This window comes from Heloderma suspectum, chromosome 4 (assembly GCF_057233095.1).
Source record: "Heloderma suspectum isolate Gila_16-S chromosome 4, 16-S_ref, whole genome shotgun sequence".
Taxonomy (NCBI): Eukaryota; Metazoa; Chordata; class Lepidosauria; order Squamata; family Helodermatidae; genus Heloderma; species Heloderma suspectum.
This window is the reverse complement of record NC_139461.1, coordinates 204,567,690-204,710,159: the sequence shown is the minus strand read 5'-3', so window position 1 is coordinate 204,710,159 and position 142,470 is coordinate 204,567,690. Positions and strand designations below refer to the sequence as shown.

Genomic DNA, 142,470 nt, shown 5'->3' with positions numbered 1-142,470 from the left:
CATCTTAGGTGCTACTTTTGTTGAGGAAGACTTTGCCCTGGTTATCCTGACCTAAGAGATGATGCAAACGTTTACCTAACAGAGAAGTTATGTTGGTACCTGACCCAGCAAAGGCAACATCTGTCGTCGTATGTCTTTCTTTGTTCTTGTGCAATGCGATCTTATGTATGTTTATGCAGAAGAACATAAGTCCTATCATGTTCAATGGGGTTTAGTGTCAGATATGTGAGAATATGGGGGATCTTCACGACAACGGTATGAGAAGCACTTTGGAGAATTATCTGGATCTTCATGGAATCAGCTTTGGTCTGTCAGGGACACACAAAACAAGAAAAGCCGAGTGTACTGTACCTTTAAAATCCGGCTTTCACTGGTCACACAGCACTTGAAAAAAACATACTTTGGGGTTTGGTGGGGGGAGTAGAACTGAATGGTATCAACCTGGCAAGCACTGCTCAACCAATGAGAGAGGCTTGTTTCCTGCCCTTGTCCAGGCTCCCCCCTGCTACTACATTGTTATGAATGGAGAGTAACTAATTCACAATTCCATTCCAGCAAACTGTCACGGAGTTATTCCTCTCCTTCCCTTTTCCCCAGTGTGCACACTTTTGCATGAAGATTTGTCAAAAACAAGTCCTGCCAGACGAATCTGATCTCAGTTTTTGATCAAGTAACCTCCCTTGTGGACCATGGGAATGCTGTAGACATCATATACCTTGACTTCAACAAAGCTTTCGACAAAGTGCCCCATGATATCCTGATGAGCAAACTAGCTCAAAGTGGGCTAGATGAAACAACGATCCGGTGGATCCACAGTTGTCTACAGAATCGGACTCAAAGAGTGCTTATCAATGGGATCTTCTCAAACTGGGGAGAGGTAACGAGTGGGGTACCGCAGGGCTCAGTCCTGGGCCCAGTGCTCTTCAACATTTTTATTAATGACTTGGAGGAGGACGTGCAGGGAATGCTGATCAGATTTGCAGATGACACAAAATTGGGCGGGTTAGCTAATACTTTGGAGGACAGAAACAAAATTCAAAGTGATCTGGATAGACTGGAGCGCTGGGCAGAAAACAACAGAATGACATTTAATAGGGATAAATGCCAAGTTCTGCAACTAGGAAAAAGAAACCAAATGTACAGTTACAAGATGGGGGACACGTGGCTCAACAACACTACGAGCGAGAAGGATCTTGGAATTGTTGTCAATCACAAGCTGAATATGAGCCAACAATGTGATGTGGCTGCAAAAAAGGCAAATGCTATTTTGGGCTGCATTAATAGAGGCATAGCTTCCAAATCCCGGGAAGTACTAGTTCCCATCTACTCAGCACTGGTTAGGCCTCATCTGGAGTACTGTGTCTAGTTCTGGGCACCACACTTTAAGAAGGATGCATTGCAGACAAACTAGAGAGGGTTCAGAGGAGGGCAACAAAGATGATCAGGGGACTGGAAACAAAGCCCTATGAAGAGAGACTGTAAGAACTGGGCATGTTTAGCCCTGAGAAGAGAAGACTGAGGGGAGATATGATAGCGCTCTTCAAGTACTTGAAAGGTTGTCACAGAGAGGAAGGCCAGGATCTCTTTTTGATCATCCCAGAGTGCAGGACACAGAATAATGGGCTCAAGTTACAGGAAGCCAGATTCCGGCTGAACATCAGGAAAAACGTCCTGACTGTTAGAGCAATACGACAATGGAACCAATTTCACTCCATTCCAACAAACTCTCATGGAGTTATAGCTTACATGCACACGCGCTTTCTCCTTCTCTAGGCATGTTCTCCCTGCTCACAATGACAGGTTTCTCTGCTCCCATGATCCCAAGACCTCACCAGCTCACTACTGCTATAAAGCTCTTATAAGCATCAGATAAGCAACTTTACATAACATCAGAGAAGCGATTTAACACAACAACAGAGAAGCGAAATAACACAAACATCAGAGAAGTGCATAATCACAGAGGCTAATTACTCCTACTGGTGAAAAGAAAGTGCAGCATGATTCTGAAGGCTCAAAAGAGTGCTCTAGGGCTTTGATGTTTTGGAAAGGCAGGCAAATTACTCTAGTTACCTAGGTTACTGAGGGCATGGCCAGGTGAAAGACATACCCCTAGGAACACCCTGATCATACTGAATTTAAAATGGAGAGATAGACACACAGCAGCTGAACTGCAAGGGAGCTGAATTAAAGAAAAACAACATACTCCACAAAAATGTGGCTTCCCCCAGGTAAACTCTGGGGTGGCTGTGGACTGACCACGACATCATCTGCCACAAAGGACCTCCAAAAGGACCCAATATACAGCAAATCATCTGTGAAGACAGACCCTAGGATTGCAACGTGACAGAAGAATCCTAAATGTAGTTGGGGCGGGCAGGGTGGGGGAGTCTAGTAGCAGGTCCTCCGATGCTTCCAAAGCACTGTTGGCACACGCTGGCAAAGGTGGGAGGAGTGGGGGACAGTTTTGCTGGGCTTTTCAGCCAAGTGGATCCGGGGGAGGGGGTGGTGGATTTTGTTATGCCAGCTCCAGGGGACTTCGGGGAATCAGAGAGACTTTGGGTTCAGCAGATCCAGAGCTGCCTGGGCACTGCCTATGCCTTCTCCCCCCCTCCCCCAAACTCCACTTTGGGGCCTTACTCTGGGTATCACTGGTGGGAATACTGCGGCAGGGGCTTTCTAACTGCAGAGCTCTCTGCAGGCAGAACTAGGCTACTGGCAAGGCTGTAGGCCCCCTACCAGTGGAGCTCTTCTCTGGTGGCAGGAGGACAGGTCTTCCCCATCCTAACTCTCTCTAGCTGAGCTCTGTTAATCTGTTTAGTGTGCACGGTCAATTTGTCATTAAAAAACAACAGCAACATGGCCCCTTTGTTACTATTAATTATAGGCCTAGTTTATATGCCTAATTTTAAAAATAAATAAATCTATGATGCACATACAAAATTGGCCTGGGTGCCCTTGGCCCTCTATGTGGCCCTCAAATCCTCTCCAAGACAACAATGCCTTCTTGCTTGCTTTGGGCCCAATCCAGACCACCACTCAGAGGGAGAGTGCAAAGCAGCTGGAGGGTGCTGCTGTATCTCCTTTTACGGGGGGGGGGGGGAGGCAACGCTATCGTCTATTGTTTACCCTCTTATGTTTCCTCATCTCTTCTGCCATTTTTTATTACCATAGAAAATCCATTAACGAGGGCAAGACAGAACAGCTGCACAATGTCTTTTGGTAGCACAGTGGCTGAATCTACACACAGCAGTTATACTGTTATCATACCGTTATCATACTTATTGGTGCCCATTGGTGTCATGTGCACCAATAATTATGATAACGGTATGATAACGGTATAACTGCTATGTGTAGATTCAGCCGAAGAGCTATCCGTCTTGAAGCACCTCACTTCAGTTTTTATACCTTTCCAGCAAAATTGAGCCACATTCTAACAAACAGGTTAAATCAGGGTGGACAACTTTGGACTGCCTGGTGGCCAATTTCCAGCCCTTGCTCCTGCCCAGGGGTCACACTGCTTCTGCCCCTGCTACACTGCTGAAAATTCAGTGATTCAGTGGTGTGTTCCCCCCCCCCCAGCAGTTTGATTCTGAAATTCAGTGGCAAACTGCTACAGAGACTTAAAAATACTATATTTCACTTGAAAACAAGCTAAATTGGGCACTTTCGAGTCCCCATGTTTGCTGCTGAATTTCATCAGCAAACTGACTTCTTTTTTGGTGCTGCCATGTGGTATCAAGCACTTGAGGCTATGGGGGGCTGCATGTTGCCCACCCCTGAATTCAATTCTTAATGGACATTTTTAAAACATCAAAATGTTGAATTTAAGTCTTTAGATCTCCTGCTACCGGACCAAAAGGGTTATCAGTAGCACTGTCAAGAACTGTGAAGGTGCAGATAGAAGAATGGACAGATAGGTATTTACAAACTAAAAAACGTAATGTATAAATTCGCAATCTATTTCTTGGAGTTATTTTCCATTTCAGCAACACTGCTGTATGCGTAATACATCTGTAGGTATAACACAGGTCACAATGACCAAGGGGTTTCTTTTCACTGTACTAAAATATCAACAGCAATCAGCAAATATTGTAGCTTCCAAAGTAAATCCCAGGTTAAAATGTGAATAACTACATTACCGAGAATTCCAGTAGTAGGGGGTTCAGGGGTGTTTGCAGGTCAGTGAGAACCTTCCAGTTTTCCTAAAGATGGGTTATCTTTGGAAAGCAAAGACGTGAGTGAAGCAAGCATTGTCATAAAACCACTTTAAAAAAAAAATATTCAGCTTTGTACTATGGCTGAACTAAATACGATCCAAAGACCAAGTGCTCCAATTATAAATGGCCATGTTTTAAAACGGAGGTGCAGAAGCTTTTTGATCTTGCGGGCCATATTGGGCGCTAGATGGGAGACTGAGGGCCACACTGTATGCACACATACACAGCATGTGCACATATACATACTTTTCCCACTCCAAACAGACACAGACAAGACACTCCCCCACCACAATCACACCCTCTTCCCACACGTACATATACCAACAAGGTTTCTCTTGCCAGGCAGGGTTTATTTAGCTAGTGCTACTGCTGACAAGGAAAGCCCTATCCTTATTTCCAATCTCTGGTGAGATATCAGGGATAAGGGAAGGATTTCCTGTTCTTGCACTGACTAGGAAAGCCCAAGGCTTTCCCTAACTAGCACTAGCACTAACATGGGAAACCCTCCCTTTACCTCCAGTCTCTCACCAGAAGTCGGAAATAAGGACAGGGTTTCCCTTGCTAGTGCTAGAAATCCCAGGCTTTCTCTCCCTAGCACTTGTGCTAGTGCTAACAAGGTAAACCCCGCCCTTTTCTCTGATCTCTGTGTGGGATCGCCATGACTCCGCGGGCTGCACTGGGTACATCCAAGGGCTGCATGGGGCCCATTGGCTGCAGGTTCTGCACTCCTGCTTTAAAATGTATGTGTAGGACTGGGTTAGGAAGCTTTCTTTCCATTGAAGGCCACATTCCCTCAGGAATAATCTGTCAGACCCCAAAGTGGCCAGAGAGACCCCCTTTTCTCTCTCTCTCTCTCTCTCTCTCTCTGTCTCCATCTTCCTCCCCACCCAGCTGTCTACTTGATCAGGGACAGATTGCTCTTGCCAGAGGTCTTGCCACTAGCAGAAGGCTTTTGATATGAGACTGCATGAAATTGGGCTTAGGGCCACAGGTTGCCTGCCCCTGATTTTGGACATGAAGCTATGCCCTAGTTAAGACCTACTGATGTCAGCTTAATGAGCCCCTGCCAAGGGAAGTGAGGAGGGTAGCTACTAGGACAAGGTTGCACAACCCCTGGCCAATGGACCTAATCCGGCCTGCTGGGTTTCCTAATCTGGCCTGCAGAGCCCCCTGGGGTTCCTCCAAGGGACTGGGGTTGAATGCCAAGCCCCTCTTCCTGGAGGAATCCCTCCACCACAAAATCCTCAGTGTTACTTCCAGTCTCAGATTCCCCTGCATGCTTATTCCCCTGTGTGCCACTCTCCCTCCTATTGGAAGAAAATGAATAAGAGGGGTTGCAGCCACCAGAGAACGTAAGGATTGGGGAGGAGTGAGCAGAGTGGAGCATCCGTAGTAGTGGTGGTGAAAGTGAGCGGAGCCACAGCAGGGGGGAATGCTGGTGGTGGGGTGAGACTGCATTTAGGGGCCCTAAGGACTGCAGGGCCACAGATTTCTGCATCAAGGTCTAGCCCTAGCAGTGCCCCTGCTGGATCCAACCCAGTTTGTGTCGTGTGTGTGTCATGCACAAATTGCTGTCTACAGTCTTCCCACCCCTCCCTGTATTTTCAGTTGCCTGTTAGATAACAGTTTACTGATCTTCTTATTATGACCGTAACTGAAGGTGATTACACTGGGATCGATGCAAGATCGGCATGTCAGTCAGTTCACCAGACAAATATTGTCAATTGTCCAGTCAATAGATTTCGTATTATTTGATCACTGCCAAATATTGCCACATATTCCATGAAGCCAAGAATGTCACCATGTAGAGGGCAGCATGCCTTTCATTTCATTATGGTGGCATTTGTCAACAAGGGCAGTGAGGGTTGCTTATCCCCTTAGTTTAGGGGTGGGCAACTTGCGGCCTTCCAGATATTTTGGCCTACAACTACCATAATCCCTCACCATTGCCTGTGCTGGTTAGGGCTGACGGAAGTTGTAGGCCCAAACATCTGGAGGGCCACAAGTTGCCCACACCTGCCTTAGCTTCACAGCACTCAGGGTCATACTGATGTAAATGGAGATCAGAAACCACCAGAAGCTGATGCTGATAATGACTGAGGAATTGGTTTACTTAGTACAACTGCCTTTATAAAAATTGATTCTGGATGTGTGCGTGTTTTAAAATAGTTGTTATTACTTTGCTTTATTTCTGTTTATAGTAACGGTAGGCTTGTCCTGATGACCTAGCATAAAAATCAAAGAGCTGAACTGTTCAGTGAACTGTTCACATTTGTTTATTTCTATTTATATCCCACCCTTGGTTAAAAAAAAATATCCCAGGGTGGTTAACAACAATGTTAAACCAACAACAATAAAACATCAACAAAGTACAGCAATTAAATATATAATAAAATCAAGAAAACCATCAGAGGTGAGACTAATTGCAGCAGCAACTAACCACACATAAATGCCCAGGTAAACAGATAGGTCTTAGCCTGGCATCAAAATGTCAGTAAATATGGTGCCACATGTACCTTTTGGGAGAAGGGATTTCAAAGTCGAGGGTAGGTCCTATCTTGTGTCACTACCCAATGTACTTTCCCTAATAGTGGTACAATGAGATGCCTACTCCCCCTCTAAGACCACGGGCAGGATGGTACAGGGAGAAGCCTTCCTTCAGATACCTGGGTCCCAAGTCATTCAGAGGTTTCTATGTCAGCACCTGCACCTTGAATTTGGTTCAGAAACAGATAGGGATGTCAGAGAATTCCGCCATGGATCTCGGTGAGGCTGAATGCCAGTGCATTTGGCCCCCCGAAATCGGTGGAGGAATGGCCTGCCCCCCCCTGCCCCCCCCTGCCCCCCCACGGATCCCCCCCAGGACGAGACTTACCTGGGGCAGTTCTTCCAGGCAGCGGCGGCTCCAGCAGCTGGTCTTCCGACTGGCTGCCGCCGCCACCATTTGTCTTGTAAATTAAAAAAAAAACAAAAACGACATGATAGGCTACGTAAAGATTTACATAGCCTATCATGGCTGGGTTAAAACAAAAAACAAAACAAAAAGTGTACGCAAATGGCGGCGGCTACGGCCGCCATTTGCATTCCTTATTTTTGGCCGCCTGAATCTACGTAAATATTTACGTAGACTACGATGGTAAAAATCAAGGGGAATGCAAATAGCGTAGTGGGCGCTATTTGCGTCCCTTTTTGATTCGCCGTTCTAGCCTACGTAAAGATTTACGTAGGCTAAAACAGTGAATCAAAAAGGGATGCAAATAGCGCCCGCTACACTATTTGCGTTCCCCTTGATTTTCGCCATCATAGTCTACGTAAATATTTACATAGATTCAGGCGGCCAAAAATAAGGAATGCAAATGGCGGCGGCCGTAGCCGCCACCATTTGCGTACACGGTTTTTTTTTTTCCCCAGAGCCCTCCGCGGCTGGAAATTCAGCTGCGGACAGGGCTGGGCTGGGCCTGGCCGGCTGCTCCGCGGAGCTGCCGCAGAGCACAGCCGGCCATCGAGGATTCCGGGGGGGAGGAACGGATCGCCTCCCCCCCCGTTGAGGATTCCGGGGGGAAGGGATGGAACGCCTCCCCCCCACCATCAACATAATCCGCAAAAGGTAAGTCACTTTCGTACATCCCTAGAAACAGATATGGAACTAATGCAGCTCTTTCAGGATCACTATTCTATGGTGCGGCCACACATGGAATTCTGTGTACAGTTACAGTCACCACACCAAAAGAAAGATATTGTAGAGCTGGAAAAAGTATAGAAAAGACAACTAAAAGGTAAGGGGAGACATGATAAAGGTCTATAGAATTATGCATGGTGTGGAGAATGTGGATACGGAGACATGCTTCTCCCTCTCTCAAATACTATAACCCAGGATCATCCCATGAAGCTGACTAGTGGGAGATTCAGGACAGATAAAAGGACTTCTTCACACAGCACATAGTCAAACTATGGAATTCATTTCCACAGGACATAGTGATGGCCACCAGTTTGGATGGCTTTAAAAGGGGGTTGGACAAATTCCTGGAGAAAAGACTATCAATAGCTTAATGTCTATGCACTACCTCCAGTGCCAGAGGCAGTATGCCTATGTACACCAGTTGCTGGGGAACATGGCTGGGAGGGTGCTGTTGCACTCATGCCCTGCTTGTGGGCCCCTGGTCGACAGCTGGTTGGCCACTGTGTGAAGAGAATGCTGGACTAGATGGACCCTTGGTCTGATCCAGCAGGGTTCTTCTTATGTTCTTATTCTATGCTCCTCAACAGCTGTCCCTCTCAGTATCCTGGGCCTGGCATCCTGACATTTTGCACAAGTTGTAATTTCATCGTTTTCAAGTACAGCCCCATGTAAAGAGCATTACAGTAATCCAGACAAGAGCTTATCAGCGCATGGGTCACTGCAGCTATGCTATATCTGTCCAGGAAAGGCTGTAGCTGGTGTACCAACCATGGTATCTGGGCAAAGACACCCATGCTACTGAGGTCACCTGGGTCTCCCGTGATAAAGCTGGATTGAGGAGTACCCCTACACTACGCACCTGCTCTTTCATGGGGAGGACAATTCCATCCAGAACAAACTGTCTACCCTATCCCCAGACCCAAGAACTGCCCACAGGACCTCCATCTTGTCAGGACTCAGTCTATGTTTAGTGGCCCTCATTCAACCCATTACAGTCTCCAGGCACCAATCCAGCATCTGTATGGCTCCACCTAACTCAGATGTTAAAGAGAAATAGACCTAGGTGTCATCAGCATACTAATTCCTCAACCCAGTCCTCTGATGAAGTCCCCCAATGGCTTCATAGAGATGTTAAAGAGCAAAGGGAGGAAACAGAACCCTGCAGGACACCATAGTACAGGAGTGTAGAACGTCAGGTCTAGGATCCAAACCCAGTCCTCTAAGGGACCCAATCTGTTCCCTCTGGGGTTCCCAGAAGCCCACACTGCCTTCCCCTGAGCCCTCAATTTCCCACAATCACTTATTGTTTGGTGGTTTCGCAGCTTTTTTGGTTTCCCCTCACCCCATTCTAAAAGGCTGAAATTCATCTCCTAAGCTTTAGTTCCTGGCAGTAAGAGTTTCAGGCTACAATGTACTGGTATTTTTTGTATTTTGGCCACTTCTTTTGCTTTAGATCTCACCCCCTTTGCCTGGAATGTGGCCCCTGAGAGCTTCTTGGAAATGGAATTCAGCCCTTGGGCTGAAAGAGGTTCTGCATGCCTGTCGTAGTACAACTGTCATGGGGTCAAGCAGACATCCCCAGGGCCACTTTCTGGAAAAGATCCTGCAGGTAGAAGTGGAAGACCTATTTCACAATCCCCAAACCAAGAAGTCTATCCAGCAAGATACCATGGTGGGTGGCACCAAACTGCTGAGAGGTCCAGGACAATCAATACTCCCTCTGTCACTCTCCCAGCAAAGGTCATCCAGCAGAGTGACAAATGTAGTTTCAGTACCACATCCAGGTCTCAAACCAGACTGAAATTGTTGGAAAGTCTGGTGTGACTTACAGCAGAGTTGCCTTCTATAGAGAAAAAAAATTTTCACAACAGATTTGCCTTATATAGAGAAAAGTAGATTTTCACAACAGATTTGACTTCAGGAGGGCAACATCATGACATGCATCTGTCCATTAGAATTATAGCTTGGTTCCAGACTTCGTCATATTGCGAGTAGACCCACTGAAATCAATGGGACTTAAGTTAGTTATTGATTTCAATGGGTCTACTCTACACTTAAATCCTATTGATTTCAATGGGTCTGCTCACAATATGAGTAACTTTGGATCCAACCTTATAGACTCAACAGTCATTTCCACTCTTTGTAACAGCTAAATGTGCCCATGATCCATAGTTAGAATGATTATCTTTACTTGCATGCTTTCTTTATTGTACAGATGGTTGCAATTATTGTGCTATGAACTAAAGGTGCAAATTAGCCAAAGATGCTTAACCCACATCAAGTCCCATTGATTTCAATGGGAGAATTAGGGACATACATAAATCTTTTCCATCAAAATCAATGAGACGTAAAAGATCATAACTTAATTTGGATCATGCTCAAAATATCTGAGGCCGCAATCCTGTGCAAGAGTAAGCTGCCCCCAATCCCTTTAACTGCCAGAGGAGGGGGAACTGCCAGAGGCACAAGGAATTACTCCAGAATACAGCTGTCTTGGGTAAGAAAGCATACACACACACACACGTTTCCAGACGGAGGACTCCTAGTATTACGAATCAAAAAACTAGCTTAGGCTGGTGTACCATCTATGTCCTTATCTGGACAGACCTAGCTTAGCTACAATTATCCACAGTCTGGTAACCTCTCATTTGGATCACTACAATTTGTTATACATGGGTCTACTTGTGAAAACAGTCCAGAAACTTTAGCTATTCCAAAATAGGGCAGCGAGGTTAATGGGGACTGGCCAACATGATTGTATTATGCTAGTACTTTTCCATTTGCACTGGCTGCCAGTCCATTTCCAGCTCCCTAAAAAGCTTGGGGTCAGGTGAACTAAAGTGTCATCTCTTCCCATATATACAGTCAGGGCCAGAAATAGTGGAACAAAAATAACTTTTTGGGCAGTTGGCCTCTGTACACCACCACATTGAAGTTGAAAGGAAACACACCCAGATGGGAGCGAAGTCAGGACTTTCAGCTGTAATTCAAGGGGTTTGACAAAAGTGGGGCACTAACCATTCAGGAAGTACAGCCAGTGGCATACACACACATCCCATCGTTGGGGGCTCATAAGTAATGGAACAAACCAACATCATTTGAAACTGAAGGATCGCCTTTAATACCGGGATGAAAATCCTTTGCAGTCAATGACTGCCTGAAGTCTGGAACCCATGGATGTGACCAAATGCTGAGTTTCCTCCCTCGAAATGCTTTGCCAGGCCTTTACTGCAGCTGCCTTCAGCTGCTGCTTGTTTGTGGGTCTTTCTATCTTCAGTAGTGTCTTCAGTAAGTGAAAAGCATGCTCTATTGGGTTGAGATCAGGTGACTGACTTGGCCATTGAAGAACATCCCACTTCTTTGCCTTGAGAAACTCTTGGGTAGCTTTTGCTGTATGTTTTGGGTCATTACCCATCTGCAATATGAAGCAGTGTCCTATCACTCTGGCAGCATTCAGCTGAGTCTGAGCAGAAAGTATAACCCTATACACTTCAGAATTCATCCTGCTGCATTTATCAGCAGCCAGGTCATCAATAAACACCAGTGACCCGGTTCCATTGGCAGCCATACATGCCCATGCCATAACACTGCCTCCACCATGTTTGACAGATGATGTGGTATGCTTTGGATCATGAGCTGTTCCTTTCCTTCTCTATACTTTTCTCTTCCCATCATTCTGGTACAAATTGATCTTGGTTTCATCAGTCCAAAGAATCTTATTCCGGAACTGGGCAGGCTTTTTTAGGTGTTTGCTGGCAAAGGCTAATTTGGCCTTTCGGTTCTTGAGCGTCACCAGTGGTTTGCACCTTGTTGTGAAGCCTCTGTATTTACATTCATAAAGCCGTCTCTTGACTGCAGATGTTGACAATGACATGCCTACCTCCGCAAGAGCGTTGTTGACATGGCTAGATGTTGTGAAAGGGTTCCTCTTCACCATGAGCAGAATTCTGCGGTCATCCACTTTAGTTGTCTTCCGTGGTCTTCCAGGCCTTTTGCTGTTGCTAAGCTTGCCAGTTAATTCCTTCTTTTTCAAGATGTTCCAAACTGTTGTAGTGGCCACTCCCACTGTTTTTGCTATCTCTCTGATGGGTTTATTTTGTTTCCTTCGCCTAATGATGGCCTCCTTCACTCGCATGGACACCTCTTTGGACCTCATGTTGGGGGTTCCAATGAACAGCTACCAAATGCAAATGTAATGCTCAGAACCACCTCCAGGCCTTTTATCTGCTTGATTGGTCATGGGGTACCCAGGAAACAGGCCACACCTGGCCATGCAGCTGCTTGTCAGCTATTTGTTCCATTACTTATGAGCCACCAACGATGGGTGTGTGTGTGTGTATGCCACTGGCTGTACTTCCTGAATGGTTAGTGCCCCACTTTTGTCAAACCCCTTGAATTACAGCTGGAAGTCCTGACTTCGCTCCCATCTGGGTGTGTTTCCTTTCACCTTCAATGTGGTGGTGTACGGAGGCCAACTGCCAAAACAGTATCTTGTTCCAATATTTCTGGCCCTGACTGTACCTGCCCAGTCCCTAAGATCATCTTCAAAGGTCCTTGTCAGGGAGCCCCTGCCAAAGGAAGTGAGGCAGGTAGCTACCAGGAAGAGGCCATTTTCTGTTGTGCAGCCCAGTTGTGGAATGATCTCCCCAGAGAGGCTCACCAGGCACCTACATTCTGGTCTTTTCAGCACCAGGTGAAGACCTTACTTTCCCAGACATTTTGAGTCTTTCAGTTTGTTGTTTTAAAATCTTTTACTGTATTTTAAATCTTTGCACTGCTACTGGTTTTATTTTTACTTGGTTTTATACTGTAGTTTTACATGTTTACATTATGTTTTATTGTGCTGTATTTTATGGGTTTAATTGTTGTGAACTGCCCAGAGAGCTTCAGCTTATTGGGCAGTAATAAATTAATGAACAAATGATTGTGCACCTATTCCTTCTGAATAGATGTTTTTCTGCTAAGAAAAAAGACTGAAAAAGTGGTGAGAGGGCATGGAAGACAACATGGTTTGGACCACCCCTACACACAAAATTCCATGTTTGAGGTAGGGTGATTACAGGATAAAAGTCTCCTCTAGAAGCAGCCTACAAAAGGAAGTACAAATCAGAAGAAGGTGGGTGAGGAATACTGTTGCTAGTGGTTGCTGAATCCATGGATATTGGCTGAGGAATTTTGGCTGGAGTGGGCAAGGTGATGGAGCTTGGAAGCTGCCATCTTGAATGTGTAGGACAGGGGAGGGATAGTGGTGGGACTAAGACAAGCCATTACAAGGAAGAGGTGTTCTAGACATTTAAATGCTATTCGGGTCCTTTCCCCAGGATAACCTAGCATTCTTCCTGGCAATGTTCTTCCTGGTCACCTCTGAATGTCATGTCAATCAATGAAAAGCACCTCTTCAAGCCAGGATTTGACCATGACAGTGCTTACATTACCAAAACCTGGTTGGACAATGTCTTACTACAACAGGGCTTAAAGCTATCAACAAAACGCCTTCTTGTGATAAAGCATTTACAGCTTCTGTCACTCAGTCGGGGCCAAACTAGATGGGACACGATTAGCAATTGTGTGAATGACTTCTTAAAGTCAACGGCAGACATGGGTGGGTTGTTTTTTTGCGTGATCTAGATTAGGTGCCTAGTGGGAGGCAGTGCTGATCACCTCCCTCCCTGCCCCTCCACACACACATACACATGTAGATGCATGGAAAGGAAAAATTCCACCGACATGAATGGGCGCTCCCCCCATGATGCAGTTAGCTTGAGAGGGGGTATTGATCTGGGTCAGAACCACAGCAGGGGGCAAATGGTAAAATTTCTCCCTCAGTTAGGATACCTACCTAGTTCCTCCCACCACTCCATGGCTTTTCCCTCTTTAAAAGCCATTCACACTATTGTCAGCTCCAGAAGGTGGTGCTTGGGGAACACTGCTTGGCTCCGTGGATTCTCCAGTATGGGGTTCCGCAGGGGTCTGTTTTGTCCCCCATGCTGTCCAATATCTATGAAACGGTTGATTGCAGTCATCCAGAGTTTTGGGGTGTGTTGTTACCAGTATGCTGATGACAAGCAGCTCTCCTCTTCATCTTCATCAGGTGAGGCTCTGGATGTACTGGATCGATGCCTGGCTGCAACAATGGACTGGATGAGGGCTAATAAACTGAAACTCAGTCCAGACAAGACTGAGACGGTGCTAGTAGGCAGTTCTTCTGACCGGATGGATAGTGCTCAACCTATTCTGGATGGGGTTGCATTCCCCCTGAAGGAACAGGTTTGTAGCTCGGGGGTTCGAGAATCATCGTTACTTGAGGTTCAGCTGGCCTTGCTGGCACAGAGTGCCTTCTACCACCTTTGGCTGGTGGCCCAGCTCTGCCCCTATCTGGACAAGGATAACCTGGCTTCAGTTGCCTATGTTCTCGTAACCTCCAAGTTAGATTACTGCAATGTGGGGCTGCCTTTGAACACGGTTCAGAAGCTGCAGCTCATGCAAAATGTGGCGTCCCGATTGATAATGGGGACCAGAAGGTCCAAACATATAAGACCAACTATGGCTTGCTTGCATTGGCTGCCTATATGTTTCTGAGTTCAATTCAAGGTGCTGGTTTTAACCTATAAAGCCTACATGGCTCGGGACCGCAATACCTGAGGGAGCGCCTCTCGAACATACCCATACATTGTACTCGGCATCTAGGGTCCTCCTCTGAGTGCCTACTCCGAGGAAGGGTTGGAAGACAGCAACAAAGGACAGGGTCTTCTCAGTAGTGGCCCCTGAATTGTGGAATGATTTCCCCGATGAGACTCGCCAAGTGCCAACATCATCTTTTCAGTGCCAGGTCAAAACTTCTCTTTTCCCAGGCATTTGGCAGCATGTGATAAATTTTAATTGATCCTGGATTTGTTTATGGTTTGTCTGATTGCTCAAAGTCAGAACTGCTCAGCCAAGTGGCAGGGGTTCAAGCATGCATGTGACAGGCCTCACGATTCCAACAATCCTGTTCACGTCGTCAGGTTCCAGAAACTGAAAGGTAGCCACAAGGACGTGACAAGCAACCTGGGAGTATCTATGGCCATATTTGTAATCAATGTGGAGTCCAAATCAGAATGGGTTGGAACAATATTATCTGCAGTGTTTTGCAAACCAATTGCAGTGGGCCACCAAATGTTTCTCCTACTGCCACTTGAGGGCGGTTGGGGGAGAGATGTAAAACGCCCCTCCCTACTCAGAATAGCTCTTCCAACTGTGAAGAGCTGTGGCAGAGAAGTAAGACTGCTTCACTGTCATCACTGTGGAAGAACTAAATTCTAAAAGGGAACTTGAACTCAAGGCTGTGTATAGTGGAATTTGTCCCAGTCTTCCTTCTTCCTTTATTACTCAGCGATTGTTCCTGCTGATTCATCACCTTCACCTCCTATACCTAGTTACACTGGAGTAAGCACCGTTTAAGTCAGTGGGGATCTAAACAAGCAAACAGAGGACAAGAGTGTCCTAGACATATTAATGTAGCAGAAGCGATGGCTAGGATACAAAAAGCAACTTTGCGTGGCCCAAGGGCTTGGACTTTCCCAGTAGGTTTTTTTCTTGAATGGCAGACCTGCATTCTATATCAAGTTGCTTGCTAAAACTCACCTAATGATGTAATCCTCGGCACACGGATGTGGGAGAATGATCCTCCTAGATGGACAGAGATAAGTCTGGCCTCAGTAATCCATGGCCTGGTAACCTGTAGATTAGGCTACTGTAATGCCTTCTACTCGGTACTGCCCTTGAAGACACCTTGAAACTGCGATTAGTCCAAAATATGGCTATGAAGCTGTTAAAACCCAGTTCCACATATGACCACACACTTGTGCTTTGCCAACTGCACTGGCTTCCAGGTTGTTTCTGGGCTCAGTTCAAAGTTCTGGTTTTTATCTTCCTTTAAAGCCCTTCACAGCCCGGGACCGGAAGAGGTGAAAGACTGCTTGACCTCAGATGTGCCTACCTGTACACCAAGATCTTCAACAGAAGCCCTTCTTCAAGTGTCTTGAGTTGTGGCAGATAGCTACAAGGGAATGGGACGATGTGGTGAGGGCAGTCTGAGTGTGGACTGCTCGCCCCAGGGAGGCTCACTTAGTGCCTACCTTGTTGCCATTTCAGTGCCAGGGAAAGACCGCTCTCTCTTGCCCCCACCCTGATTTTTTAAATCTTCTTTACACTGCATTTATGCAGGTTGGCATTTAGCTTTTAATTCTGCGGCTTTTATACTGCTCTTTTACATCATAGTATTTTCATGTCTATTTTATTGTAATTTTAACTTTTTGTAAACCACCCTGGAAACCACTTGAACAATGAAGTATAAATCAAAAAAATAAAATTATTCAAAAGTGGGGCTTACTGCCAAGGAAAAATACATGGGATCAGCCTCGGCTGCTTCAAGGAAGGTTTTCCATGCAAACAGAGTTGTTGTCCAAGAAATGAAAGTCCAAAGTTTCTTGGTCACGTAGTCCTTTGGATCTTAGCCTACATGAGGCGGTGTGTGACCTTTGGGTAGCAGTTCATCTGAATTTTTTGCCAGCAGTTGCAAGTATTTTTTTTTAATTAGTCTATGCAATGAATATGTAAGATTATATACAAATAAAAACCATGGTATGAAAAGTAGGCACTCTGAAATTGAAAATGGCATGCATAAGACCAGTTTGTACATTTTAGTAAAGCACCATCAGCAGTAGACATACTTTCTTATTGTCAACTTGGAACTTGTGAACTATTCATATACTTCATTATCAGCCATTATAAGCAGCCAATAGATTATTGGACAAATTTAAGATCTTGCAGTTGTATGTCAGATTTTATATCCCAATAATGGTTTAGTCAAGAGTCCACTTTTTTCCATCCTTAACAACCATGAGAATTGTTCCCAGCCATAAATATGAATGTTCTATATATATACACATTAGGTACATGTCCGCATGCACAACGCAAGTGTATTGGGTCAGCTCTCGAAGAAACAACTGTTCTGACAGGAATTGGCCCAACGTAAACTCTTAAGTTTGATACAGTACACTATGAAACATCTATTTTCTTTAAAAATCTGGGTTGCTTACAAAAAGAACCCCAAAGTAATTATTCATTTTGTTGAGGCTGTTAACATATATCACATCATTTAGACTGTGTAGCGGAAAAAAATACTGCAATGTCTTTTTCTTCTGAATCAACCAACAGAAATGCCTATTTTGCATACTGATACATATAGCTTGCATTCTTCAAGCATAGATATATTAACAACTCTTACATGGAGAGCACAAAAGTATTGTTTGGTCTTTGAATTCTGAATGCCAAATGGAAAAACTTGGCAAGCCAAAGGCGGCCACGTAGACAACACCTACCGTTGAAAGTGTACAGTGTTTCCAACTGATAAAGAAAACCCAAAACACATTCACCCATGTTTTGCAGAATATACTTACATTTATTTTGCAGATGCATTTTAATATAATTTTATTTTTTTACTGAAATGATAGGCTTTTTAAAAAACTCATCTGTAAACATTGTATCACAATAAAAAACCTCTGTTATGATTGGCATGTAAAATATTATGATTTTTTGGATCCATGAATTTCATTTCATGGCATTGTCACATAATCTTTTATATCTCATCTAACTGAAAGCCAAGGCCTTGCTTTATTTAAGAGATATGAAAAGAGGTAATCTGAAATCACACAATAAATATAGAACCTGTCATGTTAATCATCTACAATATACTGTACATTCAAGTTAAGGAAAAGAAGTTTCAATGCCAGTTACACTTGAGACGCAAGTGAACATTTCATCATAAACTAGTGCTAAAAGTGCTACTTTTGCCCGAAGTAAAAAAAATACCAATGCTGAAACATTTCATCATCGGGAGATTCACATATTCCACCAGTTAAAGAACCAAGTCTTCTGTTGTAAGAATATACATAAATCTGAATGAACTGTTCTTTTTTAATAGCCTTTCAAAAGGGGACAGATAGGAAAGGGGTTGGGGGGGATCCTTAAAAAGCCACACATATAGCACAACTGCTATCACCACCACTGATCAATTCCACTGATAACACCCTGTTTCACTAAATGAAGTCAAAAGCTTTATGGACACATTTGCTTAACAAAAAGAGAGCACGAAAGGTTAAGAATCTAAGGCAAGTTATCTATGCGCTCTGTGTGAAAGTTTTCTGGGATGTTTAAACTATCCATACTGTCCTGTGCAACTGGGCTGGCATCACTAGTCTGTATCTTTCTCAATTGTTCCCTTCTAACCTGGCTTGGCTTTCGGTCTTCAGATGTTTTATCCAGAACAGCACTTGAACTAGAAAAAAACACATAAACAAGAAGAAAATTAACATGCCTGTTCTTCAATATGTTTACATATACAAACACAAGACTGTGATACAGATAAGCCCTACCCTGCAAGACTGATGACACATATCCACCCCCCACCCCCACCCCACACACACTAACTCACATTTACCAATCAGATATGGCCTTCACCATTATGGGGTCTAGTTTTTCCTTTCTCCTTCAAGCTACAAAAACAAGGAGCAGTGAGAAGCAGAAACACATAGCTAGTGAGTTAACACCAGCTAAGTAAGTGATCCACCAAGCCTGTTCTATCCAAAACACTTTTAAGAGCAGCTTTACAAACATCAGTGTAATGAAGGTGCTAAGGAAATGCAGGTGAATATACACACTCATTTAGAGCAGAAGCCAGCTAGATGAACCGGCTAGAGCACCCAGAAAGTCTAGAAACTGAAGACCCGAATTGTTGAAGCCAATTACTCCAAAACTAGTTCACACCAGAAAACAGTTTAACCATTTCTTCCATCTCTTGTTACTAACATCTAGTTGAATGCTTTCCCAGGCCCATGAATGTTTCTACTATAGCCGAGTAATTTTTCAGGCTGTAGGGATGCAGAAAGAAAAAGTTATGGAAAAATGTAGGTACCTGTTCTCAAGAATATGCTGAGTTACCTGGCAAACATCTAAGAACTTAGAGACATTGGACAAGTGGTTCTGTTTTTTTTGTCGAGACCTGACATTGGCTAATAGATTATCCAAGTCAGAACCTGCAAGACAAACACTGCTGCTTAGGAAACAATTATGCCAAATGTTCAAGAAAGCAGGGAGGAAACTAGGAAAGGCATTTGCCATTAGCATTTCCACAGCGATGCATTTCTACAGCACTGAGCTGATGGTGGTGGGAGAAAGGGAGCCGCTGCAACTTAGAACTATAAGTCCTGGACAGCGGGCGGGGGGGAGAGAGAAGGCGAATGCATGTCTACACTCAGCCTCTACAGCTGTGAGTGTAAAGGAGAGAGAGAGAAAAAAGAAATACAAAGAGAGAAAGCATCAGTGAGTAACACTACATTTGCCTTGCTGCAAAAAATGCGGAAGGGCTATCCGGTCTTTTCCTTCTCTCCTTAGCAGGGAGGAACAGAAAACATAGACAAAGATTGCCTGGAGGTAATATTTACGTGCCACAGGCAACTAGCCAAGCTTTCTGCAAACCTGCAAAAGCTGTGCTCGTTCACAAAATCCACCAGGCCTACGAGCCAGCACTTGCCCCAGACAGGATGGGAGCAATGGTTCTTGCCCCAGTGTATCACATTTGCAAGATATAAAAACTAGGAGTTCTGCTCACTTCTCCATGCTGTGACCATTCAATAAACTATATGGGAGGCTCCAGTCATTAGTTAACAGCTGAATTCAGAAGCTGAAGGACATCTGAAGGTGTGGAGAGGGCAAGAGAATTTTCACAGCATGGTGGCTGATGACCAGAATTTAAAGAGCACATGGGGGGCTGGTCATCGGGAAACAAAAAAATCATTGTAGTATATTGCATGTGTCTCTGGAACATGCCTTCTACTTATTATAAGTATGCACAGTGTAAGTAGAATGAACTATACTGTACTTCACATCACCACAGATTTGGTTTGTGTGGATTTGTACCTACATGTGCGTATTTTTTCCATTAAAGAGAGAATGAGTGTGATGTCTTTTACATTCAAGTCTTACTTCCCAAGAAGGCACACTGAGGCTTCATGTGATCAGTCTTATTTTGATCAGACGTCATACTCAAGAACTGTTGCTTCAGCCAAGCTCCACGGTCTTCCTCAAATGTCTTCCTCTACAACAAGAGAAAATGCAAGATTGCCACCATGAATCAACACAGGTCTTTGCATTTCAGGCCACCTATTTTAGAAGATGGAAAGCTATCAGAAAGCTGTGGACAAGTCATGCAAAGCTTTGCATGGATCGGTGGGGAGGCTCATCCATGCTTTATACATCAGACATGTTTTTCATGTGAACAGGAGATACGCTGTAAATACAACATACATACATGCTGAGGAACTGCAGCTGGTCCTAGCTCCCTGGCACATGCCCGGCGTACATTTACAGACATGCCTCCTTTCAAACACTCCAGTGTTCACTGTGTGATATACAATGAGCACAGAAAAAACAAAGCCTGCTGTGTTAGTTGGTCCTAGGCCCAGGTAATCTGGTTGCTGAGAAGTGCAAAAATGACTGCAGCATTAGAAAGTACAGAACTATTTGAGTACCTCAAGTCCTAGTCTAATGGCAGCTTCTGTAAAACTTTTGCGCTCTCTCTCAAAGTTCTTCTTTTGTTCTCTAAACAGTTTCCATTCTTCCTTCAGTCTCTCTTTTTCTTCCAGCGAGTAACAGTCCTGTAGCAACATATTGGTATCATCATCACCACATGGAGAAGTTAGCTGCTGCTGCAGGTAAGATGTGAAGTACAGAAAAATCAGAAGTGATTAGCTGGAAGCTACTAGTCTGGCCACAATAAAATTACCTTTAGTTTCCAGAAAACATCAAACAAATTGGGGGCGGGGAGAGAATCTATCTGGAATCAGGCACAACATATTAAAACTAGGCCACGAAGTCAGAAGAATGTGTGCTGGTGAGAAGGAGGAATCCAAAAGCTGAATTACCAAATAAGGAAAAAGATTCCATTTCAATTCAGCTGGTGTGTACTTGAACATTATTCTACCTGCACCATGCATGAGAAGTTGGAAGACTAGTCAGTTCCAAGAGACGAAGAGCAGCCAGAGTAGATTATATCTTAGATTTTTCTCACTCCACCCCCATTCCAAAATTACACTCCGAAACAGGGGTGGGCAACCTCCCTGCTGAGCGACTCAAAATTAATATTTTAAAAATTAGGGAGAAAATGGTGTCTGTAGCAATACCTAGCACCAAAATGGTCAAATTTAGCTTGTTAAATTTGACCTTTTTAGGCATGTTGCCCACCCCTGCTCTAAAGGAAATTCTGAAGCAGTCTGGGATACAAATAACCCTGTATAATCACCTACAAGATCTTGCGATCTGGTTCTCTCCCATTGTGCCAAAGCCCAACTATACATATGAGAGGCTTAGAGACAGTGCAAGTGTCAGTGAGTGGAAATCCAAGGTAGAGCTCATTTACACTTCTTGCATACTTCATCTATATGTTGACCTTTGCATCACAGAGGCCACTCTGATACCTGTTTGAATAATGCTTACCTGTAGGAGCTGCTGTTGAGTTTTTATCATCTCTTTGCACTGCTGAATTTCCAACTGTAGCCTTTCAACTTCCAGTTCGTGGTCCTCTCTTGAGATTGTATCTTTGTCACGGAGTGATCCAGAACGTACATGTGATACTACAAGTTTGAAAAATGACCTGTGATTATTTATACTCTCTATTAAGTAGTTACACTTGATACTGTATATACTTTCTTTTGAGTTGGCACAGGAACAAACGAAAATAGGAAGCTACCTTATATGGAGTAAGACCATCGCTCCATGTAGTTCCATATTGTCCATGCTGACTGGCAGCGGCTCTCCAGGGTTTCAGGCAGAACTTTTTCCAACCCTACCTGGAGATGCCACGGATTGAACCTGGGATCTTCTGTGTGCAAAGCAGGTGCCGTATCACTGAGCCAAAGCCTCCCCACAGAGGATCCCTATTTGTTATGTACAGTATTATGATTGGTTGACTAATAAATTGATTGATTATATAAAGTAGCTACTGAATTTGTTTTTACAAAACATTAACTAAGAGAACTTTAGAGCTTCACATAAGACACATTTTTTATTAAATTCAGGGCAAGAAATTCTGGAAGTGATGTAGAATAGATCATGCTCACCAGGTTTCTGTACAATCTGCAATACACATAGGGAATTATTTATAAATTCAGGGTTATGGCTGCTAAATTGCCTTTTAACTGCTTATATTCTCAGGGGCTACATGGGCTTACTTAGTCCCCATCAGATAAACAATCTGTATACTTTCAAAACAATTATGTCAAAAATCCACCAAAGCCATTGGCAAGACTCCAACTGACTGGAGTTAGATGTCATTGTCTATTTAGTGTAAAAAGGAATAAAAGAAAAATGTGCATTGGATATTAGTGGGTTCACTAGGAATTGCTGTATTAAAGGAGACAATTGCTGAGAGATGTGAAGCAAAACTAACATGCAAAACCATCCATAAAGATCAAAAAGATACAGGAATAAAATCATACACAAGCTCTGGTTAAAGCTCTAAATCACTACTTGTAATAATCTTAATGCTTGACTATGAATATCCTCTTCCCCATGCTTTGTAACTCATGATTAGTATTCAGCTCAATTTATATCAATTGCCTGGAGAGAGGAAGGGGAGAGGGATAGCAGGAGTACTATTCTCAAAACCTTTACAATTGAAAGAATTCCAATTAAAGTGTTTTGCAGATTCCAGTAACTACAAATGAAAGAAGGCCAAGCAATTCCTCAAATTAAAAACAACCCCCCTGCAAGATAAATGTTTGTTGTATTATCATGTATAATAGGCAATAGATGCATTTGCACATCATGCTAAGCCACCCTGACAAGACGTCATGGTGGGTGGATGGTTTGTCCCTTACTTTCAACAGACAATTGCCAGCTCAGTGGCTTCCCATGGCTTGTTTCTCCCTCAGTGCCTCTCAGCCCTCTAGCCCGCTGCTGGCATGTATCCCAGGGGTCTTTGCAGCAGAAATCCTTGTTTCCTTGTTCCGTATGTCAGCACCCTTTCTGCAATTGGTCCACTACAGTTATCGGCTGGCAAAGGAGTTTTTTTTCCAGGGTCTTGCATAATTTAGCAAGCATACCCATATCCCCCTCTTGTCAATGTCTTCCACTTTGGTGCGTCCTTTGCTAGCACACACCTTTTATTTTTAAAGGCTTCTTTGCATTACACTGAAGTAAAAACACACATCACTAAAACTCCTTCTCTCCTGCCACCACCAGCTGCTTCCCCCACCCCCCACCCCCGCCAGTGCTTGTTGCTTCCCTCCACTGATCTCCATCACTAACAGAAGGGAAATTATGCAAATCTCATGGCAGGAAAGCAAAGTGGAGGGGGCAATTGCACAAATCTCATAGCAGGGCAGTAACACGGAGGGGGAAATTACAGAAAAATCTTAGCAGCGGTCATTTACTCCTGTGCACTTGAGCAGGACTGGAAAAAAAAATTGTAAATTCTTTCGGGACACTTTCTGATGTCCTTTCTTCAAGAATCCTATGGAAAACAAATAGAGGGCACTAAGAAGGGATGAAGGAGAATGGGAGCAGCACTAGCGAGATTGTGAGGAGCAGCGGGGGGAGCTGCTTCTTTTGCTGGCCAGCTCTCTAGCCATTCCTGACAACCCATGAAAAAAAAAATCACCCTGGCAGATTCAGAGATCACACTAAGCCACGCTGTGAACAAGCCACCTTAAACAATCCTACCGTAAGCCATAGGCTCTCAGGGTGCTTGTTTGCAGAAAACTACCCACAATGGGAAAAGTGCTCCACGTTCGGATGTCACACTAAGCACTCTGCAACCGCCCATGATAACAACCCACTGTGGCCTAGCATGGCCTGCAAACCCAGTGACTCAGATTTATTTTTTCTCACTGTTTTTTAAGGGCATAGTGTGATTTTTTTCTGTTTTAATCTGTCTTTAATATTATTACTGTTAAATGCAATGTTCTTCCTGCTGTTCTACTGTGATGAGGAAAATCCTCTGTTTCTAGTGGTTTGGATTAGTCATACCTGGACTAGACCCACTGAAATGAATGGGACTCAAGTCAGTTATGACAGATATTCTAAGTATGACTAAGACTGGATCCAACCCATTGCTTGCACCATTTTTCAATGACCATGGCAACATTAGAAAATTATATTAATTAGAACTTTCCATAGCCGGTACTCAATCAACTTATATAAGAAAAGACATCACAAGCATATCTCAGCTTTACCTTGGTTATCAAGGTTTTCCACATGATTTTTCAGCATTCTCCACTGTTTTCGAATGCTGTTAGCAAGCTGTTCACGCACTGTTTCACAAGAAAGTTCCCACATGTTCTCTTTATTTGCTTCTGCTGAGTCCTCCTCCATGTCTGACAGGACCTGCAAGATGAAAAATCTACACCTTAAGTAACTGTGAAACAAGAGTGAGATCCAGAACTAACCATAATTTAGTTTACATACATTATTCTCCCTGATTTTACAACAGTGCTGCTGATTTAGTTTGCATTTTAATATAGATATTTTGGTGCATATGTGTTTTGTTTTTAATATTGTTCTCTACCTTGAGAATTGAGTTGAAAAGTGGTTATAAATCCTCAAATATGCATACATAAATTAAAGTCTTGCAGAAATTTCCCTTAATTTCCTATCTGGGGGCATCCAGTTTACAGGTATGGCTATTTACCTACAAATCTATTTATATTTACATGGGTCAAGCATACACCTCTTCCAGAAGCAGCACTTATTTTCTTATACTTAACCAATACCTCCTTTATTTTCTTGTCTTTAACAATACCGCCTTTCATTTTAAGCAGCTCAGGATTTTTAAAACCCTGTTTTTCTAAACATGGTTCACTCAAAACTGATCACTACTGTCTACAAAACTTTTTTTTTTTTTTAACATTTATAACCTGATGTAAAATATACTGAAGATTTCAATGTAGAAAAGCAGCATGGAAATCTTAAGTGTCAAGAAAACCACATCTTGGTTTTATAAAAACCTACTAGGGAAATATTAACCATAGAATATACTTGGGTTTGATCTCTATTCTTCCCAATTTCTCTTGAATTTTTATCCTCCTACCTTCAGTCAATTGCCCCATTCCTATAAACCACACAGGGAAGGGAGAAGCAGCTATTTCAAGCTCACTAGATGTCCAAACATAACTTTGAAGCTTGTTTCAGTTCAGTTTTTGGGTCTGACCTGTTTTTTCGCTCACTTGAATGGGAAAAGCGCGCATTCCAAACGAGGAAACTGTGCATTTCTGTGCATATTTTTCAAAAGTGTACAATTTCTCCCCACTGACTAAAATATGAAAATGTGTATTTAATTGTTTTAAAGTATGTTCTTCAAAGTGTACATTTTTTAAAAAAAATGCATTTTTAAAAAGCGATCACAAATTCGGGAACTTGCAAACATTTCTCCAGGAAAGTTTTCCTGCTCTCATTTGCATTTGGGATTGCAAATGGGACATGTTCAGATAATTTGTGAACAGAAATGAAATCATCTACATTCCTAAAACCAGGTCGTTTCTCATGGAAAAGATGTAACTCCAACTACTGAAAGTAAAAGATAATTACACATTGCACTCCGAATTCTGTACAATTAAGTCAAATGAAAACTGGAGGAAGCTATAAACTGCCAAGTGATGCATTACTAACTATGGATGTGGTGAAAATTACAAGCAGATATTACAAAACAGTCTAGAGGTTAAACAAGTACATGGGACCTTCAACTGGACTGAATCTGTCAGTCTTACACAAGTTATTACAAACCTATTTCTAGCCCTGAAGCTTGCGTAATCATGGAAAATATAAGAATGGAAATGCTAGTTAGACTGATAACATGCGATATATTTTGATTAAAGGGCAACAATTTCAACATCCAGGAGGAATTCTTGGAACATACCCCAATAAATAAGTCGTGCTTTTATGCAGTGCACAAAAATCAGCTTTTCCCATCTTACTGTCATATGGAAAATATATAGGGTTGGATGCAGACTAAGTTGTCCACAACTTATGGAATTTGTATTTTTAAAAAGTTTTGAAAACACTCCTCCTTCGAATGACTTTTAACTGGTGCATTTTAATGGTCATGTTGTGACTCTGAAAATGATTTTTGTACTGGCTGAATTGTATTTTAGGGTCCAATCCTATGCATGTTTAGACAGAAAAAGGCCTACTTTCTTCTGTCTAAACATGCATAAGATTGCATCCCTAATTTATTTGTATTTTGAATTTTAAAGTGTTGATATTATATTATTGCATTTCTAGTTTTATACTTTATTTTGCTTGCTGCTTTGAGTGGACTTGGCCCAGAAAGGCAACTTATAAATAAATAGAATAAATGAAGTGGAAGGTACAATTCTATCCCTTTAAAAACAAATTGAGATAAATCACAGGTGGCAGAAGTGAGCAGGTTCACAAGATCTAGTGACACAACACATTATGATGCAATTTTGTTTTTAAAATATTTTGTATATATATGTTCTACATGCACCCACTTACCGTTTCATTGCCATCTTCAGTTTTCTCTTTAGGTTTCTGCTTCTGTGGTGGAAGGAGAGAAATGATCTCCTTCTTCATTTGTTGAAGTAGTTTTTTGAGTTCAGCATTTTCTACCAGAAGCTGTTTCTGGCGCTGTTCATATTCATTTAAGAGAGCCTTATACATTTCTTCCTCATTCCTGAAAGCACAGCACTTAAAATAGGTAAATATGAAATATGCTAAAGTGACCACACAAAAAAAGCTATACAGTGACCAGCTCACCTAGCTTCTGTTTTCCCAGTTCTCCATGCACCTCTCTTGCCATCAACTCTACCTACGTAGTTTAGAACATCCATGGCTATAAGGAAAGAAATTACATCAAGCAGAGAAACTAAAAACACATCTCACATACACCAAAGGATAAAAACTGACCTTAAGTTTTGCTTTGCACAATGATGCCCTAGTGAATGGGACAAAGTCCACCCATAAGTAAATTTACTTGATGTAAAGTTCTGAAAGCAGCATTTTTGTTTCCCCACACCTTATCTCTCATTGTCCCTTTCTTGCTCTTTGCATATCTGCTACATACTTGGGACACAAATGAACATAACAAGAACAGTGAAGAGACTATGAAGGACAAATTAAAACTATAACAGGAAGCAGAAGTAAAGTCCACATCACAAACTCTACCCTAGCAACAGATCTGTAAGTTATACCCATTTTTTTCTCCTTTTTATTCATAAGGAGTTGGTGAAAACGCTCTTTCAGTTTGTTGTATTCTCTTTCTTTCCTCTTCATATCATGATTATACTGGGTCGCTCGACTTGCAACAATATTCTGCAGTTTCTGCACCTGCAATACACACATTTACTTTTAAATTCAAAATTGCTGTCTAATAAGAAAACTGCTTCTATCAGAAATACTGCTATTTATGCACCAAGGAATTTCAATTAACTCTAGCAGAGGTCTACCCACAATGAAAGACGAAGATGACAATCATTTTTAAAAGTGACCCTTAACATGAATGGTCCTCTTAGATAATTACCCCTTATCTCAGCTCAGCTTCATTTTTGTTTTGTTTTTACAGGTCACAGAGATGGATCAGTTGTAACCAGAGGGAGGAGTAAAAAAAACAAACACCACTGGTAAAAATCAGGGGCCTTCATTCCATTTCCAAAATAAGTAATCAAGTAAACAAGTTGATAACTGTGGTATGTTACCGGCACTGCTTCCTGTATCTTTGCTCACAGGTGTATGCAAACTCGCATCTATACACATGTACCCCAAAACATGAAAACATCAGGATTTTTTGTGGAAGTGTAGCATGCACATTGTGGATTATACACTGTGCTAGGCTAAAGTGAGGAAAGTAGCTTAGGAACACAGAAAAAGAGTAGTTTCTTAAGTACAGAAGCTTTATTTTACCATAATTGTTCCTGAAAGAAAATGGTTGGCTACTACATCATCTCCTAACACGGGACTGAGAAAAGACAGAAGCACAGAAATCTGATTTGCCAAATAAAGAGCAGGGTAGGTATTAGAGAAATGGTAACACCATCTTTTGAAGACTTAAGTACAACAAGTGCAACTCAGGTTTCAATGGCATAAGGGGGCACATGTGAAGGTCCAAGTGGACAGAATTTGACCAGTATCAGGAGAGAGAGAAATGAAGACAAAGCAGGTGTATTTAACCTGTTTCAAAGGAAGGGGAACACAAGGTGCTTCACTTCCTGGTTTAGTTACCTGGAAAATCACAGAAGGCACAAGCTATCTTGGATTCTCTGGGCTTCTGGTCACAAATTCAAAATGGGGTAATCACCCAACCTCCTTGATAATGTGGTGTACCATATTAACAAGAAACAGCCAATGGAATGGCTGAGCTCCACTCAGTGTGGAATACAATTCAAAATAGGATCTGGAGTGGAGCACAGTGAGTGAGGCAATGCCAACCCTGTGTCCCTAACTAACCCAATGAAAATAACAAACACAGGTAAAGGCGAGAAGGAATGGGAAGAAAGCTAACTAGATGTGGGATGCACCTGGCTTGAGACTGCTCTCCCCAAACCTTAGCCCTTGGCAACTTACTTCGCTACCAGGGAGATAAGCTTAAACGCAGCATCTCAACACTAATACTGCTTTCTTTCCATTGCAAGGCACAGACTTCTCAGGTCCCAAGTGACACATACACAAGCTGACTGTGTAAGTGACACATACACAAGCTGACTGCGGCGCCAATGTTGCAGTAAGGTACATTATGCAGAGGTTTCCTATGTGGTCCCAGGCAGTTGGCCATGTTCTCAGTAGAGTTAGGCAACACCACTGAAGGGGCCACTGCCCAAATGCAAGAATGGGTGCTTCACACGCAGCTGCACAGATTGTTAGAGTGTGCATCAAGTCCCACGATCAAAACTCCCAAAGAATGGTTGAACTCCAGGGCAGTTATAGAATTCAGACAAAGAGCACATAGGAGGCAACAACTTTGGGTGTACTCAAGATACAGTTAAACGAAGGAATCAATAGCTTGGCTCTGGGGAACCAATAGGAGCCTTCTAGGAGGTCTCTGGCATCTTGACTGAATTTAGGCTGCCTGATTAAGTGCTACAAAGGCCATCCTTCTGAGAGACAAACAGGGGAGGGCTCCCAGAATAAAGGGCACCATGAAGGGTACCTGTAGGTGCTTTAATCTGCTGACCAATCATGATGTGAGGACATTTCAGGACTGGACCATATTTCCTGGCCAATGCTTTAGACTTTGTTTAAGTCACCCTTGGGTTACTTGACTGGGGTGGTGACTTAAGGGTATTTATATTTATCCTGCATTCCCATAGCTTGCTTACTCATGTGAGGAAAGCTCCTACTAATTCAATCACAGCAGATGACACACAGGTCATGCCCTTTAAATGCATCAGATGCTAGCAGCTGGCACAATACTGTCATGATCTTTTTGCTTCTGGCCACCATGAATCCCTTGCTCCTGCAGCCTTTCCCAGAACTAAAAACATGTTAGACAAGGTACTAAGGTGATGCCAACAGAATACATATATACAAAAGCCACTAAAAACACAGAGTGACCTGAGAATAAGCAAGAGAGCTTGCCAAGTGATAGGGCTGGAACAATGGTTTTGCCTATCCGGGTTGACAATCCCAGAAACTATACTGGAATCCTTTTATTGTTTGGAACATTTGTTGTTCTCCCCCTTTGCTCCTAATAGTTATCAGATTTCAAAATCTGTTAGATTACTCTAATGGTGTAAAGCGTCAGTTCTCCTGCCCTTCTCCTTATGCATGATAGAACTATGTCATATTTGAGTTTTAAATCATGCAGGCAATTCCTCCCCCACAGAATATCTGTGCCACATGTGCCCAATATAGTCTACTACATGCACAGACACCAAACACTACCTTATGTTCACAGAACTCGTGATCACGACTTGCACATCAACTAACATGACAAATTCATTTGCTGTATGATCACAAAGGACTGCTACAAATACAGATTTCAGCAACCCCTCTCTTACTGGAATTCCTACAAAATGAAAGGCTTGCATATTTACAAAATCCACACCGTTTATCAAAATGATCAGTGCCATTCCCACAAAAGTAAAGGGTGACTAACCTCATCTTTTTCATTTTTGAGTAACTGGTGCAGATTCTTGTTCTTGCATTGCAGCTGTCTATCCCTTTCTTGAAGTCCAACTATTTCTCTTCTAGATGTTTCCAGCTGCTCCTATTAAGAAGGAAAGAAAAATAACTTATAATTCATTCTTAATGTACTAGAAAGGTCCAAAATACATTGGCTATTGCTGAACTACTGAGATGGCAATTTTCAGTCACAGAAATCATACACGTTTCGTACTAAGTTACTGAGTTCTAGATACAGGAACACTATGGCACTCTAGAGCATTAGCACATTAGCTTACTTTCATGGGTTTAGGTGAATAAAGTATGAAATGAAATCAATTTCCATGTACTGTTATAATGTTATTCAATCTGCTTCCTACTTGCAGATACTGTACCTTGCCAAAGCATTTGGCAAAGTGTCCCATGATATTTTGATTGGCAAGCTAGTTAATTGTGAGCTAGATGGCACTACTACTAGGTAGATCCTGAGTTGACTGGAGAACCGTACACAGAGAGAACCGTACACAATGGTTCCTCATCAAACTGGAGGGAGGTATTGAGTGGGGTGCTGCAGAGCTCAGTCCTGGGCCCTGTACACTTCAACATTTTTATTAATACCTTGGAGAAGGAGGTGGGGGGAATGCTTATCAGATTTTCAGATGATAAAACATTGGGTGGGATAGCTAATACCTTAGAAGACAGAAACAAAATTCAAAATAATCTTGATAGGTTAGAAGACCGGGCAGAACACAACAGAATGAAATTTAACAGACACAAGTGCAAAGTACTTCGTTTAGGAAAAAGAAATCAAATGCGCAGGTATAAAATGGGGGATACCTGGCTTGGCAATACTGTGTGTGAAAAGGATCTTGGAGTTGGAGTAGAGCACAACCTGAATATGCGTCAGCGGTGCAATGTGTCAGCAAAAAAGGCAAATACAATTTTAGGTTGTATTAATAGAAACTTAGTTTCAAATTCACAGGAAGTGACAGTTCCACTCTACTCAGATACCGTGTGCAGTTCTGGACATCAAACCTTAGGAAGAATTCAGATAAATTGGAATGAGTTCAGAGAAGGGCAGCAAAGTTGATCAAAGGACTAGAATTGTTTGTTTGAAGTAGTTGTCTCTTGTGTATATTTGTCTGTTCATGTGCTTTTTATGTAAATGGCTTTTAATCTCTGTATATTGTATTTTTAATGTTTTTAATCTTTGTAAACCACTCAGAGAGCTTTGGCTATTGGGCAGTATAGAAATGTAATAAATAATAATAATAATGATGACGATGAATTACAGAGAATTATATAGAATAAGAATAAGAATAGAAACAAAGTCCTACAAGGAAACTTTGAAAGAACTGGGTATGTTTAGCCTTGAGGGGGGATATGATAGCACTTTTCAAGTATGTAAAGGGCTGTTACACAGAAGAGGGTCACAACCCATTCTCTGTCACCCAGGACTATAGGACACAGAATAACAGGGCTAAATTACAGGAAGGCAGGTTTTGGTTGAACATCAGGAAAAACTTCCTAATGGTCAGAGCAGCCAGACAATGGAACCAACTGCCTAGGGAGGTAGTGGCTTGCTGGATGTATTCAAGCAGCCATCTGTCAGGGATGCTTTAAACTGGATTCCTGCACTGAGCAGGGGAATAAGCTCACTGACCTAAATGCCCCCTTCCCACTGTATGATTCTATGATTTTAGACTGCAGAAGGACTACACTCAGGAGCAGTATTCAGTGCTGCTGCTCCTCTTACACCATTAACATTGCAGCAGAGGTTGGTTATGCTAATGCCTCACCGACAGAGCATGCGGGCTTGACAGGTTTCTCTGTTTGCATTCGCCTTGCACATGGCTGTCTCTTCAAGGAGAGCAGCGTGTGCAGCCTCCACAGCTCTGAATTTGTGCAGTGCTATTGGTAGCCATATATGCAGCAATCTCTCTCTTTTAGACTTAAATGTCTTTTAGCACTCTAAGGCTAGAAGGGGAAGGATGGGAGCCATTAATGTAGCCAGAGTGTGCTGCATGTACAGCCTTCGTAGAACTGTGCTATATCGGACAGAGATCCACATCTTATTGAACATAACAGCACCGCAGGGAATGAAACAAAGTGCAGTGCTATTATGATGACTCAACAGAACAGATACAGCAGTGAATGACCACCACACTGGGAATTATTTGAAATGCTATCTTAACTTTATACTAATTTCTGTTAGCTTTTCATTCGGTATATGCTGGAATCCATGCCTACACTGTGGCATGCAAAGAAGCTAAATGCTGTGTTGGTGACAAGGCTGAAGCTGGTTCAAAACTCAATACAGTGCTGTTCGTGTAAAAGGGGCATTCTAAATAAGTTAGAAATAACAAATACATATCTAAAACATTCCATATACCAGCAATAATAAAGCTAACATCTATTTTAGAAGGTAAAACAAACAAGGAAGTAGGATTTGATTGGCTCAGCATTTCAAAATGACCTTTGGACTTTCCCGAATCATATGCCACCAGGAGGCTGTCTTTCCAAGCTACATTAGAGTAATATTTAACCAAAGTCGGGTGCAGAACGCAGGAAAGCATAGTCTGCCCCTTCGCCTGAGTCTCCCATCAGGCATTGCTATTAGAAATGTATCTATGACTAAGGTGCTGGGGATTGAGCAGCTCTGTATCTACAAATAACTACCAAATCGCATGCACTCCGCATCAAGAGTCTCTCCTGTATGAATGGCTGTAGCACTACTGGTCCAGAAGGATCACTTGTGCAGAACGTGCTCTCATATGGCACCCCCAGGCCTTCCCACTAGGAACTCAAATATGAACAATACATTGGACTTTAAACATCTGTTCACTAGCCACCCAGAGGACATTGCTAACTGGGTGGGATACACATAAAATAAACCACTGGATCATTTCAAATGGTCATACCTTTGTGTTGTATTATTTGGGGCAATAGCAGGTTTACTTTACTTTAGATGCAGGACTAAAAGGTTCCCAACTATTTTATTTTCTGAAGTTTTAAAGAATTTAGATTTATTGGGTCAGACCCAAACTATGGGGGCAATGCTATGGACCCCGAAAGTCATAGGATACAGTACAAAGCTCTGGATTGCCATCCAGAAAGGACCTCTGCCTTCAAAGGGCAAGGTCCACCTGCGGAGAGGAATGTCTGTCTGTGGGGGTCCTCCCTGGATGGTGGCAGAGCGTTCCATAGCTCTGGCTAGCCTGCTGGCAGTGCTCCAGCAGTAGGTGGGCTAAAAACAGGGCAGTTTTGAGGCATGTTAGGGATGGCCAAGGAGACACAAGATTCTAGGGTTTCTCGTTCTCCCAACATGCCCCCAGTTAGACCAGAAACTACACCAGCCTGAGAGCTGGTGCAATTAATTCCCTCCTCTGGACGCAATGGGGGTAGTGGTGATGGGGGAACCATCAGGATTTAAAGGCCCTTCTGGAAATTAAGACTAATTGCCCTAGCTGAATAAAGAAAAGTCTGAGTAACAGCAGTTCAGAAGAGATCATAGACAAGTAGTTTATCTCTTAGAAAGGATGCTATTAAAAGGGCAGATTTAAAATGTTCAGCCCAGCTTCCGCCTTTACTTCAGGTGTAGGCAACGTTTAGTTGATTAGACATTAATTAAAAGGTAACACCCAGCCCAGTTCTTGCATTTTTGTGTACACAGAGCCGAAGGTTAAGTGAAGTACAGTCTTTGGAGGGTAGGGGATAGAGTAAAATTCATGACACCTCCCCCGCTCCCATATTTATTGTTCTTATTGATCTGATAAGCAGATAGCCCAAGTAAACAGAAAACAGAGAATCTGCACAGATTAAAGAGGATAGGATACTGTACCTTCAATTTAGTGTAGCAGTTCTGCAGATGGTCCATATCACTGCCCAGTTTCAGGTGCTGGGTTTCTGCTTCTTCCTGAGCTCGCAGAGTCTTGCGCTGAAGCAGGAGCAGCTCATTCATACAGTTTAAGACTGATACTACACTCAACTCTTTACCTTTGGAGTCAGCATAAAGCGATGGGAAGCCAAGTGTGGTCAGCTCCTAGCACAATAGAGAAATAATTTTTAAACCAATCTCCAACAACATTCAGATCTGTATCACACTTCATTACTATTTCTACAAGTGAGGGAGGTGAGAGTGGCAAGGGTGGGGTGAGGGGCTGTTCCTCAAGACAGCTCCTTTGCATTAAGAGTACTTATAGTTACACAACAAATTGATTTACCCTGTTAAGATAGGAGAGGCTCTGTTCAACATTCTCTTCCCTGCAGAAGGCACTGAAAAGGCTGTGCACATTTTTGGACAAAGGCAGTGGTGAGTGTAGCACTTGCTGCACACTTAAACTTGAGGGGGACATATTTTTGGCTGAGGTATACCAAGAAATGTTATTATCTGGGGAGGAAAAAAGCAAAATATTACAGAACAAGTCAGAAGCAGCAGTCACTTATCATTTATTTTAATAAAATACTTATCTCCCACCTTTTGCATCAAAGACCAAGTCAAGTGTAATTCCTGCGCAATAAAGATAAATAATATGTGGCTCAGGAATGTCACTGACAATTAAGTATTAAATTACTTAGATATGGGAGAAAGACTATATTCTAAACACAAAGTATCTCCAATATCTGGCAGGCTATTTATCGTAACAGTTCCAAAACAGTTGTGACAATTAATCTTTCTATGAAGTTTTTATAATGAATCTACTTGCCCTCCTCTTCACAGAGGTCAGTATTAGTTCTACTAATTTCTTCCAGATAACAACATTGTATGCTTCAACTTTCCATCCCCCAGCAGAGCTTATTGCAACATTAGCCACAATGCTCTAAACTTGCAAGACATAATAAATTTACCACTCACTATTAAGTGGAAGTACTTAGCTCCATATATATAGGAGGATTGAGGACACTTTCGCAAAACCCAGCTTTTACAGCATAATGTATTTCAAGCCATCACATCATTTTGCATTTTCATTTTAAAGATCGTCAGCTATCTTATGCACATATGTTCAATCTCCCAGCCTAGCAAATACAAAGATCTTTTATAATTATAATTAATTCCCCTATATTAATCACCTCCACATTTCAACTTATGACTTAAATAATTTACCTGATGACAGTGCTGGCACTGTAATAGTGTTCCAATCTCCCATAGCAACTCACGCATCTAGAGTACCTGATGAACTGCTTCAGCAGAGAAGCGTTATGACTACTGTGGGTTAAATCTCCTACGTAAGCATCTCCTAAAATAGCAAGAACGTTTTAGATTAACGAGAGTATTTAAATCAGACAAGAGGTTAAAGTAGGCATGCAAGACATTCTGCTTGATTAAAGCCACATTCTAGATTTTTAGATTCGTTAGACTAGATAAATATTTATAAATATATCAAACACAAGGATATTCTGGTCTGAAATGGTTCAGCAAATCTCAAAATTACAGATCAAGACATCAACACCCTGTAAAGAGTATTTGGAAAAAATGAACAGCCTTATCATCAGTGCATGGCAAGAAGGCTCCTATAAGCAGTGTAAAGGGTTTGCAAGTTGGAAGTACATCAGCAACATGCAATTTCAGCTCCCATCATCTCCCTGTCATCATCACATGTGGGAGGCAAAAATAGACAGTATTCAGATGATAAGCATTACAGTCTCCTATACAAGGGGATATACGAAGGGGAAAGAAACAGTACTACTGATCACTACCCCTTTTTGTTCAGCCCCAGAAGTTTGCACAAATGTGATCATAATTTTTGAATTCATATTATTCTTTTGTTGGTCTTTTGCTGATGTGCACTTATGGCTGTCTGATAAAGTAGCCTTGCCTTGTCAATGTCCTTGTAAGTTTCAGCTGTCAAAGGGAACATAGTGCAGTAGGTAACATACAAGGAAATTGACAAGGCAAGACTGCATATAGGCTAATTTGCACACAGTTGAAAAGCCCTGCTATGGGGGGGGGGGACAGGAGACGGGTTCACCAAAAGGGGGGCAATATCTTCCACTTGGCACAGTGATCCTCTGGGTTTTAAGTGTTGAACTCACACTTTTCAGTGTCCTGCTTCCATTCAACACTTTCCCAAGTGTCCAACATGTCCAGAAAGGGGAGATCTTGGCCCTCCCCCCTTTTTGCATCTCCCTTTCACAGTAACCACAGCAGTAACTGCTCTGAATGGCAGCTGCTAAAAGTGAGGTGGGAGCCAAGATCTACCCTTTCTGGACTTGCTGGAGATTCAGGGAAGTATTGAATGGAAACAGGACACTGACAAGCGTCAGTTCAACACTTAAAATCCAGACAATCACTGTGCCAAGGGGGAGATATCCCCCCCCTTCTGGTGCACCTACTTCTCCCAGGACCTGTCAACGGTGTATTAGCGTTTATGCAGTCTTGTCCTGTCAATTTCCTTGTACCTTACTTACTCCTCTTAGCTCCTTTGGGTGGTTGAAACTTACGAGGATATTGACAAGGCAGGGCTACACATATTGGACAACCTTAAGTGCACACTTGCACAAAACCGGGTCATGCCAACCCAGTCAGAGAGAAGGGGGTGGGATCTTGGTTTGTTTTTTTTAAATCCATAACTTTCAGAACTGAGAAACAATACCCATCCACTGAGGCCTGACTATCAAATCAGAAGTGAACAAAGTTGTATAATGTTAAGTTTACTTCCATTGCCGTGATTCATTTTTGATGCTGTCAAATCAATTCCATGTGGTAGTTGTTTCATAACTCCATGCAGCAAGATGTATTGACAATATCCAAGCAAAACGTTCAAAACTAGCTGCCTAAGCTGGATAAACAGCTTATGCCACGTTCATAAGAAACCATAAAAAGATGGGGGTCCCTGGCTGTGCCCTTTTGACAGCTAAAGGACTGATATTACAATATTGGAAGAATAAACACTCACCTCCTATAATGAGGATTCATGACTTTGAAACGCTTTCAATGTTTGAACAGGTGGCATATAGACAGCACCTTCAAATGGATACTGATTTGGACATTTGGTCTGCTTTTGTTGAATCTTATTGCTAGAAAGTTGTACACATTTCGTACAAATCCATGTACATATATCCATTTTAATATATGCACATATACTAAAAGAACAGAAAAAATAAAATAAAAATAAAAATAAAAGAATTTTTCAGGTGCTGCATTGGGGACCCTTGGTCTAAGTCAACGGGCTCTCAATAGTCCTTGAATGAAAGCATACTTTTAGGTAGGAAAAAATTAATCCTAAATTGAGAAGCACCTGCATTATACAATACTTAGCTACATCTGTTTTGAACTGTCCAAAATTACCTGCCAGTTTAAACAACATGTAGAATGTGATCAGTTGACTGCAGCTGCCTAATGTTTTTCTGATTAACACCCTAAATCGCCAGCACCTCCCAGGAATAAACATTTTCAGACAATAGAGAATGGACACTTTGGTTTGGATCTAGACTAAGTTAGTTATAAATGTTAGATGCAATTTTTTAAACAAGTGCTGATCTGAAGAATTCAGTACACGATTAAAATGGTAGAACTGCTGCCCAATTATAAGTTCAGATGGTGTTGCAAATTATTTAGCCTTGACAAATGGGGTTTTTAAACCTCACTTTAGATCTAACAACAACTAGTTCAGAATTAAGTGGCAGGAGATAAATAGGTGTCTACAGCACTACAGTGCAATCACATTACACCATCTGGCCTTTCAATATATCACATGCTGTGTCACACACACACACACACACACACACACACAGCCCTGCCCAAGTTTACACACACCAGCCAGCCCTTTTACAGGGTAGCATCATACACCTCTCCCAAAGAGTTCAAATTATTTTGTCAGTGTTGAAACAAGGCATCAACATAGTATCAATGTCTACTAACTTCAATCCAAAACTTTTTCAGTGATGTATCTACTTCAAACAGTAAATTTTGTGCAAGGATGTGTATTAAGCCAGTAGATCAGAAGGTGCTACACCATAACAAGGAACAACACATGGAGAATCATGTTCTAAGATTAGATTGCAAAGACTGTTTATAAAAGCTTAAGCCTTCCGTTTGACAAGTAATCCCCTCCATAGACAGCTCTGTTATCCGGATGAAACAAAACCAATTTTGCAAAGGATGATTTAAGGGGCCACAGAAGTCATTCAATTATACAAGTCTATGCCTACTTTAGGGGCCGCGGTGGCGTAGTGGTTAAGACGCTGAACTGCAGACCGGAAGGTCGGCAGGACAGCAGTTCGAGACCCGAGTGCCGTGTGACGGAGTGAGCTCCCGTCTTCAGTCCCAGCTTCTGCCAACCTAGCAGTTCGAAAGCAAGAAATTGCAAGTAGATAAATAGGTACCGCTTCGGCGGGAAAGGTAACAGCGCTCCATGCACCTCGGTGTTCAGTCATGCCGGCCACATGACCATGGAAGCGTCTTCGGACAGCGCTGGCTCTTCGGCTTAGAAACGGGGATGAGCACCGCACCCTAGAGTCGGACACGACTGGTTGGGGACACCTTTACCTTTTTATGCCTACTTTAAAAATTCTAACAAATTCTAAATTTGTTTCCTATATTTTACTGTTCCTCAAGGCACAAATTGGATGTTTGTTGGAGGTATGAATATCAACAGGCTGAGGGAGCAAGAAGGGGATGCACAAGCTATTTTTCATGTCTTACGGGCAATATCCTTGTATTCTAACATGAGTTAGCATGCAACATCAACAAAGAACTGGGAAACTTTTTTTTAAATATTAAGCTTAGTTGAAATAAGTTTAAAAAGCATAACAGTACCACTTACATTTATCTTTCTAAAACTAGAAAGTGTTGGTAGATTATTTCTCCCAATGAGCTAACAAAGCTGAATACTTTGAATGGAATTGCAACTTGATGGTATAAAAAAGAACTTTGCCAGCTGGTTTTAAGAATCTTGGCACCATAGAGGTAGGTTGTTTTCAGACTACTAGGAATCACTGGGTTCACACAACACGATAACCTGCACTCAGTGGTTGAGTATGGGTTGAGTGTGGGTTGTCATTGAACAGTGGGTTGTTGCTGAAACGTGGGTTATGTTGTCTGAATGCAGCCACACTAACAAACCATGACTTCTTAACCACAAACAACCCATGAAGAGACCCTATGGTTTGTTGTTGTGTTGTGAACTATGGGTTGTTGAGTGAACCCAGTTGAGATAGGGACAGCTCTCTTGATGAATGTCAATCTGATTTTTTTAAAAAGTTGGAAAATACTGAATCTAGCTGTTCTGCAGAGGGGCTCTACACTGATGGAAGAGGATTTTTTACACCACCTGAAACTGGGACTCTATTCTCTGAGCGATCATCCCCTCTAACTAATATGTAAAGCTACTCAATTTGGCTTCAACTGACTTCTTTGTTACCTAGTACATCATCTAAAATTATCTCCAGCTTGGTTAATATCAAGATTTTGCTCTCTGATCCACAGGTAAAAGGGGCCAGTGTGCTTTGCCCAGGATGGATACATATCTAAGTAACAGCTGGATTTTATATTTTCAAAATGGGGATATAACATTTTTCCTCTTCTAGTTCCCAGCTACTCTAGGGGCAGCTGCAGGTCTAACCTTGTAGCCATCACATGACTACAGAGCCCACTTCATCACAGGCTCTGAACATGCAGACACTTTGGCTCCACTATCAAGTCAAGTCCCCCCCCCCATTCCCCACCCCGGCTAAACCTGCTTTTTGTAACATCTTGCCTGATCAAGAGATCTGGAGATCTCAAACACTTGCACATTTCTGGTGATCCTTTGGTTGCTCTAATAAAGATACTGCACTAATACTGATTTTGCAATATGAAAACTGTACACAGACTAGATCAGGCAAAGGCAACCAGTTATACTCCAGAAGTTTTGGACTCCAAAACACAATCCCAGAACAATGGCCATGCTGGCTGGGGCTCATGGGAGTTATAGTCCAAAACATTTGGAGGGCACCAGGTTGCCTACTCAAGGACTACATAATCCAGCGCCATGCCGTTTTCTGATGACTGCCAGGAATCTACCAAGAAGTGCACGTTAGAGCCTGCAAAAAACATAATTTGCAGCAAGCACAGTATGAGCTATAAAACAAGATGTAACCCCTATGGCATCTAACAAACTGGCATACATCCTTGTCAGGCAGGAGCAATGGTTAACCAAATCCACAAAAAGCGCACATCAATTTCAATGGGAATGAACTAGATCTCGGGGAGGAGGGGGGGACGCAAACTGATATGTCTATTCTGTGATTAGCACAGAGTATTTGGAAAACCGGAGCTGCGAAGTGGAAAACAGTGTTATATCATCGCGCAAGGTGACGTTATTATTGATTAGGTGTCTCACACACACCTCACAGACAGCAGGCAACCAGAGGTTATCGTTTCCATACATACATTGCCCGGAGTGCTACTTGCCCCATGCCTTATCATACTCCACCGACCAACAGGTTTGTACGGCTTGCAGGCAGCTCTCCTCTTGGAACACCCCCCTCCTCCCCCAGCCCCATGGGTCCCTTCCAAACTGTCTGCCTACAGTTCTTCTCACACCAGGAAAGAGTACAATACTCCCTAGCACGTACAATCGTATCTCTGCCTTGCAAACGGCTCTCGCCATCTGCTAAGAAGAAAAAAACAAAACGATTAAAAATAATTAGCTAAAGAGGGTGGGTGGGGGAATCACCCCATAGGTTTAGGGCCTTATTTAGATTTAAGGGCCGCGTTGGCTGCGACCCCCACCCAGGCAGTATATACCTGCGAGCACACGTGGGTGCCTATGGCGTCACCCCCCTCAATTTTCCTCGACCCACACACGGACGGAACCCCGCCCCCCGCCCCCGGTACGCCTGCAGCTCTCCCCCCTCCTGCACCTCCACGTGTGCAAGCGCGCGCACATGCTTCCCCCTCCTCGTGCCTCGACCGCTCGCGCAGCTTTCCACGTGCGCATACTCCGCACGCGCGCACGCACGCACGCGCGCGCGCACACCCCGGTGAGCGGAGCTCGAGCCCAGACCTGCTCCGGGGAAACCGGGGCGAGGGGGGCGCGCGCACTCCGCCCTCTTCCTGGGCGGGCTGGCGGCTGCCCTCCCCTGACTGGCCATGCAACCGGCTCTGCCCACCTGCTGCCGAGACGGGCGGGGCCGCGTCGCCCCGCCTGGGCCGGCCGGCCAGCTTCGGGTCCCCAGTCTCAGCTGCGCCGCCGCCGCCGCCGCCCGACCCGGCCCCTCCCGCGCGCGCGCGCCTGCCTGCCTGCCTCGCGGGGTTAATCGCACACTCCGCCTTCCCTCCCCCACGCGGCGCGCTATTGGCCGCGCCGTTGCTAGGAGACCTTTCAACAAGGGCCCTGGGAGACGCGGCAGCTGCTGCCCGCCGGCAGACGCGCCCCCCTCCTCACCTGTTGCGGCCCCCGCCCCGCGCGCTCCGCGCCCTTTCCCGCCCCGCCCAGCCGCCCCGGGGCGCGAGCCGGGGAGCTGTCGCGCGGCCCTCTGCGCTCTTTTTCCGGCTGCGCGGCGCGCTCCTCGAAAGGCGGCGTTAGCGTGGGACGAAACTGCAACAGCAAGGTCTCGTGGCGCCGTAAAAACCGTCGCGCACACGCACGCCGCTATCACGGCGTAAGGCTTCGTGCATTAAAAGTCCGCTTCGCCCGATGCAGTGATAAATGCGTTCGTCTTTGAAGCGCCGCAGCACGCTTCCTGGTTTCGCTGCAGGAGGCGGGCCGGCTGCCCCTCCGGAATCTGTTTTAGGGGCAGCTATTCGGGTTGCTCAGACTCCTGAGGAGATGCAAGTGTCCGGAAGGCGAATCTTATGGGGGCAGCCTTGCTGTGGGGAAAGGGGATTAACGGGTGGGGGAAGGTGAGTCGAGTGCTGACAGTTTTCTTTTCCAAGAATTAAAAGCTCTTGGGAAGAAAGGGAAGTGGATGGCTTGAGTATGAAGTATGACAAAATTTCTCAGAGGGGATTTAAGGGGAATTTTTAAACGAATTTTATTTTTCACTCCCAGAAAAAGGGGGCAATTTTGCTGAATAGTGCCTGAATATTCTACACCGTTTTTCATGGGGAGCACCTGCCATTTTCCACTCCCAATTCCCTGGAACAAAGCTAGTTCTGGAGTATTGTAGAAGATGCAAAATGGCAGCCAGGTTGCCAATACTGTTGCCATTGCTGCCACTTGAAGCTGTAGAAAAGGGACGGGGGCGGGAAGGAAGAAGTTCTGCCACTGTTGGGGAATTTTTCCACATTCTGGAGAATATTGGGTGAAATTGCCTCCCTCCATTTCACCATCCATGAAAAGGGTGGAGAATTTTGGGAGCCTATTTTCATTCAGCTCTAGACTGAACCAACAAGAACGGCACTACACATTTGAACTGGCAACTGAGTTTAGTGGGTCTGAGTTCCAGGTGTGGTTGCAATCCTATGCAGAGTTAGGCATGCCTAAACCCACTGATTCCTGTGGGGTCAGGAATGCATCTAACTCTGAATAATATTAAGATGTATGCATACATAACACATTGCAGCATGGTGTGCTGTAGAGTCACCAACTTTTGAATATATGTACTGGATTGTATCTGCAGCAATTGGCATGTGGTCAGTTTAGCTCCATGCCATGTAAATGTAAAGCTGTACACTTACTAATTTCTGAAGATCAAGCAGGCCAAGCTGCGATTGTTTTCTGACAACCCTATGTTTGAGATATCCATTATATTCTATAGAAAGGTGAACAACTAAGGGTGCGCTCTGTGTTTTCATTAGAGAATGCAATGTTCTAAAATAAAAAAGTCTTTAAATTAAAAAAAAAATATCCAGCACCTTCTGTGTTGAAGCATGCAAAAGTGTGTTGGGTATTATAGTGTGGATTGTGGTTATGTCTATTAGTAGGTGAAAATCTGTGGCATGGGCTTTCCAAGCACTCTGGGTTATGGGCATGTCTATGCATACAGTGAAGAATAAACAGGTGGCACGTTCCATTATGGCTGTAATATTTAGTTAATCTGTTAATGAATTGCTTTAAAATCCTTTACAGCAAAATCCTATGCTGGCCTCCTCAGAAGTATATCCCACTGAATTCAATGGGACTTACTCCCACGTTAGTGTCCTTAGGATCACAGCCTTAATTGATTAAAAAGTTACCCCTTGATTAATTGGAGAAACAGATTGGGGGGGGGGGTAAACTGTTAGTGAAAATACCTATCTTCCATTCCCCCAGTATGAGATGTTCACCCCACCACCAACCCACATACAACACTTAAGATGTGTGGGGAAGGGTAGGGTAGACGGTGTGTTAACCATCACATCAGTGAGAGACTGTACAAGAGAAGGCAGTGGAAGGTAGCCAGATGTGCCTTCAACAGCTCCCCCGCCCCCAGCAAGAACCTTGTACTCTAGAAATTGACACAATCAGTTTGACTGAAAACTTGTTTGCAGAATCACAGTTAAATGTTGCAATACTGTATTTCTGTTATCTTTACGGTCATAATGACATGTTCTAAAACAGGTTTTTTTCCTGTACTTTTTTTTTTATTCATACGAAACATTCAATCAGTTAAGTTTTCTTTAATTGCATGACAGCCTTATACCTCATACATAGGGAATTTCTGTTCCACTCCATGGCAGCTGCTTTGCTGGGTGTGTTACAAGGTTCCACCCTGTAAGCTATGCTATTTAACATCTACATGAAACCACTGGGTGAGGTAGTCAGGAATTTGGGGTAAGATTTCATATGCCACAGTTCAACTTCTTTTTCCATCAGACAGTCTTGATCCTGAATTGGTGCAGTGTTGGGCTGGATAAGAACAAACTGACTGAAATGCATACCAGAGAAGATCGATTGGGGGTGGAGTGGGGATCTTGTAAACTTGGCGAAGGGTGTCGCTTTATTGTAGATGGGACTTCGCCCTCCTCAAGGAGCAAATATTGTTCCTGGATACTCACATGGCAGTTATGGCTAGGAATACTTTTCACCATCTTTGCTGTGACAATCTGTGTCCCCTACTAGGAAGCAATGACCCTGCTACTGTCACTCATGCCTTAAAAACCTCCAGATTAGATTATTGTAATGTACTCTGTGCCAGACTGCTTGTAAAGATGAGGTGGAAACAGCAGTTTGTCCAGAATGTAGTAGCCATAGCCAGAATGTTGATTGGTGCCCGTTCACCTTACATACATAACACTTGTGTCTAAACATTTGCACTGCCTCTGAATTAGTTTCCAGGTGCAACTGAAACTGGTTTGAACCCTCAGTGGCCCAGGGATAGGGCACATGAAGAACCAGCTGATTCCAAATGAACATTCCTATATAAGCAGGTCTGGAGCTCAGCTTCATGTTCCACCTCCATGGGAGGCTAGATTAGTGATTACTAATAGAGCAGCTTTTGATTGGTGCTTCCACTTCCATCCCTATTATAGTACTTCCTCTCAAGAGAAAATCATCTGGCCCCTTCCATTCTCTTTGTGTATAAATAAATAAATAAATTATGCAGTCAGATCCTATGCATGTTTACTCAGAAGTAAATCCCACTAGGTAAATGAAGCAAAATCCCAAATAATTGTCACAGGATTTCAGCCTTAATTGGTAATTAATTGCACTGATTTCAGCACAACTTGCTTCCAAGTATTTAGTATTAGTTTAAGTTGCAGGCCTTGAATATAATTTGTCTATATAAAAAAAGTCTATATGTGTGTTATACGTAATCCTTGAATTTGTAAACAGAAGGCTAACTTAGTTATACTATAATATTATAATCATATAATCCTAGGACAAGAAAGTATGCTCATAAAGTGCTGTGCTCTGTGAACAGTGGATAAGTGTCTGGTGAATGTTTCTGGAGCATTATAGAACATGGTGTTCAGGCTGCAACTCTGGATGTGACCTCATAGGGTAGTAGTAAAAGGAAAATCTACACATTATTTGGATATAATGTTTAATGCAACATTAATATTAATCTCCTACAATGGTCACTGAATATTAAATGTTTTGCTCTTTGAATGTAGTCCCTCTGCTCCACAATATGATAGTTATTCCTGTGTCAGAAGCAGGTTCTTTGTTCCCAGAAAGTTGTAAAGCCTGATCGTTCATTGTGCTAGATGTGTGATGGTATATGGGTAGAAACATTCCTTTCTAGCCACTGCAATCAGCTTACACTGAAGCATAAGATTTGATTGCCCTTGTTATAGGTGTTTGCATTGCAAAGCAAGGAATGTTAATACAGTACAATCTGGGGGTGCCACAGGGCATGTGGACATATGATACAGTGTAACTTAGGGCGCAATCCTATGGGGCTGGTCAGCCACCTCCGAGTTCGGAGGCAGCTGACTAGACAATGAAAGGTGGGCGGCGGGCAGAGGGGACCTTCTTCATGCTCCGGCAGCTCTGCATTTGTGGCTAGATGGCCGATTTCGGCTGTCTAGACAGGATGCCTTAGGTTGGAGGGGGCGGATGGCACATAGGAAGCGTCATAATGGCATTTCCACCATCCCCTCCCTTCCCTGCCCCCAGAAACACCCCCTTTTTGGCTGCTACGCACTGTTCTTGTGAGCACAGAGCCGGGGACAAACCACACCACCTACGAGGGGATGGGGGAGGGGAGGCAAGTTGGGTTTCTGGGAACTGAGCTTGGAGGGCTGGCTCCAAGCTCGGTTCCCAGAAAATGAAAAATCTTATGGCTGTCTAGACTCTTGTCTAGTGACCATAGGATTGCGCCCTTACATTCTCACTGCAGTGTTTTGACATTGCTATGACAGAGTTATCTATTCTTTTTTCTTCTTTGGAGGGTAATTCTTCCCAAAGTATTTTGCGGGTGCAGTGTCCTCTACATTTTATATATTTCAAATTATTTCAAATCATATTTATACTTTCCTACTTCTTAATTGCATTTTATAATTTCATCATAGTGTTGAACTATTGTGTTAATTATTGGTTGAAAATTATTTTTTGTGATCTACAGGTTTTTTTACCATCTGTTTATGGGGAAATGAAATGAAGTCTAACTCATGGTGAAGCTTTGTATTGAGTTTAGTGGCCAAATTGCGATTCTCAGAAGGATATTTGAGGAGCCTTAGTTTCCTTGCCACCAAGACTTTAGTGAGGCAAAGAATATTTGATGTGAGTGTTCAGGTACATAATGGACTGTCGGGTATTTTAAAATCAGTGCCCATTTATAAGCACCTCTCCTCACGTTCCTCACTGCCCCCCAAACTTCCAACTTATGTAATGCGTTTAGAACTCATGAAGGCTTTTACTAAAGCTCGGCTGAACCTATTGCCATTAGCAGTATTAGAGGAAAGATATAAGCGGATTCCATATAATGAAAGGGTCTGTTCCTGCGACTGTAGGTCCACTGAAGATTTGGCCCATGTGGTATTTTGGTGCCCAAGATTTGAAGTAGAACATGAGAGATTTCTTGGGTTTATTCTCCTGAGAACAGCTGGAAAATCTGACCAAGACAAAATAATATTGTTGGAGGATAGAGACAAATTTGTCACATTTAGAATGGCGAGATTTATTGCAGCCATTTTAAAGGTAAAATCAACTTTTCCAACTGTGTCTGACTAATTGTTTTACTCTGGACTGTATGGATTTTACTGTGTAATATCAGACTGTTGGAATTGTACCTACAACCAATATTTTTATGTGATTTTATTAACTGTTATGATTATTGGCTTTGGGTGATTATTTTAAAGGATTACTATGCTATTTTATGTACTTTAATTGCTGTCATGTATTGTTATTAGTTGTCACATGTTTGCTATGGCTTTCTGCTAATACAATGTTGTTGAACAAAGGAATTTGAAATGTAATTTGAAACAATCTTTTCATACATAAATACATAGATGACATTAAAGAGCTGTTTGGTATGGAGCTGTGTAAAAATGTGTTACATTTTGGTAACATTTCTAGGGGGCCAATCCATTTGGCCTCTTGTATGTACCAATCTGCGAGTGCAGCGCTGATCTTGTAAGAAGGCTACCAATGGGGAGGGACACTTGGCAGCAAGAGCAGCATGCACAGGAAGAGGTGGGGAGGATGTAGTAGATGACAGAATCAGTGCCTTAGGGCTCAATCCTATGCATGCTTAGACAGAAAAAAAGGCCTACAACTCCCAGCATGCCCCAGCCACGCATGTTATGCATGTTTAGACAGCATGGCTAGCTGGGGCATGCTGGGAGTTGTAGGCCTTTTTTCTGTCTAAGCATGCATAGGATTGCACCATTTGTTAGCAAATAGACAGGTTTCTCCCAAATTTTGTTAACAGATTAACATTTATTTGTATTTTAATGCAAATGACAACAATATGCTGTGTGAAATACTCAGTATTATAATTGTTAGCAATTAATCCATAGAGCGTATGATAGATTCATTTACAAAGTCAGGGGAAGGTTTAGCAAATTAGTAAAAGATAAATTCCAGAGGATTCAGAAATTACTCATGAGGATCACAAATTAGTCATTTGTACACTTTACTACACCTGTAATCCTAACCCACATTGTGTACTGTTCTCTGGAATAATTTCTAAGCTCATTAACCTCATTATCATTGTGAAGATAATTGGTGGATTAGGCCAAAATGAGCTGTGCAAAGTTGCAATGGGAAAAAGCTAGCCTTTCTTGTTCTCCATTAGTTTGTAATGTGAAAAGCAAATTAAGTTCCCATTTTTTGTTTTGCCTTTTAAGTCAGCCCTGGCAATTAAAAAAAAAAAATCTGAACTGGGGTTAATTATTGCTGTGGAAGAAGTATTGTGCCATTTCTCCCAAACAGTATTTGCACTTTAATGTCTTGGCAATAAATTGTTGTGGTTTCCCCACACACACTTTTGACTAGAACATGAGAGAGCTAAGTAACCATTTCATACTTTCCTCAGACTTTAGAGGAAATTGTTAAATGTATGTCTTCTAAAGAAGAAAATGGGACTGAAGCTAAGGAATGCTTACCTTCCCCCCATGTGTTCCCTGAACATGGACAGGGAAGCAAAATTACATCTCCTGACTCCATCCTTGATGTGTAGGTCCAGATCTACACAACAACAGAATGAGAAGCGCGACAGGGTATTATCTGGATTTTCATGAAATTGGCTTTGGTCCATCAGGGGATGTATATACTCTTGCATGAAGCAAGAAAAGCAGAGTATACAGCACCAAAACATTGCTTTTCCAGTCACACAGGGCTTGAAACTTCGGGGCTGGGTGGGCGAAGTCTGGGAGGGGACCTGAAGGTCATCAACCTGGGAAGTGCTGCTCAGGGAATGAGAGAGGCTTGTTTCCCACCCCTAGCTCCCCCAGCTCTTATGAATCAGAGAGCAAATAATACCAGCTTGCTTTGCCCATTCAATCATACTGCTATACCTCCCCATCAGAATGGTGATTTACTTCAGTGAGACAAACTAGCCTGCCTTGCTCAGGTTTAAAGCACCTCAGCGATATTCATCCCCATCAGAATGGCAATTTACTTCAAAGGGGCTTACTGCTCTCCTGTAGGAGGAAGGGGGGATGGCAGCTTCCTCCTCCCCCAATTTATGAATGAGAAACAGCAGAGACTGGAGCTGCTACTTCGCTCCCCGAACCACCATCCCTGCTGCCTCTTGCTTGCTTGCTCCCTCCCTCCCTGGCACACAGATTACTCCAGAAAGCCAGGCTCCTTGTTGTGAATGCGTGAAGATGCTACAGAGGGAAGTGGGAAAGGAAGCCTCCAAAAGCCCCTACTGCGAGTGGGGAAAAAAGGGGAAGGGTGGCCCCACCCCTTGACCATATCACAGCCACATCACAGCAGCACGTCCAGGATTTCATGCAGTGGGGATTGGGCACCCAGCAGTGGGATCACTTGGGAGCTGCTTTAACTTTAAAAACCGGAGTAAAAGGAGCTTCCAAAAATGCAGCTTTTCAGGACAGAAGCTGCTGGATAGCTGCAGATTGGAGACGACATCCTGTGATGTGAACATCCTCAAAGTGCTCCCACTCCACACTAGATTGGCTGTGAAGAAGACCCCCAGGTATCTGATGGCCCTGGCCCTGCCTTTTCCCCTTCCCCTGATGCTACACATTCCCGTTCCTCTGCGCTGGCTTCGGCTTCGCCTGGGCTGAGGGGGGGGGCATATTTGCAGATGTGGGGAGGAGAGATGCTGCTGCATGGACAACACATGTTGCATAGGGGTGGGGCGGCTTTATAAACTTCCCACACCTGGCCCCAGGCCTCGTTACCATTTTGCAGTCCCTACCCTCCTTCCCTCCCTCTGCTCAGTGCAGGCTCCGCTGGTTGCCTTTGGGGACCGAATAGCTATTTCTGGCTAGTCACCAGATTGGCGAGGGTGACTGGGTTTTTTTGCTGACTTTGCACTGAAGTTAGTATGGATTATATGTTTTGTTAGATTAATTGGTCACATTTCCTTTGGCAGGTAAGTATGGGGAAAGTCAGGTAAGGGATAAGGTAGGTGAGCACCCTGAGACACTTTTATGGTGATTGGTGTTTCCCAATTCTTGCTGCTCACGGCTCTGAGACCGGTGGGCAAGACAAAGTCCACTTTTAGGGACTGACTCGGCTCGCTCACTCAGAGCTGTGCAGCAAGTGACATGGGAAGGCCTTCCTTCTCACCTAGAAGGTATGGCACTAGTGAAAGGGAGAAATTATGCTCACCCTCCCTGAGGCCAGGATGGGCTCACCCAATACCCATCAGGCTAGTTGCCTGAAGAATTAGATCCCGCACTGACATCCCCTTGCAGATGCTGTCATTTAATCAATGTGGCCCTAGTTCAATCCAATACCTGTTTCTCTCTCCTCTTTCTTTCTGCCTGTGCCTGCAATCAGCAGATGGAAGAATAGGGCTGTATGTGTGTAGGCTTTTCTATGTACATTCAAGAACCTGATCGTGCATGGTTACTGACTGTATGTACAAAGCCTATCCGCTCACACATACACACATACAGGCCGTTTTCACTGTTTCATAGTTCATTCTAACCTTTTAGAATTAGACACTTATAAACAAACATTTAAGTTTTATTTAAACAAGAGGCCTTTCTATGGAGATCTCTCAGGCTGTGGCCTCTCTCTCTCCAGGCCAGAAGCAGTGGGTGTTGCCTTTAGCTACTTCCTGGTTGCTCCCAGGAAGCACAACCCATTCAGGCTGAACCCAGTCGTTCCTTCATATTGTGCCACTCACCTTCCACTGACAGCCTTTCCATACAAGGCTTTTATTGTGAGCTTGTGATTTCTCACTCATGGTAGTTTACAGGTATTTTACACAACATCGTTATCTTCCAGGGCCTCTCCCGTGCTTTGCAACCATTTTAGCACCGGGGGCTGGGGGGGCGTTCTAACAAGGACAGTCTGGTATATATTGGAATGGCAGCATGAAACCTAGTGTATTTGCGCAATTCCACTGTACCATTGCGCTACTTAGTGGTTGTGTAATGGAACATATAGAAAGGCAGAGAAAGACAACCCCCGGAAAAAACATGTGTAAAGGAGCTGATCTTAATCCCACAAAGAACCCAGAATCAGAAACCTCAGTAAAGGTGTGCGTTAAAAGCCTCATGTAGAAAAGCCCTGAATGTGCACATGTTGGGCCCAGCGAGCATGATTCTGCTTCCCTTCCACACATTCAGCCTACATGTGGACAGAAGGTGTGTATCTTCAGCATGATAGGCTCAATTGCACTGATATTAAAGTGAACTCATCCATGTGAAAAAATTGGGTGTGAATATCTGTGTAATTTAAGGTGCAATCCTATGCATGTTTAGACAGAAGAAAGGCCTACAAATCCCATGCTGGCTGGGGCATGCTGGGAGTTGTAGGCCATTTTTCTGTCTAAACATGCATAGGATTGTGCCCTGGTAATATTAATGTAAACAGAATTATAGACTTCTGCTTCGTTCTACTCATACTTTCATCTCTTGAAACCAATTCTGACTTAACCAATCATCTGTTTTGAGGTTTATTTAAACCAGTGGTGGAAGATATAAAGGTTTTTGGCTTTTCTTTTCTTTTTAACCTTTTCTTGAACTTTTAATCTATATCTGTTTGAAATTGGTATATGCAATCCAGCAGTAAAATCATACATTAGGTTATAATTGTATAATCACATAGTACTTGCATGTTCTTTTATTTGCTGTTTTGGTTCATGTGACTTTGCTTGCCACGTATTAGTGAAATATCTATGTTAATGTAATGACGTTTCCAGTGAAAAAGTTTATTTGGTATATAATACTGTATTATATTATTTGCAGCCCTGGGTCTCATGCAAGTTTACAGCATACAGTCAACAGCATAACAGAAGGAACAATATACTTTTGTTTAGATTTAATTAGAACACATTCTTGGGAAGCTCTCTTACAAGAATATGAAATCCTACAGTGCTGATGAAGAATCTAGAGTATTATGGGAATTTTATGAGAAAATTGAAACACAAAATGTGTGTGGGGGTGGGGGAGGAAGAGTTAGAGAGATGTACTAGGCTTAACTTTTGCTTTGTGATAATTTCAGCTGTTAAAATGGACATTTTACCCCAAATTAACTTTCTGATACAAAATATCATTACAGTAGTAACAGAAAATAAAACTGAGGAATGACAAGGTATGCTTCTTTATTTTACTTTAAATGATTTTAGGCCACTTTTAAGGATAGAACCTTAATTTTTAATATTAATATAATGTTAATATTTTTCTATGGGGAATGAAATGGCCTAGAGTGAGCTTTAATAGTATGCACGGAAACAGAAACGGAGGTGGTGTTGGTGTTCCACATTTATATATTTCTGTGGTAATATCGCTAGTTAATAGTTTGGTTTGTGGAACATATGAATTCAAGAACAATCCATATCAACTGAGCTTTTGTAGGATCTCCTTAAATGCTATGCTACAGCTCCCAGCTAGGGACAGATTAAAGACTGAGGGCAACCATTCTTGACATGAGCATTGATTTCTTTTTCAAAAGCGAGCAATGGTCATTGCTGAATGGCTCAGCTCACCATATTCCATTAACAGGTTATAGGAAACAGAAGGAGGTTGGGGGCGGGGGGGGGGGGGAACAGCTCAGAAACCCTGCTGGTCAGCAGAGATGTCAGTTTCACATTGCTTTAGGAAGCAAATCAACCTAAAGTAAGGTAAACATGACAATAGGTTTTTTATGAACTTTTACGAAGGGCAAGATATGTGTGTTTTAAATACATCAAATAAATAAATGTTTTCCCCATTAATTGTGCTCTCAGCTGTGTTTCTCCACCATGGTGAGCCTATTCCCCAGGATCTTTGGAGGCTGTGCCCCCTGTTTTGTGCTGATCCCAGTTTATCTATAATATCTATATCTATAATAATAAAAGAGGATGTGTCTGTCTGTCAGCACCATAGCTCCAAGACCATGAAACCTACACACCTGAAACTTGGTGTGCATACTAAAAGGACCCTAGGGGAGTGTATCTTGGGGTTATTTGGTTTTTAAAAATGCATCAATTTTAATAATTTAAACATGCCCGTGTGTTTGAACCTTGCAGTACCATCTTCAGTCACTAGGTGGCTAACCACTACATAACCTTGCAGTTAATACAGTTTGAAGCCTGGAGGGAATAATCTGAGGGACAGAGTTATATGGTTGCCCCCGCCCTGCCCCTGCTGTGGGGCAGCATACCCTCAGGAAATGGAGTGGACAGACCCCTCCCTCAGAGGACCATAGAGGTGCATCATGGCAGGGGCTGTACCTAGAGGTTCCAGCAGCCATGGCTTCACATGGAAGAGGCTAGCACAGTGTGCAATTCTGAGAGCAGCATATGTTCGCTTGAAAGCTTCACTGTATCAAACTAAGGGCTATTCCAACTTGTGTGAAGCTGGGTCCATTTGCTAGCAATTAATAAAAGGCTTAGAGCTGCAGTTTAGCTATTATCACCACCCTAGTTAGGGTATCTCCATTAAGCATGGTCACTCCTCCCCTGCTATTCCCTGAACTATTGCAGGTGGAATATCACACTATTGTTGCTGAATCAAAATATGCAGGTTATCCCAAAAAGGATCAAATGTAATTGTGTGGCACACCATAACTGAGGTGTTAAGAGATATAACACCTTCCTGCCAATATGAAACAAGGGCGTGTGAACACGTGCTAAATGTCTCAGACTGAACTGAACTTCTTGGAGTAGATGTTTTGTTGCATGAAAAACTGGAGGGGAAAGAAAAGTGATAGTTTCAGCAAATAATGTATAAACCTTAAATATGGTGTCCGTTTATAGAACAGGAAGAAAGGGATGTTCTCAAAAGCATGCAACTGGGCTGGGGCTCTCCTCCCACCTCACAGACACCATTAGAAGAAACTGCCCTCTGAGGAAAAGCAGCATGACCATCTGCTCTATGGGGTGGTGGTGTCATCTGGGCCTCCTGAGACTTACCTGCAGTGGTGGGGATGACAAGATGGTGTCAGATTCCACCGAGGACCCAGAAGGCGGAAGCATCACCCTCTAATACTAACAATGTCTGGCTACATTACATCCATTTTGAGGAAGGCCAGTTTCTTGGAGGCCTGTTAAGGCCTGTTTTTGAACTGTGAGCAGCTCATTTCCATCAGAGTTGATCATTATAAGAACCATGTAATATTACAAACTGCTGCCTGTGTTTTCTTCTTTTCCTTTTCCTCCCCATCTTTTTTTTCCTTCTGTGTCACATTTCTTCAGTTTATCAGCCTGTGGGTATGGACTATTTTGTTTTTACTAATTTGTAATCCACCTTGGGAACCTTTCCAGCTGATGAGCAGGGTATAAATGCCTTAAATAAGAAATGGGCTAATGTGCAAACAGAAGAAACTTCCCAGCAGAAATTCCTTAGATTTCACAGTAGTTAACAATGAAGCACAATTCTGGAATGTCAATTGACACAGCCCTTCAGATCCCTAAACATATCCTTAATCAAAACAACAAATTATACTAGAGATGTCAGATCAGAGCCCGCAATTTAAACTATGAAATATCTATAGTATCTTAAGAGAGGGCTTATTATAACAACCTTTTTTAAGATGCCATGGATATTTCATATTTTAGCCCGTGATTTAAAACAAAAAACAGTAGAAAATAGGAAGCACTAAGGAATTTCTTACACAAGCCAAATAAAAGCTACCAAAGAAATCTTCACAATAAGCTCAGTGGGCCTCAGAGAAACACTTGACAAAATAGTTCATTAATAATTATACTTTGTGGAAAGAATACATTGGTGCGGAAATGTTTCCCCCTTAACCCTCGAAAAGGAATATCCGTTCCTTTGTTGATTTGGCTTCTCATATCAATTCCTATTGTCTAATTGGGAGTTGCAGCATTGTCACAAAATTACTGAGTCAATTTATATTCAAACTGCAAACCCCTTGGCAGTCCGTAAGGAAGCAAACACTGATGACTGGACATGTCTAACAACCTCAGCAGTCCTAGCTTGACTGAATATCTTATGGCAAGATATATTTGTTCTGGAAGAGACTTAAAACCAAACTGTAGGTGCTTCCAGACAGAGAGCTCCTAGCACTAACAATCAGAAAGCATTTTGCAATAATTCCGTGTTTTCTTCCTTACTGTATGTTTTCTGGTAGGAAAAAAAGACAGCAGAAGCAGTGGGAAAAGATGGGAGGGCCACAAATTGAAGATGACATCATCAGGAGATTTGGGCTGGAGTGTCATCAGTATGCAGATGATACTCAGCTCTACCCCTCGTTTCCATCTACACATCCCAGAAAGGCTGTCGAAATTGTGAACCAGTATCTGAAGGCTGTTTGGGGGTGGTTAAGGCTAAATAAGCTGAACTTAATCCAGACAAGGTGGAGGTATTGTGGATTGGGAAACTAACTACTCTGGATGGAGGTTTACAATTGATCTTAGATGGGGTTATACTTCCCCTAAAAGACCAAGTACGTAATCAGGAGTCTTCCTGGGAACTGGGAAAGCCCAGGTGGATGCAGCATCCAGGAATGCGTTTTACCAGCTTAGGCTGGTACACCAGGACTGACTTTGCCTCAGTTACCATGCAACAGTGACGTCCAAGCTGGACTACTGTAATGCACTGCACATGGGGCTGCCTTTGAAGATGGTTCAGAAACTTCGGCTGGTGCAGAATGCAGCTGCCCAAGTGTTGGTGCAGATGAGGCGATTTGATCATATAACACTTACACTGTGCCAGCTGTACTGGTTACCTGTGTGTTTCTGAGCCCAATTTAAAGTGCCGTTTTTTACCTTTAAAGCTTTAAATGGTTTGGGACTAAATTGCTTCACTCATATTAGCCTGCCTGCACTTTAAGATCAGCAAGAGAGGCACTTCTGATTTGCTCACCTGTGAGAGCAGTTAGGTGGGCATCCACATGAGAGGGCCTTTTCTGCAGTGGCCTCACACCTCTGGAATAAGTTTTGATTGGGGGTCTGCCAGGCCCCATTATTACAGGCTTTTAAGAAAGCCCTGAAAAAATACTGTTTTACTCTGGCCTTCCCCTGACATGTTTGCTGCTATTGCTGTTTTTATTGCTGTTGTTGCTGTGCGTTTAATGTTTTTAATACCACGCTGTTTTTTATGATGTGTTTCATTCTTGTTCACCACCTTGGGAGGGCTCCTGCACTGAATGGCAGCGAAGAAATATTTTAAATAATAATGTTCTGTCCCCTTCCTGGGTAAAATCCTGTGAGCGAGGCAGTGCTGTTGTACAATGAAAGCCTCGTCTGGAAGCGCCTTACGACTTCAGCACCATTGCAATCCAGCTGCAGCGATAGTGCGAACCGGCCTGGGCTTAGGAAGAACTGTGACCAAGTGATCCCCTTGCATCACATTTCTTATCCTCTGCGGCAAAGCTTTTTGCATCCACATCTGTCATCATGGAGATGTGAAATTGTGCTGCTAGCCTTCAGCACACTAATGCTGCTTTGGAGCTATCTTTAAATGGTAACCGTTTTTGAGGGGTAGCTACTCATCTGGAATAATTCTCTCTTGCAGATGCTGCTGGGCTCAAGATCAAGAGAAATTCCCTACACTGAAGTCAGACCTATTTTGCTGGAGCAACAGTGGCATCCTGTGGCCTGTTAGCATAATTGAGAGCATCACTTTCCCCAAAGGGGTGAAGGAAAGTTATATCCCTAGTCATTATTTCATGATTCATGGGACCCTGCATACCTCTCAGCCTCAACATTTTAAAATAAGGGAAAGCAAACCTTCTCTATAAATTAAAATGACCTGATACTTTTATGGAGAGCTGTAGTGCAATGGAGGCTAACTGGACAAACTGGAAGTTTGTAAGAATCATGAGGGGATCATCTCTCAGTTCCGCTCCGCCAGCTTTGTATTAAGATTATATGGGACTAATTTATTTGCTCTCCTCTCATTGGCCTCAGATTCCTAGCAGCCCCAGTGGAAAAAGGAAGAGGGTGAACTCTTTGGCTGCACCTTCCTGTTATTCCATACCTCTGAACGTGCCTGTTCTGTACTTGTGGGTTTTTCTGTGCCCAGCATTGTTGCTTCTCTCCTTTCCTGAATCTGTATCTACCCTGAATCCTATCTGTTTGATTGCCCCTTCCCTGTCTGCCTTTCTTTCCTTTCTTTTCCTAGAGTCCTTCCAGATGGAGAATTCCTAATGATACTAATCAAAAGACGCTATGCAGCTATTCCATCATTTTCTCCTTAATGGACATTTTGTGGAAAGAAAAAAAAAAGATGGAACGGGTAGGAAAACACAGGAGGCTTACAAGTGGGCCTGGTGTGGGGTTAGGGCACTTTAATCCATGATGATGCTTTTCCATAATAATCACCTAGAGCCCCTGTAAAAATTAGTCAGGACAGTTCCATAATAAGACTCATCTGGAAGCACCCTTAGTTTTGATTCTGCCCCAAAGTGGGAAATGGTGAAAAATACATGCATGGCACATGCCCTATCAATTTGTGTTTGGTACTTGAGTACAGAAAGTCAAGTGAGGATTGCCTGTTAAATTACCATGAAAGAAGATTCTGAGAAATCTTAACACAGGCATTGGGAGAACTAGTTGACATGCTAATTATCATGGAAAAGCAGAATCATATCAAATTCATCAGAGCTGCCCCTCCCATGAGGTAGGGTGACTCCCTTACCTCAAGCGGTAGATCTGGGAGGGTGGGAGATTGCACACCCACCACCACCGGGAAGGCCGCCCATTCCTGTTCTGCTGCTGTCACCAGGCCCGGGCGGATGCCTCACTTTGAGCTGTCCTCAGAGCTGGGCATTAGGGAGGTCACCTCTTCACTGGAGAGCTGTGCTGGCTGCTGTTCTCCTGAGGAGTCCTATCAGAGTGAGGGACCAGGACACCTGGCTGGCACTTCAGAGAGCCGCACTTGCCACTCTCGTGCTGTGGCATTTGCCCCATGCCTGTAATTTCCATTGCAAAAAGTGATCCATTAAAACAAATGAATAACTTTTTGGCAATGAAAATTACAGGCGTTCCCCACCCCACCCCCTCCAAGTGTGGATCAGGTCCATAAAGGGGGCAAAGGATTAAAGTGCCCTAACCCCCCACCGGGATCCCAATCTGGATTGGGAGCCCTGCATTTACTTTACACTCTAGGGGCTTCTCCACACGGGGCTTTTATCCTGTGATTGAGATTGGTAACTCATGGAAGTTTGCGGGTCCTTTATCTGATGTCATCAACCTCCAGGGCATCTCCTGCACTAAAGGACCTTTATCTCGTTTTTTAAAAGATTGGAGATAATGAGCTACGAAATTACCATGGGTTGAGTTCTCTTGTGAAAAGAGGAAATCCTGCAATAAGAGGAGCTAGACCACAGCACCATCTAGTGGCTGTATAATGAAACATATAGAACATGCAGAGAAGAGGGGGGAGGGAAGTGCGTGTAAAGGGAGCCTGTCGTGATCCTGCATTGAAAATGGAAGCAGAAAGCCCTGGTAAAGTTGCAGGATTTTAGCTTGGTATAGAAATGCTCTAGAGTAAGAGAGGAAGAAAGGATGTAGGTGTTAGCTATGTCTTCAAAGTAACGTGTACTTTGAGTGCTTCCAGATGAGGCTTTTATTGTGTCATCAACCTATCTCATTCCTGGAACTTTACAGGGGCCCAAATGTCATAATCTTCCACTTGTGACCCTTCCATGTTTTCCCACCACTTCTTATGTCTTTTTTCTTTACCACAGAAAATCCGTTAAGGAAGAAAAGATGGAACAGCTACACAGTGCCTCCTGATTCGTAGTGCTAGGAGAACTCCATCTGGAAGCAACTTTAATTAGGAGGTGAAAGTGGTAACAACATTTTCAGGTGTGAAAAGATCCTATACATGTACACTTGTACTTATATAGGATACTTTCACATCTTAAATAAACACACAAATGTTAGGGACGTAGCCTGCCACTGCAATCTTGCTCCCCGCTCCTTGCATGCATTCATTTTGCCCTCAGTGAATGGTAAGGGGCTCAGTAAGGGGCAATTTATGAAAACAATTATGTCTTTTCTAAAAACAGATGTGGGGAAAATGAAAGAAGACTAGCTTAAGTGGTAAGTTCATCTGTTTGAATATAAAAACATAGTAGTCTAAAATGTTTTCTCCAAATAAAAAGGAACAGGAGCAAAACATGAGAACAAACTTGTAAAAGAATGAAAAAAAAAGAATCGGATTAAGGCTGCAGTCCTATATGCACTTACCTCTGAGTAAGTTCCATTGAACTACATGGGACTTACTTCCCAGTAAATATGCATAGGATTGCACTGTCAGTCTCCCATTGGGCTCCTTTGCCTCAAAGCTTTGACCTGATGCAGGTTCTTTGGAATGTTTGCACTTTAATACGAAGCTGGTCCCTAAAGTTTTCATTAAGCAGTTGTCATAGATACTGAAAGCCTAAGCAGGCTGATCTGAATGTGCCCCTGTTTCCCAACTCATGTTATCAATTTATGCCAAAAGCATTTACTTTTCAGCAGGAAAAGAAGGCTACCAACTGCTTGCTACACCTTCTTATTAGTCACTCTCACTGCACTGGAGAACAGAGAAAAATGTGTCAGGAAATCAAAACAGGATGTACTTGCTTCTGCTGAGTCTAAAAAATAAAAAATAAAAATTGGATCATTTGCATTCATCCATCACAGTTAACATTTGTCAGACTCAACGAAGGCAGCGATCCGAATCTTAATTTGATATTGAATAAAGTGGCAGACATAGCAATCTCCTTGCTGCAGGGAGTAAGGAAAACTGATATGGCTACACATCAACATCAGGAAGACTAGACAAGCAAATCACACGACACAACTTTAAAGATATGTTGGAGAAAGAAACTGTAGCACCAGCATAAATGTAATTGCCCTAGACATACTCTGCAAAAAAAATCCAAAAAACCCTTCCATCAGTATTTCCCTGAAGATCTGGAGTCAGTCCTTATGAATTAGATGGGAAAGCCTGTGCACAGCAAAGTGTGGTTCCTTGCCCAAATGCTGGGTGGAAGACCCACCTGGCCTTTGTCCAGGGAGTAAATGACATCAGGTGAGCAAGGCTGTGCCCATTTATGACTGGAGTATGGTCACACCCACTTGATGTCATATGGCCCGTAGAGGGCTAGGTGGGGGTCATTTGACCCTCCAAAAAATGTTTCTGCACCCCTGGTCTTCGGCATCAGAGGGTTTTTTCTCAATAATCCTATGGCCCCCAGAACACTGACCAGAGACCATAGGATTGCTCTTTTATGTGCATAAAATAATTCACCCCAGTGGGTACAATTTTGATTCTTTGATTGATATGTTTCCCCAAGAATCTTAGGGAGCAATCCTATGGCACTTAGACAGCATCTGAGGGGCCATAGGATAGTTCGGATTCCCAGGTCCAAGTCAGAGACAGCGCTTTGACCTCGGAGGGGGGAATCGGAGGTCTTTCCCCCTCTGAAATGTCTTTGCTAGACAGGCAAAAAAAGCCCATCTAGCAAAAAGTGCAGGGTGGGAGAACAGGGAGACCAAGATTGCCTCTACCACTCCTCCTGCCCTGCAAAGGATGACTGTATGCCTCGGAGTTCAGGGGCTTACAATTAAGGCTGTGTACCACTTTGGCCCAAAGCCTGAGCTCTGAGTCAAAGCAGGGCACTTCAGGATGCTTCAGGCCACCTACTGAGTCAAAGCAGGGCACTTCAGGATGCTTCAGGCCACCTACTGAGTCAAAGCAGGGCACTTCAGGATGCTTCGGGCATGATCTGGAAGCCCAACCACGCCACCGCCCAGCTCCCAGCTCCTTACCTGGGTCCTCTGGACACATGCCAGCAGCTGTCTTGTTGTTCTGGAGGGGAGGAGCCATTTTTACAATCGCAACTCCCTGCATTTCTGGAAATAGATCCTGCAGGATCTATTTCCAGAAATACAGGGAATCGCCATTTTAAAAATGGCTCCCCTCCCCAGGAACCACAAGACAGTTGCTGGCATGCGTCCAGAGGGCCCAGGAGCTGGCAGCGGCAGCTCCCCTGGGCAGCGGCGCCTCCCCCAGCAGCAGCAGCAATTCCCCCGTGGTGAGATGCACACACAAGTACAGTGGTAGATGGATAGATTGAACAATACATAGTTAGCTCTTTTAAGAAATAAAGTAGATCAAAAGGAAATGAGTATTTGTGTCCATGCACTTTTTTTTCTCTTCTCTTAGCCCTCATGTTCTGTGTACAGATAGATTAGATTAGACAGATAACCCATAGGCAGAGGAGGTACATGAAAAGCATGGCTAAAAATAGGGATGTATGCTGAATTCAGGGAAAACAACACCAAAGATCTATTTTTACCTGCCCTGATTTTATTGGAAAACAACCCTCCGGATTATTTTAAAACCATGTTCTTGCTCATTTCTATGGCAACAGGAAACAACAGCCTTCAGGAAAGTAGTCACAATACTTGTAATGTTCATTTTTGGCAAGAGCTCTGCCAATGGCATACAAATAGCAGTAGCCCAGGCAATTCCAAAGCTAATTTCCAGGACAAGTCTTCTAATTCACTACACTTTGAATGATTTCACATTTCTATCTAGCAAAACTACTTATCTTTCCTCATTCTCAAGGTTTTCATCAAAAGTTCTGCAGCAAAGCTTCACAGTGAATTCAGACATGAGTAGAATCCAAGCCGAAGAAGAATGTTTTTGGTTGTAATGCCTCATATACGAAGGGAGCATTGCAGGCCACTAAGATTTGTATTTCCAAGCCAGAAAATACTAAATGCCTTGACATCACTAACAGAGATCGCTAGGTGTATTCTGATACCTGCAAGACCTGCCACTGACTCAAGCCTTCTCTACATTATGGAAAAATCCTGCAGTGTTACTGGGGCTTTCTGCTTCCATTTCCATGGCGCACTTAGGATGGGCTCCTTAAGATGATGAACACGTGACATGGAATTGAAAACGCCCTTTCTCCGCAGCCTTACTGGGAATTCCTATATTTAAATGAAACAGCACCATCTAGTGGCCAAATTATAGTACTATGCTGGCATTCCACACTGGCAGTATCCCACAGGGTTTTTTTAAATTCTGGCTTATCTCCAATCTTTTTGAAAGCGGGATAAATGGAGGAAAGCACAGGAGACGTCCTGGAGGTTGACAACATTACAGTAAGGACCTGCAAACTTCCATGAGTGGCCAATCACAAGCGTGCAATAAATCGTTTGTGTGGAGACACCCTCATTCATTCAGCCTGCAGTCTCCATTTTGAGACTGGGTCTATATGAACTGCATCACATGGCACCAAATATGGCCTTTTTAATTTTTTTATCTTTCTGTTTCTTCGCCCACCCTCTGTTTTATATACCATCTACTCTGATTAAGAGATCTGGATAATGTGAAAGTCTGCACATTTCTGTGGGATTTTAATAGGTCCTAATAAATTTATTCCCCAACTAATAAAGGTATTCCCCAACTTACCCAACTGTAGATTTTAGAGATTGCATTGGGAGCTGTAAGAGTTTTGACCAACATAGGGGCAAAGAATGATGATTAAGTATACATTATATTAATTATACTTATTCAAGAAAACATAAAGGACTGTGCAGCAACTTCTGTGAACAGAGCATGCGATGGGGTGGGACTGGGGAGAAGAAAATTCCCTTTTCATGGATGTAGTTGTATGATCTCCCTTGAGTACCCTCACCAAATGTTACTCTACTCATGTGACTAGACTGTTCATGTGAGCCACTGTACATACAATTTAGGCTGAACTCCCAATCACTGAATGGAATGTGGCTTACTACTGTGTAGACACATATAGGATTACCCTGGTACACTTCCCCTGTCTGGAAGGATCACACAATCGGGAGGATTAGAAGCCACGCCCCAAGAGTATGATTAAGTATGGCTTATGTCAGTCTCTGGCTCAAGCCATTTTGCTCTACCCAACAGCTGGGCTGCGGACTACCATGTTTAAGTCCCTACACCTACCTGCCAAGTCAGTGTTTTTTTAAAAAAAAATCACCCTGGAATTAATTATGTTGTGCTCATTTTCAAGCCAAGTCACTGCAGATGCTCAGAGGAGCCTTTTATTATGCAGTTCCGCTGCCTCATTCATGGAATTTTATGGAGCATGCAGACAGTGATGTCATCTCTTTGTAACCCTCCAGTGACTTCCCATCATTTTTTCCATCTTTCTTCTTACCACAGAAAATCTGCTAAAGGGGAAAAGATGTAACAGCTGTACAATGTCTTTTGGTTGGTAGTGCTAGGAGCCCTCTGTCTAGAAGCACCCTCTCTCATTCGCTTGATTTCTCACCCTGCCCCAATGTGTTCTCAAACTGCTGGCTTTTAAAATTCCTTCCCTTTATGAAAGTCTAAATTCCAGTATAAGAACATTTAGCACCCAGCACACAACATAGCTCTTCTATCATATTGTTGATTTGCACTGTTTTTTCTGGAAATCAGCTTCTTATTTTGAACACTTGTACCTTAGCTTTTGAAAAATAAACGCTTGATGTTGAAATGATGTGTTTTTATTACTGATTACTTACTCAAATTTATAGGCCATTTTTTGAAATAATGTTTTCCCCCAAAGCATCTTGGAATTTTATATATATATATATATATATATATATATATACACACACACACACACACACACACACATACATACATACATACAAATACATCAATTCAAAGTGGTATGAAATATTAATATTTTAAATAGTCAACTTCCCAAAAATTAAGTAATCAAAACAAATTCAAAACAACCCATAATTCCACTAGATGTGAATGACAGTTGGCAACAGCAGATGATTCAGTCCCTCAGATAATTCCATTGTCAGAGTTTAGCATGTAATGACATATAGGTCAAAGACAGAGAATGCCATATGTACATCCCAGCAATTAAAACTTCCCTCGCAGGTTAATTGCTTTAGGTAACATCTTTTTCTGTCTTAAAAAAAAGAAAAAGAAAAAGAAAAAGAAAAACATCTAGAAGTTAATAGAAGATGTATGGGAAAAAATGCCTGACCCAAGTTTAGACTTAATCTAAAGTTAATGATTAATTAACTTTAACTTAATGATGGATACTGAAGCTTCCATCTATAGTGCTTCAGTTCATCTATTTTATGAGCGATTACTGATTCTTTAGCCTTTTCAGATGTTTACCAAAAGTATGTGTGTGTGCATGTGTGCACATGTAAATGGGATTGTGGTCTGGACTGTCATGTGTTCATCAATGAAGGAATGTATGGAGCTTATCACATACAAACCGTGTGCTTGTAGTGGCACGCAAGTTGTAGATTTGGAGGTCCTCTTCGTGCAATCAGGAACCCTGTGAAAGGGAGACCTTTAGATGAATGTATGGGAACCAGGAGAGGTGACAGCAAGTGTGATCCTAGTTCTCCCCTTCTGTGCATTCACTGAACATCCAAAAGGGCTACACCAGCAACAAATAAGGAAGTTTAGGAAATACATTCACCTTTTCCCTTGTTCCCACAAGTCTGGGAACCCGAATTCCTTGCAAAACAAACAAACCAATGGCTTCTTCAACAGGTGGCTATTCACAGTGCCTTACTTCAATGAGAACATGTGTCAATATATCTGAAAGAACATGTCGAACACCTTATGCTAGGCTGGCAGGAGAACTAGGCCTTTGTTTCTTTGTCGAATTCATTCTGAAAGGCGAATGTAAATAATACACTCACTCTCCTTTCCCTGGCAATTTCATCCCTGCTGCCAGGAAATTATTGCTAAGTTGCATAGCGACCAAATGGCCTTTAGCTTTGTTTGTGCAATTCCCACAATGTGAATCAATGAAGCCTTCATTCTAATTCTTGATCTATTACCAGCTTGCCATTGTTTCGACAGAGGCACCACCATAATTAAACCTCAGGTATCCAAAACTTCCATCTAGTGAATTCACTGTGGAAAGCACACACACACAGATAGCCCCATATGAGGAGTATCACCCTATGTGAAGAAACCCATGATCAGGTAAATGTTAGAAATATTAAATGGCTACTCTGATCAATACAGCATGCAGGATTCCATTTTAATCCCATTCAGTAATTTAGAGCCAGATTACACATTACACTAATCATATAGCATGTTGCTGAAGGTTAGTGTAACCAGGAATATGGATAAATTATGAGGAATACTGATATATTTTGCCCAAATATCCATATCTATGGAGATTTGTAGCATCAAATTCATGTTACCCCTTAAATCTCAAAGGGATGAAATTACAAAGGGCACAGGACAGAAATGGCCATATGTTGCAGCATATATCCAGAACAACAAAGGCATGGTTCACAGCATGAATGTCTCCAGTGAAGTGATAACAGCTTACAGGAAGATACCTACCATCCAAAAACTTCACTGGGTACCACTGATCTCTGTGTGATCATTCTCCAACAGATGTCGAGAAATGACAATGCCCTTCCTCCCATGCTGTTTATCCAAGCAACAAATGTCAAACAAACATCCTCCCTTTCTCCCTCTGCCTGTCTGTTTCTGTCTCTCTGGGCTCCTTCACACAGAGCTTTTATCCTGCTATTGAGATTGCTCACTCACAGAAGTCTGTGGGTCCTTTTCATGGCATCATCAACCTCCAGGGCACATTCAGAGGTATTTCCTGGGTATTCCATCTCAAATAGATCCGGAACTATTGAACTATCTTTTTTAACTTGGAATGTTATGCGATTAAAACAGCCACTAGATGGCGATGTTTCATTGAGTTCTATGGAACCTTGGAAATTAAAAGCTTCCCCTCTCAGCAATCATGTGGTCACTTTCTGGGAGCCCACAATAAAAACAGAAAGGCTCCCAAATGGGAGGACTGTTGGGGGGGGGGGTTGTAGTGTAAAAGTAGCCCTGGTCTCTGTCTCTCAGAAGTGGGAAATTTCAGCCTCACCATATTTTCCACCCTCTTTTGGATCCGCCTGCATCAATCAAGTGTCATTTAGATTGATCTTCCTATTGTACGATCCATGTGTCATTCGCCCACAAGCACTAGATCAGGCTTTCCCAACCTGATGCCCTCCAGGTGTTTTGGATGATAACTCCCAACATTCCTGACCATTGGCCATGCTGGCTAGGGCTGGTGGGAGTTGAAGTCCAAAACATCTGGAGGGTACTAAGTTGGGGATGTCTGCAGTAGACTATATGATGACTAGATGCTGAAAAGGGGAGGGGGTATAAAGCCATGGTCATCAACAAAGCTTTTCTACATGAGGCTGTTAATCGGCTATTCATTCACAGCATCTACTTTAGTTTTTGTCGCAGAATTGAGACCCGAGCGTGACAATTTCCTGCTTTGCCACTACAGAACCTCTAGGTGGCACTGTGGTATAGCGGATTAGCACAAATACACAAGAGTAAATCATGCTGTTTTTCACTTTCACAATTAAATGCCACATTTTCTCTGCTCTAAAAAAAGCTCTCTGAAAGTGCTGGTTAGATATAGAAACAAAACTGGAGGGTCACAATGTCTAAAGAACCCACAAACAATCACGAGTAGGGAATGACAAGTGCACGATAAGTGCCTCTTGTAGAAAAGTTCAGTTTTTCCCCAAGTTGACAATTTAGCCCCAAGTTGACAATTCTCAGGGCCTGCCACAAGACACTTTGGCATGTGAGGTGGAATATTAAATAAATGATAGTTTGCTCCCCTGCAATCAATTGCTTTATTTAACTATTTGTACTTTACAATCTGCAAAGAGGCTTAAAACTATAACATTCATAAAAAGATCAATTGCTAAAAAAAAATCCCTTAAATTATTAACACAGTCTTAAAATATCCAAAGAGAGAAAATGGACAGCAGTAGATAAACAGTAAAAAACAAAAACAAAAACAAAACAGTCCCTCATCTGGCATATAAACCAGGGATGAATAACCAAGGCAGTAAAAACAGCAAAAATTTAAAAACAAACAGCACAATATAAGCTAGTCCTTATGGGCATCCCAGGGGCTGTAGGATACTGCAGACCTCCCCTTCCCTGCCTGGAGAGATCTGCCCACAGAGTGGGCAACCACACTGCTGAAGCTAAGCAGGCCTGTCTCTGGTCAGTGCTTGGTGGGGAACCTGGGAACCCCATGTATGCCACCTTGAGTTCCTTGACAGAATGAAGGTGGGCTATACATGTACTAACTAGCTAAATAAACAAACAAAAGTTTATCTGCACACCGCCAAAGAAATTTGGTTATTGGTAAGTAAATTCCCCACTGAACATAGTGGGGTTTCCTTCTGAGTAAAGAGGCTTAGAACTGTGCTCTAAACACTTTGGTGAACAAAAAGGGTTTAACCTAGTGACAAAGGCTGCCTGCAATCCTAAACACACTGACAAAGGCGTAAGCCCTCTTGAACACATTGGGACCTGCCTCTGAGTAAATATCCATAGGATTGCTCTGCATATCATGCTAATGTAGGCAACTCTCTCACTTATCTGGAAAGGGCCTTCCACAAATGGGGTGCCACCACTGGAAAGGCCTATCCCCACCTCACCTCTAAAGGTGGGGCCATCCACAGAAGATCCTCTGTTGCAGATTGTAAGGATTAAACCGATGTGTAGGTGATGTGATGCGATGTGCATGACCCAGCACTCCAAAACAAAACAAACGAGCAACAATAGCGCATCCGGTTTATAAATTTAGAAAGATTTTAAGGACTGCCAGGTTCACACTGGAGAAGGTGGTTCTTCAGACCCCCGTCTCCCATGTCTTCACAGCTTTAAGGATCAGTGCAAGTATTTTGAATTACACTTGGAAGCACACCGGAAGCCATTCTTTCTTTCTTTTTTTTTAAATGATGTGGTGCCAAAATTCTAAGACGGCCATTTCAGCTTGCCTCGCTACAGCTGCCCTCAGAAACTCCAACCCTTGTTCATCAGCTTTTCACTGTAGGGGTCTAAACTTTAGGGTTGCTTTTTGTGTGATGCCCTGTAGCCTTCCTACTCTACACACGCGCGCACACGCACACCTCTGCCCCCTGGCCTTAGTGCAGAGCTTCCCATTAAGCTGATCCTACTTCTCCTCCAGGATGGAGCCTCACCAGCTGCTATAGGTCTGGAGTAAGCTAATTCCTCCCCCTCTCCCCGACTTTTTGAAGGAAGATTTATAGTGAAACAACTCATGTCCTCAGTGGTGCAGCTATGGCTAGACTTTGGAGCAAATATCTTGGGCCCCACAGCTCAGAGAGCTCCCAAAGGATCACTCCGAGAGCAGCAGGTGATCTGGGCATCAGGGCAGCAGAGGCAAATGCCATTTTATTCCTGCAGTGACGATTTAAGTGAGCTTAAAGCTGCACATAAGATGCTGAACTGCAGACCGGAAGGTCGGCAGGACAGCAGTTCGAGACCCGAGTGCCGCGTGACGGAGTGAGCTCCCGTCTTCAGTCCCAGCTCCTGCCAACCTAGCAGTTGGAAAGCAAGAAATTGCAAGTAGATAAATAGGTACCGCTTCGGCGGGAAAGGTAACAGCGTTCCATGCACCTCGGTGTTCAGTCATGACCACATGACCTCGGAAGCATCTTCGGACAGCGCTGGCTCTTCAGCTTAGAAATGGAGATGAGCACCACCCCCTAGAGTCAGACACGACTGGTTGGGGACACCTTTACCTTTACCTTTAAAGCTGCACATGCTCAGCATATATTTTTTAAAAATCAGGGTTGGCAGAAGGTTTTCTTATTATTCCAATATATCAAGAAGGTGGCAGCAGTTGTAAAGCATGTGTTTGGGCGAGGAGAGAAATGTTCATTGTCTAATGCACATGGCTGTCTATATGAGATCCTTAAGTCCAGGGTCTAGAATTACCTAGCTGCACCACTGTGTGTCCTACAAGAAGCCAGTGTGGTGTAGTGGTGAGAGTGTTGGACTGGGAGCCGGGAGATCTGGGTTCTAGTCCCCACTCAGCCATGAAAGCTCACTGGGTGACTTTGGGCCAGTCACAGACTCTCAGCCCAACCCACCTCGTAGAGTTGTTGTTGTGAGGATAAAATGTATGCTGCCTTAGGTTCTTTAAGGAGGAAAAAAGGCGGGGTATAAATGCAATAAAACAAACAAACAAACAAGCTAAAAGATGCTTGTAGCAGAAGAACTTGGGAAAGAGGATGCGCACTGTGAGGCATCCCTGTGGCCTCTGGGGTGGATTCACTGTGCTGACTTTTCACTCCCACCCCAATCCCCAGTTAAGTGCCCTTATCACATCTCAGGTCTGATTCACAGTTTTTGACAATTTTAAAATCACCGCTGAAGTGACTTTTACCCATCATCTTCTCTATGCTGCCTTGAGTGCCATTTTTGGTAGAGAGGCGAGATATAAATCAAATAAATAAATAAATATGCAGCTTCACGTAATACAAGCCAGTATTTACTACATCGGGAGGGATGATTGAATAGTACATTTCTCCCCAATGTAATATACCAGATGGCACTGGGAAAAGACCGCCCAAATTAAAGGTAGCCATGTTAGCCATAAGAAAAAACCAATCCATATTAGAGCAATACCTTTATTATGCCAACTCAAGGCCACAAAAGAGTGTGCAAGCTTTCGAGTTCTCTCAAACTCTTGATGGGGCAACATGGCGAACACTGCAAAATCTGTGATAACTAACGGGAAAGTCACTTTGTTCTGACCTTTGCACATCAGAAATTACAGTGATAACCTTGTTGTTCTTCCTTTATTCCTGTGCATTTGCTTGTTTTATATTAACACAGCTATACAACCAGCCATTATGAATGATAGCCTTTTACAATTTGTTCCGTGGAGCTGCCAAGGCATACAAAACCTTCTCTGCAGGAGAGGCTGGTGACTCTAGTTTCGGTGGGGCAGAGATTCCATTCTGGGTTTTAGTTACAACCAGCCAGAAGTCTAAAGGAGCAATCCAAGGTGCTGAGCCCTATCCCCGAAACAGGTCCAGCAGCTTGGATAGCTCCTTTAGACTTCTGGCTGGTTATAACTAAAACCCAGAATGGAATCTCTGCCCCACTGAAACTAGAGTCACCAGCCTCCCCTGCTTTTCCCATGTCCCCTGCTGGAGGGATCAGCTGTCAGGCAGTAATTCTTAGAGCTAATGCCTTTCCACAATCCATTGTTTGGAGTTCCTTTTTGTCCTAATGGGCCTAATGAACCAAGGCTTCCTCCCAAGAGCCACCACAACACCAAACTGTGCTTTGGCATGTATCACTAGCAATAGTATGCCATGCCGGAAGCAGAGGGGAATGTTAAAAAGAATAGGTGGGAAGGGTTGTTTTAGATGAATAAAAAACTAGTTTGATTTCCAGTCTTTGTGGGTTTTGTGTTCCATAATGGCTCTATGTAAGCTCCAGAAGAGGGGGAAGCAGGCCTCTGAATACCAGTTACTGGGGAAGAACAGTGGGAGAGGACTGGTTGGCCACTGTATGAAATAGGGTTCTGGACTAAATAAGCCTTGGGTCTGATCCAGCAGGGCTCTTCTTAAGTTCATCATTCAAAATATTTCTTTTTCTGAACGCTGGGCTGTACTCTAATGCCAAGAACTTAGTTGCCCCAATAAAGAAATTCCTTGAAGTCCTGTGGGAGCTCTGATGCACATACGGAGCTCCTTTCCCCATTTACCCTGCAGGAGGCAATCCATGCACAAAGGGTTGTTTGAGGAGTTGGCCCCTACCTTGGAAGTGAAAGCGGGGAAACCTATCTGTGTAGGCACAGTAGAGGGCACATAAAATTGGGGTTGGAATCTGTGCAAAATCATTATAAGCAATAAATATTTGTACAGTTACTATCAGAGGGCCGGTTTACGCAGTCACCTGCTGGAAATTCTGGCATACAGTGGCACACCAGCACAGGTGCTCACTCTGACTTTGTTGTAACTGAGGAAGGCCAAAGTTGTGACTCCCCCCCACCCCTGCCGGGTTCCCCAGTTAACCACACCACTTCCCCTGGCCCCAGCCCTTTCCCCCAACTGTCAATCATTTGGGAGTTTCTTGCTTTTTGTGCAATTTTCTTCCCATTCTAACAAGTTGAAATGCCTCTCCTAAGACCTAGATACTGGCTTTAAGGGCTAACAGATGCTGGAAAGTTTTTGGATTTTGGCCCTACTCTGTTTGCCTTTGGCTCTGCCCCCTTTTGCCTTCAGCCCCATCCACCACTGGAATGTGGCCCTCAAGACCTTCTCCAAAACTGAATTCAGCACTTGGTCTGGAAGAGGTGCCCCTGCTGTAACTTGTGAGTTGGGGTGCCACACATAGGCCTCAGAGCCAAACTAGACATGATGGCAAATGGAAGGTGGGCGCAGAAAAACAGCAACTGTGCACCCACTTCCTCCATCCCCATATAGTCTTGTAGATCTCACCTCTTGTTGTGATACAATGATGTTTCAGGTTTCCCCACCTTCTCTTCACGTTGTTGGCTGCAGGTTCAGGGATGGGCATTGCAGAATTTTGTGATTTCATGTCATGAGGTAATTTTGTGATTACTTCATGTGATAATTTTGTGATTACCTCATGTAATTACTTCATGTCATGAGGTAATTTCATGATTAATTTTATGATTTCATGTCATGAGGTAATATCTCCTAGCTGTTAGGGAGGCTGGAGGGGAAAACTGGATATGAAACGGTTATGTTTTTTGGCAGCAATGTCAATAATTTATGCCTGATTCCAGTGCTGCACCATGCACATAGCATGGTTGGCCCATGATCATGTGAAGGAACACAGAGCTTCTATGTAGCCATTGAGTAAAAGCAGTGGTATATTTTGCTCTTTGAGCCCTCGGGAGTTGAGGAGAGAAGTAGAACATGGCCAGGTGTAAGTTCAGCCATAGTCCTGCATATTTCCAATCACTGCATGGGGCGGCGGGGGGGGGGGGTTACCATCATGTGTGAATTGGCTCACAGCTTATGATCAGTGTTTAATTCCATGCAAATATAAGTACTGTATTTGAAAGATGAGAAACCAAATACGATGTAGCGCTGCAATTTCTCAGTATCTTGCTCAAGCTGACAGAGACATCTAGTGGCTAAATTGGAATAGAACTGATGGACAAGTGGTTCATGTAGTCAATTGATTTGCCCTGTTTTTATTTGTCTGTTTAGTAGTCAGCCTGCCTCCAGATGCATTGAACTACAACTCCCATTGTCTCCATTCAGCATGGCCATCAGCTTGTGGAAGGCTGGTCTAGGTATTCTCTACAAAACTACCAAGAGCCAGTTCGAATTCCAAGAATGTTTAGCTGGACTTCAAGTACAATAAAACCTATTATTTTTAAAATCTTGTCTTTCTCCATTGCTAAATATATGTTTAAAACAGAGAAGAACAATAAAGTGAATAAGAAATCATTTTTTAAAGGCCGCATATTTCCATCCCTTAGTTGAGGTGGAGGGGTAAAGTCATTCAGAGGTGGCCTTAGACCTGTGGTTTTCAAACTGTTGTCTGGGGAACTCTGGGGTTCCACCAAAGCTTATTGGAGATTCTTCCATAAGATCAGTAATGGCAGATAAACTTTCCTGTAAGGCAGCTTCTCACACAGTGCACAATCACAGGAGAATGTCGAGTACATTTTAGCATACACCCGCCACCCCCAGCCTGGTGCCTCCCAGATGTGTTGGACTGCAATTCCCATAATTCCCAGCTAGCATGGTCAAGGGCAATAGTCAGGCCAACAAGCCCAGCCATGGCTCCATGTGAAGAACTGAGTAAGTGTCCTAGTACAGAAGTGGACAGCTCTCAAGCTTGCAGCATCTACTTTATTTTTATCTTGAAGCCTAATCCACCAACCAGAGCCTGGTGCAGAAGACATAGGGCTTCGCTACACCAGGCTTTTATCCTGCACCTTTACTGGGGCTTCTGCTTCCAGATTCTTTGTGGGATTAAGATCGGCTCCTTTACATGTGCTTTTTTCAGGGATTTCCTTTCTCTGCAATGTTTCATTATACTTCCACCAGATGGCGCTGTGGTATAGCTGTGATATAGTGGAATTGTGCAATTACACAGAGCCATTGGAGCACCATGCAGAGAAAATAGTGTATTTTCCCCACTAAGAAAAAAGCCTGGATAAAGGTTATAAAGCATGGGAGAGGCCCTGGAGGTTGATGACGCTGTGTAAAGGACTTGCAAACTTCCGTGAGTGACCAACCAAGCACAATAAAAGCCTTGTGTAGAGAAACCCATACACATAGAATGAGAGAATTCTGAGCCCAGGAATTTGTTCTGAGTCCCAGAACTTAACAGAGTTCACTGTCCATGCACAGAGAAACCCAGTCTTAGTTACCCCAAGCTTTCCTCTTTTCAGCAGAAGAATTTAGGAGGAGGACGAGTCATTTTGTTGCTGCTACTATTTACAGTTGGGAGTCAGAAATCCTTGCTGATCTATTGCAAATCGCACAGAGATTTACCAGTATTTACACATATACTTTCTGCCCACCTTGCCCTAGTATAAACTCCAGAAGCCTCTACAATGCAATACCTCATCAGGCAAGTCAATGGGGAAAAAGTCCCCTGACAGTAAATGTTCTTTAAAACAACTGCTTGTGGGCAGAAGGTAGATCTCCATATGTTTTGGACCTCAACTCCCATAAGCCCCTGTCAGCATAGGCAATGGTCAGCAATGCTAGGAACTGAAATCCAAAACATCTAGAGATCTACATTCTGCCTACTCCAGCTTTAGAAGATGCCCCCTCCTCTTCTTGCCCTCCCATGCAAATTTCTTACTTTTCTTTCTTTCTAATGTGCATCATTTTAAACATGAACAAACAGATAACTGCGATCTGAAAAAAACAAAAAGGATTGCACAGAGAGAATGTAGAGTAACAAAACGCGATGTCCATACCAATGAAACTTTAGATACCTTGCTTCATATTTTCTCTAGGTATGGTCCAATTCCAGTACTGATTAAAGCAGTTCCAACTTTGGGTCAAATTTCTCTCTGGGCTTGATCTTCCCTTCCTAAAGAGTTCTGTCAGTTTGTTCGTTAGCATTATGTTCCAAATTCTGCACTCCCATACTTCTATGGATGGTAATTCAACCTGCTTCCATACTTTCACCAAGAAGATCCTCCTCGTAATTAATATGTCAGCCACTAATATTTTATATTACTCTTTATACACCCCTCCAAGTAACCCAATAAAACAATTATAGGATCAGATGGATCACATTACTAATAATAGCTTTGATGGATAACATTTCTTTCTAGTATTTCATAACATCCACATTCCCACCAAATTGGACAGAGCACATCTCAAATATGACACTTGGATTTTTTCTTTCCTTTTACCGCTCGCCCCCCAAACCCCAAAAGTAGATATGGGATTAGGATGGGAGTTTGGAAGGAGAAGCAAGTTTGCTTGAATTATCATTACAGCCCTTTCTCAACAAACAATATATACCTATTAGGAACAATTCCCCCCTCCAAATCTCATTAAAGTGGATGGTAGGTAATCAGTGACCATTAGCATTCTTGCATATCCCCCATTATTCCCCATTAAGTACAGTGAGGGTCACACAGGAGAATGCTCATCCATCTTCTATTCCTAGGTGGGGAGCCCAGATGTATTATTAGGCATTCAATACATACAAAACAGGATACAACTTTCCAGCATAGGTTTATTTGTCAAGACCAAAAGGAATAACAAATCATGATGAAGTAAACATGCAGGGATTGCACAAAAGGATAAGATGGCAAAACCATGCATCATTTAAAAAAGGAAACAACAGCAACAACAATATGGAACTCTCTGGCCAGATTAATACCTTGTGTACTTGAAAGCTGAGCCCATTTTGAAATCTCAAGAAGTAGCTAAGAGGATAATATGCACTCGGTGTAAACAGTTCAGAAGCCAAGGCTTTCAAAGATGTTCCTGTGTTTGTTCTCCTGTAAACTAAGAGGGCCACACTCAGCTTTGCTAAATTAAAGAGCACAAGGCAGCTTTCATCCAGAGTCCTTAAAAGCATCAGAGAGAAATGTCCATTGGTTACTCATGGCCTTAAGGAGGTAATGAGTTTATGGCTGTTGGAAATGGTACATCGACCTTAACTGAGCATCTTTAAAAACATTTACACAATGATGGATTGGCTCTCTCCCCACCCCCATTGCTATTGTACAAAGATGTGTCCATCCCTCCTCTGCAAATTCTGTTTGAAGAGGCACAGGAAGGGATGGAAATGTAAAAAGGTTTACTCTGCTGCAAGTGTATGCAACTTTTGGTGGCACATTTGGCAAAATGTCCTGGATGCCACCACAAAATGGCTGCCATGGGAGGTGTGGCCAGTCACAATAGAGAAGTAATCTGCCCCAAAGGCTTGCATACAAAGCAGAGGTGGGAGTTGAGCCCCCGACACCCTAAACAACTCCTTTGAACCCCTAGTTTTCAGTGCCAACAGAAACCTATTTCACAGAAAACAAACTCTTTTCTTCCCCACCCCCACATCAGCCAACTCCTCCCGCCCCGCCCCCCATCTCTTTCTCTCTCATACTCTCTTTCTTCCGAATTCTTTCTGAAGCAATCCCAGCTGCCTGTAAGAAAATGTGTCAACGTAGAAAAGAAGTGGGAGGGGTAGGGCATCTCAGTGGGTGCCAAAAAAGGTGTCCAGGGGTGCACTGGTGCCCACGGGTGCCTCTTTGCCTACCTCATCTCTACTGTCTCTGGTGTGACCTCCTGTAAGGGAGTTTCCAGAACCAATGACTCCAATTAGCCTATTGTGAATCGCTTTTGGGGGGACAAGTTAAAGCTCTCCTAATGTACCCTTCTGGAAGCATATTCACGATCCATGCAAAAAAAGATGTAAAATACCAATGGTATTATTTTCTTAGCAGCTGTGATTTTTGCTCCTGTATACTAGTGATGGGGAACTTACTCATTTATTACGTTTATAACTCACCATTTTTCCTCCTTAAGGAACCCAAGGCAGCATACATCCTCCTCCTCCCCCTCCATTTTATTCCCACAAGAACAACGCTGTGAGATGGGTTGGGATGAGAGTCTGTGACTGGCCCAAAGTCACCTAATGAGCTTCCATGACTGAGTGGGGACTAGAACCTGGATCTCCAGACTCCCAGTCCATCACTCTAGCCACTACACCACACTGGCTCTCCAGTCTGTAGGCCGAATACAACTGCCAGAGGTCCCCCATCTGGCCAGCCCAGTCTTTGGCAAGGCTCTGCCCCACTGAGTAGTTTTCCCCAGCTCTAATCTCCAATCAGCCTATCTGCTCTGCTGTATACAGTCTTTTTGCAGCAGCTGCACTGGGAATCCCAGCCCTTATCTCTGATCAGCGAGTCTGCTCTAGACAGACGCTAAATCTATCCAGAATCTTCTATGGGACAAACAAAATAAAAGGAACAATCATCCAGCAACAATAAACCTCCACAAACATGAACCACCTGCCCTTATGGAAAATGTAATCATTTAAAATGTCTAGAATAAATGAGAGTGGCACATTTGCAAGGCACAAAGGAAAATAGAAGAGTCACAGAGGAACAATGAGAGCCCCCATTAAGAAAAGAAAAGAAAAGAAAAAAGGTCTAGTCCTGGAAAGACTTAGCCAAAGCTGTGTGAAGAGTGTACTACAAAGAGAACATTCTGTGAGCACTTACTGCAAAGGAAAGACATGTCCCACTGGCCTCCCTTGAGTGAACATTACTATCATCCCTTCATTTCACTGTTTACACCAGACCTGTTTTCTCCCATCCACAAAGCACTGCATTTTTATTTTCCTACAAGCAAGAAACAAAGTGTTTCTCCCCACATCCTCTTGATTTCCCTAATGGAATCGCTGTCTGAGCTACCAGCATGATCTCAAACTTAATTTGCCTCAGTTTCCCTTTTCTATGCAATGGGCTGCTGCCTTGGCTTTACCTACTGTGACCCCTTGGCTTCACCTACCATTAGCTGCCCTGGCTTCTGTCCCACCAGCTCAAATGGGCGCCAGCCACCACTGACCAGAATGGATGTGGGATCTGGTGTGGAGAACTCTTGAAAGGGGTTGTCCATTGGCAAACCTCCCTCAATAAAAAAAGCTGTAATGGTTTAATCTGACTCCTGGAACAGGATATTAATCTCAGCAATCAGCAACATAGCTCTTAGGCCAGAATAGGCAACTTCATGCCCTCCAGATGTTTTGGACTACAACTCCCATAATCCCTGACCATTGGCCATGCTGGCTAGGGTTTATGGGAGTTGTAGTCCAAATGCACTAAATGTTTTGGACTACAAGGGGATACCTTGTACAAGAGCAGGGACTGGCACCAAATAGCCTATTGCTGCTCTTAGGTCCACTTTACCATTCCTTCAGGGCAAATTACACCTTGGTTTAGGTAAGGAAGGCCTTAAAGAAGCCAAATTGACTATTTGAGTGCAAATTGGTGATGGGTGAATCTTCCCAATCTCAGTTTAAGCTCAGGAAAGGGAAGGGGTGAATGCTCCTTCCTTGTTCTCCCCGACCTCTCAGTGGCTTTTGATACCGTTGACCATGGTATCCTCCTGGACCACCTGGAGGGGTTGGGCATTGGAGACACCTTATTGCGGTGGTTCCAGTCCTTCCTCTCCAGCAGGTACCAGAGGGTAGCACTGGGAGAGGAGGTTTCGGACCCGTGGCCACTCACTTGTGGGGTGCCACAGGGTTCCATCTTCTCTCCGATGCTATTTAACATCTATGTGAAGCTGCTGGGGGCTATCATCAGGAGGTTTGGGGTGCGGTGTCATCAATATGCGGATGACACGCAGCTCTACCTCTCGTTCAAATCTTCACCAAGGTTGGCCGTAGAATCCCTGTCCAAATGTCTGGAGATGGTGAGTGGCTGGATGGGGAGGAATAAGCTGAACCCTGACAAGACCGAGGTACTTTTGGTGGGAGACAAGAGGAGGCTGGGGGATGTTGACCTGGTGCTGAATGGGGTATGGCTACCCTTGAAAGACCAGGTCCGCAGCCTGGGGGTCATTTTGGACTCCCAGCTGTCCATGGAGGCTCAGGTGTCAGCTGTGAGCCGGACAGCGCTGTACCAACTCCATCTGATACGACGGCTGTGCCCCTTCCTTCCCGACCATCTGCTCCCATCAGTAGTACATGCCCTGGTCTCCTCTCGTTTAGACTACTGTGATGTGCTCTACGTGGGGTTACCCTTGAAGATGGTTCGGAAGCTTCAGCTGGTACAGAACGTGGCGGCTCGCCTGATTAAAGGCAGTCGCTGGCAACATTACATCACTCCAGTGCTGAAGGAGTTGCACTGGTTACCAGTTATTTTCCGGGCCAAATTCAAGGTGTTGGTTTTGTCCTTTAAAACCCTATATGGTTCCGGCCCTGCCTATCTTAAGGAGCGCCTCCAGCAACACCAGACAGGCCGCTTAACAAGATCAGCCTCAGATGGCCTTCTCTCTGTCCCATCAGCCAGGACAGCTAGACTGGTGAGGATGAGGGAGAGGGCCTTTTCTGTGGTGGCCCCCACTCTGTGGAACTCCCTCCCTAGGGAACTCCGCCATGCCCCCTCTTTAATGAGCTTCCGCCGTGCATTAAAAACGTGGTTGTTCAGGCAGGCATTTGGGGTGGGTTAGGGTATTTTAGAAAATGTTTTTATTGTAGAATTTTATTGTTTTAAACTGTTTTATTATATGCTGTACATCGCCCAGAGTGGCTGGGTGACCAGCCACATGGGCAATTAATAAATTTAATAAATAATAATTTAATTAATAAATAAGGGGCAGAACACATGCTTGGCAGGCAGAAGGTCTCAGGTTCACTCTCTGCAACCCCTGCTTTAAAAAAGGATAACAGGTGATGTGAATGCCTGCCTGAGCCCCTGTCAAGATGCTGCCAGTCTGAGCAGACAATATGGGGCACAAATTGTCTGAGCTGGTAAAATGCCATTTCCTATGTTCGCAAACTGAGTTTTTCCTTTCTCCCCCCCCCCATCACAAAGTAGCTAGGTCATTTCTAAGCCCTATTCCAAACTTCGGAAACCCTGTCACATTTGCACTGACATTGTCAGGAGCAAAACAGGGCTTCCAAATGCCTCCCACGTCAAATGAGCCCCTGAACACTGCTTTGCCTCCCCCTTCCACTGACCTAGCGTAGCCAGGACAGTAACAACAGCACTACCATCAATGGCAAGCCGCCATTTCTGTCCCATGCCGGCTCCAGGTTTTTGCAGGCTGTTGGGCCAGACGTCCTCAATGCCCCCCTCCCTCGAGGAATCTACGTTCTTACTGCCATGTTCACCAGCTGCTATCGCTTCTCATCCTCTTTTCATCATTGCTGCCGTGTGCTTGTTTGACAGGTAGTGAGCAAGTAGGCAGTAGCATCTACCGCTCCTCCTTCTCACCAGGGGGTTCTTTTCAGTAGGTCCCCACTGGGGTGTGGTCGCTTGGCAGGTGCCCAACCATGCCTATCTGTGACGCCAGTCCTGCCTCTCTCCGCTGCCTGTGTCGGCGATTTTGAGGCAGTGGTCATATCAGATATTTCAAAGAGGCCCACGTAAAAGGGCTGTCTGAACCAAAGTTTGTTTTTGAGCTATTACCGGTAGGCAGCTTGACCTGGGGAAAAGAGAACATTTCGAGAGAAAAAATCTTGCTCAATAAGGTCAATACCCCAGGCAAGTCTAAATCACAGAAAACAAGTTGGGAAATTCTATGGAACAGCAGAAGTCAAACAAGATGTCAGCAAATATGAATAAATATGGAGAGGTGGGATTAAAAGAGTACAGTTGCTAATCAGAGTACAGTAAGCAATCATATCACACATCATAAAACTATAAATGTAAAGGGAGGAAACTGGGTGTGGTCACTCCCAGCAGGGGTAACAGAAAACTGTATTGGTAACATCTGCACTATGCTTTGTCTTGTTTTCTTTTTCTGTGTTAAACTTTGTCAGTAAGTACCATGGTATCAATTTCTTTCTATAATTGTATTAAATACATTTGCCTTTTCTTAATAAATGTTTTAAAATATTATCTATGAGCATCTATTTATAAAGTAACTGTTGTCTGTGAATGACTCAGTCCTTCTCAGTGTCAGGAAAACTATCTCTGTCTGAGCCCAAATGTAGACAGAAAGCAAGAACCTTCCTGGGGGTCTGCTTAGTTAGATTTATTATCCTAAAATTTACACCTGGATCATTGGTTTCCCAGGAGCCAGGGATCTTGAGAAATAGCGCTTTCACAAGGCACTTGAGTCCATAGGTGATCCAAAGGTCTTCTCCCTTTTGCTAAGGGCACCACTGTCAGACCAGCCATGTGGGAAGGAGGCACTGGGCAGGAATAGGTAGGGAGTTCTTCTCTGGCTCAGATTATAATTGAGCCAAAGAAGAACACTGAGACGAATGGTGCTCAGTTTGGATTACAGCTGAAACAGAAATTTTCAGGATGCTTTTACATTAGGTGCTTACTCTGGAATAGTCACTTGTTCATTCACTTTTTAAGGAGAGTCTATATGATGCCATCATCAAATCATTGTTCTCCTGTATTTTCCACATGCTCCTTCCATTTCTTTGGGGAGCTTAGAAAATCTGACTTTATTGGAAAGAATGCAGCAGGATCATGACCACCGCAGGTGTAGATCACCTTGGCACTACACTTCTCTCTTTTTGAGGAGGTGTGGGTTTCACATGTGTGGTTGAGCCATTCGCCATGCCTCTTCACTTTGGTATACCTTTCACTGTTACCTTTCCAGTCAGTGCCATATTAACAGGGCATTTATTTTTCTTAATCAATTTTTAAATTTGTGCTAAAATGCTTTTTCACCTGCTATGTATGTATATGTGTGGGGGGGGGGCATGTGCACATCTGTAATGGTGCTTAAACAAAAAAAAAATTACTGCAAATTTAAAAATATTTTTTAAAAACCCAATCATGCTGCTATAAAGAATGTGCTCAGGTGTATTCTCCCCTCACCCCATCCCGCAACTATGTTACACCAACTCATGTTCTGGTCACCACACCTAAAAAAAGAACTTGTAGAGCTGGAAAAAGAAGAAGAAGAGGATAACTAAAATGGTCAAGGGGCTGGAGCATCTCCCCCATGAGAGGAGGTTACAACAGCTGGGATTGTTTAGCTTGGAAAAAGGAGGGTAAGGGGAGACATGATAGAGGTCTACAGAATTATGCAAGGTGTAGAGAATGTGGATAGGGAGACATTTTTCTCCCTCTCTCAAAATACTAGAACCTGGGGGCATCCTATGAATCTGATTGGTGGGAGATTCAGGACAGATGAAAGGAAGGACTTCTTCATACTGCACGTAGTTAAACTATGGAATTCGCTACCACAGGATGTAGTGATGGCCACCAATTTGGATGGCTTTAAAAGGAGGTTGGACAAATTCCTGGAGGAAAACGCTATCCATGGCTTCTAGTCTTGATGGCTATGTGCTACCTCCAGTACCAGAAGCAGTGAGCCTACGTACACCAGTTGCTGGGGAACATGGGTGGAAGAGTGCTGTTGCACTCATGCCCTGCTTGTAGGTTCCTGGTCAACAGCTGGTTGGCCACTGTGTGAGCAGAACATTGGACTAGATGGACTGTTGGTCTAAGCCAGCATGGCTCTTCTTATGTTCTTACGAACACAGTGAGGTACACACAAACACTATACCTGAAGTATGGAAAACAATGGCGCAGGAGTAAATTTCAAAGTGCAGGTACTCATCATGGCAGTCACCATATCTGTACTTCCAAGAAAAGTCCAAAAATGCAGGCAGCTGTGTTGATCCATCTGTGTGTGTGTGTTTTGTAAAGCTAATGGATCTTAATTACCCATTCGAGACCAAGCCACCCCCAAAAACTTTGCATTACAACAGGGATAGCTCACAACGCTACATTGTTATCCAGATATCTCCCAGGTACTGTGAGAGTTACAGCTAAGCTCAGAAGGAACAAGGGAAGTCGGAGGGGTGTGACAGATGGTGTTAACTTCCTGCTAATCAAAATGTCCTGGCACTTCGACCATGTGAGCTGTGGTTCCGCTACACCTCTGGTAGAATGTCAGCTGAAATTCCACATGTAGCTTACAGTAGAAGAACAATGACTGTGTAACCCTAAAAGCCCCCCAGTCCAGAAATATCCTTTGTTGTGTTGATTCAAGCATTCTCAAACACCACTTACATTGTTCTTTATGATCAGTGAAGCAAAAGGGATGATTAAGGCATTATAACTGCACATGAGTAAAACTGGTCTGGTAGGTGGGTTGGATTGTCTTTTGGGAGAACCTCCCTCTCTTTTATATTACAGAAGTCTTGAATGATTCTCTGTTGTGTACAGTACATGATTAATAACAATGTACAGGGTCTGTGTAGACATGCAGTGCTAACGAAAGCATGCAGCAAGTTCCAAAACTGTGTCTAGCTGACCATGATGTAAATCTGAGCATGAGCCTAATCCTGCTGCTTTGCAAAGCATTAGGTAACCGAACATTGACTTTACTTTTGGCCATTTGTTTTCACTTCAAGAAGATGTGGAGTTCATGCATAGATTTCCCACAGATATCAAGCACATGAATCAAGTAGAGAGAGGCTGCCAAACCAACAATATTGTGACCTTCGCATTGCATTGTATGCAGAAGGTGTCCATCCTTGGGGGTAGGGCTGCTTTTGGAATGGCACACTGCAAATTCACACCTAGAAGCACACAGACACAAAAGTCTAAGTTTCTCAGGGAGACGGGTGGATACAAAAAGGGGAGAACCCTGGGTAAATTTATTCTACAGAAGTATGCTCCAACCCCAGTAAATCTGCATATTGAGAATAAAGTAAATGCAGGAGGAGGAGGAGACATACCTACAGGCTGATCCTAGCAGAGTTTATTGAAAAATAAGTCTGACAGATTTCAGTCCACAGAGATATATTTACAGTGTAGGCCTATGCATGTTTAGACAAAAAAGTCCTACCACTGCCAGCATACCCCAGGCCAGCCAGCATGCCTAAACATGCATAGCATTACGCCTGTAGTATACCAACTCCCTTCTTTGGTGTGGCAGTTGCATGTTGGAAACAACTCCATCTCCATATGCAAATGAATCTACTTTATTTTAAAGCAGGGCTGCAGAACCTCAGGCCTGGGGACCAAATCCTGGGGTCCCACTTTCCGGCATTTCTCAGATGGCCACTCTCCCTTTCACTGGCCACACTCTGTTTCCCCAACCACCGATCGCTTGGTGGTTTCCTGGCTTTTGTGTAGTCCCCCCGCCCTCTTCTAAGAGGTTGAAATGCCTCTCCTAAGGCTTTGTTATTGTAGCAAGAGCTTTAAGCCAAAATAGGCTGGGTTTTTAAATATTTCCCCCCCACCCCTTTTGCTTTCTGCCCTGTGGAATCAAGGAAATTATCAGATGTGCAGTGCAATCATAAATCAGCAGGTTTGCTAGGAAACAAATCTTGAGCTCAGTCAGACCTTACCACTAAGTAATTATGATTAGGATTGCAGTTACAGTTGTTACATTAGCTGTGTTTTATAAAGCAAGCTGTCATTACTACTACTACTACTACATTTATATCTCACTTTTTTTCCTCTTGCAAGGAGCCCAAGGTGGTTTACATGGTTCTCCTCATCTCCATTTTATCCCCACAACAACCCTGTGAAGTAGGTAAGGCTGAGAGTCAGTGATGGCCCAAAGTCACCCAGTGAGCTTCATGGCTGAGCAGGGACTAGTCCAACACTCCTGAGTCCCAACACTCTAACCACTACACCACACTGTCTTGATTTTCCCCCCTTAGTCCTATGTTTCCTATAGAAATCCCAACCACATCTGGCCTGGCTGGAGCCCCAATCCAGCCCTCTGGTATTCTACAGAAAGCCCTGTTCGCTTTACCAACCACCAATTGTTTGTTGGTTTCAACATTTCTAAAAGGTTGAAATGCCTCTCCTAAGGCATAGTTATTGGCAGTTTTCAGATACTGGTATGTTTTGTATTTTTGACCCCACCCCTTTTGCCTTAGGCTCCACCTTTTTGCTTTCCGCCTCACCCACCCCTGGAATGCTGCCCCTCAGAGATTCTTGGAAATGGAATTTGGCACTAAGGCTGAAAGAGGTTCAACACCCCTAATTTATAGTCATAGTAATGATGTTGACTCTATTAATACTGACCCTATAACCTGTGAGAGAATTTTCTCTCCAATAATGATCATGGATTGTGCTGCTTTTGCTACTTATGCAAGCTGAATGTATTGGTATGCCTGGTCTACATATACAGCAGAATGGGGTGGAAGAGTAGACTGTACCACTTCAGACTGCGAGTGGAATATGCCATTTTAAAATGTTCCCTGTTAAAAAAAGAAATAGGTCCTTGCATGTGAAAAACTAGAACAGAATGAAAGGATATAGCCCAATTGTCTCCCTGCTGTAATAGTTTGCTATTTGCAGGGATTAATTTAAAAAATATGATCCTCCCCACCTGCAGTCTGAAGTGGTACAGTCCATGCACAGTTTCCATGTCAACAGTAGAGCTAACTAAATTACGATGTCCTAGCTTAAGTGACTTTTAGCACAATACCAGTAGTGTTAGTTGGCACGACAGGTTTTTCCGGGAAACCTCTCACGCTAGCTAATGCTGTTGGTGCTGCACTAGAGGTCGCTTACATTAACACAACATAATTTATGTCAGTGCTAGTGCTGACTTGGATGCTGTCCCATATTTCCACCTCAGGACTTTTATCATCTCATTCTGTTGCAAGTCTAGATTCAGCCTAAATATGTGGTGCATGCACGGTCATAAGAGGAGCCATGCTAGATCAGACTGAAGGCCTGTCTTATCCAGCATTCTGCATGCACAGTGGCCAATCACATGCTCACAATCAAAGCTTGAGTGCAATAGCACCCACCTGCAGCTGTGTTCTCCAGCAACTGGTGTTCAGACACATGCTTCCTCTAACACCAGAGGAAATTGTTGTTGTTGTTGCTGTTCAGTCATTCAGTCGTGTCCGACTCTTCGTGACCCCTTGGACCATAGCACGCCAGGCCCTCCTGTCCTGTGCTCTCTCCCGGAGCGTGCTCAAGTTCATATTCATTGCATCGGTGATGCTATCTAGCCATCTCATCCTCTGCCGTCCCCTTCTCCTTTTGCCTTCAGTCTTTCCCAGCATCAGAGGAAATATCCAGCATTTAATCCAGCATTCTGTTCACACAGTGGACAACCAGATGCTTATGAGAAGCCCACAAACATGACATGTGGGCAACAGCACTCTCCAGCTCATGTTCCCCAGCAACTGGTACTAAGAGACATACCGCCTCTGCTATGGGAGGTTATAGGTCAATTACCTAGGGAGGCGGTGGGCTCTCCCACACTGGGGGCATTCAAGACAAGGCGGGGCAGCCATCTGTCAGGGATGCTCTGACTTGGATTCCTGCATTGAGCAGGGGGTTGGACTCGATGGCCTTGTAGGCCCCTTCCAACCCTACTATTCTATGATTCTACGAGACTGAAAGAACTGGGCATGTTTAGCCTTGAGAAGAGAAGGCTGAGGGGAGATATGATAGCACTCTTCAAGTACTTGACAGGTTGTCACAGAGAGGAAGGCCAGCATCTCTTCTCGATCATCCCAGAGTGCAGGACACGGAATCATGGGCTCAAGCTACAGGAAGCAGATTCCGACTGAACATCAGGAACAACTTCCTGACTGTTAGAGCAATACGACAATGGAACCCATTCCCTAGAGAGGCGGTGGACTCTCCCACACTGGAGGCATTCAAGACGAGGCTGGACAGCCATCTGTCGGGGATGCTCTGACTTGGATTCCTGCATTGAGCAGGGGGTTGGAAACCGTTGGACTCGATGGCCTTGTAGGCCCCTTCCAACCCTACTATTCTATGATTCTATGATATAGCCATCATGACTAGTAGCCACTGATAACCTTATCTTCCAGGACTTGTCTAACCCCCTTTTAAAGCTGTCCAAGTTGGCATCTGTGATGCTCCTGCCCTGGGTTCTACCTTCTCCAGCCACCACCCAACGAAACTGAGAAGAAAACCCTGTCAGGACGTCTGCCTCAGGCAGGTCAGTTGTCCTCACCAAACTTCAGCCCCTTGTACTGTCTCGGTTAAGGAGACACCCAATATGTCTAATAGGTTCCATCTACCCAATACAGGAGAAGTAACAAGGAAATATGTTTTTCTAACGGTAGCACAATAAGACAAATGAACACGTGGGATTTTGTATTAACAAAAAAATAAAAATAAAAATTTAACACAAGAAGAGTTATATATTATTACTTTTGAAAAACTATGCTTGGTCCTAACCTATCTACCTACCCACCGTAGTCTTTCTAAATCCTGTTCCCCAAACCCCACTCACTAGATGCAGCTTCCTCAATCCCTAAGGCCCTATCTGACTTCTGTGAGTTCATTCCTTTTATAACCTCAGAATCCCCCCCACAAGCCCCTCCCACCTTTCACTCTTTCCCTAACACTCTATTACCCCTATCTTACCTGGGTCACCTTTAACAATGCAAACACATACTGTACATCAATATAACAGGCATAGCATACGTTACAGCATCCATCACTACATCTTGTGGTAGCGAATTCCATAGTTTCATTTTGTGTTATGTGAAGGAATGCTTCCTTGTGTCTGTCCCTAACATCACACAGTTCTGCTTCAATAGATGACCAGATGCTAGCAAGCATTTTCTCCACACTATGTATAATTTTACATACCCCTATCACGTCGTCGTCCCCCCACTTGCCGTTTTTCTAAGCTAAAATGGCCCTTTTGCCCCTTGCACTACTATTGCTGGCCAAGAGTGGAGAATCTCTAGCTACACTGCTGCAAAGGGTAGATCCATATGAAAGGCTGAGCTGCTGAATGTTTTGTCTGGTCATAGCTCACCACCTCCTAGAATATCCCTGAATGATAGGAGCTAAAAGATGGTGAGCTGTGATTTCACGAAATAGCTATGACAGGGCAGTGTCTTCAATCAATGGGTTGTACTCAAGGTTAGTCCTACTTAGAATAGACCCATTGAACTGAATAGGACTTAAGTTAGACTAACACTGGATACAGCCCACTGGATACAACCCAACGGGTCCCTGTTTTTAGATGAAGACGGTGCACCGGGCCAACCACAGCAGCCTTGGACATCCAAATCCCGGAAAATGAGGGTACAGTCAAAGCATTTGTTTTCCTGGCGTATTGTTTGTCTTTTATTCTTTATAAAGCAACTTACCTTCAAAGGCGATACATGCATTCAGTGCTGCAAGTCAGGTTTATATAGTGGACATATAATATTTAGATTTGGGAGCTAAACAAAGGTCACACAATCGCTTATTTTAGGAGTAAGGAAGTAACTGTTTACAAATACGGAATAGTCTGCTTTGCTGCCGTGAATGGAATCAACAGCTTTCTCATGTCTGTACCCTATACATGGTGCATCTTTCTTAACCACTGGTGCTTTGTTGTAAGATTTTAGAGAGAAGAGAGTTTTCTACCACATAAAAAGGTTGAACTCATTCTCAGGGGAAGGCTTGGTGGAGGGGGGTGTTCCGTGCTTTGGGAAGAGGCACTGTTGCCACCCGAAGTTCCCAGTGTGCATACACAAAATACCCAAATGTCCTGAAAGCTCCATCGCAGTTCGCAAGCTGACTGTGCCATATTGTTGTGGGGAGAGCGCTGTGGAAGGTTTTTATGTACTGAATCAGCACATTGGTCAATCTAGTTCTGCACCAGGAAGTCTGACTGGCACCAGCTCTTCAAAGGCAAAGACCACTTTCCCACTCTTGCTGACCAGAGATCCTGAATCTGTGATCTTACACACAGAGAAGCATGCCTGCTTTACCACTAATTTATGGACTCTTTCTGTATGTCTGGTGGTGAGACCTAGATTTTAAAAAATGATTCATTGCAAGAAGACACTTAAAGAGAAGGGTGGATCAAAACATGCCAACAACATGCTCAGTCTTTCGATGTGTTTCCCCATCTGCTAATATGTTGATGTGCAGTAGTCTATTGCAAGAAGAGCACATGGCACTCGTTTACGTGAAATGAATGATTCAGATAGAAGTGCAAGGTTATCTTTGATGCAGGCTATTAAGTTAACCACCCACAGGAAATGGAAGCAGCATTCAAGAGAGAGACCAACATAATTTACTTACAAAGGAAAGAGCATTGTTTCTCATTTGAAAATCGATTGATCTATGCAATACACTAAAACCAACTAACTAAAGACCCATAATAGGGTTTTGATAAATTAGTGTAGTTGCACTGAAGAAAATTGAACGTTTCCACAACACTTAGGAACAGGAGGTGCAGGCAGTGATCAGGACCAGAAACGAGAGGACAGAATGTGTGCAGCAGTTTAGGATGGGAGCAAGAGGTAGCAGGAGCATAAATTTCACATACTGATTAGAAACATTGGGCCAAATCTTTAGTTGCAATTTCTAGCAAATAAATCATTCTTTCCTATACTACAGGACTAGCTCCTGGGGGAGGGTATGATTTGTTCTTAATCAACCAGTGTGCGAACTTTTTTTAAAAAAGTGTGTTTTTGCTGAGCAATGGCTGAATATGCCAACTGTCAAAACACTGTTTAAAACACAATTGTCAACAATCCATTAACAAACAGGGCAGTTTCTCCTAAATAAAAGGTTTTATAGCTCCTAGAATCAAGCAGGCCTAGGAATGATACAGACTCTTGAAACCAAATCCCCATGCATGTTTTCTCCAGAGTAAGTCCTACTGCATTCAGTGGGAATGCAGCTGAATCTGTATTTTTTTCAGATGCTGTTCCAGTCTGTTCCCCCAACCACAAACCCACAAACCAAGTAACTATTGGGCGGGGCCATAGAGACAGTTTACTCTGTCTTTCCTGACCTGGCGCCCCCCAGATGTGCTGGACTACAACTCCCATCATCCCTGGCCACCATGGGAGTTGTAGTACAATGCATCTGGAGGCCACCAGGTTGGGAAAGGCTAGGTTACATCATGGAAAGGGCATGGGAGAAAAGAGTTAACCAGGGCCGTCCCAAGACATTCTGCTTCCTGAGGCAAAGAACAAGAGGCGCCCTCTTCCTTTCTATGTACAAAAGCCAACTGGACTAGCAGTTGAATCTCTCAACACGGGTGATGGGACAGCATCCTCCTTTGTACCTGAGGGCATCAGGCTAGGAAACAGAAGCCAGGATCTGTGGCATACAGCTCTCTTCTCCAACACCTTGCTGCCATCTCCCAGCATCTGCTACCTGAGGCAACTACCTCACTCTGCCTAATCACAGTGCAGTTAACTCACCCTCTTCCAGAGTACCACATCCTTCATCTTCAAAGCAGCCAGTGGAGTTGCTGATGAGCAAAACAAAACAAAAAAGGAAGATATCCTAATCAGGGATCTCCCACATCATTAGGCTTGGTTCAAATAGCCGCTTGGGGAGGGGGAAAATAGCACAGCACCAATGTTTCAATCAGATTTGGAGCCCATTGCCACAGGTGCATTAAAGAACAAAAAGACTATGTTGGGAGATCTAATTACAGATGCCCCATGTAAATAGCATGCAAGTTAGCTGTTCTCACAAATGTACAATGGACTGCAGCCATGTGCAACTTATGCACATTCACTTTGAAACAAATCCTGCTGAGTTCAATGGAGCTTGTATTTGTGCATAGGGCTGCAGCCTTACTACCTCACTAGGGGGGAAAAAAAGACTTTTCAGAAGATTGTGGAGCCACCCCAGGACACCTGTCAGGCCTGTACAACTGGAGTTTTTAGAAGGTGTTAAAAACCTGCTTGTTCTGTCCAGCCTTGCCTTTATGATGACTGCTGCCGTTTTAATTGTCTAGGTTTCTTAGTGCATGCAGTATTGGTGCTATTAATTAGCATTCTTTACGAAGTTACAAACCCCAAAGACCAATGGGATGCAGATAACAAAATAAAAATCTGTTTCAAGGCCTACAGCACTTATCAGAGCAATACTCCATAAAAATATATCCATGGGTAGCACCTGCAATTCATGCACCTCTGAAGGTTCCAGTGTAATAAAGGAATAAAGTTCAAAAGGAATGATGCATACGGAAAAGCTGAAGGTGATACCAAGGTAGAAGAACCTAAAGAGCGGGACTATCCAGTAGCTGTGGATAATAGCAGATAAGAAAATGTTTGGACCTAAGAGATGCAAACAATTCTAAGGGAATATTTCCAATTGCCTCCTGTGGAAGAAGTCACTGTTAAGTCAGCAGGAGCAGAAATAGTTGCAGTCCTAGACATCAGTCCTGGTTTCTGAATTCACCTGGATGATAAAAGTTCCAATCTGTGTATATTCAGTACACTTTTAGCAAGTACAGATTTACAAGATTAACATTTAGTATCTCTTCAGGTCTGGAGGTATACAAAAGGGGGATCCAGCAGCTATTTGGGGGGCTTGATAGAATCACGTTCTATAGACAATTCCCTTGTGCAGAAAGACTGGACAGAAATATGAGAGGCTGAGTAAGTTCTAAACAGGTGTCAAGAGAGAAATAATAAAGAGAAATGCAAACTTTGCTGGATTGGAAATCAAATGCCTAGGATGTATCTTAACCAAAGGAGTGTTAAAACCTTGTAAAACTACAGTTGCTTCACCACTATCCTTTTCCTCTGGAATCACAATCCTTTATTCACTCCTTTTTTAATGGAACGTCCAGATGATGTTAGGCATTTCTACATCATGCTTTTATTGTGCGCTCGTGATTGGGCACTCACGGGTTTTTGTCCTTTACACGATGTCATCAACTTCTAGGGTCCCTCCCGTGCTTTCTGGCCATCATAGTAGCATTATTCTCCATGGGGAAACCCCGATAAGAGATCTTATCCCACTTTGAAGCATGATACATTTCCAGTGAATTTCCAGAAGCCTGCTCTATTGCAGCAGCATCTAGTAACTGTATAATGAAACATATAGAATTTGCCCAGAAAGAAAATCCACAGGAAAAATCCACATGTAAAGGAGACGATCTTAATCCTGCAAGGAATCTGGAAGCAGAAGCCCTGGTAAGGGTGAGGGATTTTAGCCTTGTGTGGGGAAGCTCATTATCGGCCTGTTGCATTCCAGCATTTTCAGTGTTGTCCTCTTGTGGTTTTTCAGACCTGAGTTGTGGCCATTTTTTGGTAATAAAATGTAATTGTAGCACCAGCCTAGCTAGGGTGGAGAAGCAAAGCCCTACTGAGGTTTTTAAAAGCTCCTTTGCCTGTAATTAAACACTTCCTGTTTGTAGGTACAAACCATTTTATTGCTTCCTGATGAGTGTGGAAGATTAATGTTAGCCTACAAATTGGCTCTGTAATAGCTTTTCTTAATTGCTTGAGTGCCCGTTTTTTGTTCCCATAGGGGAAGGTTTAATTACTGGTTCCTCTCATTTTTTTAAAAATAGCAACATTTTACATTTTGCTGTTTCAAAAATGAAAAGCATTTTGGACACTGAGGTGCAAGTGACTGTATCAAGAGGCATGATACAAGGAAGAAATATTGTCTTTAAAACAGGAGAAGTAATGGTGGTAGGAACCAAAGGGTGTGGTGAGCAGGTACACAGAGCAAAGCAGTCTGGGGGAACACCAGCAGAAAACTGAAGCCCAGGAAAGCAGCTATTTTGAGATCAGTTACTGTAAGAGTTGTAGACTGTTGTTTGTTTCACCCTTCAATCTTGTGTGGCATCGTTTTACAAAGTTTACAACAGCAAATATTAAAAATGTAGTTATTACAGAGCATCAAGCAGTACAAAAGTGCTATGTTTCAGTCTAGTATTCATACAGGGCTATCCCTTCAGGAAACAAAAACTCGCTTGTTCAAGATACCACACCCAAGCAGTAGTCTTTGCTCCAAAGAGTAGAACTGAATTAGGCAGGGATGGGCAAGTTGTAGCCCTCAAAAGGTTTCAGCCAACAACTCGCATCATGCTTCACCATTGGTTATGCATGCTGGCTAAGGGTGATGGGAGTTGTAGGCCAAAACATCTGGAGGCCCACAAGTTGCCCACCTCTGTGTGTGCACCTTTTCAGCAAGTCAATATTTTCCTTGCAAAGCTTTGTTCATTCAGTTCATTAATAAAGGCAGTCCTTTAAAAGAGCCACTTCTAATAAAGAAATGATCAATATAAAGAAGCATTATTACTAAATACTCACTAGTGTTTCATCAGCAGCAGCCTCCTGCACTATAGCACTAAAACAGAAATGGCAGATATGTTCCCAGACCTTCCCAGATGGACTGCAGAACTCATGCTAGCCCTGCAGTGGTCTGTCTGCCACAGGGTACCAGGATGTCAGTGTAGAACTGATCCTTCATGTGTCTGGACTGGAACTTGTTAGATGCATTGGATGCAGACCCCTTTTCCAACCAATAGCATGGATGTATTTTTATTATTTATACTACACCATCAGCATACATGGCACCTTATAGAGCTACAGAGACAACATACATGAGCCTCCGCTCCCAAACAGATTACAATCTGAAATGGACAAGGGGGAGTGGCAACAAACAACACAGGGGAATGGCAACAAACAAGAGGAAGGGGGGAACAATGAGGGCAGATGCCCTGACATGTATTTAAAGCTCAGTTACAATTGGAAATGAGGTTTAAGAGCATACGGCAAAGGCCACAGAGAAAAGGCAGGTTGTAAGGAAGGTTTGAACAAAGGGAGAGAGGCAACACCAGGTACATGTTCAGAGAGTGAGTTCCAGGTATAGGGGACAGCCAGGGAGAATGAGAGGAGTCATTTAAGGGAACAGGAAATCTGATTAGTTGAGGGTGGCAGACACAGAAGAGCAGAGGTCGTGGGTGGGGAAATAATGAGAAAGAAGGGAGGAAGGACAGGGTGGGGGCAAGCTGTCTGTAGCTTGAGGGATAAGGACAAGGAGTTTGGGCCAGATACAGAAGGGATGAAAGGCCAGCGAAGTCATCTGAGTAGGGGTGTCATGTGATCAGAACAATGGGCAAGTTGAATAATTTTGCCAGTAGAGTTTTCAATAGAGGTGAAGGGACGGTGGTATGAGAGAGAAAGGCCAGCAAGGAGATGGCTGTAGTAGACAAGGCAGGAGATGGCCAGAGCATAAACAAGAGATTTAGCTGAGGGGACAGCAGAGAGCAGGCAGATTTTTGCAATGTAGTGCAGGGACAAGCAGCACCACTTGCCAACTGGCTGAATGCGTGGGGCAATGGAGAGAGAATGCCAGATCCATCAGTTGGATGGTGAAGTTGTTGACAGATATGGAGGTGGATCCAGGAGATGAAGGCTTGGGAGGAAAAGTAAGTGGTCTGGTCTTGGACATGTTAAGTCTGAAACAGTGATGAGCTATTCAAATAGATATATCAGATAGGCAGGTGAGGATGTAGGACTCGACAGAGAGGGAAAGAGAGGGTGTAGAGAGATACAGCCATGGCATTTGATGAGGTCAACCAAGTGGAGACAATGTAGAAAGAGAAGATGAGACTCTGGAGAAAACTCTGAGAGACACCAAAAGAAAAAGGGAGGATGGAGGAAAAGCATTACCCAATGGAAATGTTGAACAAGCAAGCTGAAAGACAGGAGAACCAGTTAAGAACAAGATAATGAGAAAGCCTTGGACACCTGACATATGGAGGGAGTCAAGAGAGTGATCAGCTGTGTCTAAGAGCCCAGCTAAATAGCAGATGTAGTGAAAGTGTCAGGAACCTAGAGGGAAAGTGACCACATTATCTCGGAATTTGTGACAGCAGATATAACCGAGGAAGAGTACAATAGAGTAGCTTGGACCTGTTAGGATGGTGCCAGGAAGGCTAAAGTCCAGAACGAGCCAAGGATTGTGAGGGATGCTAAAAGCAACAAAAATGGCTTCTTTGGCTATGTTTGGAGCAAAAAGAAGAACAAGGAAGATCCACTGCTGAGGGAACATGGATGGTGAACTATTAACAGGTGATAGAGGTGAAGACAGAACTACTCAGTTCTTATTTTGTCTTAGTATTCTTCCACAGGGAAATTGTGTTCAACCTTTGAAAAGCAGAACAAATTTATCAGAAGGCATTACAGCCCAGCCAGGATAGGTAAGGAGATAGACAGAGAACACCTAGCTACTTTGAGTTCAAGTCTCCAGGACTGAATGAATTACATCACATCCCAGAGGTGAAGGAAACTGAGGATGTTATTTCACAGCCACCTGCTTTGCACATAACAACCCAGAATATGGATTGAGTATGGGTTGTCATTGAATCATGGGTTATTATTACATCTGAACCCTACATGATGGTTTAACTATGGGTTAACCATGAACAATCTAAGAAGAGAACCCATGGTTTGTTGTTATGTTCTCTGTTGCGGAAAGTGGATAGGGAGGTTTTATCCCTCTCCCATAATACTAGAACCCAAGGTCAATCCATAAAGCTGATTGGCAGGAGATTCAGGACAGATAGGAGGACGCACTTCATCACACAGTGCATGGTTAAACTATGGAATCCGCTACCACAAGCTGTAGTAACGTCTACCAATTTGGATGGCTTTAAAAGTGAATTAGATAAATTCGTGGAGGATAAGCCTATCAATGGTTACTAGTCTTGATGAATGTATGCTATCTCCAGGATCAGACGCAGTATGCCTATGTACACCAGTTGCTGGGGAACACATCCAGGAGGGTGCTCTTGCACTAATGTCCTACTAGTGGGTTTCCCGTAGGCAGGTGGTTGGCCACTGTATGAACAGAATGCTGGAACAGATGGACCTTAGTCTGATCCAGCACAGCTCTTCTTAAGTTCTTACACAGTGAAGATAAGTTCACTCATTCAGATTAAGTGGTAGTCTTCCAGAGGGCAGGAGTAGAACCAATGGGTAGAAATTCCAGAGAAGGGAATTTCAGCTTAACATTAGGAGAAACTGTTCTACAGCAAGAGCTGTTCAACAGTGGAACAGACTGCCTCGGGAGGTGGTGGGCTCTCATTTGCTGGAGGGATTTAAGCAGAGATTGGATAGGGATGCTATAACTATGTCCTGCATTGCAGATCATGCATTTAGCGGGGAATTAGACTAGGTGACCTCCAAGGTACCTTGAAACTCTTTGAATCCATGGAAGGACTGAATAGAGGCCTCTGGGGGAAGGACTGTGACTCAGTAGTACAGCACATGCTTTGCATGGAAAACGTCCCAGGTTCAATCCTCCACACCTCTTGGACTTGGAAAAGCCCAGTCTGACAACCTGGAGAACAGCTGCAAAGCAAACAATACTGAACTCCATGGACCAATGCTCTGGCTTGGTAGAAGGCAGGTTCCTGTGTTCCAGCATTTGGTAGTGAGATCTATGATTTTAGCAGATCTGGGGCAAATTAGCATGCTGGCTGGGGAATGCTGGGAATTTTAGGACTTTTTTCTGTCTGAACACACATGGGATTGCACCTTAAAAAGAGTCCAGAGGCTAGAAGCTAGATTGCAGGGGGTCAAAAGTGGAGCTGGAAGAAAGTCAAGACAGCAAGAGCAAGAAGTATGTCCCAGGTAGAACTGAGATTTACCAGCAGATACGAGGATGAGGATAAGTCAAAGGAGGGCTTTTTGAGAATGGGAGAGATGGTGCCATCATTGTAAGGAAGAAGCCTGGAGAAAGAGATAGACACTGATGACATTATGGAAGGATAATAATGAGGGATATAGTTATCAGGAAGGGAACAGGATCAAGGGGGCATGTGAAGTGGTTAGATGAAGAAAGCCAAGTGGCCATCTAATTGAGAGATGTAGACAATTTCTGGTATTAGTTCCACTAATACAAGCCAATGATATACCTAATAGAGTTGAAGTAGATAATTCTGCAATTAGCCTCAATTAGCTTTTCACATAGCATTGTGGGCTGGGGAGTTTTACTTATAAGGATTAGTTAGATGAGTGGAATGGTGTAATTGCCACAAATGAGAGACTACAAATTGGGCAAAAACAGAATCACATTACAGTGCTGTATCATGAACAATGCCCACCAGTAATTCAAAGCAGTTAATATTCATTCTTCACCACTTGGCCCCAAGAGGTCTAACACCAATTTTTGGTCTAATTCTTGATGCCACTTGCCTTAGTGCTGCTTATCTGGCAACTGTAATTGCAGAAATCCATGAACACAGACATCCATTAACATTCCATGTACCTGGCTGCAAATGACTGTGTAAAAGAGAAAAATACAGCATTTTCAGAACTGGACTTAGGTCTGGTTATACATACAGGAAACCAGATCTAAGCTGGCCTGGAGTTTTGTTTGTTTTTCATGTGAAGAACAGACAAGAAGAAAAAGTGCATCTCTCTCTTGACATACTGTCATTTTCTAATCCTTAGCAAGGCGTAATTTAAAACATCCATGAATCTGAATAAATTAGCACATGCGAATAAGAAGTGGCATTTTCCTTCTCCTAGAGAGGCATCAAAACCTGTTTTCTGAAAACATTTTGGGCCAAAATCCCAGGGTCTAACTATTAATGACACTAATTGTGTCACTTTAAATCACATCACTGTGTGTTTTTTTTGTTCTTTACTTAACTATAGGCATCATTAGGAGCTTTGTTTTGGGCACAATCCTATGACTGCTAGTCATAGGATTGTGCAGCTAGATGGCCATAGGATAGGTCGGCTCCCAGAGAACCGACCCCAACTCCCTCGTAGGCAGCGCAGATTCCCAGGGGTGGGCCAGGACAGGGAGGTCAGAAATGCCAGTATGACACATCCTATGCGTCATCCGGCCGCCGCTTCCCACACTCCGAGGTCCCGTGGCTAGACAGCTGAAATTGGCTGTCTAACTGCGAAAGTTGGGCGGGGGGAGCAAGGTGGAGATCCGCTCCTCACCACTCCTCCCGCCCTGCACTGGATAGGCAGTCGCCCTCGGGGTTGGAGGCGACCATCAATCCACATAGGATTGTTCCCTTCAAAGTCTAAGTGCAGTGTCCAGGAGGGATTTTTGTTGTGGTTGGGGGAGGGAAGAGCTAAACCTTCCCTTCCTGTGTGCTGTGGTCCCAATACCCTCCACCCCACATAGGTAGTTAAATAATGATGCTATGATTGCGAGTGACACAATTATCGTCACATGTAGTTAGGCCCTCAATATTTCTTCTAGAATTCCAGTTTCTGAAGATGGTCCCCCAAACAATGAGGTGCCCAAACTCAAATAGAAAGCATTTATTTTAAAACACTGGACTCTTCACACTAAATATACCCCTGATCTAACACATAGTCCACAGGTGATAAAAACCACTTAAAAAGTACACTGTGAAAATTGATCTATATATATTGAGGATTTTTTAAAAATTGAAATAAAATTATGTACAATCCCTTGCAGAAGTCTTTCCAGAGGTTCCTCACTAACTGGAAAGGATCAGATCCATAAACTGCAAGTGCACAGATATTCCTGCCTACGTTTTTTGTCGTAACGGACTTGTTTTGACCACACCATTTCCTTAACTCACATTTTTAAAAGCTCAGCCTTTAAAGAAGTTCAGTGTAATAACCAAACTTCCAATGTTCTTGTACTAGCAATACAAGCATGGGCTTATAATGTCTGTAAAACAAGACTAGAGGCTTAAAATACCACCATCAATCCACACACAGTCACTCTTTCAGTTGAAGTGGCAGGAGGTAAGCTGGAAAAGTAACAGTTCTATGCCTATGAACAAGCCACAGAAATTGCATATGCACAGAATAACTTGTTAAAGGCACAATGTGTGCCTATTGCATGCTCTTACTTTATTTTAGAAATCTATTGAACTCTCCCCATCCTTCAGAAGGGAAGGTGGCATGCAGAAATTACTACACTGACTTCAAAGACACCCACAGATAAACATAAAGGGGACACATTTTGATTCCACAGACCCTCACATCTTTATATTATATAAAGATGTTTAATTGAGGGGCATACACAATTTGGAGATCAAAGAGCCCAACAGTATATATGTTTACTCAGAAGCAAGTCCTATTGTATTCAGTGAGGCCTCAGGCTGCAATCCAATGCATACAATTTAGAAGCAAATCATACGGAACAAAATGGGACATGCTTCCAAGTAAACATGCAAAGGACCAGGCTGCAAGTCTGGCCTGGTGCCCACTGAGGTGGGAAACGTATGTCTGGGCTGGACCATTTCAGACTGCAGGGGTGGGGTAGCTCACATGACTGAATGGTCCACTATACAAAGACAACAAAGAAAACTTTCCTCCACATAGAGAACTAACATGATAGGGGGAATGCTACTCTACAACTGTTCTGCATGAGATCCTAGCTGTGTTTGTGGATTTTTTATTTAATAAAGAAGCATTCAGTTATGAGAACCACCCTGCCACAGTAGTCTGTGGTGGCACAGTCCAGACACAGATTTGCCACCTCAGGTGATAGCTAGGTCTCTGAGGAAGGAGGACTCCACCATGCTGCTTGTGCCATTTCCAGGCTTAACAGAAACACTGTAAAATAAGACCACCCCATTAAGTACATTTCTTTCCATCCATCCAGTAATTATTTACAAAGATGTCAGGTAACCCTGGGATTTGGGTTTCAGTACAGAGACCATATCTTCTGTGGTTTCAGGGTTCAGTGACCTCAGCTGATTCAGTACTCATTCCACTCGCTGCTGCCGTCACCCCCTCCTCACCACTGCAGTCCACATCTAAGGAGAAAAAAGGAATTGCTCATGTATTTTCTTTGCCACTGATGGTCCCTTGGCTAATGCCATTTTCTAAGTATTGGCTGGAGGAATCCATGCTCCTACTGAGCACAGTGGAGGGGATCCTGGAAGACCGACGTTCCTGGCTTCTCTCCTCAAAAGAGCAACAGATCATGCGCCTCATAGTACTTGACATCTCGTCGTCTTTGTAAGAGTAAATGATGGGATTCATGACCGAGTTCAGCAGGGCCAGGAGAAGAAACCACCTTTTCACATTCTGAACCTCACAACGAGTGCAATTCAAGCCATCGAGAAGCAGAACAACAAGACCAGGAGTCCAGCACACAACAAAGGCACCTATTAGAGAGCAAAGAGAAAAATTAAAAAACAAGATTATCTAGATATAGATTACAAAAACCAACCTGAAATGTATAGGCTTAGAAGAGTCAGAGAGAAGTACTGCACTCACACAAAGCACACCCATGGAACTTCGTGGTGCTAGATATGCTGGCCTCCTGCCATAAATGGCTTTAATTTTCCCTCGCTTTTTACCTCCTTTACGTTAAGGACCACATTTAAGCAGCACATTATCCTCCCCCCAGTGGTGACTATTCTGCCATGGCCCTGTAGGGGCTGGGACGGCAAAGGAGCCTGAGAGATAGAGGAGAGTATACTGCACCCACCAACCCACATTTGCTATCATCAGTCCCAAGAATAGCCAGGAAGGGCTCTGCTTTCCTTTGACCTTCCTCCTTCAAAACTCTCTGCCAGTGTTCCCAAAGCTGCTTTTAACCCCTTCTGGGTGACGCTGATGGCTGCAAGGGATGTTTTATTGATTGACTGTGTCTACCTAGACTGCAGCTTACAATAAACACAAATCCAAACAAAACAAAAAAGTCACCATTAGGATAATGCAAGACATATAGGGTCCTGCTCTGTGATGTGGTGGCTAACTGGCTTGTTTGCTTCTGACAGCTTCCCCCAAGGTCCTTCACGGTGCTCTGAGGACAAGGGCCGGTGTGCTTCCTCCCTTTCTCAGGGACTGTTGGGAGCTGTCACTGGCTCCATTGTGCAAGATTGAAAATAGAGAAGTTTGAGAAAGACTGTCAGGGAAAATAAAGTAGTGAAGAGGAAAGGAAAGAAGAAACAGAGGCAGGAGAAAAGCAACAGTAAGGCATATTTCCTAGTTACATATAATGTATGGCGAGAACTATTCTAGACTTCTCTGTGAGAATGGCAGAATGGTTCTAGACTTCTATTCTAGACTTCTCTGTAGCCATGGCAGAATGGCTACATTGGTCAGAATCTACACATCATAGGTGAGAAAGTTAGAAAAGCTAAGCCATGATGGCCTTTATTTGGCTTTTTTAAATTTATACCATACTTTTCAACCCCACAGGGTTCCCAGAATGGCTAACAAATCAAAAAGATTAAAGCCACCAAGTAAAAAATAACAAATACAAGTAAATAATTTCAAAACAGCTAAATTGTAGCCCTCCCCCATACACAGCACTGCTAACATTACCAGTTTGTCATTCTGTCCTTCTTGATGCAAAACAACACAGAGAGAAGCTCTTCACAAACCAGAATATGCTTAGCTCAAGCCACAATTGCTGCCTAGTTTACAAAAATAGAAAAATTACAGCCCTGCATAAAAAAGGCAGGCTGTAGAAGACACACAGAGGAAATGCTGCTCATTGGTTTTATTTTTTTCAAGTCAAAGCTAACATTTTGGGAAGGCTTTTTTCCCTCTCCCCTAAAGTCTGCAAATAAATAAGTATTTCAGCAAGTATGCCTGTGGCAGCAAGGACACACTCTTCTGGTGGCCTGTCTGGGTATCACCTTGACCAGACCAGGTTTAAAAACAAATTATTCAACATCTTCCTACACTTTCATTTTCTATTATGGAAACCAGGTCAATACAGTACAGTAAAAAATAGTCTAAACTGAATTGTGGGCCAGGGACCAGAGTTCAAATCCCACTTTGGTGGTCACCTTGCTGTGCAGCTTTGAAGAAGCCCTTCAGTTCCCTATCTGCAAAATGGGAAGAATAAAGATCGACCATGTGATCAAGGCTACATTCATATCCCATAGGCTTACATTCCCCACTGCACGAGCACAGGATTTTGTATGTGGTGGCACCAAATAATCCAACATCATAAGTATCTCAACTTTTAGAGTTTATCTGGGTAAAAAGTCAAAGCACATCCCATTTTAGACTTTGAGAGATGTTCCTATTAGGGACAACTGCATATATACAGTCTAGATGTAGTCTAGGCTGGAGACTGAGCTTCAGGAGGGATAGCCTTGACTAAAGGGCACATTCATAGTTGTTGTGTCATTGCTGACTCAGAGTTTCAGCCCTGGCATGCAAGGAACACACAACCTGCTAAGAACAAGAAAAGAATGAAGAAAACAAAAAGAAAGAATCCTGAAATTGCAGCCACTACAGTGGGCTGCAGAAGACCACTAGGTTTTGCAACTACACAAATGTGAGTGTGCTTTGTGTTACACCAAATGGTAGAAGTAAATACATACATTCTTTTTTTAATTGCCACAGTGGGAGAGGTGGAGGCTTGTAGCATATGTAAGGGCACCAGTGGTGGCACAAGCATGGTCCAATAAGTGCTGATGACACCCATCTGTGGCCCTGGGTTAAGAGAACGAGCGGAAGCACATTTGGCCTGCAGCACTCGTCATGTGCCAAGAATCCCCAGCAACATTATATCTCATTTTTGTCAGACCAGAACCATTTGTCTGGTTGCTCCCTCAGATACTGAATGAATTTAAGGCTCGGAGGAAAGCCAGGAACCAAAGGCTCATCCTGACAAGACTTGAGATGATTAGATAAAGAAAAACAGCTTGAATGGTGTGGGGGAAGAACTCTAGGTTGAAGAGGCAGTTGAGTCACTGCTACTGCCACATCACAAAGACAACGTTAGCTGTACTCACGGATCTGGTTGATATATTTACAATGGAACTTCCCCCAGGTATTCAGGAAAACAAAAAGCTGCCTTATATGAGGTCAGCCTATTTGTCCATCTTGCCCTGTACTGTCTACTCTGACTTACAGCACATCTCCAGAGTCTCAGACAGAAAGGGGTCTTTCCCATTGCCCGCAACCTGATCCTTTCAACTGGAAAATCCAGGGATTGAACCTGGAACCTTCTGCATGTAAAGCATAGGCTCTACCACTGGCACATAGAGATTTCACTGTAGTCTACCTCAATTCCACCAGCACATGAAATCCCATCTCTCTGAAAGATCCACTTTTTGTTTTTTTTGGTCTTTCTGCACTGCCTCGCCAATGAGTTCTCCGGAAACTTGGACTCATGTATTTTACATTCTGGATAAGCACATTTTGAGAACACTGAATAGCACATTTTTAAACAGCCAGTCATATTATTCGTACAATGATCAGACTGTCAACAGAAGCTGCACAAATGTATATGGAGTGAGCTGTATATTGTTGTTTTTTAAAAATAACATTTCTGCTCAAATATAGGCATGTTAGGACAGACCGCCAAGCACACTTCAGCTTAGCAGACCAAAAGTCATGTGCTGACTTGCCTGGAATGCTATACCCTTCCATTTTAAAAGGCTGTTTTGCTTTTTTAGCCAGCATGCTTCTGCAACAGGGATCTGTAAGCAGTGAAGCATCTAGACCATGAAGAAATGTCTTGTTGGATCAGACTAAAGATCCACCTAGTCCTGCATTTGATTTCTAAGAGCAGCCAACCAGAGACTTGTGGAAGCTGCCATTCCAAGAAAGGGCATGAAGGCCACAGACACCCCTATTAGTCCTCAGCATCTTGTATTCAGAAGTATATTGGCTCTGAACATTAAGTTTTCATTTAGTTACAATGGCTAAGTAGAACTTTCCTTCACCAAAGTGTCTATCATTACCTCGATTAGCGATGTTCGGGGGTGAGTGCCAGTTCTAAAGCAAGCAAAACAACACCGCCCATGCACAGGATGGAGGTATCAACAGGCTCAGGGAAACCCCAATATTTGCAGAAGTACAAAAAAATCCACAGTTTTGCTCTTTTCCAAAAGTAGGTTGGAATCCAAAACACAGATGAATGAAAAATGCTCAGAATCCCAAGTATCTATTTGGAAGCGGGAGTGGAGGACAGGACAGAAAACTGGGAGGTGGAATTGAATATCCTGGGAGAGGGCATGGCTGGCGCCCTGAACAGGAGCACTCCATGCAGCAACATTTTAGTACAGGTCCCACTTGTCTATCAATAATTTCTTCTTAAAGCCACCTAAGCTAGGGGGCCATTGCCACATCACATCGTAGCAAATTTCATGAGCCACCGATGCACCATGTGAAGAAGTACTTCATTTTCTCAATTTCTAGCAGCCACGTTAGTCTGTTGCAGCAAAAAACCCACCAAAGACTCTTGCAGCACCTTAAAGACTAGCAAATATATTTAATTGCTCACAGTCTCCCCAACCTAACAGTGTGCGCGCGTGTGTGTGCACGCGCGCGCATCTATATAAATCCGAATCCAAATCAAATTTATTAGGCAACCCATTAGAAGTTATAGCCAAAAAGGAAATGCATAGCCAAACGAATCAAACATTTACAATACATATATCATACACAAGAAGCAAAGTCCTTAAACCAAAAAATTCATCTCACAGGCGTGCCTGTGCTGGGAGGCTTTCACAGCAAATTTGGCCATATTAAACATAACAGGCTTAACCGTGCTAGATGGCAAGATAGTTGATTTTAGCCATGTCACTATGATTGGCTACCAACTCTATACCTACCAATTTAGGAGGACAACACTTCATGCATCGGATGAAGTAGACTGTAGGCCATAAAAGCTCATCCCATAATAACCGTGTTGGCCTTTAAAGTGTTACAGGACTCTTTGTTCATTTTTTCAGGCATTAGCTTACTGTCATTCAATTACGTGACCTCAAGTTCTACAACTGTATAAGCAGGGGTGAAAATATTCTATTTATAAATCACTTATGTTCCCCTCCCCTTAGTCATCTTTCCCCCACCCCCTAAACTACAAATGCTTACTCCTTTTGTGTAGAATAGATTTTTATTTGTTTACTAGAGGAATGTTATTTTGGCCAGTCTTTGCACGCATCTAGCACAGCATGACTTTACCATGTACACGCCACACTGCAACCGTAGCTCTTGTTCTTATACTTACTAGCTCCCCTTTAGTGCCTCATTGCTTTAACCAAATCTTCAACTTCATACTTCTAGAAAAGTTAACAAATATTAACATTCTAAATTATATTTGTTGTTGTTCAGTCGTTCAGTCGTGTCCGACTCTTCGTGACCCCATGGACCATAGCACGCCAGGCCTTCCTGTCCTGCGCTCTCTCCCGGAGCGTGCTCAAGTTCATATTCATTGCATCCGTGATGCTATCTAGCCATCTCATCCTCTGCCGTCCCCTTCTCCTTTTGCCTTCAGTCTTTCCCAGCATCAGGGTCTTTTCCAGGGAGTTTTCTCTTCGCATTAGGTGGCCAAAATATTTCAGCTTCAGCTTCAGTATCTGTCCTTCCAATGAGCACTCAGGGTTGATTTCCTTTAGGATGGACTGATTTGACCTCCTTGCAGTCCAGGGGACTCGTAAGAGTCTTCTCCAGCACCACAGTTCGAAAGCATCAATTCTTCGGCGCTCAGCCTTCCTTATAGTCCAGCTCTCACAGCCATACATTACTACTGGGAAAACCATAGCTTTGATTAGACGGACCTTTGTCGGCAAGGTGATGTCTCTGCTTCTTACTATGCTGTCTAGGTTGGCCATAGCTTTCCTCCCAAGGAGCAAGCGTCTTTTAATTTCATGGCTACAGTCACCGTCTGCGGTGATCTTGGAGCCCAAGAAAGTAAAATCTGTCACTGCTTCCATTTCTTCCCCTTCTATATGCCAGGAAGTGATAGGGCCAGATGACATGATCTTCGTTTTTTTAATGTTGAGTTTCAAACCAGCTTTTGCACTCTCCTCTTTCACCCTCAACAAGAGGCTCGAGATCCTCTTCGCTTTCTGCCATTAGGGTGGTATCGTCTGCATATCGGAGGTTGTTGATAATTCTCCCGGCAATCTTAATTCCGACCTCTGATTCATCCAACCCGGCATTTCTCATGATGTACTCTGCATATAAGTTAAATAAGCAGGGTGACAATATGCAGCCTTGTCGTACTCCTTTCCCAATTTTGAACCAATCGGTTGTTCCATGTCTGGTTCTTACTGTTGCTTCTTGACCCTCGTACAGGTTTCTCAGGAGACGGGTAAGGTGGTCTGGTACTCCCATCACTTTCAGAATTTGCCACAGTTTGTTGTGATCCACACAATCAAAGGCTTTAGCGTAGTCAATGAAGCAGAAATAGACATTTTTCTGGAATTCTCTTGCTTTCTCCATGATGCAGCGAATGTTGGCGATTTGATCTCTAGTTCCTCTGCCTCTTCTAAACCCAGCTTGTACTTCCGGTAGTTCTCGGTTCGCATACTGCTGAAGCCTAGCTTGTAGGATTTTGAGCATCACCTTGCTGGCATTAAATTATATTATTAATTAATAAATTAAAATATTCCTAGGCTGCCTTCCAGGGCAGAAGCCTTCCCAAAACTAAATATGCATGCACACCAGAAAATTAAGTTATCCTGCAAAGAGGAAATGGTGCTCCAGGCAAAAAGTGTCTTCAGCACCCCTGCAATCCAGTTGTTCAGCTCTTTAATACTTTGGATTGTTATTGCATTTGTAGCTCATTTCACAACTTTAATGCATGATTTGCTTGCATCATTTATCCCTGTCATACAAAATGATACATTTGCATGCTTGGATCTGATCACAAATCTCTCTCTCTCTCTCTCTCTAACTCTCTCTCTCTCACACACACACACACACACACACACTTTCTTGAATGGGCAATGATGTATATTTGAGAGATAGAGAGTTAATGCAATGTGGTCCATGCAGGTCAGCGATGCCAACTTTACAAGTGAAGTTTACAAGAAATGATGCAGGCTCCACCAGCACAGCAGAGGCATTTTGAGCAGCAGCTGAGAACAGGAAGAGGTAATTTGGACTTTAACATCTAGCCCCCCCCCCCCATTTCGCCTTTGCTACTGCGCTGGGAGAACCCCTTTAGATGATTTCAATATATTGTTCTGTTGCTCTTCTAAGGCTGCCATCCTATACTCAGTTTCCTTGGAGTCAGCCCCTCTGAACTGAATGGGCCTTCCTTATCAGTAGACATGAACAGAATTGTACTGTGAGTTTGTTGACACCACTATTATGGTATATTATTGGATTAGTTAGTTGGGTGTCATAGTTTGTTAGTTAAGCATTGATAATTATGTCATTAAAATGTTTAACTAATTAGAAGTTGGATCCAGATTAACTCTGAATCAGCTGCACTGCCAGAAGTGGATTTCCCCACCCCCTCCTTCCCCCAGCAGCCCTTCCAGACCACTGCAAATACTACACAGAGAGTTAGAAGTCCCTGCTGAATGGGGTGAGCTGGGTGTGCGCAGGAAGGGTCTCCCCAAAAATCAGGCAGAGGGACATTCCATAAGCGGAGCTCTTCCTCTCACAGAAAGCAGATCCTGGATCCAACCCCAGGTGATTTGTCTTTATGAATTTGGTATAGTATTGAACAGGTTTACTTTTTGTTTAGATATATAGTGTGTCTATATTGATTGCAGTCGTGATACTTTTTTATTGGTTGTTTTATAGATATTGTTAGCTTGAATTTAGGGCTCTTCTAGATGAAGCTTTTGGCATGCCACTTTACAACTGCTTCCGCTTCTGGATTTGAGGGATTAAGATCAGATATCTACACATGGTTTTTTGGTGGGTGGCTTTCCTTTTCTGTATGTTCTACTACATAACCTCTGGGTAGCACTGTGGTATAGTGGAATTGTGCAACTATGCTAGTGTTTTATTCCACCATTTCCCAAAATGCCAGGTCTTCCCCAGTCAAAAAAAACTTTATGAAAATGCTTGGAAAGCACGGGAGAGGCCATGGAGGATGACATCATCTAAAGCACCCACAAACTACCATGAATGAGAAATGGTGCGCGCACAATAAAAGCCTCATCTAGACAAGCCCTTAGGCTTCTCTTTGGAGGGAAAACAGGGTACAAATATTAAATGACATGAAAATGAAGATGAGCTGTCTGTAATATTTGTTTCAGCTGTTCAGTGGATAGCTGAGTAGATTAACTTCGAGGAAGGCACTGGCAGCAGGCTGATGACCTCTAGGCTTAGTGCTCTAGCTGTTGACCTTAGTTGCCTGCTGCTAAATCTGGCAGAAGTATCTGGTACTCTGAAGTACCCCGACTACTTCTCACAAGATACACACACACACACACACACACACACACAAAAGGAAGCCAAGAGCCAGCTTGAATTTGTGATTTTTGCCCAAAGCGCAATTATTTTTCTTGGCTGAAATCCATGCTGTGTACTTTGGGGAAACTGGAGTGGAGGATTTCTATTGATGTAAAAATTTGAAATTAAAAACATAAAACCATAGTAAACATACACACTTCTAGTTTTTGGTCTTCTAGTGGACCATAAAGAAGTGGGCAGACTGGCAAAAATGCAGCAGAACCATTTCTGCTGTCTTTCTTGGGAAAGTGAGAACCACACTACACTTTACATTAATTGCATAGCATGTGACTGAGGGTTTGCTTTTTATTTACTCTAGTGTAAGCATGTGTGGCCCCAATTCTGAAATTCCTATCACCATCACCCACAGTGGTGGTGGCGGGATTAAAAAAAGAAAAAAAGTCTCCATTGGCATCAATTGAGTTTTTGTTCCTCTTTTTTAAAAACCTCCTGTGGGGGTGAGATTCAGGGAAAAAATGGCAGGGATAGGCTTAATCCTCCACTCCTGGTGTGCAGTGGGCCCACTCCAAATTGGGGCCTGGGAAAGGAGTACAACAAGGCTAAAGCCTTTGATTGTGTGGATCACAACAAACTGTGGCAAATTCTGAAAGTGATGGGAGTACCAGACCACCTTACCCGTCTCCTGAGAAACCTGTACGAGGGTCAAGAAGCAACAGTAAGAACCAGACATGGAACAACCAATTGGTTCAAAATTGGGAAAGGAGTACGACAAGGCTGCATATTGTCACCCTGCTTATTTAACTTATATGCAGAGTACATCATGAGAAATGCCGGGTTGGATGAATCACAGGTCGGAATTAAGATTGCCGGGAGAATTATCAACAACCTCCGATATGCAGACGATACCACCCTAATGGCAGAAAGCGAAGAGGATCTCAAGAGCCTCTTGTTGAGGGTGAAAGTGGAGAGTGCAAAAGCTGGTTTGAAACTCAACATTAAAAAAACGAAGATCATGGCATCTGGCCCCATCATTTCCTGGCATATAGAAGGGGAAGAAATGGAAGCAGTGACAGATTTTACTTTCTTGGGCTCCAAGATCACCGCAGATGGTGACTGTAGCCATGAAATTAAAAGACGCTTGCTCCTTGAGAGGAAAGCGATGGCAAACCTAGACAGCATAGTAAGAAGCAGAGATATCACCTTGCTGAAAAAGGGTTCGTATAATCAAAGCTATGGTTTTCCCAGTAGTAATGTATGGCTGTAAGAGCTGGACTATAAGGAAGGCTGAGCGCCGAAGAATTGATGTTTTCCAACTGTGGTGCTGGGGAAGAGTCCCCTGGACTGCAAGGAGGTCAAATCAGTCCATCCTAAAGGAAATCAACCCTGACTGCTCATTGGAAGGACAGATACTGAAGCGGAAGCTCAAATATTTTGGCCACCTAATGTGAAGAGAAAAGTCACTGGAAAAGACCCTGACACTGGGAAAGATTGAAGGCAAAAGGAGAAGGGGACGGCAGAGAATGAGATGGCTAGATAGCATCACGGATGCAATGAATATGAACTTGAGCACACTCCGGGAGAGAGTGGAGGACAGGAAGGCCTGGCAAGCTATGGTCCATGGGGTCATGAAGAGTCGGACACGACTTAACGACGACGACGACGTGCTTTCCCTAGAGTAAATAAAAAGCTAACCTTCAGCTATGCAATTCATGTAATGTGTAGTTTGGCTCTGAGAAGGAAAGTTGGGTCGAACTTTTGCACAAGGCAAGCAGAAACATCTTCACCAGCAAGCCACCATGATTCAGTGACTGACAACTGGAAAACAAGTTGTTTAGAATAAAAGGAAAACACTGGAGCACTTAGGATAAATGGGAGGCATTGTGATTTCTCAGCCACTAAAATACGTAGATCTTGAGGGTGGGAACAGTCATTTAAGAAACTCAACTAGATTGTAATCTCCAAACATAATAGAAGGAATTAGAAACATCTGAAAAGCATATGGGATGACGTCTGACCTGAGAGAAAATGCTGCTACTCTCCTGGACAAATTAATAGGTTATAAATTGTTGCAAATTAAGCCCTTATCTGGCTCTGTGAAAATTACTGAAAATGTTGCCATCCATTTCAGTATGAGCTGGAGGAAGTCTTGGCAATGCATTATTTCACAAGCTGTTCACACCAGCAGGCCCTTCTTTTCCCACCCAAAGGCAGTGAAACATACTTGAAAGAAACCGCGCAAACATGTGCATTAGGGCGTTTATCCAGAGATGTTGGTAATTCTTGTTAGCACAGCTTATTTGAGCAAGGCTGTGCTTATCGGATACTCATTTTACTTGCTTTTCTGCTCAGGTATTTTAAAAACTAAGCAATAAAAACCAACTGCCCCTAGCTGAAGCCAAGTTGTCAGAACTGGGGTTGAAACCCCCTTCCCCCAGCAAGACTCCTGTCCATCTAATGACTGCAGAAATTCAAAAGCTAAGGTTCTCCATATCACCATATATCCATTACAGGGGAAAGTATACACTTCTTGAATTTCTGCCTATCACATAGCTGTTAAAAATGCAATAGCTTCGCCAAGAAGGGTGGGGTGGCAACCCTATTTAGAGTCCACGTGCTTGTGGTCAGGATCTTAGGGTATAATCTTCTATATATTTTTTAAAAATCAGTTCCTAAGGTCCTGCCACACTTCAGTGTCACAACATGAAATGGAACTTTAAGGCCTGGGGCTGTGCAGAGAGGAGCTTCTCCCTCTCTCATAATAGTAGAACCCGGGGTCATCCCTCGAAGCTGATTGGTAGGAGATTCAGGACAGTTAAAAGGACTTCTTCACACAGCGCAGAATTAAGCTATTGAATTCGCAAACACAGGATGTAGTGATGGGCACCAATTTGGGTGGCTTTAAAAGGGGATTGGACAAATTCCTGGAAAACAAGGCTATCAATGGCTACTGGTCCTGATGGCTATATGCTACCTCCAAGATCAAAGGCAGTATGCCTATGTACACCAGTTGTTAGAGAACATGGGTGGGAGAGTGTTGTTGCACTTGTGTCCTGCTTGTGGGTTTCCCATAGGCAGCAGGTTGGCCACTGTATGAACAGAACGCTGGAATAGATGGACTTTGGTCTAACCCAGTATGGCTTCTTAGGTTCTTAACGGTGTAGATGACTGCACACATTCAGGTTATGTGGAAGTCTTCCAGAGAGCAGGAGGGTGGGGCTGGGGACATGAGCAGGAAGGCGCTATTGCTGGGGACATGAGCAGGAGGGCGCTACTGTCCTATCTGGGAGTTTTCCACAGGCAGCTGATTGGCCACTGTGTGAACAGAATGCTGGACTAGATGGGCCCTTGCATGGCTCTTCTTATATTCTTATGTAATGCAATCCACGTCACAGCTGAGAAATACCAAAAGCTGACCCGAATGCCAGAAACCAGGGTCACCAGCAGCAAGATTAATCCTGATCCCCAAATGATCTTTGCTCTCTCCCATATAAGTGCATAGGAGCTAACCGATCATGTTGCCTCCCAACAACAGAAGCAATTATGAATGTATGAAGTTGCTTTATACCACGTTACGACATTGGTCCACCTAGCTATTCCCCCATGTGTGAAAAAAAGTAAAGACTGCATTCAAGGGGTTTAAGATCTGCCCACCACAACAGGCAGGCTGTGTTCCAACAATCAGAAGCTCAGGGGTGGCAGGGGGCAAGACATCAATAGACATGTATGCACACACACCATAGACCTCCTGCAATATACAGAGACCCTTCCTCTGTTTGTACCTGACCATTTCACTCATGTACTATAAGTACTAGTTTCATATCTCCTAACTGAAACTCCCACTTACCAGATTTCCCGAAAACTAGTGTAGAAGTCAGACCCTCTAACTGAAATCCCCCCTCTTTTTAATGCCAGAAGTGTGGCCATTTGTTTTGGCTTTCACAAAGCTCATGAGGGGAAAGGAAGGTATTCTTTATCTACTTCAGCATTCCAACCAACTGTTGAAGAGTTCTGGGCCTAAGAAGCATTAGTGAACCACCGCTTAAATCATGTCTTGATGCCATGGATGCCTTATGTTTGATTAACTTAGGGTACAATCCTATGCATGTTTAGACAGAGGAAAGGCCTACAATTCTCAGCATTCCCCAGCCAGCATGGATTGCACCCTTAAGGTAGCAACATTTTGCTGGGACTGTGCTGGTCCTGGCATCTGACGGCATGTCTCCCAGTGTACCCAACAGGCAAGAAAAATAAGGAGAGGAAATGTACAGCTAGAGAAGAAAAGGGGGGAGGTTTGGAAGGAAGTGAACCTCCCAGAGCACACACAATGTTTTTGCTTTAGTTCATGTTGCCTCTCAACAATGGTAGGAGCTATGAATAAATATATGGAAATGCCATCTACCATGTTAGAACACTGGTCCACCTAGGCCAGCATTGGTCTCAAGCCCACAGCCATGCTACCCAATATCTTGAACCCAGAACCTTCTACCCCTGAGCTATAGTTTTGCATCTGCAAAATAAAGTCAGCTGCAGGCAGGTTAATGTTGCAACAGGTTTGAGTCAGTGAAACAATGAATGTCGTCTCACAATGGAAGAACTACATCCCAGGTGCCTAGTTCAACTTTTAATTCATGGTGCCAGCCAAGGAATATTTATTAAGATCTAATAGTTGAATTTCCCCCTCTCTTTGAGTTACTATTGCCAAAAGACAAGGCCTGCTGTCAGAACAAGTTAGCTGCCAGACAGAAGAAACGGTGTCCTTGGGCATAGCATTAGAGAGATAAGCATGCTACGTTTGCAAAGTGATTGTTGGAAAATAGGTATCCTCCATGGTACTGATATCTCAAAACGTTATAATATGGACAGGACTGGTCTCCCCCATGACAGAGCAATGCCTTCTTCTGTTATCTCCTGTTAAGAAGGCAGCACAAAGAAATACAATGCTACTGTATCATAGTTATGAAAGAAGCTATTCAGTGTCTGATGGGCAATAGGTTGACTACAAGATTCTCAGGGTCACTTCATCTTGTTTAGCATTTCTGCGCACCTACTCAATAGCTTGTGTTCAAGACCAGCTTGTGCCTATACAAAATTAAAGATTGCACTGTATCATTGTAGATCCCCAGTCAGGTGGGAATGCAAATCGGACATTGAATTTGGGGGAAGGAGTGACCCTCATAAAGGCATCCTGTATAAGGGGTCCCTCAATCATAGGTCAGAACTCACCTGCAGGTACCTCAAGGGCATCCCGGCAGGTTGTAAGTAACTGAGCACTAGGGCACAGCAATATGAGCATCAAGGCCACAAGCCTATACACACTTACCTGGAAGTAAGTGCCACTGAATTCAGTGGGGCTTACTCCTGAGGAGACAGGTATAGGATTGCACAGTAAGAGGAAATGGAGGGAGTCAGCTTTATATACCTTGAAACTGGAGATCTATCCTCAGGCCAATAATCACCAGAGAGCATCTTGATTGAGTTATGGTTTTCTCATTGTGTGGAACAGGGAGGATCTCCTTCTGATTGTCATCAGTGCTCCACTTATGTCAGGAAAGGGACAGAGCACTAAATAAAAACCTCAAGCCCCACCATCTCACCCTGCCCCCATTTTAGTTAAAGCATGTCCATGCAATGGTCTCCTAAAAACAGCAGCTTAAAGGAAGCATCACAGCAGGTAAGGGGATTGATCCCCTCCTGGGCCCCCTGTAATCCAAGCACTGAGCCCATCCCAATATTTAACCAGCTCTGCAGCGCACAAAAGTTGCTAGCCTATGGAAATTTCTACCAGCTTCCTCACAGACAAAATGAACAAGCTCTCTTCTGGGCAAGACACCCTCCATGAACCCCATCCCTCAGTGGGTTCTGCTTCCTTACCACCATGTTCACCAGCTGCTACTGCTCCTCATCTGCTTTCTCCTTATTGCTATCACTTGCTTGCTAGACAGACAGACAGACGATGAGCATGCAGGCAGTGGAATCTATTGCTCCTCCTTCTCACCACTTCTGTCTGGGCAAGAGTGAAAGGCAGGTGAACAAGCAAGTGATAATGGTGCAGAGGAGGAACAACCCCAGGAGGGTCTTGTCAGTGGGCCCCTGCTGGGCTATGGGCCTGCGGTAGGTGCCCAACCATGCCTACCGCTTGACGCCAGCCCTGATGATGATATGTCCATGTCCTCTTACCTAACACTGCCATGACTGTCTTCATAAGCTTCATCGGAGTCCTCCTGCGACTGATGGATCCACTAGTGTGCGGAGATAAAACATTGGTTTTCCTCTGGACATACATGTAGATTCTTATGTACACCACCACCATGATGAAGAAAACCCCCAGGTTGGAGACTGTCCAGAATATCAAGTAGCTCCTACTATAGATGGGAGCCAGCGAAGAGCAAGTTGAAATGTCACAGAGACAGTTCCAGCCCAATGTGGGCACCGCACCCATGAAAATAGCTATGGCCCAGATCAACAAAATGAAAAAGGTGACCCTCTTCTTTGTGAGGTTACTGTGGACCCTCATCCGCACAACAGACAGGTGTCTCTCAACAGCAATGACTAATAAGTTGGCCAGAGAAGCCGTGAGGCTTGTGTCCAGGAGCCCCTGGCGCAAAAACCATCGATTAACAGTTAATGTTTTTGACACTGGGCCAGTGTTGAACATCAAGAATACATAAGCGATGCCTGCAAAGAAGTCTGCAGCAGCTAGATTGGCTAGCAAGTAATAGAAGGGGTAGTGAAACTTTTTGTTTTTGACCACAGCAGCGATAACCAGCGAATTTGAAAGGAAAATAAAGAAGCAAAAGAAGGTCCCAAAGCATAAAACAATGACGAGCGTTGTCCCTGACCACTCATCTGCCGTGTCTGTATTACTCCTGTTATAAAAGAAGTCCATGCGTTTATCGTAGTGGCATTCGTTCATCGTGGATTAAGGAGTTGCATCCTAGGAGGGGAAAGATGAAAAATAGTGGTTAGAACAGCTATTTTTTTGCAATTGTTGTGAATAGGAAGTTTTCCCAATCAAATAATTCCACATTACACATTGTCACAAGTCAAATTATGCAACTATGCATGTTATGTGAAGCATGCAACCTAAGCTCATTTATGCACATACAGTTTCCTCCAGTTATAGAACTTGGGTGTTTTAAGTGCAGAATTATGGAGTCCATATGTTACAGTACCCCATTTAAATCTCCTACAGGACATAGGCAAGCCATGTGTCAAACACCAGATCCCATCAAAATGAATAAGATGCCCCGTTGTTTAATTTCTTTGTAAACAAGACTTGTAAGCCACTTAGAGTACACATTAATGTAGAAGAGTGGGATATAAATAAATGTCCTGATTTATGGCTTATTCATTTAATCATGTGGCCAGCATGCCTCATCAACGGACCCTTAAGCACAAACAATTTCCTAAATTAACAGTTCAATCATATACATGTCTACTCTGAAGTAAGCAGGCCAAATAACAGAGATGCAAACACAGAAACCAGACCCAGTAGCAGACCCGTATGCCAGTTCTGTCCCCATATCCACTCTGGCAATGCTATTACAGGGCCTAATGACGCCACCACAACATCAGGGATTCATACACCTGTGCAGTTTCCAATGTGATATATGCCATCACTTGTCACCAATGCCCTACTGCATTCTTCAGTTCACTGGACAAACAGGCCAGCCTCTGTGCAAAAGAACAAACAGACACAAATCTGATATCAGAAATGGCAATGTTCAAAAACTAGTGGGCAACACTTCAACCTGCAGGATACTCTGACCCAGTTCGCATGTCCCTGCCAGTTCCTGGGTTGTTGAACCCAGGAATTTGTCACTTCTATTTTCAGTTAACAAAGCCCTGTTCCTGGGCTGTTTCGTGATGTCTGAATCTGGAAATGCTTGGTTGTTTATGGATTAAACAATCCAGAGTTAACCCAACTAACCATGGGCAATTGTTGGGTTAACTTTGAGTTGTTTAACTATAAACAACCCAGAGCTCCAGGTTCGGTTGCCACAAACAACCCAGGAATTGGCCATGACATGCAAACTGGGCCTCTGTAAATGACCTTAAGGTGGCCGTTATTGAACAAAGTAACTTCAAAGACTGATTTCAATGTGAAACTGCAGAATTACAATTCATCCAAAGATAAAACAGCTCCTGTGGCTTGAATAAGAACAAAAAACTTTTTATCACACTAGGTGTGTTAATCAGCTCACAACTGTCTGTACTTTCTGTGTTTCAATTCCCTCTGACCTCACTGTTTACAATCCCCACTCCCACCCCAATGACATGTATATAGACCTGCCAACTGAGAATAACACTACATGCATCTGATGAACTGGACGGTGTCCATGAAGCTTATGCCAAAATAAATGTGCTAGTCTTTGAGGTGCCATAGGACACTTTGTTTGACCATAAGCAAATGAAAATGGCATAGTGATAACCTTGTGATAGCTGTTTTTAAAAGAGGAGTTTAAATGCCTTGATAGCAGATCGCAAGACAGATTTGCTATGGTCACACTGTTAGGCTGATCAATCTGGGTAGATGCGTGCCAGAGAGACTTACTTGAGAGGGAAAATATAACCACGCTGACTGTAAAAAAAAATAAAAATCCAACATCCATATTTGAATAACACCTGTATTAGGTCAACTAAAAGATCACAAAAAATGTGCAAGCTTTCAAGATCTCCAGGTATCTTCATAAGGCATGATATCGCAAAAAGCTGGTGGAGGAAACAGAGGAAAGAGAAAAAACCTGACTTGATGGTGAAGTCAGAATGTCTGCTTGTTCAGACTAAGATTAAGTCCGGGAAGGAAGGCTTTGCAGAAATTCAAATTAGACTCTGCAAGGCATGTGATGGTTGGATCTGCAGCCCAGTGGTGTAGTGGTAAATTCTAAAGTGCAGGCACTCATCATGTCAGTCTCCATAGCCATGCCCCCAAGGAAAGTCCAAAAACTCAGGCAGCTATGTTCATCCATATAAACAAAGCAGTTCCAGCAGTTTTCATTTCCACCAGGAGCAGGCCTTTCATAAAGCTAACGGGTTTTAATTGCCCATTCAAGACCAAGCCACCCCAAAATATTTTGCATTACAACATCAAACAATATATTGCTTCTGAAGAAATCCATCCCTGCCACCCTTCCCCGCCTCTGTAGCTGCTGTGAGGATTGCAACTAAATTCAGTGGGGAAAGGGAATCCTGAAGGGTGTGGCGGATGACATCAATGTCCCTGCAAATAAAGAAGTGCTGGTATTACATCCGTATGAGCCCTGGTTCCACAACACAACTGCTGAAGCCAACTGCTGAATCTTAGAGGGCTCTTAGAGGTTTTTCGCTCCCTATTTTAGACCCTGCAAGTGGCGAGCAAATCTGGGGGAGGGAGGTTTAAATTTTCCCTACCTGCACGTGATTTGGATCAAGGCCCCATGTACTCCAAGTTTTTTTAAAAATTGTGAGGATCAGCTGTACAGTATGTATTTAATGTAGCATCTAGTTTAGCCCTAAGAGGCAGGGAATGGGGGAAGAAACCCAACAATTAAAGCCAGACTATGTAGCCATGAATCCACGGTATAGACTCAGTTTCAAACTGGTGATTGCAGACTGAATGAATCACTGGTAGGTGTTGCAGGTAGGGATGCTGGAGAAATTTGAGATGGTTTAAAATAAGCTCTGATTTCTAAGAATCCGACCTGTGGAATCCGCTGCCAAGTGACCCCCTCAGGCCGTGCACAGTCCATGGATTTTTGGATGATTTTTTTACTTTCCCAAAATTTACGCACATAAATCCATAGAAAAATATGTACGTTTCTGCTGAGGACACATTGAATGGAATGGGGGACAATACACTAAATGTTACGTACTGAAGTAAATTATGTAAATACTTAGTACTGAGGTAAATTACGTAAATACTTAGGTAAATACTTACATAAATATTTAAGTAATTATTTCTGGATTTTTCCACATGATGAAAAAAATTTGCATCCATTTGTGGGCGGATGACGGAATGAAAGGCGCCTGATAATCCGTGAAACACAGATGGAGCAGATTTTATACAGTCCGTACATCCCTAGTTGCAGGTGTCAGATTACATCTACCGTTATAGGACAAAGATGCACTGGTTGATGACTGTTTCTGAAAACATAAAGAGTGGCTGTAGCTCAGAGCTGTCAATTGTCCTGGCCAAAACACACTGGTCTCTAAGCAAGCAGAGAGCAGAAATAAAGGGAAACATGACAAGCTTGATATTAGCAAAGATGGAGCTTAATTTTAGGTGGCACCCTCTGAAAGAGGGTTTCATACCTTGAAGAATATGGGTTGTCTTTCTTTTCCAGTGGCATCTTAGATTTATTGACTTATTTATTTTATTTATATGCCACTGCTATAACAAAAAGGTTCTTGGGGCAGCTTCCTATTGCAGGAAACAGAAACAGGATGTTGGCTGGAGGTGACTTGTGCCTCCATAACTTTTCAGATGGATTAGGTGGCATGTGGAAACCTTTCATTTCTTTCAAAAGCCTCTCCTCTTCATACCCACTCATTTTTTTTAAAAACCAGAAACTGTCAGCTAGCTGAATAATCTCAGCATTCAAATAGAAATGCAAGACGCAGTTCTTTTAGTGCAGGGAAAGCACATCTATGGTCCTTCAATACCCCTGCCAGCCATAACATGGCAAAATGGGAGCTGGGAATACTGCCACAAAGAAAAGCTTCTGTTCATATAATTTGGTTCTAGGAAAAGCCCTTGTAGAATTTTACAGGAAACATTTGCAAACCCTAGGCGCTCTTAAAAAAATAAATAGTTACGTTATGGGGTGGGAATCCACCAAAATCTTAAAAGCCACCTGCATTTTATTTAGGAGTCATATTTACTATGAATATTTGCATAAATTCAACCTAATTTGCAGGCTAGGGAGTAATTCTCATTCTCTGAGGTTACTAGCCTTATTTATACACAAAAGTCAGTTATGCAGATGTCACTGGGAATTTTTCATTTAAATTGTGCAGAGTGTGTGCTAATTAGAGCACAGTAACCCTCTTCTCCACACCTCCCAGTTTATACTTTAGTTATTATGGTCAGCGGGAGATAAATTGCTTAACAGACCTAAATACAAAGCAAAGTTCAACAAAAATGTAGGTGCCACAAGACTTAGCTGTCACTTGCAACTTAATCTGCATTTAAATGTAAAGGTTTATAAAACAGCATGCAGATTACTAAACTTGAAGGGATCACCTTTGGGTATGATATGTCATTACTGTTGGGAACAGAAGCAAACCTGCCACAAGTAATACAAGGAAGGCCTCTCCTTATCCCAACATCAGACCATACCTGTAAAACATAGAACTCACGATTTTCCTCCCTGGTTGCTATAGCTGCACAAATAGCATATGTGTTGCTCATTCCCTACCAGTCTGGTCCTGTCCTTTACTTGTTCCTCCTGTCGACAGTATATTGGCAAGTACATGAAGAATCAAGTTCCCTGTTAGCGAAGCTAAGAGTTTGAAGATTAAAGAAGGAGGGCATGTCATGGCCACTGATTACTTAGAAAATGGAATCTAGAGTCCTTTCAAGAGAGGGGATGCCTCAACAGACTGAGCAACCCCATTACAAAGTCCTACCAAAGTAAACAAATAGAAAAAGGACTGAGAGAGCCCTGAGGGGACCAAGTGCCAAGAATCATATATTTTGTCCACTTGTGTGTGAATCTGTTGAGAGCTTTTTCTTGGGGTCAGTTCACACAAACATTTTTGCCCTCCTTCTGGGCCTGAGGGGCAACTGAGCAAGGGAGTTTAGGGCAAGTGAGTTTAGATGGACTAGCTAGCCTTTTGGATTTTCCTCATTAAGGAACATAATTTCATGGCAGTGATCTGTGGTGACCCCATGTTACATTGCCCTCATGAACATGGGAAGACTCAAAAGGCTGGCAAAGCACATGTTCATTTGTTTAATTGTGGTGCTCCATGCAAATCTCTGCCACTAAATCTCTGCCTTTCCACCAGCCCTCCATCAGGTTCCTCCCTCAACTGTCACCAGCGGAAGCCATTCCAGCAGACTGCAGCAGAGGGAGATGATGAGATGGGAAGCAGGGCTATTCTGCCAGCCCTACTGAAAAACCACTAGTTTTTTGCCTCTTCCCTTACCAACCCTTTTTCCTTTTGTGTCATGCCTTTTTAGATTGTAAGCCTGCAGGCAGATACTGTCTCATTTTTATTCACTGTATGTATGCCACTCCAGAAGCCATTTTGGCTGAGATGCAGGCTAAAAATGCTTTAACTAAATAAACAGTCATAATTAATTTCACCTCACAGATTCTACCCCTCCTCCTCTCATCCCAATACGCTGCTCAGCCTCGTCCACATAATTCTGTTTATTACTAGTTTATTTCCATTTCAAATGTACCCATGAAATTGCTTGGAAAGGACAAGAGAGGTGCTGGAGGTTGACGACGTCATGTACAGGACCTGCAAACTTCCGTGAGTGTCCAATCTCAATCACAAGATAAAAGCCCTGTGTGATGACACCCAGTGTTTTCAACCCACTTTGTATTTTGGCTGGGGGCTTGTTGAAGAGGTATGGCTGATTGACTGATATAGCAACTGAACGAGCATGGTTCACTTATACCAGGGTCACTCAAGTCTCTTGGGGGGGGCACTGCTGCCCCCTGCTGCCAAGCTTGATGCTGAAATTTGGCAAAGCGGCGGTGGTGAAACAACCTGCGATTTTTCTTGAAAACAAGGCACACAGGGAGGTTCCAGGAGTGCAATTTTGTTTGAAAACCAGGTTCATGTTCCCCACCTGCCTCGTTTTCAAGCAAATTGGTCACTTTTTTTGCTGCTGCATCACTGAATTTCAGTGGGATGAGTGAGGACCGCAAAAAAGACCATGTGGCCCACAGGCTGCTGACCCCTGAACTATGTGCTTGCTTCTGCAAGTGGTGTACCTACAAAAAGGTCCAGGAACAGTTAAAGGGTTGAGATGAGTCAGACAGGGTGCTCAGGTCTACATAAACCTCGCAAATATAGCTAGGAGAGCCTTTTCTCCCCAGTTTCTATACCTCTTTGCTTTTCTACTACAGCTGTGCGCAAGAAGTTGCTGCACATCCACATCAGTAAGCCCTTTCCTTAATGCACCGTGTGTGTATGCATGTACAGCTTTTAACGTCAGATGGCGCTTAGCACATCATTACAGAAAAGCATTTAATCAATCATTGTCCCAGCTTATTTTCAGTACTGGAGGCAATTCCATTAAAAAAAAAGTCTCACTAGGTCCTTCCCATGGCAGAAACAACTTGCCTGTATTGTTATCCACAGGGAAAAGAACATGCTGCTTGTTCTACGCAGACACAGTGTACTTACTTTCTGCCTTGCTTCTGCTATATTCTAACCAAATGCATGCAGAATTTCTATTGAAGGGTGCGTTCCCACCCCCTTCAGATTCTTTAATGCACAATTGATAATTGTATTAGGGCCATCCAAAATGCTCTAGAGGCTGACACACCCAGTGCATAAAAGCTGGAAGCTGGTTTAAAAACCTCTACACTGCTTACCACTTGAGGCAGGCCATTTTCTCCACGCTACCACAGATGCCCTCAATGCTCTGCAGTGACATAGAGAAAAGTCACCCGGTCTTTTTTTTTGTGAGCTGCTCCCCATTAAAGGCATAACACTACGTAGTCATAGAGCAACAAAAGGCACTTCCAAACATTGCTGAGGTTGACAATGTTCAATGGGTGGGGGGAAGGAAGGACATCATTAGAAAGCTTCTTCCTTTTGTTGGGACTAGAGCAACTGCTGCTGGCGCAGCACGATGCTGGCTCTGTGTTGTGTGCCGATCCCAGTTTATGGGATCTTACAGCAATGGGAATGGATACTGCTCTTCTGAATGTGTCACTTGTGAGCAATCACTCAAATCCCTTATTTAGAGTGCCAGTTACCTGGGAATGCACTTGTGGAAACTCCCTTAAAGCAGCCAGTCATGCCCCTGCTGAAGGAATCCTCTTCAGAGGAGGTGCTAGGGCTCCCAGAGACAGACCACACTGAGCAGCCTATGCCAGGAGCCAGACTAGGAGGAGCTTGGGCCCTTGGAGGAGATGGCTGTGGGTCCATCCCCACAAAAGGCGGGGAGAGGCTGAGCAACCACCTACCCCCTAGAGTGGTGACGTCTCAAGAGGCAGCCCAGAACAATCACTGTAAGAAGTGGTGCCCAGCTGAAGAGGAGAGCTCCTTGTGAGCAGGGCCTTCCTCATCAGGACTTCTTCCGGAAGCCTCTGATGTTCTGGAGCTGAGCCCAAGTAGGGCTCTGAAAGCTTCAGCTTTTAAGCCTCAGTTCTCAGGAGGGAGGACTGCTGAAACCACGTCATTACATCAACTCTGGTCCTCTTGCCTCTGACCACCTAGCCCTTCCTCTGCTGGCCCCCCTGTGAGTAGACCCTGGACTACCTAGTGACTTTGTGTTTGGACTCTTCATTGCCTGGTGCTATAATCTTCACTCGAACTTTGCTGGCCGAGACCTCAGATTGTTCTGTGATTTTGCATTTTTCTCATTCTCATTTGGTGCTATGCTGTTGTTGGGAACCGCATTGGTTTGACCCTGGAATTGCTTCTGCCTGTGCATACAAACCTCCTCCAGCCTTGACAGCCACACACACAAACCTGTAAGCAGGGCACAACCTCCACATTACACGGGTACCAAGCCTACCATAAGGATGAGGTGTCGTGTTTCAATCCTTCCGATCCTTATAGTTCAGAACACATGGAACACTTCATCCTGCACTGATGCCTCACTGGACCACACAGCTAGCAGTAACTGACATGGCTCAGCAAGGCCTGTACAGATTTCTGGCTTCACACAATGAGTATGGTGTGTCTTGGAGGATGGGAGGGAGGGGAGAGAGAAGGGTACTTGCCAAACACCAGATCACTCCTATTTGTGCGTCACAGTGCTGAACCAGGAGTATGTGATTTGCCTGACTCCCATGTCTGAGATAGGTCTCCATGCCTAGCATGCTCAGTATGTGTACAGCCCTCTTCATGTATTTTCCCAAATGTCTGAGGACTAAAACTGGGGATGTGCACATTGGTCCTGGCTTCATCATCCTTGGGCTCACTGGCCATGCCTCCTCAGATTCCTGACCTTGCTGTGTTTTGCAACAAGGCCTGCAGTGGAGTTCTACTCACATTTGCTTCAATGCGAGTAGGGGCATTTATCCTGCACCTTTACCAAGGCTTCTGCTTCCAGATTCTTTGCAGGATTAAGATCGGCTCCCCCCCCCCCCGGGGTGTGTGTGTGTCTTTCTTTGCCTTTCTATATGTTTCATTATACAACCACTAGATGACACTGTGGTATAGCAGAATTGCACACTTACACAAGACTTTCATTCCATCATTTCTAAATAATACCAGACTGTCCTCGTCAGGAAAAAAATCTGCGAGACGACATTGTGTAAAAGGCCCACAAACTACTGTGGGTGATCACAGTACAATCACAAGCACACAATAAAACCCTTGAGTAGGAAGGCTCTAGATCTCTCAGGGTGATTGGGAGCCCTGATCAAGCAGAGATTTATCTGAGAGTTCCCAAGCAGACACGAGTAAAACTCCCCTGCAGACTGTACCATTCAAGACTGCACAATCAGGGCTCTGAGGGGGTAGGGCCAGTGCACACATGGACACATGCATGATCCTGTCCTGTTTTAGCCCTCTCACATTCAGAAAAACACACGGCAAAGGCTTTAACAGACCTGAATTTGAACTATTTAGTACAATGAAGAGGCTCTGCAATGAAGACATCTGAAACAGCTAGTTATGTACACAGGGCATTCCCAGAACACATTCTTAGACATGACAGCATGACTTTAAGGAACATTCCAAAGATTCAAAATTCTAAGGTGGGAAGCAAGCTTAAGTCAACATACATAAGCAACTTTGAAGATTAGTACACTTGCATTTTCAACACATATATGAAAGAGCATGGGTGTGATTGCACCTATAATCCTATATAAATAACTTGAAGAAACCAAGCAGCTGCTACAGGAGCTAAGAATGTTGAGAAACAACAATGTAAACATGAAACATAAAGACAAACACTTTGATCAGGGTTTGATTACGTCCTTGTTAAATTAATCTGGTCATCTTATATACACAACCATGAATCATTAACTTTTTACTTAGCGTAACATTACGAAATACAATTTGATTTGCAGAGAAAAGGTTTGCAACCGGATCTTTCTCGCTGAGTGCCAGTTTGCAAAAATAATGGCCTATTATTATTTTTTTTGGCACTATAACATGCAAGTTTACTCCTGAATATCTCAAAAGTGAGGGGAAAAGAAAAGCTTCTGTGTGCTGAATTGGCAAGATTTCTGTATCTCTGGTTAAAAAATGAAGACACAAACATTTCTAGATTCCTTGTATTTTATGCCAAATTTCTTAATGCTTTAAAGAAAGATAAATTTATGAGTGTGTGCCAAGTGCTTTAAAAATAAAAATAAAGGGTTGTATCCAATGTTAGTATTACTTAGAGTAGACCCACTGAAATGAATGAGACTTAAGTTAGATTAACATTGGACACAACCCAATGAAATCAGGCTATTTGGTAAAAATCCAATTGAAAAAATTAATTAGAAGATACAGTGATTTAGCAGCTACTAGTCATCAGGGGGTTTAGAAACTTGTAAGTCATCATTAAATAATATTTGGCTTCACCGTTCAATGCTACTGGTCTGGAAAAATCTCAAGCCGCACATATTGAGTTAGCACAATATCGGACTTCAACTGGGAAGACACAAGTTCAAATCCCTGTTTCAGCCATGGTGCTTCCAGGGTTGCTTGGCCCAGTTGCTATGTTCTAGCCTTCTTCACAGCATCATGAGTTCCTTGGAAGAAAGGGGAGGATAAAAATGTAATAAATAAGGTGGCCAACCTTTTCATAGACCATTTCGTTAACAACAACACAGATTTGAGAGGCTGAATTTGAGAGATGGGGCCACTGTAGAGATTTAATTCTTCAAGCAACAAGTATTCGGCAGGCTTCACTCCTATCAGACTATTGCTTTTTGCAGGCATCAAATCAGCTTTGATTGCACACTCCATATTTTTCAGTAAGCATTCTGCATGTATCATGAGTAACTGTCCTTCCATCTTTTCTTAAAACACATCTGCCAAACACAATGGATTGGTTCAGAAATAACATTAAACTATGGTTTAGCGTTACATGAATGAACATGTGAAAGCCCCTTCACCATGACTACAGACACAAGAAGGACGCTGGAAGTTTTCACTTCCATTTTCAATTAACCACAGTTGAGTTTAGTATTGTGTGCAAACTTTGTTAATCTTAACCAGCCAGCTTCATATACCAAGGTTTGATGTAGTCTTGTTTCAGTAAACCGAGTTAAGACTAACCACAGTTTGTCCAGGTTCAGATGAAATGACAAACTTGGTTAGTTAAAAATGGAAGCAAAGCCTTTTGATTTTCTCCTTGCAGTTGTATCTAAGGAGGGAAGAGGGGAACACATGAGCCTGAGGCTTATAAAGACTCAGTTATGCAATGATAAACCACAGTTTATAATTAGGTCTTAACACGACCAATATGAATTCATCGTGTAGGTTGTTTTGCCTGGAGTACTTCCCTTGTATTCTTCTTGACAATGACAACCAGGTTTTTAATATTTAACAAATGCTTGTGCACCGAGTCAAAATGAAACACATTGTAGGTTTCATTTTTAATGGCTTTCAAGATCTGTTTGTGAGAGAGGCCTAAGCAGGGCTGTTGAACTTCTTTCAGACCAAGGGCCAAATTCTGGGCTCCTTCACAATGGGCTTTTATCCTGCGATTGAGACTGCTCCTTCATGTAAGTTTGCGGGCTCTTTACATGGCACAGTGATCATCCCAGGCATCTCCTGCACTAAATGCCCTTTGTTCCATTTTTAAATAGATCACAGACAATGAGCTATCAAATTACCCCCTTGTGTTTCGCTTCAGTTCCCTCCATCAAAAGAATTAAAGTGGCAAGAAGAGGAGCGAGATCAATGAAAGATAATGGAAGACTCAGCTATGGGGAGAAAGGAGCGGGGAAGAGGTGGGGGGGGAGGAGGCAAGTGAAAAAGGGAGTTGTCATGATCCTGCATTTAAATCGGAAGCAGAAAGGCCCATTTTAAATGCAGGATTTTAGGCTGGTGTAGAGATGCCCTCTATTTTGGGGAAGCTGTTGTTGGCCACATTCAAGTAGTGGGCTGATCCAAAAGCAAAAGGGGAGAGGCCAAAGCCAAAAGTGTGGGGCCAAATTACCAAAAAAAATACTAGCCCATTTTAGTTTAAAGCTCTTACTTAGGAGAGGCATTTCAATCTTTTAGAATGGGGAAAAAACTGCACAAAAGTCAGGAGACCATCAAACAATCAGTGGTCAGTGGAAAGGGACGCAACCATCTGGGATCCCAAAAGGGCTAGGCTTGGCCCCCAGGCCTAAGGTTCCACACCCCTGAGCTTAAGAAATGCTGAATGCACCACAGCACAGGTATTATTATTTATTTATTACATTTATATCCTGCCTTTTTTCCTCCTTAGGGAACCCAAGGCAGCATACATAATCTTCCTCCTCGCCACTTTATCCTCACAACAGCAACCCTGTGAGGTGGGTTGGGCTGAGAGTCTGTGGCTGGCCCAAAGTCACCTGGTGAGCTTCCATGGCCGACTGGGGCTAGAACCTGGATCTCCCAACCCCCAGTCCAACACTCTTGCCATTACACCACACTGGTAGTAACAATAATGCTATAATGCTACCATCTAATGCTGTGTGTATTGTTATGTTCAAATTTAAAATCTGTTACATCTTGACTGTAATTAATCTTGTGATTAATTTCAATACTTTTATTTCTTTCAATAGTTACTGTTTTTATTGATTGCATAGGTTTTATGTAAGCCACTCTAGGAGCCTTGTCGTCACAGTAAAAAAATCTTACATATATCCATCCATAACCAGACTCAAACCCATTGGGCATGTGAGTGATTTAAAAGATTTGTCAAACTGACTGTCAAATGTTGGTACAATATTGTCATATAAAGCTTTTTAAAGAACTAACGTTATTAGAATAACAAAACAAATACTAGGTTGGATCCAGAATTAGTCGTGGTTAGAGTAGATTCATTGAAATCAGCTTAAGTGAGTTATGACTACCTTGCCCCATTGATTTCAATGGGTCTCATTTAAGTATAACTACCTCTGGATCCAACCCACTATACAGTTTCATTTCTAAACATGTCTACTCAGAAGTAAGTTCCACCAATTTCAGTGGGGCTTACTCCCAGGTAAATGGTTACAGTATTGTAGCCTTAGTTAACTTGATAAACAATGAAAGTAACTTTTTAAAGAATGTAACAAATTATAATAGCTTTTAACAATGTTAGGTAAGGTTTCTATAAATGTTGACATTTCACTGAACAGTTCCTCTCTTTGACGTTGACCCTGGAACTCCAGAATCAGTCTATAGTTACAAAATTGAGACAAATTAAAACAGAAATAAAGCAAAGCAAGAGCAACTATTAAAACAATTTTTTTTAAAAAAAAAGACAGTTGTGCTTAAGTAGGCAGCAGTCCAGTTCTTAAAGCATGATATTATTATTATATTTATATCCTGCCTTTTTCCCAGTACTGGGACACAAGGCAGCTTACAAAAATTAAAACATATACAATTAAATTTCAGGATACTGTATGCTGTACCCTGCTCTGCTCCCTTCATAACCAGAAGTATTGTTTTAGCCAGGCAATTCAGATCAAAGGAAGCACTTTTACCTTGATCGTAATAAATCTCTCCCCCCCCGCCAACACACACAAACACTGTTTCAAAAACTCTGCTCAGAATCCTTAAAAACAACTGTCTCAACTGGGGGAATTCAGGTTGGCAGCCTGCATGGCTCAGAGCGTGCATTGTTCAGCACCAATACCTCCATTTTTCAAGATACTATAAACTGTTAGATACTCACAGGCTAATTCAAACACACATTTTCCTGTACTGAATAATGGAAGGTCATTGTTACTTTCTCCTCTCTTGCTTGAAAAGAGAGAATAGTCTTGGTCCTATTTGCCAGAAGCCTTTTCTGTCTGTGACTTGTTTTTTCAGACTGATCACCTTCATGGAAGTTTGAACGATATTTGACCATGGTCAAATAATAGTCAATTGTCAATATCTGACAGGTCAGTTGACTTGTGTGCCAACCCTAATATAATCTATTGCACCCTGTTACTGTTTAAATGTACAAGCATCAGGGTACTATACAGGATCTTGTACAGAAGATACTTCTAAACAATCCAAACAAAGAGCAACAGTCTCAAAGACTGTTACAATCACTTATTTTCTTGCCAGTCATGAGCTAATCATGAAAAGCCAACAGAGGCATGCCTCATATTTTAATAAAATAAAATAAAAATGAAAAATGAAAGACAGAAAGAAAGAAAGAAAGAAAGAAAGAAAGAAATGTAGCTACGTAGATTTGAATATATCAATTTCAATGCATACATATGAAGTGGGGCAGGGTTTTTTCTAAGAATTGTGCATAAACATTTTTAAAAAGCAGACCAAATATCCAAATAAGTATCCTTTGCAGCTGCCATCTATACACCACCCACTCAAATGTTGAAAATGTTGTAAGGTCTTCAATTCATTGCATTATACAAGGTGAGCATTTATCCTTCCAATATTGTAGTATCAGTCTTTTAGCTGTCAGAGAGGCATGGAGAATCGATTCATGCTGACCATGCATTAAGTTCCAGGAAGCAAATAGAGAATTTTAAAAAGCATGTATATCAGTAAATATTAAGGAGTGTTCAAATACAAAATTTATCCACATAATGACCTCCTCCCAAAAAGAGGTAACTACCGCCATTGCCAAAACATATGGTTAAAATAGCACTAGCTGTGTTACAGCTCCAACAATTAGCTGACGTAGACAAACCCTTGTTAAAGAGATGTGGAAGCACCCAATAGACACGAAACAAAAGCTTTACTGAATAAGATGGAACCTGAGATCCACAGATGCACAAAATGGAACAATCCAGTTCCCTATTCCATTCCTGCTTAAGATTCTGTATTTATTCACCAATAGTAAGTATTTATAGACATGGATCGTAGGTTGACCCAACTGATCAGCCTCAATAAGTGCTTCCAATAGTGAGAGAAATGCTGAAGCTGTAAAAGCAGGAGGGCAAAACCTGGATACTAACAAACGCTGCAAATGCAAGTATTGCCATTCAGCTGTAGCTGGCAGATCATATTTAGCCTGCAAAACAGAGAATGACAAAAAGTCATCATCTCCACCCATCAGTTGATCCAAAGTAAAAATTGCCTTATCTGTCCTCGTCCACCACAAAAACATTTTCTTACCAAGGTTTAAATCTGGATTTTCCCATAGAGTCAATTTAACATGAGAAAATGGATCAAAATGTAATTGGAATGGCATTATGCACCGCATCTCTAACATCTGTAACTGTGGGAGGAACCCTATCCATTCTACTATGCCTAAAACCCAATGCCACCCATTTAGAGAGAGGATCCAGGCAAGAAGATTCCAAAACCGACTAAGGTAGAAAATCTGATCTAAACAGAAAAGACCAACATTTAGTACAAGTCAACAAATAAGCCTGATGATATAAAGCAAGATCTGGAAAACCAAACCCACCTTCTTTAATTGGAAGTTGCATCCTTTTCAAAGATAATCATGGTGGAGGCGAGCCACATATAAAAACAATGTTGTGCAACACTACATGACATTATAGGCCATTTTGCATTATATTCTTCTAGTTTAAAGTTATCACAGCCATGCTGAAACCTGTTAAGGGCAGACACCCAGTACATCTCTAGTTACCACAAATTTAGACTGTAGAGGCTTTCATAATTTAAGATCTTCTGAAATTACGGTTTAGGAAGTCTATACATGGAGTCTAAACTAAAAAGGTCAAGGCAAAGCTCTCATTTAGAGTAGCGTTCTAAATGAAGAGTTGGCAACTGAGTCTGCAATGGAGAAAGAATCTCAACATTTGTCCTGTCTCCTCTACATGGACAGTGCATACTAAGAGTAGTACTACAAGACAGCATGGATTACTTGATAGAGTCTGGACCTAGATGACTGCAGATAGCCAATAGAACGATGTAGAACTGTAGCCAAGTCACCATATCTGGGCCTACAAAACCAAAGCAGGAACACTTACAACAATGTTGCTCTAAAGTTAAGAACAGGGAAACCTCTTCACCTTGGAAATGCAATGCAAATGAATAAAAATAAATTCTTAAACAACAAAGGCACCCCTGTTAACCATAAGAAAAATTCCAAGATCATGGTTATGAAACCTGAAACCATCACATCACCTGGCAGAGCCCAATGTGAATGTCTGCAAATGCTCCTCCTTAGGACTCTGACTATGCAGACATCCTGACTACCACTTCCAGCCAGCCTTTTTCCCCTCCTATTCCACCCTGCCAACCTGCTTTTTGTAACATCTTGCCTGATGAAGAGATCTAGAGATCTTGTAAGCTTGTCCTTTGGGGCCTAATAAAGGTTTCCAGAGCGGGAGCTGTGTCAATCCTATAATGCTACTCTTCTGGAAATTGGTACACTGGAAGGCACCAGCTTTAGCCATGTGAAGTGGAAATCCTTCAAACTCATGAAGAAACTTGCCCAGATACAAACAGCCATGTATCTTTATGAAGTGGGCACTGCCCGTGAAAGCTTACACCAGAATTTAAAAAAAAAAAAATGTGTTGGCCTTTAAGGTGCCATAAGACTCTTTGTTGTTTTTCCCAATAGAAATATTACACTACACGGATTCATAAATTCTATTAGTTCTTAGGATTTCCAAAAGAAACCACATTTTTAATTTTTAAACATTCCAGAAAAGCAGCTGCATTCTCATGCAGCAGCAAAAGGACAAATGCCAGGATCCAGAAAGAGCATTCTATGCTCAGAAACAGAGTCCCACACATGGGTCTTCCCAGCTGGTAGCAAAAGGCTGCTGCACACGCAACAACTTTGGTGCACATGAGTTGCTCCTGAAGCACGTATTCCCACCACCTAATGTTCCAACACACTTATTATCTCTTGGGAAAGGGTAGCATATATACAACTCAGTTCAGGCATCCCCGTTATTCCCACCTGCTTACAAATGACTAGACGCACACTACCAGTCTGTTTTGTTTGGTGCTCAGGCATGCATGGGCTGTGCAAGCAAAGAAGGAATTGGAGAAACAAATTCTTACAGACCTAAGATGTACATAACATTGTATTTAAATGCATCAGAAGCAGAAAACCAGTTAGACAGCAGCACTGTTACTGCTACATAATAAAAGACAGAAGGAGAAAACACTTAATGAATTATTTACATCATTTTATACCGCCAAACACATTGGAGAGGTGCCCCATACGTTAGCCATTAGTTATGGGAAGTGCATTTGAAGAAATACGTCAAATAGAAATGACAGGTGATGTTTTGGAACTAATGGATGTATTAAGGACCAACAAGTTATTGGAGCTAGGTAGCACTGAGTTTTTAGAGAACTCAAGATGAAAACATTGTTGATTTTTAACTAAATCATATAACTCATAACTAAAAAAAAAAGTCAGCTACCTTACCAGAAAACTGAAAAGCAGCAAATGTAACATTGATTTTACATTAATGATCCAGGGTGCATCCAGGAAATTTAAGATCTATCCACCTAATAACCTCAATTGCAAGTAAGTTTTATGGAAAGCATCACTAAGGCTTGGATTGTTAAATATACAGGAGCAATGAAGTCTTTTAGAATTATTATATTTAACATCTTAGGAAGCAACCCTATGGTCACTAGACACTCTCTAGAGGGCCCTAGGATTGCTCAGTTTCTAGAAACTGAGGTTGGAGCCTGGGCTCTGGCCTCAGTTCCAAGAAACTGCGCTCCCAGACCCCTCCCCTGACCCTTGTAGCCAGCACAGTTCTCTTCGCGCTGCTGCCACCTCTGTGCTCCTAAACAGAGCACGGAGAGAACAAAAAGGGGGCAGGGAGGGGAGGAGACTGTGGAACCTGCTTTATGCAGCTTCCTATCAGGTCTCTAGGCCCCTTCTGTCCTCCTCCAAAATCACCCATCTTGGCAAAAATGCGGGAAGGCCAGAGCACAGAGAAGAGGATCCCCTCCGTGGTCCAGCTGCCCTGCATAGGGTAGTCGGCAGCCTCCTATTTCAGAGGCTGGCAACTATCCAGATAGGTTTGTGCCCTTAGTTGATTAGTTGTGTCATGGCTGTAATGTGACATACAGGCCTGGGCCAGGGTGACTCCATTTTAAGCTAGCAGCCATTATAGATATAGAGCAAGTAAGCCAGGCAGGTACACTTACAAGAGAAACTTAGCTTGGTGCAAAGAAGAAAAACAAGATGAAGCATGTGGGTTTTTGTAGCTTCCTATACAGCTGGCGGTTAAGCTTGTATCTTCCTGTCAGTTAGAGTAACCTTTATGAATTTACGTTAGACTTTAAGCAAAAGGTGTAACACATGAACTGCTTTATATGAGAAACTGCAATTATGAATAGCAAATACGGAGGGGGAAGCACAGAGGAATGTGATTTGGCATAACTGCCTACATTAGAAAGTTGGAAATTCTACTCTGGGACACTTATAATGTCCAAGTGACCCACTGTGGTGATTCATTGCTCCATCCTGAATAAAGCTTTTGCAAGTGTAGGCCATGTTAGTGTGGTCCTTGAAAGTCCAGCTAAGCGACTGACCACAACAGCTGTATGAGCTTTAGTACACTGGTTAATCTATCGATTAAGTTTGTGTATGGGTAAAAACAATATTTCAAAGCAAGAAGCATTTTTTCTGTGTTTTCAGATGATATTCTCATGTCATAGCAGCCATCAGCTAGAATAAGCATTTCCTCTTGCATGAAAGAGAAGGGGCAATGCTTTTTTCTTTTTTTTTTTTAAGGATGCTTGCCATCTGCAGGGTTGTGGTTTTTAAATTTGTTGCCAAAATAATCAGGACCATCTTTTCAGTTGATTAATTTTTTACAGTGTAATCCTATACTCATCTACTCTGAAGTATGTCCCACTGTGTTCAGTGGGACTTACTCCATAGTTGGTGAGTTTAGGATTGATGCCTTAGTCTAACCACTTAATTCATTAAACACTGCAGCCCTAGTAGATGGGGACAATTTGATAAGACATGATATATTTGAATTTTCAAGAAACTGGGCTGAACAGCAAGATCACCACTTTTGCAGAAGTTCCCAAGTTATCCACGATGGTGCAGGCAGGCTATAAAGAGCTCTGAAAAAGACTCTGCAGATGGAAAACAGAATGGCAGATAAAGTTTAGTATTAAGTGCAAAGTAATGCGCACAAAGGCAAAAAGTTCAGACATCACACATATGCAGATATGACCATGGAAAATAGCTATCCCATTCACTGTTAGAAACTTTAAGGGCAGTATTATGCAACTGGATTCATTCCAAGTAAATCCCCTCAAGGGTGGATATTATGAACTCTTCCTTGGTTTGCCAGTATCCCCTAACCAAGAACCAGCAAAATTCACAAGGATGAACATATGAAGCTGCCATTTACATAATTCCTATTCTCACCCTTACCACATGTTCAGTCAACATGTGAAGAGGGAAGAGGATTCCATTGGCTAGGCCCACCCCCAACCGCTGCGTTCACTGGCCACACAATACAATACAATACAATACAATATAGACAATAGATCTCTATGGATTAAGCCAAGGGAGAGAGAGGGTTCTCTGTGGATGCAAATATATGTATACCTGGTCTTTGCTAACATCAAGGTTCCTGTCTGCACATACAGTTGTACCTGCAGAAATTCATCTTTCACCTTTGGCTTTATGCGTGCAAGTTGGGGGCAGGGCCAGCTGACATGATCCTGTCCCCGCTCCACATGTTGATAGAATACATGGTGAAGAAGGCAAGGAGTAAGCTTGAATTGGACCACTGGTCCGTATATTCCATTGGTCTATATACTCCACTGGTCCATATGCACTGTCTGAAGAGTTGCTGCCAGTCAGATATGTTTTTTTCCCCAGTCCTGTTACCCAGCAGCCTATTCACTGGAGATGCTGAGAACTGACCCTGGGACTTTATACATGCAAAGGACATCTCCAACCTGAGCTATGGCCCTTCACCAAAGAGTAGCCATGAGTCACTTTAAAAAAGCAGAAACAGAGGACAAGTTGCATATTACTGCCTCTACACCCCCCTCACTGTAGCAGTTCTATATGGATGTAGCAGCAAGTACTAAGATTTGCATCAACAACCTCAGCTACACTGTATTCTCAAAGCAGGAGAAGATCCAAGAGATCTTTGATCTTTAGAAAGCCATGAGCAGGCGCCCTCAAGGTCCCTGAAATGTCTTGATTACAGTGGACTGAAAATAAAATAAGAGTCCAACCTAGACAAATCTAGGATTTGCATCCTACTACAGGGTGTATTTTTGTTTGGCTTTCCGGTGCACTTGCAAAACCCATATAAAGCAAAGATAAAAATACCGAAGTTGCTATCAATATCCATCACACCATAAACAATATATTAAGTATGTCTTCCTCCATTTCACACACTGTATTAAGTATATGGAAGAGGATGGGTAGCAGGTCTGGAATACTGTGTTTCACATCCCTATGCATTGGGGATCATTATACCTAGGACAGGCATCATAATGCCAGAATTTAAATTCAGGACATCCACTCATTCTGTTTTAATTTGTATATGATATCCTGGTTCTACTCCTATTTCTGGAGGCTAAGTCACTAGACACACAGAGATTGCAATCTGATGTCCCCTAGACTGCATCTGGGGGAGATAGGATTTTTCACTTTCCCAGCTCCAAGCTCGTAGACAGCACTATGAGCTTGCAGCCGAAACACCATACTCCCTGCCTCCTCGTAGCTGAGGCAGAGAGAACCACGGCGACTGCCCCTCCGTGCTTGTCCATGTGCATAACGTGGAGAGTGGACAAGGCAAAAAGGGGGTGTTCCCAGGGGCGGGGAGGGGACCACGGAAGCTGTCGTAGACAGATTCCTATGCAGTCTCCAGCCTGTTCCTGCCCCTGCCCTGAAGCTGCGCTTAGACGCCCAAAATTGGGTGTTTACGGCAAACTGCAGGGCAGCCGGAGCATGAAGGGAATCCTTTCCTCCATGCTTCAGCTGCCCTGCGTTGGATGGGTGGTCACCTCCGAATTCAGAGGAAGTTGGAAGCGACCATCTTTCTTAATAGGACTGCGCCCTATGGGTGCAATCCTATGCATGTTTAGACAGAAAGAAGTCCTACAGCTCCCAGCACGCCTGGCTGGGTAATGCTGGGAGCTGTAGGACTTTTCTCTGTCTAAGCATGCATACCCCTTCATGGATCACTGCCTTGTTGTGGCGAAGGGGCTTGCGTAACTCAGTGAAGCCATAAGCTATGCCGTGCAGGGCCACCCAAGACGGACAGGTCATGGCGGAGAGTTCTGACAAAATGTGGTCCACTGGAGAAGGAAATGGTAACCCACTCCAGTATTCTTGCCAAGAAAACCCCATGGAACGTATCACAAGCCTAAAAGAGATAACGCCGGAAGATGAGCCCCTCAGGTCGGAAGGTGTCCAATATACTACTGGGGAAGAGCAGAGGGTATTTCCCAGTAGCGCCAGAAAGAGTGAAGCGGCTGGGCCAAACCCGAAAGGACATTCAGCTGTGGATGTGTCTGCTGGTGAAAAGAAAATCTGATGCTGTAAAGAACAATATTGTTTAGGAACCTGGAATGTAAGATCAATGAATCAAGGTAAGCTAGAGGAGGTCAAACATGAGATGGCAAGATGGAACATCGACATCTTAGGAATCAGCGAAATAAAATGGACAAGCATGGGCGAATTTAATTCAGGTGACCATTGTATCTACTACTGTGGGCAAGAATCCCTTAGAAGAAATGGAGTAGCACTCATAGTCAACAAAAGGGTGGGAAAAGCAGTACTGGGGTACAATCTCTAAAATGATAGAATGATCTCAGTACGAATCCAAGGCAAACCATTCAACATCACAGTAATTCAAGTCTATGCCCCAACCACTGAGGCCGAAGAAGCTGAGGTTGATCGGTTCTATGAAGACCTACAACACCTTCTAGAACTAACACCAAAAAAAGATGTCCTCTTCATCATAGGGGATTGGAATGCTAAAGTAGGAAGTCAAGAAATCACCGGGATACCAGGCAAGCATGGCCTTGGTGTACAAAATGAAGCAGGACAAAAGCTAATAGAGTTTTGCCAAGAGAACACGCTGATCATAGCAAACACACTTTTCCAACAGCACAAGAGGCAACTCTACACATGGAAATCACCAGATGGTCAATATCGAAATCAGATTGATTATGTCCTTTGCAGCCAAAGATTGAGAACCTCTATACAGTCAGTAAAACAAGACCGGGAGCTGACTGTGGCTCAGATCATGAGCTTCTTGTTGCAAAATTTCGGCTTAAATTGAAGAACGTAGGGGAAACAACTAAACCATTCAGGTATGACCTAAATCATATCCCTTACAGTGGAGGTGAGGAATAGATTTAAGGGATTAGACCTGATAGACAGAGTGCCTGAGGAACGATGGACGGAGGTCCGTAACATTGTTCAGGAGGCAGCAACTCAATCCATCCCAAAGAAAAAGAAATGCAGGAAAGCACAGTGGCTGTCTGAGGAGGCTTTACAAGTAGCTGAGGAAAGAAGAGAAGCGAAAAGCAAGGGAGAAAGGGAAAGATATATCCAACTGAATGCAGAGGTCCAGAGAATAGCAAGGAGAGACAAGAAGGTCTTCTTAAATGAACAATGCAAAGAAATCGAGGAAAACAACAGAATGGGAAAGACTAGAGATCTCTTCAAGAAAATTGGAGATCTCAAGGGAACGTTTTGTGCAAAGACGGGCATGATAAAGAACAAAGAAGGCAGGGACCTAACAAAAGCAGATGAGATTAAGAAGAGGTGGAAAGAATACACAGAAGAACTATACAGGAAAGATCTGAATGTCCCTGATAGCCATGATAGTGCGGTCACCGAACTTGAACCGGACATCCTAGAGAGTGAAGTCAAGTGGGCCTTAGGAAGCATTACTAACAACAAAGCTAGCGGAGATGACAGTCTTCCAGCTAAGCTATTTAAAATCCTAAAAGATGATGCTGTTAAAGTGCTGCACTCAATATGCCAACAAATTTGGAACACTCAACAGTGGCCACAAGACTGGAAAAGGTCAGTTTACATTCCAATTCCAAAGAAGGGCAACGCCAAAGAGTGTTCAAACTACTGTACAATTGCACTCATTTCACATGCCAGCAAGGTTATGCTCAAAATCCTACAAGCTAGGCTTCAGCAGTATGCGAACTGAGAACTACCTGGAGTACAAGCTGGGTTTCGAAGAGGCAGAGGAACTAGAGATCAAATCGCCAACTTTCGCTGGATCATGGAGAAAGCAAGAGAATTCCAGAAAAATGTCTATTTCTGCTTCATTGACTACGCTAAAGCCTTTGATTGTGTGGATCACAACAAACTGTGGCAAATTCTGAAAGAAATGGGGGTACCAGACCACCTTACCTGTCTCCTGAGAAACCTGTATGAGGGTCAAGAAGCAACGGTAAGAACCAGACATGGAACAACTGATTGGTTCAAAATTGGGAAAGGAGTAAGACAAGGCTGCATATTGTCGCCCTGCTTATTTAACTTATACGCAGAGTACATCATGAGAAACGCCGGGTTGGATGAATCACAGGTTGGAATTAAGATTGCTGGGAGAATTATCAACAACTTCAGATACGCAGATGATACCACCCTAATGGCAGAAAGCGAAGAGGATCTAAAGAGCCTCTTGTTGAGGGTGAAAGAGGAGAGTGCAAAAGCTGGTTTGAAACTCAACATTAAAAAAACGAAGATCATGGCATCTGGCCCCATCACTTCCTGGCATATGGAAGGGGAAGAAATGGAAGCAGTGACAGATTTTATTTTCTTGGGCTCCAAGATCACCGCAGACGGTGACTGTAGCCATGAAATTAAAAGACGCTTGCTCCTTGAGAGGAAAGCTATGGCAAACCTAGACAGCATAGTAAGAAGCAGAGACATCACCTTGCTGACAAAGGTCCGTCTAATCAAAGCTATGGTTTTCCCAGTAGTAATGTATGGCTGTGAGAGCTGGACTATAAGGAAGGTTGAGCGCCAAAGAATTGATGCTTTTGAACTGTGCTGCTGGAGAAGACTCTTACGAGTCCCCTGGACTGCAAGGAGGTCAAATCAGTCAATCCTAAAGGAAATCAACCCTGAGTACTCATTGGAAGGACAGATACTGAAGCTGAAGCTGAAATATTTTGGCCACCTAATGCGAAGAGAAAACTCTCTGGAAAAGACCCTGATGCTGGGAAAGACTGAAGGCAAAAGGAGAAGGGGATGGCAGAGGATGAGATGGCTAGATAGCATCACTGATGCAATGAATATGGACTTGAGCATGCTCCAGGAGAGAGCGCAGGACACGAAGGCCTGGGTTGATATGGTCCATGGGGTCACGAAGAGTCGGACATGACTGAACGACTGAACAACAACAAGCATGCATAGGATTGTGCCCTAAAAAGTCTGATATTAGTGAAGCTAGATTACTGTAACCTTGCCATGTTAAAAGAGTCTTAAGTCCTTTTTGCTGGTGGAAAAAAAATGTTTTTCTGGTGGAAACCATTTTTAAATGAATACAAACCTGCTATTGCCCCCAAAACTATTGCCACTGCCAATAAATGGGAGTAAATACTTGGTCATGTCAACTATTCTGACCCAGGTTAACAGTATAAGTAACCGGAGGGTACATAATTTAAACCGCTGCTCCTTGTGTAAAAATGCATCTGCTATTGACTCAGACTATCCATCCCTTTTTAACTGAATGATTTATATACCTGGTGTTAGTGTGAACACAGCCTGTAGTTACGCTGTTGCCTGGATCAAATGATGCCTCTTAGAGCCAAAGTAGATGTAAAGGTGGAAGATCCACTGGATTAAACGCAGATCGGTCCTAACGATGTAGAAAGATGTGATGGGATTCTGCTTAGTAGCAAAGGGGGCATGTGGGTGTGGAATGCATAATCCTCATCCCACTCACTGGTTACTTTCCCATGGCCCTCTCTCCAAGCACTTTCCTCTCAGCTCAGCATAGCTGAGTGGAGGAAAACAGCCCCTCAAGGGGCAGACTGTAGAGTAGTATCTAAGCTGCAGGCAAGTGGGAGAATTCTGCACTCTCCAGCTGTTAAAAATGGGTGCCACCCCTTTTGTTCCAAGCAATTCGGGCAGTGTGCTTTTTAAACAAATAGCTCTGCCACCATCACCTTTAACTTGGCCCTCAAACCAAGCAGATTAGCATGTGCAATAAATATGACTAAAAAAGTATTATTCAGCCATTCCCACTAAAACGTGGACACAATACACTACTGAAAAGCTGCTACAGGGCTTTCTAATAGTGTGTTACATCTGAATGAGTTTTACTCGAATTACTCTGTCAAGCATAAGCAACAAAGAATCTTGTGGCACTTCAAAGACTAACATGTTTATTCTGCCATAGGATTTCCTGGATAGGCCCATCAGATGCGAAGTATTGTGGACAGTTTCAGGTTTACATACAGCATATATGGGGTGTGGGGGGGAGGCGGGGAGAACCGTGAATCGTGAGATCAGAAGAAAATTAAATACAAAAAGTGACAATCACATTATAAATAATGGTCATTCACACAGCACTTGTTGCTGTTAACACAAACACCCTGACAAGAACTGCCCTGTAAATGACCACTGTTAATAACGCAATTGTCACTTTTTATATTTATTTCCTTCTGATCTCACTGCTTATCGTTCTTCCCCACCACGTGTACTGTATATAATCCCGAAACTCTCCATAATACTCCATGCATATGATGAAGTGGGCTATAGTTCACAAAACTGTCTGCCAGAATAAATTTGTTAGCCTTTATGGTGACACAAGACTCTTTCTTGTTTTTGCTGCAATAGACTATCCCGACTACCCGCTGGTATCTGTCAAGCATGTAAGTGTATGTGTGGTAGGGGGTAGGCACCAAGCAAACAACTAACACAGAGAGACAACAACATTAAATGCATGTGTGAATCTGACCTGAAGTCCTGGCTATACTTGATATCAGTAAACATATCACTATTATCAGCTTCACCAGTGGTGGACCTCAGAGCATTTAATCCCTACTTGGTGCCACGCTATTTCATGCATCAATTAGTCCACAATTTTCCCTGCAATAGCTATTTGCCTACAGGGTTCAGTGACTTCAAACTCTGGCTTATAATCAATTACTTCTATTAACTGCTTGCTTTCAATCAACAGTAGACTGAATGGATTACAGTGAATTCATTGACATAATATACTTTTTAAAAATGTATCTTAATTCCAGATGGATATAGTTAAAGTGGTTACATTAGCAAAATTGCTTAACTCCATAATATTTTACATGAAAAAATTATGAAGAAAAATCTCATCCTAGGGAACCTCATTCTTAAAAGAGCTGCCCTCCATTTGTGACATGGGAGGTCTGAGATAAGGGAAGAAGCCAGCCCTTTACATCTTATCTGTAACCTGACAATGCACTAAGAGCCCCAGCTCAACTGCAGACTGTGATTACATGTGAATGATTAGATTTCAGCCTTACAAGTCACCCAAGATTCAACTGGATCTTGGTTTAAATAGATCTGCTTGTTGCAAACTTACAGCTCATTCCCCACAGAAAGCAGTATCATTCCCATGGCTGTTGCAATACTAACGACCAGGGCTGGAAGCATTACTTCAAATCTGTAGCCAGCTCCAGAACTTTTTCCAGTGTTAATGCCTACACATGAATCTTCAGGTATTTATTCCTGCAGGGCATCTTATATGGCTGAAGTGAGCTATCAGTGGGTCGCAAAGATGCAAAAGGAGATTGGGGTAAGGTTCTCTCCACCCACACTCTATAAAGGCAGCACAGCTCTGACTCAGTTTGGAAAAGGTTTACAAAAAAACCCACACCCAAATGTGTATTCTAGGCAAAATCCAGAGTTTGGCAATACCTTTCTTAGGACCAACCAAAGTGTCATAAAAGAGTGTGCAAGGTTTTGAGTTCTGCAGAAATCTTCATTAGGCTAGATGGTACCAAAAGCAGGGTATAGGAAGAAAATAAAAGAAGCACAAAGATTAGGTTGTGGCCCATGAGGTCCGCAGCTTAGACTCAGTCTCAAAGCCAAGTTAGCTTTTGCACTCAAATTACAGATGCAGGAACTGCAAAAATGAGAGACAGACAGAGAAATAAAAGAAGAAAGCATTTTTATGTTATTCTCCAAACAGTTGGATGAATAAGCCAAAGTCCAGAACTTACTAGTAGCTTCATCAAGCATGTTCCCGAGAATAAGGGAATTGGCAATACTTCATAGGGCATGGGATATGGATAGGATTAAAAGTTCCCCTGAAGGGCTTTACCACCAAACAGGAACCACATTATAAACCAAACATTTGCCTTGTCCTCGTTAAATCTGAGTCAGACACAACAACAAATGGATGAGCAGTAGCCATATCGGCATATGAACAGGGTGATTGACTCTTGGAATGGAAACCCTTCCTCTGAAGACTACATGCCATGTTAAGCAAGCACACCTTTTTGGAAAACGTGCTCAACTCTGCCACTTTTTTCCAGAAAGAAAACAGGTGATCAGCAGCTATAGGTGAACACAGCTAACAGCACACAGCAGTCTCTCCTCCATTCCCTTGCCCTGCAGCAGAGGCTGATATGGAGAGAGGCTCCCTGCCTGATCGGGAAGAGCCCTGGAAAACACACACTCAGGCATCCCCTATTCCTCTGCATTCTGCTGCTTCAGAGCTGGGGGGAAGAGAAGATGCTCCTAGCTCCACTCTCTTTCTCACCCTCTCTGGACACCCCTGGCAGGGGGGATTGGGACCATGATGCTCCCCGGGGAGAGACTGGAGCAGCCACCTCTCTTCCCACTCACCTCTGAGTGATGCAGCATCGAGGGGTCCTGCAAAGAGCAGCCAGCTCATCTCACTGGCTTACCTGTGCTCTCCTTCTGGGCGGTGGGAACTGCACCCAACCAGCCCAGTGAAAGAGGGCAGCCAAGAAGAGGCAGCAGCTTCTCCTTGCCTCTTGGTCTCTGCTGCAAGGCCTGGGCAGGTAAAGGCTGCCGCTACCTCGGATTGCTCACCCGCGCTCTCCCTCTAGAAGGCGTGTCCTGCTCGGGGTCCTCTCCCCTTGGGCAGTGCAACAGGAAGGATCGGGCCCACGGGAGCGTGCAAGAAAACCATCTGTGCCCACGCACTCGCCAGCGCTAGCCCAGGGCATTTCGTTACCTGAGGTGGAGCAGCAAATGGAGCCCCTCCCCGCAAGCGAAGCCAGTCGAGTCATTTGGGCACCTGAGGCAGAAAATGTCACAAGTACCTCTCTCCCTTCCCAAGCATTACAACTGCAATAATAATAAATTGAACAGCTAAGAACTGGCTGCCCTTTCATGACGTGCTGCTAGAGTCTGCCTAATGGTAGGGCAGGTGCTGTCACTCGCCCCCCTCTCACTAGGCACCTGGGCCCAACCGCATCACCGTGCCACCCAGGGAGAGAGCACAGGTCTGCCAGTGAGAGCAGGAGGCCGCCGCACATTCCACACGACCAAGCCTCTGTGTGGCACCTCCCCGAGAGAAGTGTGTGTGTGTGTGTGTGGGGGGGGTGCTTACGGCTTCTCCCTTGGAATGGACCCAATCCACAGCGCCCAGAGGCGACGGGCAAGAGGGAGGAGGCAGGAGCGGCCGTCGCCTTTCACTGCTTGCACGCGTGTGTGCATACGCACGCACACACCGCATGCAGGTAACAGGTCCTTCGACCCTCGGCTTCCCCTCACTCCAACAGAAGAGTTTTGAAGAGGGCGCCCGAATCCAGGTCGGACCTGGATCGCCCACTGATGCCAGCCGCGCGTCCCAATGCCCTCCCTCCGCGCTGCAAAAGGCGCAGGGAAAGCCCGCGCGAGCGTGTCGCCGCGCCGGGGCACCGTCCTGCTCCGTCCCCCGTCATCCGCCACCCCGCGGCGCTTTCCCCCTCGGGGCAGGCGCAGCCGGAGACGCGGGCTCGATCCCCCCGCGGCGCCAGCCAGCCTGCCCCTCGCTCCCTCCCGCACTCACCACAGCAGCAGCCCGCGGCTCCGGCGCCCGCCCGGCATCCGCCGCGCCGCTCTCCGGTGGCTCCTTGCGCGAAACCAGGCGGCGCAGCAGCAGCAGCGCCGAGCAAAGCAGTCTGGCGGCGCCCCGCCGAGCCCGCGGGCTAAGTCGGCGGCGTGGGCGTGGGCGGGCTCCTCCGGCTCGGAGGGAGGGGAGGCGGCGAGGGGCGAGGGAGGGCGCCGCCCCGGCCGGGCCGAGGCGCCCTCCTTTGGCCAAGGCCGCCCTTCCCAAAACGGGCTCTTCCCGCGGAGGAGCCGCCGCCGCCGCCGCCTTCGAGCTGCTTCTTCCGCAGCCTGCCGACGCTCTTGGCTCCGTCAGACTTTGTCCCGATTTTCTCCCCTTGGACAGAGGTTTGGTTTGGTTTAAAAACAACAACCCCAAACTTTGCTAGGGTGTTTGGAGCGGGGTGGCTGGTTTGCTTCAACTCAGGGTGTTCGTTCCTCTGGCCCCCAACTGAGGCAAAGAGTCACACGGGCCAGCGGAGGCAGGGGCAGCATTTTCCCGTTGCCTTCTTGGCTACTGAGTTCACAAGGGGCCAGCCGGAGAGGCAACAGCAGCTCCTGCCGCCACCCACCCCCCCACGCACCCACCCCGTCTCCGCCTCTTGCCTGCTTGCCTTCCCCCCGCCCCCCGTGCCCACTTGTTGGCTGGATCAGCCACCCGCTTTTTTAATTCATTTATTTGAGTTGTGCCCCACCTTTCTACCAAGAGAATAGCGCTCAAGGCGGCTTACGATCATCGATAAATAAAACCTGATTGAAACTAAGAAAACATCCGTTAACACACGATTAAAAACAACAATAACAGAATAAAAGCAGCACCCAACTCAACTGACCAGTTTTGCAGCAGCAGTGGAGCTAGCTGCTGCCGCCACCCTCTTTCTGTCTCTCCGTGCCGGCTCCAGCTTTTTTGCAGGCTCCTGGGCAAGACACCCTCAATGGACCCCCTCCCTCAGTGAGTCTACCTCCTCACTGCCATGCCCTCCTCTTTTTCATCATTGCTACCACTGACTTGCTTGACAGGCAAAGGGACCAGTGAGCACCACCCTTGGCTGGGCCAAAGCAAGAGGCAGGTGAACAAGCAGGT

At 43.5% G+C, this 142,470-nt stretch overlaps 2 protein-coding genes across 24 annotated transcripts; both read right to left on the bottom strand.

The window, feature by feature from the left end:
• Window positions 1-16,161: 16,161 nt before the first annotated feature.
• SSX2IP (SSX family member 2 interacting protein) lies at window positions 16,162-41,613 on the bottom strand. 19 transcript variants are annotated; one of them, XM_084852055.1, is made up of 15 exons: window positions 40,891-41,040; window positions 38,371-38,497; window positions 35,150-35,282; window positions 34,269-34,435; window positions 33,887-34,087; window positions 30,041-30,151; window positions 27,141-27,276; window positions 26,707-26,782; window positions 26,446-26,623; window positions 24,168-24,318; window positions 21,430-21,566; window positions 20,466-20,642; window positions 19,921-20,032; window positions 18,851-18,971; window positions 16,162-18,214 (listed from the first exon to the last, which is right to left on the bottom strand). In XM_084852055.1, exons 3-15 carry the CDS (start codon window positions 35,190-35,192, stop codon window positions 18,043-18,045), a joined length of 1,782 nt encoding a protein of 593 aa, XP_084708181.1. In that variant the 5' UTR covers window positions 35,193-35,282; window positions 38,371-38,497; window positions 40,891-41,040; the 3' UTR covers window positions 16,162-18,042. The 19 variants fall into 19 exon arrangements, with proteins under 19 accessions (XP_084708181.1, XP_084708182.1, XP_084708179.1 ...); XM_084852068.1 differs by having other exon boundaries at window positions 16,183-18,214; window positions 18,877-18,971; XM_084852056.1 differs by lacking the exons at window positions 38,371-38,497; window positions 40,891-41,040 and adding an exon at window positions 41,415-41,613.
• A 53,898-nt stretch (window positions 41,614-95,511) lies between these two features.
• On the bottom strand, window positions 95,512-141,983 carry LPAR3 (lysophosphatidic acid receptor 3). 5 transcript variants are annotated; one of them, XM_084852048.1, is made up of 3 exons: window positions 141,349-141,983; window positions 112,361-113,117; window positions 95,512-98,214 (listed from the first exon to the last, which is right to left on the bottom strand). In XM_084852048.1, the coding sequence occupies exons 2-3, from the start codon at window positions 113,094-113,096 to the stop codon at window positions 97,883-97,885; spliced, it is 1,068 nt and encodes a 355-aa protein (XP_084708174.1). In that variant the 5' UTR covers window positions 113,097-113,117; window positions 141,349-141,983; the 3' UTR covers window positions 95,512-97,882. The 5 variants fall into 5 exon arrangements, with proteins under 5 accessions (XP_084708174.1, XP_084708176.1, XP_084708175.1 ...); XM_084852050.1 differs by lacking the exon at window positions 141,349-141,983 and adding an exon at window positions 140,530-140,880; XM_084852049.1 differs by lacking the exon at window positions 141,349-141,983 and adding an exon at window positions 140,175-140,440.
• Between the last annotated feature and the right edge of the window lie 487 nt (window positions 141,984-142,470).

Excerpts from the sequence above, each read along its gene's own strand:
- SSX2IP (XM_084852056.1), bottom strand. The coding sequence starts at position 35,192 with ATGGGAGATTGGAACACTATTACAGTGCCAGCACTGTCATCAG. Across the intron at positions 34,088-34,268 it reads GCCTCTCCTATCTTAACAGG|GAGCTGACCACACTTGGCTT; the intron begins GTAAATCAATTT and ends CTATTGTGCTAG. Across the intron at positions 20,033-20,465 it reads CCATTAGACTAGGACTTGAG|AGGAAGACATTTGAGGAAGA; the intron begins GTACTCAAATAG and ends CTCTTGTTGTAG.
- LPAR3 (XM_084852048.1), bottom strand. The coding sequence starts at position 113,096 with ATGAACGAATGCCACTACGATAAACGCATGGACTTCTTTTATAACAGG. Across the intron at positions 98,215-112,360 it reads GACAGTCATGGCAGTGTTAG|GTGCCTTTGTTGTGTGCTGG; the intron begins GTAAGAGGACAT and ends GCTCTCTAATAG.